General features: G+C 60.7%; 1 protein-coding gene across 1 annotated transcript; it reads right to left on the bottom strand.

Annotated features, from left to right (window-relative positions):
• Window positions 1–27,405: 27,405 nt before the first annotated feature.
• On the bottom strand, window positions 27,406–122,036 carry CARD11 (caspase recruitment domain family member 11). The gene is made up of 25 exons (XM_062180410.1): window positions 121,970–122,036; window positions 71,406–71,542; window positions 63,168–63,380; window positions 61,066–61,203; window positions 60,116–60,441; window positions 56,458–56,637; window positions 54,291–54,443; window positions 53,905–54,030; window positions 52,742–52,939; window positions 51,051–51,227; window positions 43,969–44,020; window positions 43,260–43,342; window positions 41,987–42,087; window positions 41,026–41,078; window positions 39,358–39,490; window positions 38,778–38,979; window positions 37,734–37,860; window positions 34,879–35,119; window positions 34,275–34,371; window positions 33,873–33,968; window positions 32,138–32,273; window positions 31,667–31,846; window positions 29,955–30,079; window positions 28,878–28,993; window positions 27,406–27,610 (listed from the first exon to the last, which is right to left on the bottom strand). The coding sequence occupies exons 2-25, from the start codon at window positions 71,410–71,412 to the stop codon at window positions 27,406–27,408; spliced, it is 3,465 nt and encodes a 1,154-aa protein (XP_062036394.1). The 5' UTR covers window positions 71,413–71,542; window positions 121,970–122,036.
• Between the last annotated feature and the right edge of the window lie 6,336 nt (window positions 122,037–128,372).

The following is a 128,372-nucleotide window of genomic DNA, read 5'->3' as shown; positions in this document are numbered from 1 at the left end:
CCCACTCCTGTCCAAATCCACGTGCTGTTTTTTTTTTTAATTAAGCTTTATTTTTATTTATTTGAAAGAGATACAGAGAGGGAGAGACACAGAGAGAGAGGGAGGTCTTCCATCTGCAGGTTCACTCCCCAAATGGCCACAACAGCCAGCACTGGGCCAGCCTGAAGCCAGGAGCCAGGAGCTTTTTCTGGGTCTCCCACATCGGTGCAGGGGCCCAAGCACTTGGGCCACCTTCTGCTTTCCCAGGCTCACTAACAGGGATCTGGGTTGGAAGTGGAGCAGCCGGGACTCGAACTGGTCTCCAAATGGGATGCTGGCACTGCAGACAGCAGCTTTACCCACAAAGCCACAGTATCGGCCCCTAGTATCTTTTGTGAGACGCCCCCCCCCCTTTTTTTTTTAAACAAAGAAACAAGATTTCCGTTTTTCATCAGCAGGATTTGCAGTGTTTGTCGCAAAGGGCAAACCCACAGTCCTCTGGGATTTCCATCTGCGAGTTCAGTCCTGGAACTTAACGCACAGTTCGGTTCTGCAGCAGGAAGCAGGCACTCCTTTGGCCTCAGCTTTGCCGGGTGAAGTGAACGGTCCGCCGCTCTGCGAAGCCTGTGTCTTTCCCATCTTTCTGTCCACCCCGTGGCCGGTGCTCTCAGGATTATCTAGAAAGCGTTTCTGGAATTGAACGGGATCTTGTTAGAAGCACAAACAACGTGGTGACCTCGCGTGACCCTGGCCCAGCCGCTGCTCTGAACTCTTGGTCTTTGTCCTGGCCTCCTGTTCACAGCTGGGAAGTGGGGTTTGGGGGCCAGGCTGTGGCATAGCAGGTGATGCCAACATCTGCAGTGCCAGCATCCCATGTGGGCTCCGATTCCAGTCCCGGCTGCTCCATTTCCAATCCAGCTCCCTGCTAATGTGCCTGGAAAAGCAGCAGAAGATGGCCCAAGTGCTTGGGCCCCTGCATCCATGTGGGAGACCCTGAGGAAGCTCCTGGCTCCTGGCTTTGCCCTGGCCCTGCAGCCATTTGGGGAGTAAACCTGTGGATGGGAGATTCTGTCTCCCTCTCTCTCTGTAATTCTCACTTTCAAATAAATAAATCAATCTTTTTTTTTTTTAAAGAAGGCAAACAGTAGCGTTTTGAGGGAAGTAAACAAAAAGTGAGAAAACAGTGTTTGTAAGACAGAAAAGGGAATTTTGAACCAATAAATAAGGGGCTGTGGGTTCCAGACCAGGGATTATTGCTCATTAGATTAAGAAAAACATTGAGAAGAGGGGATCCACAAAACAGCGTCAGCGAGCGCTCCAGGCAGTGTTTACAAAGAACCTTCCGTCTTTATGAATCGCTCCATGCCTGTTTGTATAATCAGCGAGTGTCATAAAGGGTCGCGTACGTTTTTCGGAGATAAGTCCCGGCGCTCCGTGGGGAAAGCACGGGCAGTTGGCAGTGTCGGATGTCGGAACGTGACACGGTCCTGGCCGTCCCCCGGCCATTCCTCAAGGCGCTGAAGTGCTCAGTCACCCTCACGCCGAGAAGTGTGTTGTAATTTACAGCGCTGCCACGTGCATTTTCCCAGCTGTCCTGTCCGCGCCCCTGGGAAGCGAGCAGGGCAGGGTGAGATGGCCAGCACTGCCCGGCGAGTGGGACAGGGACAGGGACTGCGGGCTCTCGGGGGAGCCGGGAGCGCGGGGAAGCTCGGCCGCACCGATCGCCATGTGGCCCTGAGCAAGTCCCTCCCCATCTCAGTTCCTCCGTGAACTTGGCATGATAAGAGGGCCACGATGAGTATTCGGCAACTTAGCACCTCCAAGGCATGACACACGCTTAGCAAGTCGTGGCGTCACTGTGGAGCCTCAGGAATCAGACTGCAAATTGATGGTGATGCTAACGGCACGAGGAGGAGTCTATCTGGGCAGTGCACTGTAGGGTTTTTGTTTTTTTAAAATATTATTTATTTATTTGAGAGGTAGAGCCACAGGGAGAGAGAGAGAGACAGAGAGAAAGGTCTTCTATCCACTGGTTCACTCTCCAAAGGGCCAGAGCTGAGCCAATCTGAAGCCAGGAGCTTCTTCCACGCCTCCCTCACTGATCAGGGGCCCAGGGATGTGGGTCGTCTTCTACTGCTTTCCCAGGCCATAGCAGAGAGCTGGATCAGAAGTGGAGCACTCAAGACTTGAACTGGCACCCATATGAGATGCCGGCACTGCAGGCGGAGGCTTAGCCCCCTACGCCCCCGTGCTGGCCCCGCACTGTAGGATATTAGCAGTTACAACCTGGGAAATGGTCTGGGGAAATGCATTAGCGTTCATCCATACAGGCAGTTCCTAACGAGGGATGAGCAGCGCCAAACATTGTAGACAGGCGGTGCACAGACGCGGTTTCTTGGGCCAGCACATGTTCAAAAGACACTAGATGGGTAGGAGGTGCTGACTGACTGCTCCTCCCAACTGTGTTCAATTCCATCATCATCATCACTATCACCAGCACCATCATCATCACCACCATCATTACCACTGCCACCATCATCGCCATCATCACAGCAATCATCACTACCACCAGCACTAATATCACCACCATCATCACCATCATCACCAGCACCACCACCATCATCACCACCATCATTACCACCATCATCACCATCGCCATCAACACAGCCATCATCACCACCATCATTACCACCATCATCACCATCGCCATCAACACAGCCATCATCTCTACCACCATCACTATCACCAGCACCAATATCACCACCATCATCACCATCATCACCAGCACCATCACCATCACCATCACCACCAGCACCACCACCATCATCACCATCATCACCATCACCACCAGCACCACCACCATCATCACCATCACCACCATCACCATCACCATCACCACCAGCACCACCAGCACCACCATCAGATTCAGTTCCAAGGAAAGTGAGTGCACATCTAAAACAATGTCCGGGCCGGCCTTTGGTGCGGCAGTTGAGAGCAGTTAAGACGTCTAAATCCCAAGCCAAGGGCACTCACTCTCTGAGGGGCCCCGGCTGCGGGTTTCAACAGGTGAATTTTTGGATTGGGAAGGGAGCAGAACTCAACCTGTCATGCGCATTATTCATGCAAAATAATCTTCTGGTTTAGTTTGTTTGAAATGTGCCTATTTGGAGCTGGCACTGTGGGATAGTAGGTTAAGCATCTGCTTGCAGTGCCGGCATCCCATATGGGCACTGGTTCATGTCCTGGCTGCTCTACTTTGGATCCAGCTCTCTACTGATGGCCTGGGAAAGCAGTGGAGGATGGCCCAAGTCCTTGGGTCCCTGCACCCATGTGCGAGACCTGGAAGAAGCTCCTGGCTCCTGGCTTCAGATCGGTGCAGCTCTGCCATTGCAGCTATTTAGGGAGTGAACCAGCAGATGGAAGACCTCTCTCTCCGTCCCTCCCTCTCTCTCTCTCTGTAACTGTACCTCTCATATAAATAAAGTCCATCAACAGAGCTTAAGAATTTAAAGAGCTTAAGAATTTAAAGTAGCTAATATCAAAACAAATAAATCCAAATATACCATGCAGCAAAATAAATGCAAGTAGATGAGAATAGCTAAAAGGCAAAGAAACCCAGACTGCATAAAACAGAAACAAAATCTAGCCTACATGCTCGTAAGCAACACCGCGGTGGACCCAGAGGGACAATGTGAGAGTGGAGGGGGTGGGCGTCGGCCCTGGTGGCTGAGACGGCACCACTTAGGCACGGGCCGTGTCAGAAGGCCTGGGGCCCTTGTCTGGCTCTGCACCTGTCTCCAGCGTCCTGCCGCAGGAAGTAGTCGGGTACCTGTTGCCCCCACGGGAGACCTGGCTTGGGGTCCCAGTGCCTGACTGCAGGCATTCGGGGGGTGAACCAGTGGATGGAGGCACTCTCTCTGCCTCTTAGTTAAATCAAATTAAAACAAGAGTGCAGAAAGATTTGTCAAGTAAGTCCTCAGCCAAAGAAGACGGGGGTGTCACTCGTAACGGAACTGAAGAGTTTAAGTCTAAGTTCTACACCATCAGCATGTGATGCGCAGTAAGATAGACTGGTCCTCAGCTGTGGCGGAATGAGAAGGCCACGCCAAGATGGCCGCTGGCAAGCCAGCGTCAGTTACTCAGCAATGGCTTTGAATCCCACCTGGCAACGGAGCCTGCCTGGCAACAGGCTGTGATTGGATGGCTTTGGAAACCACATGGCAAACAGAGCCTGCCTGGCAACAGGCTGTGATTGGTTAGGGCATAGACCGCCCCTTGACCGGATTGGCTGCCTTGGCTATATAAGCTGCTGTACCAACTGAAATAAACGAGTCTGTGGGCTGCTCGCCTCAGGCCTGCTTTCACCTGACTCCTGGGGTCTGTGTGGTGACTCCGTGCCTCTTGCCCACACCATGCTCCTCATCTCAGAACGAATCCACAGCAACACTCAGCTTCTCTGCCACTAAGAGCAGAACCTCAGATGTTCCATGCAAGAAACGAGACGCCAAGGGGGAGGCGGCGCGTTCACCGGCACTGCTGGGCTGTGGGTTAAGCACACTTTTAGCAATGAACTGTTCAAGCAGCTGAAAAATGCAACGTGGGCATCACAAACTCCGTGGGGATTTTCATTTCTGATCCCACTTCTCCTGCAGCAGCGTGAGTGCCCCAAATGCACCATTGCTCCTGGCACGCAGGTCCTCGTGTGGCCCCTGCACCGAGCCACGGCTGGCCTGCAACTCCAATGTGGCACCGACAGACACCCGGACCAGGAAGGGGCAGGTTCAACCCGACGACCGGGTGCTGAACACTGTGCACAAGAATCAGAGACAGCATCCCCATGTAATACAAGGAAACTGCTGAGACACAACTCCATCGGCAGCTTTTACTATAGTGACTTACAGAGAACAGGGTGGGGGAGACAGAGAGAAAGATCTGTCCCATCAGCTGGTTACTCCACAAAGGCCCAGAGTAGCTGGGGCTGGGCCTGAACTCAACCCAGGTCTCCCGCAGCCGCCATGGCTGCCCGCCAGGTCTGCCCTTGGGAGCCGGAGCCTGGATGGAGCCCAGGTGCGCTGCTGTGGGGTCTGTCACCAGCAGCGTCCTCACGCGTCCACCTTTCCACAGACCGGCGTTATGAGATCTCGTGTTCGTGACTGAGGTAGAGCTATCTTCTGCAAACTCCACACCCACAGAAATCAAAGAGACACCAAGCAAACTCATCTAGCAAAGGTGAAATGCAAAAGAACCGGTGTACTTGGAGCACAAGGAAAACGAAATTGCTCATGTCAACACATGCCCGAGTGCCGCGGGCTGCCTGGCCTCGAATAGTCACAGCGTGAGCGCACAAAGGTTGAACACTGCTTAGCCAAGGGGGGAGCTAGCGACCAAAGAGCAACGCAAACCTCAGGAAGGGAGAGAGAAGACGATAAACGGGGCAGCGGGAATGGCAAGGGTGCCACGGGGGGCGGGGTCTGCGGGGTCCAGGGCAAGAACAACCCAGAGAGCCTGTGCCACGTCTCCAGCCTGCCGTGCCATGAGCGGCTGGCTCGCTGCACCGTGGCCAGCAGTCTCCTGGCCTCTTCCTGTTTGGCCGGTCCAGCCCCAGAATTATGCCCGTGAATGCGTAGACGGAACCCGATTCTGTCTGTCTGGAGCAGCGGCCACGGGGCCGTCGCTCTCCGTGGTATTTGTCTTTATAACACCCACAGGGGGCAGCAGAGCAGGCTCCAGAAACCGCGCATTGACTGATGCCCCCATCCTCACTCTCTTATTGTTGGGATATCTGAGGGGTCCCTCGGGGGCTGGCGCTGCGGTGCCGTGGGTTAGGATCCCCTCGCAATGCTGGCACCCCATGTCCCAGAGCAGGTTCGAGTCCCAACTGCTCCCTTTCCGATCCAGCTCCCTGTGGTTTGGCCCTGGAAGGCCCTGCCGTCCACACGGGAGACCTGCAGGAAGCTCCTGGCTCCTGGCTTTGGCACGGCTCAGCCTTAATTGCTGTAGGGGAGTGAACCAGGGGACAGAAGGTCTCCCCCTCCACCCCCCCTACCCCCGTCACTCTGCCTTTAAAAGCAAATTTTAAAAATCTTTAACAGTTGTATATCATGAAAAAAGAAGTGTGTGGAATTAAAGTGATCTTGCACCAAAATAAATTCCCCTTCTCACTCTGCCTCCCCTCGTACATCCTTGCGCCCTTGAGACAGCGCAGGCTCCCAGTGGGCGGGGTGGACGCCCCTCCAGTCGGCTTTGGGCTGCGCCGTGGACTTGCCGGGGTGAGTGGGGTGTTAGCAGGGGAGATGCCTGGCTTGGTTTGACCACTCTGGGGAGGCCAGGTGCAAGGAGGTGGAGGGACAGAGATGGGGCCCAGCTGAGCCCAGCCTGGGTCAGCGACTCACAGCCCACCCGCAGACTCCCGAGGGAGAAGCAGTGGCTGCTTTAATGCCCGGAGTCAGGAAGGCTTGTTATGCAGCATTGCTATGGCCATAGCCGACCCATACGAAATCTTCCGGCAAACGCAGTTCTAGGGTTCACAGACTTTGACCCCATGAAGGGTGGTAACAGGCACTGGAGAGCTGGCCTGTTAGCAATTGCCCGGAGCGGTGCACCACACGGCCAGGTGTTGCCTAAATGCCCCTGACTGACAGGTTGTTGAAAGAAACAAGATCCTGTTGATGTTACCTCCTGACACCTGTGGCCATGAAAACCAGCTGGGGCGATCACAGGGCCCCAGCCCCAGCAACGCGTCCCCAGGGGGGCAGCGCACGAGCCAGGCCCCACGTTGGGGTCTAGTGTGTTCCGTGGCCGTGCGCAGCGGCTGCCGACCATCTGTGGCCCGGATGTGTGTCACCACGGCTCCTCTGACTCACCCTCAGCCCCTAGCAGTGGGTGCTGCACCCCGTTGACCCTCCCAAAGCCCCATGAGGGGGACCACCTCAACTTCCTCATTGCAAAACCCTCGCCCCTCTTCCAAGTTCCAGATCCGAGCTGGGTCCCTTTAAGATGCACCTGTGACTGCCCAAGGCGGTGCTGTCTGGGAACCCAGCAGGGGCACCCCGCTGTCCTGCTGCTTCTGCCACCAGGGGGGAGAAGCATGAACTTGAACTTGGGCCCAGGAGCTGGTCCCACTAACAGAACACCCGAAACTTGGTAATGCACGAAGAACAAACTCACATCCTCCAGGTTTTGGAGACGGGGAGTCCAAGATTCGGGTGCTGCCGCCCGGGAGGCGCAAGGGCAGGGAGGGAGGCTACGAGGGAGGGACTGGCTCCCACCTGCATGGGCGGAGCCCTCGGGGCCTGCCCTCCCCCTGGAAGCCTCACCCCTGCGCGTTACACGTTGGTGCTTCGGTCCGAGTGCCCGCGCGGCTCCTGTGTGACAAGCAGAGCACAGACACACACCTTGCACTGCAGCACAGGGCACGGCTCTGGGGGCCTCCTTTTAAGAAACAACAAACATTCGTTTTGTTTATTCGAAAGGCAAAGCAATGGGGAGACCGGAGGGGGGGGAGGGAAAGAGAGAGAGAGAGAGAGAGAATCTTTCATCCATTTGATCAACCTGCAAATAGCCCCAGTGGCCAAGGCTGGGCCAGGCCAAAGCCAGGAGCCAGGAGCTCCTTCTGGGTCTCCCAGAAGGGGCCAAGCACTTGGGTCAGCCTCCGCTGCCTGCCCAGGCACATTAGTAGCGGAGCAGCTGGGACTTGAACCTGAACTCACATGGGACGACAGCGGCTTAACCCACTGCACCACAGTGCCCGCCTCTGGGGTGCTCAAAGAGCCCGAAGCTCCCACCAAGGGGACGGCCCAGCTGGGAGTTGCCAAGTGCCTGGCCACCCAGAGGGTCCTCACTCGGACCACCCACTGCTGGCCCCAGGCGGCGTGTTGGCGGTGGTCCCAGCCCTGACGTGAATGCATGCACCTGGTGGTGGGACCGGTGCAGGTGCAGGGCCTGAGAGGCGTCAGCATTCAGGATTAGTGTTGTGCAGCCAAAAGGGCCCTCAGAGCCACCCACGCCACTCTGCGGCTGGGACAGCTGCGTCCCCGCGTCTCTGGTCCCCTCCCCACATGCTTCCCCCTGCCAGCAATCAGGCGAGGGGACGGGAGGCTGCAGGGCAGGAGGAGCGGCGCAGGGACGCCGGCCCTTCTCTTGTCTGTTGGACCGAGGCTTTCCCAGAGCGGGGTCTTCAGAAGCGACCATGTCTTCCTCTTCCAGACCTTGCAGAGCTGGAGCTGCCTGCACTGGGCTGGGCTGGGCAAGTGTCCAAGGAAGCGTTTCCACGCCAGCTACCCTGCTGTGACAGCACAGCCCCCAGAAGCATCCAGAATAGCGATTCAGCACCCTCCGGGCGCCGCGGCACGGCCATGTCGCCAGGTGTGGTCTTCACACAGGCCGGCTCCTCGCCGCGTGCCTTCACCAGCCCACGCCCTCGAAGCGCCGCTGTCCCTGGCTGCTGACGTGGCCCTCACAGTCGGGGGCCGTTGTCCCCCAGAGGCTCCCTGGGCTGGCAGGTGCAAGCAGGACCCACGTTCACACAGGGAAGGGACTCAGAACACGAGGCCTGAGCTGCACCACCAGTCTTCCTCAAGCATCGGATGACTCTGGGTGACATAATCATCCGGAAAGAACTATCCCCTCCAAACACAGCTGGTCCCAGGGACTCCTTCATCCCCTTCCAACAGTGACAACACCCATACCAAAGGTGCCTCTGACAGTGTTCTCAGGGCCCCTGGGGACCATGCCATCCTTCAATCCACCTATCACCCACCCATCATTCATACTTCTACCCATCATCCAACCATCATCCATCATCTGTCACCCATCATCTGTCATCCCTCATCCATCATCCATCCCTCATCCATCCATCATCTGTTACCCATCATCCAACCATCATCCATCATCTGTTATCCCTCATCCATCATCCATCCATCCATCATCTGTCACCCATCATCCATCATCCATCATCCACCATCCATCCATCCACCCATCCACCCATCATTCATGTGTCTACCCATCATCCATCTGTCCAGCCATCCATCTACCCATCATCCATCTGTCCAGCCATCCATCTACCCATCATCCATCTGTCCAGCCATCCATCTACCCATCATCCATCTGTCCAGCCATCCGTCTACCCATCATCCATCTGTCCAGCCATCCATCTACCCATCATCCATCTGTCCAGCCATCCATCTACCCATCATCCATCTGTCCAGCCATCCATCTACCCATCATCCATCTGTCCAGCCATCCATCTACCCATCATCCAACCATCATCCATCATCCATCATCCATCCATCATCTGTCATCCATCATCCATCCGTCTATCATCCATCCATCTGTCCATCCATCCATCCACACAACAATCATCTATCTGTCATCTGTCCACCCATCCACCGATCATCTGCCTGTCTACCCATCATCTGCCCACCCACCCATCATCCATCCATCATCCATCACCCATCATCCATCGTACCCATCACCACCCATCATCCATCTGCCCATTGTCCATCATCCACCCATCCAACCATCATTCATGTGTCTACCCATCATCCATCTGTCCAGCCATCCATCTACCCATCATCCATCTGTCCAGCCATCCATCTACCCATCATCCATCTGTCCAGCCATCCATCTACCCATCATCCAACCATCATCCATCATCCATCATCCATCCATCATCTGTCATCCATCATCCATCCGTCTATCATCCATCCATCTGTCCATCCATCCATCCACACAACAATCATCTATCTGTCATCTATCCACCCATCCACCGATCATCTGCCTGTCTACCCATCATCTGCCCACCCACCCATCATCCATCCATCATCCATCACCCATCATCCATCATCCATCGTACCCATCACCACCCATCATCCATCTGCCCATTGTCCATCATCCACCCATCCAACCATCATTCATGTGTCTACCCATCATCCATCTGTCCAGCCATCCATCTACCCATCATCCATCTGTCCAGCCATCCGTCTACCTATCATCCATCTGTCCAGCCATCCGTCTACCTATCATCCATCTGTCCAGCCATCCATCTACCCATCATCCATCTGTCCATCCATCCATCCACACAACAATCATCTATCTGTCATCTATCCACCCATCCACCGATCATCTGCCTGTCTACCCATCATCTGCCCACCCACCCATCATCCATCCATCATCCATCACCCATCATCCATCATCCATCGTACCCATCACCACCCATCAACCATCTGCCCATTGTCCATCATCCACCCATCCAACCATCATTCATGTGTCTACCCATCATCCATCTGTCCAGCCATCCATCTACCCATCATCCATCTGTCCAGCCATCCGTCTACCTATCATCCATCTGTCCAGCCATCCATCTACCCATCATCCATCTGTCCAGCCATCCATCTACCCATCATCCATCTGTCCAGCCATCCGTCTACCTATCATCCATCTGTCCAGCCATCCGTCTACCTATCATCCATCTGTCCAGCCATCCGTCTACCTATCATCCATCTGTCCAGCCATCCGTCTACCTATCATCCATCTGTCCAGCCATCCGTCTACCTATCATCCATCTGTCCAGCCATCCGTCTACCTATCATCCATCTGTCCATCATCCAACCATCATCCATCATCCATCATCCATCCATCATCTGTCATCCATCATCCATCCGTCTATCATCCATCCATCTGTCCATCCATCCATCCACACAACAATCATCTATCTGTCATCTATCCACCCATCCACCGATCATCTGCCTGTCTACCCATCATCTGCCCACCCACCCATCATCCATCCATCATCCATCACCCATCATCCATCATCCATCGTACCCATCACCACCCATCAACCATTCACTATCCACCCCTCCACCGATCATCCATGCATCTTGGCGACATCCACCCATCCACCCATCATTCATGTGTCTACCCATCATCCATCTGTCCATCGTCCATCATCCACCCATCAACCATTCACTATCCACCCCTCCACCGATCATCCATCCATCTTGGCGACATCCACCCATCCACTCAGTCATTCATTCATTCCCCGAGCCATCATTTCTTCTACCCTCTTCTGCCCCAAAGCCATCCAGTTGCTACCACGTGCAGGTACAAGGGCTCCTGCACAGACAGACAGACAGACCCAGGGATACAGGTGTGTGTGGGGGGGGTGAGCACCGCCCGCATGTTGGCCCCTGCTGTGAGTGTGGTAAACGCTAGAAGTGAAAGTGTCCAGTCCTAGCCGGTCCTGGGCTGCAAGTCCGTGGGAGCCATCAGAGCTGAGTGCAGCGCGACAGCCTGGGAGACCAGTGAGGACGCACGGTTTCTGGTGGTGGGGACAGCGGCAGCCACGTCCCCAAGGCAAGAACAACTTCTGCCCAGGGCTGGGAGCGAGGCTTGGCCAGCTCTTGGGAGTGGCTGGACTGTGGGGAGGCAGGAGGAGGCGGGTGGGAGGGTGACCCACTGCTGGGCCTGCAAAGGGGCTGGCTGAGGAGACACAGGGTGCTCTTGAGAGGCCCCGGGGTGCCAGGTCAGGCTCGAGACTGGTCTCACCCTGGCTGGGCCACTCCCACTCGTGCTGGTCTCCCCGAGCGTCCACTCGGCCTGCCGCGATTCAGTCCCGGCATGCTTGGCTGGCGTCTCCGACCGGCCGCCTCTAAGTCGAGGGGCTGGGCCTCGTCCAGGGCGGTGGCCGGCTCCCCGGAGAGGGAGGAGCTCTGCCCCAGCACTGCTGCCTGGGCTCCCAGCCTGCGGCCCGGGGCCATGGAGCCAGCTTCTGGGACTCAGCCTCCGGGCGTGGCCAGGCACCGCTCGGCCACAGGAGCGCACTCAGAAATGCCTCCTCCTGGCCATCAGGAGCTGGACGGGGCTGCTGCCACTCGGCACGGCTCGCTGCCTCACGGTGAGCTTTCCTTCTAAAGGTGCATTCCCTTAGAGAGAGAGAGAGACAGTGAGAGAGAGACAGAGACAGAGAGAGACAGAAACAGAGAGAGACAGAGACAGAGAGAGACAGAAACAGAGAGAGACAAAGAGACAGAGACAGTGAGAGAGAGACAGAGAGGCAGAGAGAGAGAGGCAGAGAGAGACAGAGATAGAGACAGAGAGACAGAGATAGAGACAGAGAGATAGAGAGAGACAGAGAGAGAGAGACAGACAGAGAGAGACAGAGAGAGAGACAGAGAGAGGGAGAGGTCTTGCATGAGCTGGTTCATTCCTAAAACGACAGCAAAGGCTGCAGCTGGGCCAGGCTGAGGCCCAGAGCCCAGAACTCCTTTGGGGTCTCCCACGTGGGTGCAGGGGCCCCAGCACTTGGGCCGTCCTCCGCTGCTTTCCCAGGTGCATTAGCAGGGAGCTGCATGGGAAGTGGAGCAGCCGGTGCCCGAAGCGGCAGCTCAACCTGCTGTGCCCAGCGCCGGCCCCGGGACCTCCCCTCTTTAGGAGGTAGGCGTGCACTCCAAAGAAGCAACACGAAGTATAATCCGGCAAGACGAAACCCAGAAACGTGATCACTTACTATCCCTGCGGCTCTGACGCCCTGGAGCGGAGCCCTGCCACGCCTGGCTGTGCGGCCACACGTGCGTGAGGGACGCCGTGAGTGACGAGTTACCAGGGTGTGACATCGCGAGGGGCCACTAATCTCTCAGCTCCCGCACAGTCCTGGGGCGTGGTCCTGCACGTGTGGTCTCCTATTGATAGTGTCCTCGGGCAGCCCACGGCTGTGCCTGTGTGTGTGTGACATACCTGTAACACACGTGTCCTATGATTAACGTAGTGTTTATATGTTTATATTTATATGTCCTATGACATATGAATGTCTATTACTCATTTGTATCTATAGATCCACATGGGATCTCCCTGTTTCTCTGCAGAGCCCCTCCCCCCCCAGCACCAGCTGTAGCCTCCGAAGGTGCCAGGCAGTGCAGCCCCACTGTCACCCTGCAGATGTCCCAAACCTGGGGCTGTGGGCCAATTTCCCTGGGGGCACGAGTCAGGGAGCGAGGGCTGTGCTGGCCTCCCCACTTGGGCCGCTCATGGACTCGCCCTGGCCTCCCTTTCCTGTTCTGTGACATGGAGCCTCCAGCTTCTGTGAGCTGGCGGGGCCGGCGTTGGGGTGCAGCTGGCGACATTGGCATCCCCCATCAGGGTGCTGGTTTGCGTCTCAGCGGCTCCGCTTCCAATCCAGCTCCCTGCTAATCCGCCTGGGAAAACAGTGGAAGATGATGGCCCAAGTGCTTGAGACCCTGCCACTTATGTGGGAGACCAAGATGGAGTTCCTGGCTCCTGGGTTAGGTCTGGTCCAGCCCCGGCCACGGAGGCCCTTTGGCAGTCTGTCTGAGCACAGCATGTGCAAAGCCCCGAGGCCCGGGGGGCACCTGCAGATTGGACCTGCAGGGAGCTCCAGAGGGCGGGGGCCCAGGTGAGAGGGGGGGGCAAGGCTGGAAAAGACTTCTGCGAGGTGCTGAGAGATTGTGGACTCTGCTCCTGAACTGGACAAATGCCCGGAGCACTAGCGGCACAGAGAGACCACTTGGTACCTGCCTCCCTGTGGGCGTAGACCCCTGAAGCTGGCCATGCCCTTTGTCTCTCTCCCCGGGGCCCGGCAGGGATGGCACCCAGCTCGTGCACGGGGAATGGGTGAGCGAGTCTCCCTCTGCCTCCTGCTGCTGTTGGGTCCCAAGCCTCTCCTTAGCACAGAGATGGTCCCACTTTTGCCGGCACAAGGGTCCTGTCTGGTGACTGTCCTGCTGTCCTATGACCACCAGGTGGCGCTCATGCCACACAAGGAAACCCATGGACACACTGCTGAATTCCAGGCAGGTGGCTGACGGTCCAGGCTTCCAGTTTGTCGGCATTAGCAACTGGCCGGCCTCCCCCAGAACCAGACAGGTGTGACCAGCAGTGTGGCCCCCTCTCCAGCTCAAGGCAGATAAGAAAGCAGAAGGCCGGGGAGGGGGTGCTGGGCACAAGGCCTGGCGCTGTGGCCTCGTCCAGCCCGTGGCCCTGCCGCCTGCACCTCTCCTGGCTCGGCATCAGCCCCGGGACAGCTCTCCTGGGTGACCTCCCCCCCCCAGCGGGAATGCTAAGCGCAGCCCCGTCTCCAGCCAGTTTGGCTCCCACTCTGCTGCCAGGGTCTTAGCAGGGGCGCAGGCTTCCCAGGGGTCCCCTCAGCCCACGCTGTGGCCAAGCTGGCCGCCCTGCCTCGCCTGCACAGCCGGGCCGCTCGGTCTGCCGACTCCAGCGGCGGGCAGGCACTGCTCAGCCCACCTGCCTGGGTTAGGCGGCACAGGGCTTTGGTAACTCGGTCTAGCAGGTGTTGCTGGCTCTGTCCTGTGACGGTGGACGGGAGTACCTCGGCCAGTCCCGGCAAAGCCGACGGCTCAGGCGATTCTGAGGGCTCTGTGGCCCCGCCATTCAGCCTGCTTGGTAGGGGAGGGGTAGTGGAGATGCCTGGCACCCATCAGGGCTGGTCCCGAGTGCTGGGCCCCTGGGGTGGGGTCTCTGCTCTCTGGGGGCCGCGGGAAACCCGGGCTGACTTCTCCGGCCTTGCTCCTGTCTGCATTCTGGGGGCCCACCTGCCTCTTCCTCACAGCCTGGGGTGGGGGTGCGCGGGCTGCGGGGCCCCCTCAGGGGCTCAGGGGGGACTCCCTGCTCCCCTCCCCCCAGCTGCGGGCGCTGCACTGCGGCTGATTCTCCAGGATCCCACCTTCCTCTTTCAGGACTCACATCGGTTTAGAGTGTCCTGGTCACGACCTTGACCTTGCATTTTGTTTTCTATTAACTGTCTCTATTATTTTTTAAATGGCAAATAACAATCGTAGGTGTTCCTTACGGAGGGAAGTTAGGCGATCTCCATGCCCGTTCTGGGCCTGGTTCCTGTTCCTCTGTCCGCTGGGATCCTACTCACCCTGCAATACCCAGCCCCAGCGTGCCCGGCTTCCTCCCGCGGCAGATGTGGCTGGGGGCAAAGGTGCTATGGTGCTGGGGGGCCGGCAGCAGATGGACGAGGACTGGCACAGCGCTGCCTTTCAGAGTCCACACGGCCGCACAGAGCCACAGCCGGATGCGCAGCCCCATGGTCTGGGGAACTGTGACCTGGGAGGGGTGGGGCTCCGGGGGCGGGGGCGGGACTGCGGCTGCCCGAGGAGCCCACGGTCTTGTCTGTGCCTTGCCAGCAGGGCTGGGTGGCTGCCAAGGTGCAGCTGGGTCTCGGGGGGTGGACCTGGAGCCCAGCAGGCACCACGAGTCCCATCCGACAGGTACCCAGCACTGCTGTCACACACGGCGGTCGCTGTCCAGAGCAGTGGTCCTTCCGTCTTTGTGGCCCTGGTGCATCGGGCCTGGGGGACAGGGCTGCAGGGTCAGCTCAGGGCAAGAAGTGACACAGGAGCTGGGCAGGCCCTCCCCGGCCCGCCCTACCCCAGGGCCCCTGGGCCTGGCAGGTCCACGTCAGAGCCCCCCAGGCCTGCTCCTCTGCTCCTCCTCCCAGCCAAGAGTGGTCCCCAGGCATGGCAGGGCCTCAGCTCGGGGGTCCTGGGTGGCTCCTGACGCGGTCAGAGTGGTTGGGGAGCCACAGGGCCGCGCTTGGGCAGGACCTGGCGTCTCCCCCACCGGCCTGCCTGGCCGTGCCTGCGACACCTCCCGTGAGGCTGGCAGAGCGAGCCAGAGGGCGGGGAGCCTGAGCTGGACCCCAGGACGTCAGCCCCTCGGGGGATGGGCACACGAAGGCTGAGGCCCCCTCCCTGGAGCCAGCAGTGACCATGTGATGCCCAGATGGAGGCGAGGAAGCTTCCGGGCGCAGCCAGGTGCATGGGGGGTGGAGAGAAAGGCCTCTTCGCAGCTCCCCGAGGAAGGTGCACAAACCGCGCGTGGCAGGGCACTGACTGCCGCTCCGCCTTGGAGCCTGCCGGCATCTGGGGCCGTCAGGACCTGGGCAGCTGCCTTGCTCCTGGCCTCCCCTGGGGACCCCAAGTAGGCGCTCTGTGGCCAACTCACGATGACCCCCCCCCCCATACACACACACACACATACACTGTGACGCTGCCGTGGGCTGCCCACTGTGGGAGAATTTCCATGGTGCAGGGACTCACTGCACAGGGGCCTCGGTTTGCTGATCCGTGAAATGGGTTTGCAGCCCACCCACCTCTGCATTTGCAGGCCTCGAGTGCCAGTGTCCTGCCCGGGCCCAGTGGCTCGGGGCCTGGCCGGCCGGAGGACAGGACCCAGCTCAGGACAAGGCCCTCCCCTGCCGTCAGGGCCCAGCTCAGGACAAGGCCCTCCCCTGCTGTCAGGGCGAGGGGATTAGATGCGGAACAATGCAGTCCCCGATCAAACCTGCAGCTGTAACTCAGGCCCCCGACGCTGCCAGCACCATAAATTTGGGCGGAAAGTGCAGCTCCAGCAGTTTGCGAACGAGAGCGGGGGAGGCCGCGTGAGTTACAGCCACGGGGAAGCAGGGGCCCCTGCCCGGCTTTGTTAGCCGGAGCCAGGGATTGATTGCTCACTGGCTTTAATGAAATTGAATTTTAATTTATATCCCTGCCCACGGCGGGGGGCGAGGGTGTGCCTGGGCAGAGGTGGGCCCAGCACCCCCCACACCGTGCTGGGGGCGAGGCTCGGCAGAATCCCCCAGGAGGGGACAGTGGGTAGCGTCTGCACCCCGATGTTTTAAGTCCCGCCTCTAGGAGGCTCGGGGAGGGGGGTGCCGCACCCCTTCCCCTGTGGGACCTGGAGTCTCCCGTGGGGGGGCCTTGCCGAGCCCCCACCCTGAGCCTCAGTTTCCCCTTTGTAAGTCAGAGAGGACGTGAGCACCCAGACCCGCGGGAGGACTGAGTGACCCAGGTCATCTCTGCTTGGTGAGGCCACCAGGGGGCACCAGTGTCTCCAGGAGGGCCCCACAGCCTGCTGCACCTCCTTGGGCAATGTGCCGGGGTGTGTGTGTGTCTGTGTGTGTGTGGTGCAGCGTGTCGGGCGGGGGCGGGGCGAGCGCCTGGGGGACCCTACCCCCATGACAGAACAGGGGTTTCCACCAGCCAGCGAGTCGGGGGAGCGGGAGCCAACTTCACTCACAGTCTGGGAGGTGCTCAGGGCGGAGTCTCATGGCTGGAGGGTGCAGGGTCACAGTAAGCTGAGAGGCTGTGCCAGACTCCGGCTGCTGGGGCCAGCCCCGCCGTGGGACCGTCCCTCTGAGGGACCTGACCGCTTCCCGCTGGGCCCGCCTCCACTGCGCACCGGCCATCCGCATGAACCTGAGCCGGGTCACGTTCAGAGGGACGCCGGGGGCCTCACACGGGTGTCCTGGGAGCAGAGGTCCCCTGAGAGGGCCACACAAGGCCCAGGGCCTCCCGGAGGGGAGGGACCGTGGGCCTCACCTGACCAGTCCGCGAGGGGCTGGACAAGTGCGGGATGGGCACAGCTGATCGGGCCTCTGGAGGACCCTCTGCCCTGTGCCCTGACCACAGAGGCTCCCGTGCACCCCTGAGAGCTCCAAGCAGCAGCTCGTGGGGGCCTCTGGGCTGGTCCTCCTCCGAGCCCCACCTCTGCTGTCGGCCAGGCCGGCTGGTGAGCCAGGCTCCGGTCCCTGGCCCCGGATGGAAGGTGTCTTCGGTTGGTGGGACCGGCCGGTGGAGTTAGAGGCGGAGTGCGTGTGGGGGAGAGAGGACCCTGGCTACCAGCACCCGATCTGGATTTGTAGGAACAGAGGGGGCAGACACTCACCTGGGGTCGCCCAGCAAGAGAGCGGCCCAGAGGCTGGGGAGTGGGCGCCGTGGAATGAGGGGAAGGCAGTCGTAGGTGGCTCTGGTGCACCAGCTGCAAAGGAGGCCAGTGGCCGGCCACACCTCTGCTTCCCAGATTTCAAATTCGGGGTCTGTGATCAGGCCAGACGCCTTCCTCTTTCTCTGTCATCTTTCAGCATAGGCGCTCGATTAGAAAAGGAAACGTTAGTGGCATTGGGAAACCAGCTCTGCCGGCCAAACATAGTAACAGAGCGAACACGCCTGCACACGCCTGACGTCCTTCACGTATCATACGTCGCGTCGACAGTCCATGTGGACACGCACTGAGTGCTTTAGAAAGATCACGGCGGTTTTCTGGCTTTTTAAAGATCTATTGTATTTGAAAGGCAGAGTTGGAGAGAGAACTCCCATCTGCTGGTTCACTCCTCTGGTGGCTGCAACGCCAGGACTGGGCCAGACTGAAGCCAGGAGCTGGGAGCTTCTTCCGGATCCCCAACGTGGGCGCAGGGTTCCAAGCACTTGGGCCATCTTCTGCTGCTTTCCCAGGTGCCTTAGCAGGGAGCTGGGTGGGGAGTGGAGCAGCCGGGCCGTGAACCGGCGCCCGCATGGGATGCCGGGGCTGCAGGTGTCCCAGAACTTCACGCGCCCATAAATTAACATTTTAATTCCATTTTCCTGCAGACTGTGTTTGATTGCTCCAGGCCTGAGATCACTTTTGGGGGGCGGGCAGCGGGTGACAGCGTCCGCAGACGGCCCCTAGGCATGAAAGCGCCCGCAGACGGCCCCTAGGCAGCACCGTCTGAGCACCTGGGACCTGAGGGCCCGTGACCTGTGCCGTGAGGACGGGCACCCCTCCTGCCCAGGAGCGGCAGCTGCTCAGGGACAGGGGCCCCCGTCGGGACCGTGCAGGGCAGCAGGTGTCTAGGGCGGGGGTGGGGGTGAGCCTTGGCCAGCACCAGGCCCTGGGCCCACCGAAGGGGTCTTGCCACCCCCACTTCCTGCACTGTCTCTGGGCACGCACCCGCCAGCCGGCTCCACAGCGTTCTGTCTCCTCCCTCTCTCTGGACCCCGGGAGCAGGCTGTGGCTGTCCCCACCCTCTGTGCCGACAAAGTGCCATGGCCGTGTTTCCACAGGGGGGAGTCACACCGCCAGTGCCCACGGTGGGGCTGTTTACCAACCTCACGGAGCTGCACCCATTTCACAGCTGGCAACCTGGAGGCCTGGGGGATGGAGCCGCCTGCTGCACAGTGCCCAGTGCTGAGTGGGGGAGCGAGGCTCAAGCCCAGGGGTCTCCCCACTGTCCCTTTTTTGGGGTGACCACAGGGGACTCTGCAGGTAAGTTTTTTCTACACACAGGCTGCCGTGTGCCGGGCTTGAGGCTGTGAGGACTGGCCTGAGGTCTTCCTGGCCATGCCAGGCCCCTGCGGGGGGGCGGGGGTACCCAGGTCATGGGGGAGGAGGCAGTCACGAGGCACCAGCCCTTTCAGCTCCGTGCTGCTTTGCAAACGTACATCAGCATCTCCCTGCTCCAGCGAGCAGGTGCCGGGAAGTGCTGGCGCCGGGCTACAGCTCCGCGGAGTGGGCCTAATCCGGGGGACGCGTGTCGCCGGGGACGTGGGGTCAGGGTAGGGAATGGGGTCCGTGCTGCCCCTCCGTGTTCGCACCTGGTGTTTCGGGGGATGTGGAGTGGGGGTTGCCCTGACACACAGCTGGAGCCTCCGTGGGGACGGGCGAGCTGGAGGAAGGGCGTGTGCGGGGGTGGGGGGGGCTGGCTGCACGGACCACAGTGACGGCCCGTGCACCCGTGTGAGCAGACCCGTGGATGCCAACAACCACACACGCACGCTCTCTGAAATCTACATGTGCGGGCTCAAATGCACACATGCACCCCTGTGCACACTCCAAGCACCCACGTGGCACACACACACACACACGCACACCCACTCATACCAGAAGTGCACACAGGCCTCCCCAGCATGCAGTGGCACCCTTGCCACCACCAGAGGGAGCCAGAAGGCTGCCCAGCAGAAATTCTTCGCTTGCCCTCGCAGCTGCCCAGGCACACACGGAAGGAATGACCTCCCTCCAAAAACACCCACCGCCCTTGACGGCCGCAACCCTGGGGGCCGAAGGCATGGGCGATTCCGCGGGGACAGCGGCCGCCCATTAGCAGCCGTATTTAGCGCCTCCCTCCCGGGGCAATTCGCTGCCCCCAGGTTTTTCCTGACTGCGCATCCCGAGCTGGGCCCTCTGTGCGGGCACTGTGTCCCCCTCAAGATCCCCGCACTGAGAGACCCCCCAGGTCTCAGCGGGCCAGCCTGCTCCCCAGCCGCGACCTGCGTGCAGCGGGAAGTGGGCTCAGGAGGCGTCTGCCTGCCGGCCCGGGGGCTCCCAGGACCCGGCCTGGCTCCTGCCTGGCCCTGGCTTCCTCTCAGCCCCAGGAGGGAGGACGGCCGGGCCCCCGCCCTGGCCCTTCAGGAGCCAGAGAGCGGGGCTCTTCTCAGCCGAATGCCCTTGGTCTCACTGGGGGAGCGAGAAGGGTGTGTGCGTGCGTGTGCTCACATGTGCCTCTGTGTGCTTGCATGTGTACATCTCCACGTGCACGTATGTGCTCACACGTGTCTGTACAATGTGACATGCGCACACATGTGCTCATGTGTGTATGTGTACACACATGTGCTCACACGCATATTCTCTGTACACCCGTGCATCATGGGCTCACATGTGCACACCTGTGCATGTGTGTGTGTGCAGGTGTTGGCTTTGAGCTCTCGGGGTCTCCGAGGACAGGGGGAGAAGGGCTGTTGCTGGCTGAGACCAGTTTGGGTTGAGGGTCTGTGTTCCTGACGCCCCAGCCAAGCCCAAGGTCAAGGCCACTTGGGAGGCAGCAGAGGGCGTCTGCTGGGGGACTCAGGACCCTTGCCAGGCCAGAGTCTGCAGCGTGCCCCCCGCTGCTCAGAGACCTCCGCCCTGCTCTCCGTGTTGCTGCCTGGCTGTCCCCGCCCCTGCCCAGGACTCCGCCTCCAGGACATGCTGTGCCCAGCACCTCCTCAGGCTCTGGGCGGAAGGCGGTGCAGGAGGGGCCCCTGAGCCAGTCCGGACTGCAGACCCCACGTGGCGGGGAGGCAGGTGCAGGCGGGACGGGGACAGACATTTTGAGAGCTCATCCAGCCATCCAAACACCCGGAGCACTTCCTGGGAGCGAGGCAGGGTGCCCGAGCCCCGGGGTCTTCATTCGATTGAGCAATCAGTGCATGCCCAGTGGCTTCAAACCACGGGACTTACTGCTGTCTGGCGTGGGCGGGTCCCGCCTGTCTGCTGTAGCTCCCGGAGCTCCCGGGCCCATGGCTGCCACTCAAGCCTCTGCACCTGTAGGGAGGGGCTGCCTTAACCCCATGGTCTCGCCTTGGCCTGGTCACATCGGCCACAGGCGCTGGGGCTAGGACTGGGGTCTGTCTTTTGAGGGGCCAGAGTTCGACCGGCTAAGGGGTCCAAAGAGGAGGACGGCAATGAAGAACAGGTGGGGACCACGCAGGCCCGGGCTGGCGAGGCCGGCGGGAGGGGAGCGGCCAGCCAGGGAGGAGCAGGTGCACAGAGTGTGGCGAGCCAGGGCTGGCTGCAGAAGGGGCCGGAATGGGCCCCCCAGGACCGGCCTCACTGAATCCCAACAGCTTCCACGCGGGAGGGCCGAGTGCAGGAGTGACGCCCTCAGCCGTGTTCCGGAAAGATCTCTGACCAGGGCCTCTTCACTCACTCAGAGTAGGGAGTTTAGGGGTGAATTGCCCTGTTCCCTGGCCAGGCCTGAGCGTGTCCCGCAGCGGGGAAGGCTCGGGGCCCCCCGCCTCGGTGTGGCCGCCGCAGGAGGGTTCGGGCACGGCACATCGCGGGCTGGAGACGTGGACAGCCGCCATGCCCGCATGGGGCTGTTACACCTCCCGGTTTAACGCATTCACACCAACGCCCGCCAATTACCGGACACCCCCCCACCCCGGCTCTCAATATTTTGATAGCTGCATTGCTGCAGCGCTGGCTTCCCGTGCAATCCTGCGTTTCATCTACGCGCTGTCACGTCCTGTGAAGGGGGTCCCCGGGTCCCGGGTGCCCATGTCAAAGATGACACGGCACCTTGGCCGGGGCGGGGCAGAGCTGGGCGTGGGCGCAGGTGCCCCTGTGGAGGGGAAGGGGGCAGGTTCGCGGGCAAAAGTGGAGCCGGCTTGGTTTTGTCATCAGGACGTGGGACGGAGAGGCTGGCAGGTCGGCAGAGTGGGGCTGGACGTGCCCTGCGGGTCTCCACACACACGAGGCGGCGGGGACCTCCCAGGGGCTATGGGGGCTGCCGCGGGACCCGGAGGTCCCCGCCACCTCCCCTGGGTCTTGCTCATCATGGGTGCCCCCAGGCTGAAGGCACCCAAAGAGCCCGCACCGCACAGCCCCACAGCTGGGTGCACCTGGGCCCGGGTCTCTGCCTCCAGCCATCAAGGTACCTACTGCCCCCTGTGCCGGGGCCGGGGCCGTGCAGCTGGGAGAGCCAGGCCTGCTGGCCAAGGGCCTCCGCCCTCTGTGCACCTGCCTCTCTGTCTCTTCCCTGGTGCCCGCTCTCGCCCCTCCCTGCACACACACACACTGCACACAGATACACACCGCACACACCCACACACACAGATACCTCACAGACACACACACACCACACAGATATACTGCACACAGATATACACCACACACACACACTGCACACACCCACACACACAGATACCACAGATACTGCACCTGCACACACACACTGCACACACACACCACAGATACAGATATACACCACACACACACACACTGCACACACACCTACACACACACCACACACACACTGCACACAGATACCACACACACACACTGCACACACACCCCCACACAGATACCACAGATACTGCACCTGCACACACACACTGCACACACGCCACACAGATTTACACTGCACACCTACACACACACTGCACACACAGATACACACTGCACCATACACTGTACATACATGCCACACACATCACACACACACTGCACACACAGATACACACTGCACACACACAACACAATGTACACACACTATACATATCACACACACACTGCACACACACACCACACAGATACAGATATACACCGCACACACACACACTGCACACACCTACACACATACCACACACACACACTGCACACAGATACCACACACACACACTGCACACACACCCCCACACAGATACCACACAGATACGCACCTGCACACACACTGCACACAGCCAGATTTACACTGCACACACACCTACACACACACTGCACACACAGATACACACTGCACCATACACTGTACATACACACCACACACATCACACACACACTGCACACACAGATACACACTGCACACACACAACACACAATGTACACACACACTACACATCACACACAGTGCACACACGACACACATACACACCACATAGAAACACACACCACAAATACACATCACACACACACATACACACTGCACACACAGACCACACACACACACTCCACATACTTACGACAGATTCTGCACACACACGACACACACAAACCACACACCACATATACACACCACACATAAACACATACCACAAAGCCACACACACAGGCACACAGACTATACACAGACACACCACACACAGGCAGCCCCGCCCATCAGACAGGGAGAGGGGGCGTGTGGTGGGTGTGCGGGGGTGGGCGGGCACGCACCACAGCCCGTCGCCACAAGTCAGGACGCAGGGCCAGTCACGCGCAAGGAGGCGGTTCCAGCTGCCGAGGGTGGGGTGTGAGCCCGGCCCCTTGCTCACCAACAGTGGACACACGTCCGCCTACCCCTGCTGGGCCCCTCTGCTCTCGGCCCTGAGCTGCGCACACGGGAGGTCAGCCCTGGCCGTGGCCTTGTGTCTGTCCTGGGGGAGTGAGGCCGTGAGATGCCTGCTCATCAGAGCCGAGGCCCCGGGGGCTTGTGGGAGTGGGGGGACCCGGGCTGCACAGGGGTGCCCACCATGGCGAGCTCTGCTCTGGGGACATCCAGACTTGGGTGGCAGGGCCATGTGCCCCTGTGGGAGTCAGCCCTGCATCGGGTGGTGGGGGCTCCGGAGGGGGGACAGAGGTGTGCAGACATGAGCTGGCCAAGGGCCCCTCTCTGTAGCTCGTGCTGATTCCTCGCTGCAAATACGGCCACTGCCACCAGCCGAGAAGCCACTGGCTGGGGACCAGAGACGCCCGCCGTGGGCCTGGCGGGCATCACTGCTCCACCCTCTGCCCCGCAGGCCTGGCTCCTGACCCCTGGCACAAGCACCCGTGCTCACCCTCTTCCTGACATGAGAACCCTGTGTCTGGGAGCAGGCAGGCGGGGGACCACGCGGCACAGCCCAGGGCCGGCCCCACGCCACGCCCCTTGGTGGGCCTGGAGCCTACCTCAGGACCTTGGTACCCGCTGCTCCCGACAGTGTCAAGTCTGTGCCCCACGCTGCCCTCCCGGGCTCCTGGGCGGCAAACGCTCCCCTCCGCCTCCTGTATCCTTCCTGCATCCCCCCCCCCTTCACGGAGACGCCCCCCCCCCCCAGAGCTCCTCCGGGCAAGCGCACTCGGAGGTCAGAGGATCAGTGGCCACAGCCAGGCCCAACCAGTCTCAGAGAACCCACCCTCTCAGGAAGACCACCCCAGGGCACGCCCCCTCCTCGTGACCCAGAGACCACCCAGAGCCCCGTCGTTAGCTCAGGGATCCATCAACCTCGGAGCTTCGGCAGCTGCATGCGATTTGGGGAGACGAGCGGCACCCCGTCTTCTGACTGGGCGGCACCATGCCCAGCCCCCGGGGCACCAGGGGAGTCATGTTGGGTCAGAGCCAGTCATGGTCACCACTTTCCCCTGGCCAGTGACTGGTCCAGGACAAGTCTTGGCCAACAAGGTGTGGAAACAAGAGGCTGGCCCACACAAAGTGGAGGCCCCCCCCATCTCCCTCTGCTCCCTCGCTCCAGGTTTGGGGTCCCAGCGAGTGAGGCCGTGATGTCTGGATCTGTGGCAGCCACAGTACAATGAGGAGGCAATGAGCTCGGCACGAGGAAGCAGGAGTTCCCCCAAGCAGGCAGTCTGGAAGGCTCCCAGAGCGGGGGCCGGGCCCCTGCAGGTGGACGTGGCTGTCTGTGTGCACTGTCCAGCTCACTGGCATCCTCACTGGCCCTCAGGCAGCCCCAGCAGCAATGCACCCCATGAGCAGGGCCCGGGCCAGGCACACGGAGGGGACGTGGCGAGGGCAGGACGGCACAGCCCAGCGAGACGTCCCGCGGTGGCAACCTCGATCATCGGCTGAGCCCAGGCCAGCAGCTGCTCACCCCAACACCTCAGGGGAACTGGGGCTCACCTACACCCTGGGCGCAGCAATGGAGAACTGCCCACCGTCCCACGGCCCCCGGAGCGGGCGTCCACGTCTGGTTGCACACACGGCTGACCAAGATCAAAGCAGGAAGATGGGGAGTCTAATCAGACCCACGACGAGCAGTGAGCTAGAAGCAGCACTTAGAAGTGCCCTTGCAGGCCGGCACTGCGGCACAGTGGGTGGAACTGCTGCCTGTGTCTCCGGCACCCCACACCGGCACCAGTTCGAGTCCCGGCTGCTCCACTTCTGAGCCAGCTCCCTGCTAATGCCCCTGGGAAAGCAGCAGAGGACGGCCCAGGTCCTTGGGCCCCTGCAGCCTCGTGGGAGACCAGATGGAGCTCCTGGCCTGTACCTGCACACAGTGTGCTGGTGTGGCCATCTGGGGAGTGAACCAGCAGATGGCTCGCTCTCTCTTTCCCCCTCTCCTTGAACTCTCAAGTGAGAAGCAAAGTCGCCCTTCAAAGAAAGCCCAGGCTTGACGCTTCACTACGGAATTCTCCTGAGCGTTTAGAGGGGCCAACGCCGACACCGCCAAGCTACTGCGGGTTACGGAACAGGATGCAACTCTGCCAACTCTTTTTTTTTTTTTAAAGATTTATTTATTTATTTGACAGGTAGAGTTACAGACAGTGAGAGAGAGAGAGAGAGAGAGAGAGAGAGAGAGAGAGAGAGAGAAAGGTCTTCCTTTACCATTGGTTCACCCCCCAAATGGCTGCTACGGCCGGCGCACAGCGCTGATCTGAAGCCAGGAGCTAGGAGCTTCCTCCTGGTCTCCCATGCAGGTGCAGGGCCCAAGCACTTGGGCCATCCTCCACTGCACTCCTGGGCCACAGCAGAGAGCTGGCCTGGAAGAGGGGCAACCGGGACTAGAACCGGTACCCACATGGGGTGCCGGTGCCGCAGGCGGAGGATTAACCTAGTGCGCCATGACACTGGCCCCACTCTGCCAACTTTTGGCACAAGGTCAGCATTGCCAAAATCAAACAGGGACAACAGACAAAAGGAAAACCGCGGCCCGGTCCCCCTGATGAGCTCAGACGCAGGGCCTCAGCACAAGACCGGCGAGCGCAGCCCGTCCCCGTGATCCCACGGCACCGCCGAGTGGGATGTACCCAGAGCGGCCGGCTGGGCCAGCCCCAGGAAGGCCACACACACGGTCCACGCGGGTCCGGAGAGCGTGACTGCTGACTCTGCACCTCCACAGACCGGGACAGAAGGGACGCACTCGAAGCCACAGAGGCCAGCTGTGATAAACCACAGCCCATCCGGTGTTGACGCGGGAGAGGCGGGCAGCACGCCGGCTGGGATCCAGGGTGAGGCAGGCACAGCCGTGTCCCCCCGCCCCCGCCCCCCCAGTATGGGAGCAGCAGCAAGAGAGGCACCGAACTGCAGAGGACATGGCCAGCACCTGTGTGCACGTGACGTGGGCTGTCCATGGAAAGCCCGAGCCCTACACACCGCCAGTGACGCTGCAGGCCCCGAGACCACACGTCCAGCACCCATGTGCACGTGACGTGGGCTGCCCACGGAAAGCCCGAGCCCTAACGCTGCCAGTGACGCTGCAGGCCCCGAGACCACACGTCCAGCACCCGTGTGCACGTGACGTGGGCTGCCCACGGAGAGCCGGAGCCCTAACGCTGCCAGTGACGCTGCAGGCCCCGAGACCACACGTCCAGCACCCGTGTGCACGTGACGTGGGCTGCCCACGGAGAGCCGGAGCCCTAACGCTGCCAGTGACGCTGCAGGCCCCGAGACCACACGTCCAGCACCCATGTGCACGTGACGTGGGCTGTCCATGGAAAGCCCGAGCCCTAACACTGCCAGTGACGCTGCAGGCCCCGAGACCACACGTCCAGCACCCGTGTGCACGTGACGTGGGCTGCCCACGGAGAGCCGGAGCCCTAACGCTGCCAGTGACGCTGCAGGCCCCGAGACCACACGTCCAGCACCCGTGTGCACGTGACGTGGGCTGCCCACGGAAAGCCCGAGCCCTACACGCCGCCAGTGACGCTGCAGGCCCTGAGACCAACACCGGAAACACGGCTGTCCTGCCGGGGAGGTGGGCAGTGGGGGCCTCTCCACGCCCCGCCCTCGCCCCCGCTTCCTCCAGGCAACGCAGGGACGTGGAGCAGCTGGGACTGGCCGGCGGGCCACCCGCTGCCCACGGCCCCGCCCGCAGGCCTGTCAGTGAAGGACACGCGACCACAGCCTGGGGTGGGGTTTAATGCAAAGGAGGCGGCGCGGCCCAGCCCGCGTGTGCCGCAGCCGCCTCACAGCTGGTCCTCGTCCACCCAGATGGTCTTGCGCTGCTCCTCGCTGATCTTGTCCTTGAGCACGCGCAGCAGCTCCTCCACGCTGCCCCACATGTCGGCCTCCACCGTGGCGTAGAGGCAGGGCAGCGCCTCCAGCTCCTTCTCCTTCAGCCGGCACACGCGCACGAACTCCTCCTCCGTCTCGGGCCGCGCCAGCAGCTTCCTGCGGGACACGGCGGTGGGCGGGCTGCGCCTGCCGAGGGCCACGCTGCCCCGCAGGAACTCGAGTGCCGCGCCTGCTACTTTGCAGTAGGACAGCGTACACCCGAGTCACCCTCACTCCACCCAAGGCCCCTACAGCGGGGCTTGGCCCAGCGGCAGCGTGGGGACTGCCGCCTGCCCACACACAGGCCGATGCCCAGGTCGGCTCCCGTCACCGAGCGGAGACTCCAAGGCTGCTGGGGTGGGACCAGGGGTCAAGAGGCGCCACACCCTGCGGCGGGGTCACCATCGGCATGCGGTCAGTGTGTGCTCAGCCCATGTCCCGTGTGCTGTTGCCCACTGATGGACGCCAGGGCGCGTCCGCCTTGTGGCTCTCGTGAGCCACAGGACCCTGCCCTGGGCCCTCTGCGTCTACACTGCAGGGTGCTGACGGGTCACAGGAATCATCCTCACAGCCGTGGCTCCTGGCAGTTCTGGGCCTGACAGGGGCCCTCTGGGGTGCAGAGTGCATGGGGACCCTCGTCCCGAGCACTCCGCAGTGGGCTCCCCAGGGCCTTGCACTTCACAGTGCTGAGAACGCCTGGCGAAGCACAACAAAGCGTTCTTGCCAGGCCAAGCCTCCGTTTCCCTAGCTGTAAAATGGGCTCATGCTGCTCGTGAGAGGCAGAGGGGATCTGGGGTCAGGCCGGGTCAGGGCACTGTCTGTTGCTGCCGGGCCCCAGATCTCAGTGCTGCCCTCTCTCTTCCCCACCCCGTGGCTGCAGCTCCACCTGGGACACACACCCAGAGTCTCAGCCCACGCCATCGTCCTTGTCGGGGTCACCGGACAGCCCAGTGCCCCAGGCACGGGGAGGCTGTGGCTCCTAAGTAGGCCGTGCCACCCCACTGGGAAAGGACAGCACAGCGAAGTGGGCGGTGATGCCCCCCGCCACCCTGCCCAACCCCGGCTGCCCTGGGGTGAGCCCCATCTTGGGCACCAGGCCCAGAGCTGTTGCCGCGTGTGCTCGCCCACCCCTCACTGCAGGGGTTTCTGTGTCCGCCCAAGCCCCCCCGCCCAGACCCCAGCCCATGTCGCGTGGCCTGCCTGTGCTCATCACTGTCCTGTGCATAGACTTCCTGATGGGGTGTGAGCACGTGCGCGTGGCTGCATGTGTGTGCACGTGTGTGTGAGTGCACACGCTTCTCTCTGCCCACGCACGCCCGTGTGCCCGTGTGCGTCTGGGGCGGAGGCCGAGGGCTGTGTGGGAGCGGCCCAGCCTGGTGCCTACCGGAACCTCTTGCTGTTCTTCTCGGACACGCGGATGAAGAGCACGATGGGGTAGATCTGGCACCGGATCAGGTCCCTGGCGCAGCTGATGCTGGCCTCCAGCAGGCAGTGCTTGTTCTGGGGGAGGGCAGCCGGCGGTCAGTGTGGGCCACACCTCCCCTGCTGTACACAGAGGCGGGGCAGCTGCCGGGGCGGGGCCATCAGGCAGCAGGAGCAGTCTGAGGGTCTGAGCGGCAGGCCTGCCACCCTGGGAGCCCAGGAAGGTGCGCTGGGGCAGGCGGGAGGCGGCGGCCAGCTTCTCAACCCCAGGCTCGTCTCCCTGCGAAAGGGCGGCCCTGCCTTGCCGAAGGCTTTGCTTTCACGACAAACTTCACACGGAAACACGGAGTCCGGGCGGGGGTGCGGCTCCAGGGACTACGCTGGACATGCCGGGCGTGGAAACGCTGGGAACAGACCCCTGTGGGCCTCCCGCTGGTCGCCACTCCCCACGCACACCTCCTGCCTGCCTGGCTGGCTGCTGCCTGGACTCCGGCAGCTGGGACCCCGCCCGTGACAGCGCCCCTGGTGCCCGCCCGCCCGCCCGCCCGCTCTGTGCACTCTGGCACCAGCTCTTCCTCAACTGCTCCAGCCCAGCCTCGACAAACAACCCGGCTGGCCAAGGCTCTGCCTCTGCTCCTGTCCACCTGGCACCATCTGCTGGACAGCAGGGCACCCGCCGGCACCTGCTCCTGTCCCTACCGGGTGCACTGCCCACCCCGGGGCCGGCCTCTGGGGCCGCAGGCCGGGAACTTCCCTCCTCACGCCCTGTGAGGAGACAGAACTGGGCTTCAGGCCAGCAGGGGTCACCGGGCTGGCCCCAGGGGCTGCCTGTCCCACGCCATGGCCAGCGTCCTCCTGATGTGCCATTCTCCCTGGCCTGGCACACACACCTGCCACCACACTCCCCCATCTCAGCCGGCTCCTGTTAGAGCCACACACACACCACCACCGCTGTGAACTCACACACAGACCCAGAGCGGCAGAGTGGAGAGCAAGCTGGCGCGGGGCGGGCGGCCACGCCCAGCCTCCCCGCCCTCACCTTGGCCGCCACTGCCTCGATGTTGGCGGGAACGATGCATTCGAAAGTGTTGGGGTTCTTCTCGCGGGAGTAGATGATGGTGTCTGTCTTCTGCTTCCTCAGGAACTCCTCTCTCGTCACGATATCTGCGGGAGAGGCCGGGCCTGAGGGCGCCGCGGCGGCACAGGGCCGCCTGGCCGACGCCCTGGCAGCCCCCTTTAGGCGAGTCCCCCTCCACTGGCCGGGGCGGCTCTTCGCGGGCAGGGCTAAGGCCCCATCTCACACCCCCGTGTGGGCCACAGGCCTGGCGTCAAAGACCCTGGGTTTCCCTCATCAGTTTCAACGGAAAAGTAGCTCAGGCACCATCGTGCAACGCCGGTCACCAGTCACAAAGGCTGTCCCAGTGCACTCGGCCGCTGATTCTTCCTGCTGCCCATCTACCCTCCCACCGCCCACCGCCCCTCAACTGCCTACACAACCCTTCCCCACGGCCATCCACCCACCACACACCCATCTGTCCACCCACCCATCGTCCATCCACAGCCATCCACCCACCACACACCCATCTGTCCATCCACCCATCGTCCATCCACCCACCACACACCCATCGTCCACCCACCCATCGTCCATCCACCCACCACACACCCATCGTCCACCCACCCATCGTCCATCCACCCACCACACACCCATCGTCCATCCACCCATCGTCCATCCACAGCCATCCACCCACCACACACCCATCGTCCACCCACCCATCGTCCATCCACCCACCACACACCCATCGTCCACCCACCCATCGTCCATCCACCCACCACACACCCATCGTCCATCCACCCACCACACACCCATCGTCCACCCACCCATCGTCCATCCGCAGCCATCCACCCACCACACACCCATCGTCCACCCACCCATCGTCCACCCCCACACCCACTCACCACCCACCTGTCCACCTCTCCGCCCCTCATCCACTTATCCTCCCCCTCAGCCACCCACCCACCCACCCAGGGTCAGGATGCAACACACAGCACTGAGGAATGCCGGCGGGGAGTAGTCTGGCAGGAGGCCCAGCTGCCAGAGGACGGGGAGGACCCTCGCCTCCCCAGCCCCATGGAGCCCACGCCACCAGGTGTGAAGACGGGGGCCCAGGCAGCGTCCTGCAGAGGTGGAGCCCGGCCACGCCTGGCACCGTCGCGGCGCCTGTGTCTGCCGAGCAGGAGTCTTCCTGGCCTGGCCCTTAGGGCCTGCGGCTCCTGGGGCTCAGGCAGGAGGAGGGCGCTGCACCCCAGCAGCTGGGCCTTGGAGGGGTAGGATGTGCCCAGGCCCTGCAGAGAAGGTAGGCGGGGCCGCGGCCAGCTCCCCTGGGCACCAGGACCGGAGCCCTGCCCCCACCCCCAGTCCCACCTCTAGAAGCGGCTGCCACAACCCTGGCCTTCCAGGGGTGAGATGCAGGGCCCACGCCTGGCCCCAAACTGGACAGAGAGTAGACCAGGGGGTGGGGGGGCTGGGTAGCGACTGCCCGGGCAAGGGAGCAAGTCCGGGGGCGGTGGCTAGGGCCGGTGGCTGCCCGAGGGGTGCACGTCCAGCCTTGTGCCCACAGTCCAGAGTGGGGTCCAGACTCCCGGCTGACCTGTGACCCCCACGCACAGGGCACGGGAGGCCGGGCCTCTGCACTCCCGGCCCACTGGGAGCTCAGGGCCGGCGTGGGGCCAGGCGGGCGGTCCCTGGCGCACCTGACTTGCAGATGGTGAACTCCATGGCGCCTCCTGAGTTGAGCAGCTTCTGCACCAGCGTCTTGGCCAGCGAGGTGGGCGTGAAGAGCACGGGCCGGCGGCGCTCGCAGTGGAAGGCGCGCACCAAGCTGTAGGGGATGAGGCTGAGGTTCCGGCCCAGCTCGCTCTCGGGGTCTAGCTCTGCTGGGGATGGAGGGGCTGCTGTCAGGAACCTGCCCAGGGCGCCGCTGGGGCGCACAGCCGCCGACCACACGGCTCTGAGCACCCAGGGCAGGGGCTGGCAGGGCTGAGCAACTGGCGAGGTGCTGGATGGCCCCTCACCCACTGGGGAATGGTAAAGGCCCTGGGTGGGAAAGAAACCAGGAGGCAATGCTCACGCTGAGCAGGGCCACGAGCAGGGATGTGCCCTTCTGAGGGGGCGTGGCTGCCGCCCAGTGGGGACAGGCGCATGTGACCAAGGCCAGCACGCACCTTCTGGCTTGTCCGTCAGCAGCTTGGTGGCGTCCAGCGAGGCGCGGGCCAGGCTGCCCAGGGGGCTCCCAGAGATGATGCGCACCCGCTCGTTGCTGTTCATGCGCTTGTACTTGTTCTCGGACCTGCTGACAAACTGCACAGACAGCGGCGTGAGGCTGGCCCTCTGCGCGAATCCCGGCTCTGCCCCGAGCCGCACACCCTGCCGAGGAGAGCAGGCCCCGGGCCCTCGGCACTGGCAGGAGCAGAGCGGACAGACGCCTGTGCTCACTGCCCTGAGCCGGCCCTCGCCTCGCTCGGGGCGCTGGGCTGACGAGCCCCAGCGGGCAGGTGCCTGGCGCCTTGGCCTCCCTTGCCCTGCACGCCTGCACCACGAAGCTCCTGCCAGAGCGGCGCCTGCTGCCGACTACAACTCAGAGCTGTATCATGGAAGGCAGAATGGCGCCTCCTTCTGCACCCAGGCTTGCGCCACGTCCCCAGGTGACCAGCGTCTCCACACCCCCTGATCCGTACGGAGGCAAGTGTGGGGCAGCCAGGGCCTGGCCGGGACTGGGCGTCATCGGCCACGTGCTCCGACTCTGGGAGACACGAGGTGTGACGCTGTGGCTGTGCCCTCGGTCCCGCCCTGGCCAGGCTTCTCTGCCACCTGTGTGGACCTGGCCTTAGGAGCACACTGCTGCCTTCCCTCGCCGTCTCCTCTCCAGCATCGGGCATCACACGTGCTCCACTGGGGTGTGCCAGTGTGGGGGCCGGCACTGGGGGCCCCTGCGTCCCCCATCCCAGGGCCCAGTGCAGGCCCCGCCTGTGCCTCTGCCCCAGCCCCCTGCTACTGTGCGCTCCTGGAGAGAGCAGCGATGGCCCAAGTACCCGAGTCCCCACCACCCACGTGGGAGACCAGCATGGAGCTGCGGGCTCCTGGCTCCGGCCCGGCCCGGCCCAGTCCTGGCTGTTGTGGGCGTTTGGGGGGTGAGCGAGGGGACGGAAGAGCTCTTAGAAACGAAATGAAAACAGAGATGCAGGAGCTAAGATTCTTCAGGTGCAGTTCCTGGAACCCAGGCAGCGTCTTCACCGCATGTCTGCCATTGCCCTACCGGAGACCCCTGGCTGCACAGACGGGACGCCCATCCCATCCCCACACCGAAGCAGAACCCGCGGGCGTGACGCCCAGCCCCACACCGAAGCAGAGCCCGTGGACTTCCCCTTCTCATGTCGGCTGTGGTGCCCCGGTGATGGGCACGGCTCCCGTTCCGATGCCACTCCCCGGGCTTGTTGGCCGCTCACAGGAAGCAGACACTAAGAGCCCTTCTGCACCCCGGCAGGCAGCACACGTCCTGCCACACAAGGCGCCCCGCATGGGGACCTGGGCAGGACCTCGACGGACACATCCGCACACACCCAGCAGCTGAACAACTTCCCGCTTTCCCTTTGGCTGCCAGGAAGCTCCATAGCTCAGCCGGGCCCAGACACGTGACGGTGTGGTTTTGTCTCCCGATGGAGCCCTGCTTCTGATTAACCACTAACAGCCCAGAAGTCTGACCGGTTACGACCACGCGTCTCCTCTGACCCCTCGAGGCAGCGGCACATGCCTCCTGCAGGCTCAGGGCCTGTCCGCCCAGCCGGCACTCGGGACAAACATACGTGCACACGTGGCGCCACAGGCGGGCACAGCTGTTCGCATGCCAGCTTCTCCCCTCCGTGGGCAGTGCCCGGGCAGCAGGCGCTCTGTGGGCCTTACCTGCAGGAGCTGGCCGAACAGGAAGCTTGCCCGTGAGAGGCGGGGGCTGACCCGGGGGTCGCTGGTGGACAGCAGCTCTTCGGGCTGCAGCGTGTTCTGGAAGGAGTGCACCAGTCAGCAGAGCTGCAGGAGCCAGAGCCCCGCGCACCTGCCTGTCTGCGGGCACGGATCAAGGCGTCAGCGCCGAGCAGCTGGGGGTGGCCAGGAGTCCCCAGGCCTGGGGAGGGCGACTGGCTCCAGTGGGGATGGGAGACGGACAAGCCGGGCCAGCAACCAGCACTCGGGCGCCAGCCTGCCTGAAGCCAGAGCATGAGGGGAGGGCTCCCCGTCGCTCCTCACCCCCGGTTCACACAGGGCTGTCGCGGGGCCGGGGCACGCCATGCAGCCGAGCTGCCGACCTACCCGGAGCGTCCTGAGGGTGTGGTGGCCGCCGTCCGCCTCCTCCCGGGCGCCGCGGTGCATCAGGCGCTGCAGCTTCACCAGGAGGAGCTGCTGGGCTCTGAGGGGCAAGAGGGGAGGCGCCTGAGGGGCTGCGATGGAGCCCCGGGGGCCGGGCAGGGGTGGGCGCGTGCCGGCAGCCATGCGGGCTGGCCCCGGGACGGCGAGGGCCCTCAGCTGCCTGTGTGTGCCTCCAGCGCTGCCGGCCCCATCGGTGAGTCTGGCCTGCCCGTGTTCACCCTGGTCTCGCCCGTGTCACGGCCTTGTTGTACAGATGCCCTCTGGACGCCTGGGCCGGTGCCTGCCCCTCTGCCTGGGCTCAGCTTCCTGCGTGTGCGTGTGCGTGTGCGTGTGCGACAGACACGGACTGCAAAGAACAGGCGACCAGCAGGCAGGAAAGGTGTGTGGTGGAGGGCCAAGCTGCGCTGGGCTGGAAGAGCTCAGTGAAGGGACAGAGCAGCATCCCGGGGGGCCTCACTGTCAGCCAGGCAGAGGCGCGGGCTCCTGTGCTGACGCGGCAGCGGCCCCAGGGCCGGGCAGCCTGGGCCCCTGTTGCTGCTGGCCTCACCGGCTGTAGCTGGGGATGGTGCCCGTGTCCAGGTCGTGGTCGGTGAACGGGTCGACGCGCGCACACAGCCACTCGTGCCTGTCCTGGTACATGGTGTCGCGCACATGCACGATGTCATCACACTTGAGGGACATGGAGCAGGCGTCCAGCTGGCTCGAGATGTTGAGGTTCAGGCGGATGTAGAAGGAGTCGCCGGACGTGATCAGGCCCTCCTCCATGTCCTTGAGCAGCCGTCGGTACCCTGCACAGGAAAGAGCCATTCCAAACGCCGGCCAGGCCCCTGCCGGCACAGGCTGCCAGCCGTGAGGGCACCTCCGAGCAAGCACATTTGCTCACCACCCCCTCGGGCAGCTGCCCGCACTGTCCACTGCTGAGCTCACAGACGGTGGAAAGGTTTCTTCCCTGGGGAACGGGTGGCTATGCCATTGACAAGCTTTCCTTTTTGCCCTGGCTGCCAGGAAGCTCCGAGCTGAGCTGCCACGACGCCCCCCCAGGCACTCCCGCCCCACCTCCCTGCCTTCTGCACGGCCAGCCCCCGTGCTTTGTCCACATGGAGGCTGAACTCGGAATACGGTGAATGGCACAGATTCTCCGGCCTTCGGCTCAGCGAACTTTCACGGATGTACGCTTGCGGGGCGCCATGGCGGAGTGCCTGCTGTCAATGCCTCCTCCTCCAGGGTGGCCCGTCCCTGGCCGCCACAGCCACAGGTGGGCTGTGTGACACCCCAGAGAGACAGGCCTGTCCAGGAGGGCCGTGCGTGACGCCGCAGTGTGCTGGTGGGCACCCCCTCTCCTGCTCTGGGCTACTGCGTGCCCCGGGTGCATAGCTTATGAACAGCTTGCAACGAGCGCTCTCTGCCTGCTCCCGAGAGGGCAGGGGCACAGCCTTCCCTCACTGCTCACCGAGGGCACAGCTAACCACACACAGCCAGCTCCGCTGTGGCTTCACACTCACAGGTTCAACCCAGGATTAAAAATGTCAGGGAAGGGGCTGGTGCTGTGGCATAGTGGGTAAAGTATCCCGTATGAATGCCAGATATGGGCTCCAGTTCGAATCCCAGCTGCTCCACTTCTGATCCAGCTCTCTGCTATGGCCTGGGAATGCAGAAGATGGCCCAAGTCCTTGGGCCCCTGCACCCACGTGGGAGACCTGGAGGAGGCTCCTGGCTTCAGATTGGCCCAGCTGCGGCTGTCTTGGCCATCTGGGGAGTGAAGCAGTGGATGGAAGACCTCTCTTTACCTCTCCTCCATGTAACTCTTAAATAAATAAATCTTAGTAAGGAAAACGTGCAAGCCTGGGCCTGTACTAACGCGTGGTCTCCCTCCTGTCGTTACTCCTGGCACCAACGCCGTGGCAGGTACCAGAGAAGGCTGGGGGGGGCACCTACGCCGTGGCAGGTACCAGAGAAGGCTGGGGGGGCACCTACGCCGTGGCAGGTACCAGAGAAGGCTGGGGGGGCACCTACGCCATGGCAGGTACCAGAGAAGGCGGGGGGGGGCACCTACGCCGTGGCAGGTACCAGAGAAGGCTGGGGGGGCACCTATACCGTGGCAGGTACCAGAGAAGGCTGGGGGGGGGGCACCTACGCCGTGGCAGGTACCAGAGAAGGCTGGGGGGGCTGGGGGAGGGCGCAGGTGAAGAACGTCATGCTAGGGCCTGTGCAGCTGTGGAGTCTGCTGTCCCGGGTGTCCGGGCGTCCGCGCCCCGTGGGCGGCGTCTCTCTGCAGTCTGTGTAGACGCCGCCGGATGGTTTCCGTGGGACACTGGGACCGCAGCCCACGCTGTGTTCCCCGACTTCAACACCACAGTCCTTTTGAGTGGATTTTTGCACATGCTTCGGAAGGAAGCCAGACAGGTGCTCGGAATACTCTGGACGCAGCAAGCTGGCCGTGACCGCACGGTCACAGGTCCCTCACACAGGCAGCACCCGCGTCACACAGGGGCAGATGGGCTCAGAGCCGGGCCGAGCCGCTCATCCACACACGCAGGGTCACGCCGGCCTGCGGGGGGCGCTCCCAGCTTCCCGCTGGTGCTTCGGGAGTCCAGCCTTTGCCCAGTGCACCCGACCCGCTCCAGCCCCCTAGCCGGGCTCACCCGAGATCCCCTCCACTAGCAAACTTTCTTTCCTGGGAACTCCCGAAGGCAGCGCTGTGCTGTGCAAGGCCGGGCGCTGCTCATCTTGCCCCTGGCGGCCCCGCTGCCCGGGGCACAGGGCCTCGTTCAGAGACTTCCTGCAGGGCGGGAGGGCCAGGCTCTGGGCCAGGGGCCGGGGTGCCATCCTCCATCTGTGCCCCAGCACAGCGGGGCAGTGCAGGGGGCGCACGCGGGCGGCACAGGGCAGTGGCTGTGTACGCTCTGCTGAAACATTCACGGGGCTGTGCTGAAAAGTCAGAGAACCACGCAGGAAAACCCAAGGGGAGGAGGACTCGGACCTGAGACGGGAAAGCAGAGCTCAGGGCCTGCTGCCCGCCGGAGGCCCTCTGAGAGGGGGGGGCTTTGATGATGAAAACCCTCTGGGGGCCACGGAGGGTGGGGGGCTGCGATGCGACTCAGCAGCCATGTTCGCCGCGAGGGCACCCTGCAACTGGGCTGGGAGCTAGAGGAAGGCAGCACACTTCACCCTTGGAGCTGGTGAGCCACGGCGTGGCCTGGGCTGCCGCCTCCAACGCTGCCCTTGTGGCTGGGGTGTGGTGTCCACCTGGCCCACCAGACAGCCCAGGACACCCTGGGGGAGTGGGGAGGTCTCATCCTTCCACTGAGCAGGGAGCAGGTAGAGACCTGGAGGGTGAGGTCACCTGTCCAGGGTCAGGGGCCGCCCTTGTGTGGAGCCAGTGCTGCAGGGCTCGGGCCTCACCTTCCTGGTTGACCTTGTAGTGCAGGGTGACGGGGCCGCTGCACCTCTGGATGGTCCAGTGAGCCTCCTCCTTTGTGCAAGAGTCCAAGGGCACGCTCTGCCTCTCGCCTCTGATGCAGCCTTCGAGCTGGGTACCAGAGACACATCGTTCCCCTCGGCTCCGCACCCAGGGAAGCCAGGAAGTGAGAGCTCTTCCTGGACAAAGGGGCAGCCCAGGGCTGCTGGGAGGGAAGAGAGCACCCCTCCCAGGGGGTATCCCTGCCTCCTGGCCACGCCCCTCCCAGGGGGTGTCCCTGCCTCCCGGCCACACCCCTCCCATGGGGTGCCCCTCCCAGGGGGTGCCCCTGCCTCCCAGCCACACCCCTCCCATGGGGTGCCCCTCCCAGGGGTGCCCCTGCCTCCCGGCTACTCCCCTCCCAGGGGTACCCCTGCCTCCCGGCCACGCCCCTCCCAGGGGGTGCCCCTACTTCCCGGTCACACCCCTCCCAGGGGGTGCCCCTTCAAGGGGGTGCCCCTGCCTCCCAGCCACACCCCTCCCAGGGGGTGCCCCTACTTCCCGGCCACGCCCCTCCCAGGGGGTGCCCCTGCCTCCCGGCCACGCCCCTCCCAGGGGGTGCCCCTACTTCCCGGTCACACCCCTCCCAGGGGGTGCCCATTCAAGGGGGTGCCCCTACCTCCCGGCCACTCCCCTCCCAGGGGGTGCCCCTACCTCCCGGCCATGCCCCTCCCAGGGGGTGCCCCTCCCAGGGGGTGCCCCTGCCTCCCAGCCACGCCCCTCCCAGGGGGTGCCCCTCCCAGGGGGTGCTCCTGCCTCCCAGCCACGCCCCTCCCAGGAGGTGCCCCTGCCTCCCAGCATGCTCTGGGAGCATGTTGTGTGTGCCATGTGCGCACAGGCTCTGGACACACAGGCAAGGGGCTGGGGACAGAAGGGCTCAGAGGTAGATAGCCCAGTGGCCCTCCACGTGGCTCTCTCTTCCTGGCGAGCCTTAGGGGTCCCCGTCAGAGCCCAGGGAGTAAGCTCCCAGCCCCCGGCCGGCCCCTCACCAGCAGCAGCTGGTGGCCTTCGTGCAGGCCCGCCTTCTCAGCCAGGGAGCCGGGCCTGACCGAGTGGATGAAGCTCCCGCGGGCATTGCCCCCCAGCAGGGTGAGCTGCGTGATGAGGTTGTCGCCGTTGAGTGTCGTGTGCTGCACCGAGGGCCCGGGGCCCCGCACGTGGCCCCCAGACGTGACCGAGGGGCGGAAGGGCCTGGGTCAGGAAAGATGGCGGCGTCAGGAGCGGCCGAGCCAGGAGGAAGCCCCACCCAGGACACGGTGTGTGTGGGGCCCCTGGGAACTGCACTCTGGGCCGCCTCCCTGGCCACGGGCAGTGAGCTCACAACCAACCCCCACTCCAGGAGACGTACGCGGAGCGGGCCGCCCTCCTGCTGCTGTGGCCGGGGAGCCACTGTCCAGGGTCTGGGCTGCCCATGGGCTTCACATGCCACGATGGGGCCCTGCCTCTGCCTCCACCCTGCGGGGCGCCCCGGGTCAGCCCATGTCTCGCCTGGCCAGCCAGGGCTCAGAGGCGGCGACCTCCGCCTCGGGCGTGCCGATTGCAGCAGGGACTCTGGGACAACCTCTGTACCTTTCTAGAGAGAACTTCCTGAACATGAGGTTGACCTGCTCCAGGTCATAGGCGTCCAGGCCCTCGGACTGGTGCGAGGAGGAGGAGGAGTGGATGGAGGGGGGTCCAAAGGAGCAGCGCTCGTGGCTGTCATCTACAAAGGAGCAGCACCGTCAGCAGCGGTGGGGGCTGGGGGAGCCCTGGGGACGGCGCCCACCCACCGTGAAGGCCGGGGCAGGCACTGGGGTGGCTGAACCCTTGCGTCTCTCTAACACAGCCAACCCCAGCCATCTGGGTTTTGAGACCGAGCGGAATGCAAGGCCTCGGTGAACAGTCCCCGGTGCCTCCTCTGACTTCCGCTCGGGGACTGCCGCAGGATGGGAGCTAGCCGGCAGAGCGGCGTGCAGGCCCCGCCTGTCTCCCCAGCCCGGCTGGACCCCGAGGCCCAGCCGTCCGCAGGCCCACGCCGGCTCGGTGCTGATAAGGCTTCTCAGTGAAGCTTTTCCCGATGCTGCAGACACCCTCTGGAAGGCTGCCCAGGGTTCTGCTCCCAGCCCCCCTCTCCAAAGCCCTTTTAGTTCTTGTCATCACCCTGCTCCTATAAGCTGCTCCCCCCTCACACTGCTTCCGATGGCCCCCAGTTAAGGACAGCCACCCATCGCTGGGGGCAGTGCTGGGGGAGAGAACAGCGGGGCTGGTGCCTCCTGGGGGCGGGGCTGCCGCTCCCTCTGCAGGCCGTGACCACGCCTCCTGTGTCCTCTTTGCTCCTGACTTGAAGTCACGGCCATCACTCCAGAGCCCCCACCCAGGCGAGGGCCTGGGGTGCGCGTCTGTATCCCAGGCACCAGCACTGGGCCTGGTGAGGCTGGCCGGGTTGAACTAGGCCTCCCAGCTCGTGAGGACTCCCGCTCTCTGCTCTCATTTCCAACCTTGTACCTGCCCTACTCCAGGCCGACGGGACGGCCTCGGGCCCCTGCGCTCCCTGCGCTCCCCATGGGGCCGGGGCCCCAGGGTCTGCCTCAGCCGCGATGCCCGCCCCTGGTGCCAGCCCCACCCGACGGCCCCTGCGCAGGACGCTCGGCAGCACACACGCGTTTGTCAGGGGCACTCCTGGTTGCTTGGCGTCTCTTGAGACTGCGCCCCTTCCTCTCGTGATGAAACTAACGGCAGCACTTCTGTGAGCAGCACCTGGGTCCGACTCCATGGGACCCAGTGGATGGGCTGGGCGTCTCCAGGCCTCGCTAAGAGACACAGGGACTCCTCTCTAGACACCCAGACCCCTGGGTGTGGCGCAGAGGCTCGCGTCCCGCACCCCAGGCCTGGACTGGGCGCCTGACTGAGCTCCTGTCTCCCTGCCAGGCAAACCCTGGAAGCAGTGGTCTGACGGCTCAGACCCACGCAGGAAATGTGGACTGAACTGCTGGCTCCCGGCTCTGGCCCCGGCTGGTGCGGGTACCTGGGGTGGAAGCACTCTGTCTGGCCCTTTGTATCTCTCAAATAAAAACAAAAGACGACCCAGGCCTGATTCTGCCCCCCCCCCCCCCCCCCCCCGCGGCTCTCCTCTGAGCACATTCCACACATGTCACCTGAGCAGCTACTATGTGCAAGCTTCCTCCTGGGCAGGCCCTGCTCTGACCAGACGGCCCGTGCGGCCACCGTTCCTGCGACACCTCGCAGACAGGTACGTACCGTCCAGGTCCAAGGCATCAAAGCCGCCACTCTCGTTGTCTTCTTCGACTGTGCTGCAAGACACGAGTGGGGGCAGGGGAGGACACTGCGTGACTGTGTGCAGGTGGGCGAGGGACGGACGTCCTGGCATGTTCTAGCTGAGAGGCCTCGCTTCTGAAGGGCATCGTGGGCAGGATGGTCAGCGGGTGGGGCCAGAGCGTGTAGGGTGAGGGCCAGGCGGCTGCTGAGCCCGTGTTCCTCAGCAGCGAGCAGGGGTCCCGACAGCCCTGCCCGCTCTGAAGGCCAGCGTGTGGCTGCACTGGGTGACAGGTACACAACAGCCCAGCGTTCTGGCGACAGGAACGGAGGGGCAAGGGTCCAGGGCGGCAGGTGCTCGCCGTCTACATGTGCCTCTCGCAGTGGGCATCAGGTGGAGGTGGCTTCCCGAAGACCCTGGAACCCCTCCGCACGCCGGCCAGAGGGAGCCGGCTGTTCAGGAAACCTGCTGGGCTGGGGATCCCACAGTTGGGCTCGAACACGGTGGGTCTCTCCTGCTGACCCTGCACCCACTCTCCAGAGCTGGCCAGGCAAAGTTGGGCTCCCCGGCACCCCCTGCTCTCAGGACTTCTGGGAGCCACTGACAATCTGACTCGGAACACCGATGCCAGGTGCACCTCGACCGGGGCCTTCCTGGCTACGGCACTAGCGTTCTGGCGGGGGGAGGTGGGGAAGATGTCCATGGGCCTCTCACATTTAGGCAGAGAAAGCCAAGTCCTGAGGCCATGGACCTAGGAACCCGGTTTCTGGGCTGCATGGAGCCAAGACACAGGCTTTGGCGTCTGACGCTCCTGAGGTGACCTAGGAAGGCCACTTCCGTGCTGGAGCCTCTGCGTCCTTGTGGGCACAATGGGTGCCACCCCCCCAGGTTGCTTCCAAGACTGATACAGAGCCGGGCGCGTGGGAGGGCAGCGGCCATCCCCACCTGCGATGCGGCGCATCTTCCTTGTAGCGCCTGACGATGGAGTCGTTTCCGGGGGGCTCCGCCGTGATGGACATGATGCTGCTCCGGCTGCGAGGGGGCTGCTGTAAACACATGTGCACGGGCGCCTTACGGGAGCCGGGCACGCACAGCCCACGCCTCCACAGTGTGGGCGTCCCACACACGGGGACCAAGGGTAACTCGGAGACAGGCACGCACAGCCCACGCCTCCACAGTGTGGGCGTCCCACACATGGGGACCAAGGGTAACTCGGAGCCGGGCACGCACAGCCCACACCTCCACAGTGTGGGTGTCCCACACGGGGACCAAGGGTAACTCGGAGCTGGGCACGCACAGCCCACGCCTCCACAGTGTGGGCGTCCCACACAGGGACCAAGGGTAACTTGGAGCTGGGCATGTACAGTCCACACCTCTGTGACATGTGTGTCACACACGGGGACCAAGGGTAACTCAGGTGGCAGCACGGAGGCAGCCGGCTGGTTCTCAGTGGCCACCTTGGCCGGGAGAAGGCTCGGGCTCAGCCTGGGGAGACGCAGCCGCAAGCTTGGAGCACATCTGCCCACACAGCTGCTCCCAGGGAGGGTGCCAGCAGGAACTGGCCCAGGCTCGGGACGACTGGGCAGAGCTCCAAGTCCCCAGGGCTGTGCCCGATGCAGGCACCTGCTCTGGACACAGCGGGCCTGGGGTGAGGTGGGGACCTCCCAAGACAGCACAGCCGCGGGTGGGTGGCCTCTGGCTTCTGTGAGGAAGAGCCCTGGGTTTTTTTGCCACGTGGAGCCATCAGTAGACAGGACTCATTCATTATCAAGGGCCTGGGCCTGGGCCTGCTGTTACGGCCTGGGGGCTGGGACCCTACCCTCTGCCAGGCCACAGCTGAGCAGTGTGGGATGCTGGGTCAGGGGAGGGGTCCTGGGCCTCGGCTCTGCAGTGTGCCCATGGCTCCAGCTGCCCGGGCTGAGGAGCTGTGGCAGAGTTTGCAGCAGCCCCTCGGAGGCCCATCTCCTCCTCCCACCATGTGTACACACATACACTGTGTTAAATTGGGAGAGGGGGCGGAGAAGAGGTGTGAACACCCATGAGGCCAGGGAAAGCTTTCAGCAAGGCCGAGTGCAGGCTGCAGCCCCGGGCTGAAAGTGCTGCCGCTCACAGGCCTGGCTCGGGAGGAGCCCTATGGGTCCCAGCCTGGTGGGGCTCGCTGGTGGCTCTGGGGCAAGGCCCCAGGTCGGGGGGCCGGGAGGGGGCCACGGCAGCTTACCATCTTGGAGAAGGAGCTGGTGACGGGCAGAGAGCGCGAGGAGCTGGGGCTGACATCGGCGCCGTCCTCCTCGAGCCCCTTGGCTACCCCAGACCCGGCAGGGAGCCAGCGCAGGGCCGGGGAGGGTCCGAGGTTGGAGGGAGAGAGAGAGAGAGGCAGGGAAAGGAAGTGAGAGCACAGGGCTTCTCTGTCCCACTGGGTCCCAGCCCCCTTCTAACACGCGTGGGGATGAGGGTCCCTTTTCCAGGCCCAGCGTCAACACATTCTTCTCCTATCTCCTCTAAGCACTCCCTCCCTTGGCCCTGCCTCAGTGCGTGGGCTCTGGGGGTGTCTTCCCACACCTAGCAGGTGCCTGATTCACCTGGACGAATCCTGAGGAGAGAGGACAGTGCCTGGGAGAATGAGGGGCTTAGGATGAATGGGCTTTGGCCCGTGGCCATGTGCCCAAAGCAGCCCTAGGATGAGGGTCAAGGTCCCACCGGCTGATCAGCTATGAGGCAAAGGGCATGCTCCAGCGGCAGAGACCCATGGGCAGGGCCGGGGCGGGGGGTGGGGAGCCACAGAGGTGATGTCCCTATCTGGACCCCGAGGCCTGGCCCAGGTTTCCCGTGCAGCGTGGTGGTCGCTGCGGTGGGTAGGGAAAGCAGACGGGCTGCGAGAGGCAGAGAGACACACGACACAGGTGAGAGGGGGCCGGGCTCTGGCTCACCTTGAAAATCCGACGTGTGCTTCATGCTGATGGGGGATTTGGCTCTCTGCAGCTGAAAGAGGGGAGAGAACCCGACAGAGCACACAGTCAGGTGAGGCCCGCGATGCATCACAGAGCTGAACACGAGCCCAGCAGGCCCTCGTCCTGTGGCCGCCTGGGCTGGCACACACACACGGCTGTGCCAGCGCCCCTGGCAAGACGAGACACAGCAGCCCCCGGGCCTGCATCAGGCAGCTGTGGGGCACACAAGCCACGGCGGCAGGGAGCTGCAGGGGCCGAGGGGAGCTGCGTGTGCCGCAGGGGGTGAGTGGGGCCACGTGTGCCATGGGGGTACGGGAAAGCAGGCTCTGAGGTGACGGCCTCACCCCGGGAGGTGGGGGGAAGGCAGAGGCCTGGCAGGCCCTGACGAGACAGCCTCATGCATTCCGCTCCCTCACGTGTTCACCACCTGTGGCCTGCTCAAGACACGGAGCCACGCGACAGGCAGAGGACGGCGCCCGACAGGCGTGTGACACTGGCACAACAGGCACTGTGTGACCAGGTAAGGGAACAGCCGAATCTGGAAGGGATGCTGATCTCCTCCTGGCCTCAGCTGTGACTGTGTTTACTGGATGGAAGGACCCTTATGGGGGAGAGGGACAAGAAACTAGGCCTGGGCAGATATCAGGGGCTTCTTAAGAGGTTAGATGTTCCCCAGAGTCCAGCGGGCAGGACGTTCTCTGGGAAGGAAAAGTCAATCCCCTTCAGAGAACCTCTAGGCATGCCCAGAGCAGAGCTGCCACTCTCCTCAGCACTCTCCTCAGCACTCTCCTCAGCACGTTCCCTCAGCACTCTCCTCGGCACGTTCCCTCAGCACTCTCCTCAGCACGTTCCCTCAGCACTCTCCTCAGCATTCTCCTCAGCACTCTCCTCAGCACTCTCCCTCAGCACTCTCCGATATGCTAATTGTCCCTCCGAACCAGCCAATCCCGTGTTGCCACTGCATCCCATATGCTAATGGTCCCTCTGAACTGACCAATCCTATGCATGCGCATTAGGAATATGCTAATTCGTTGCCTATATAACCTGTGTGAAACTGCCGCTCAGGGCTCCTCACTGCCTGAGGTGGGGGCCCGTTTGCGCAAACGTACAATAAAAACCTCGTGCTTTTTGCATCAACTGGTCTGGAGTCTGGATCTTTGGGCGTCCTCCCGAGCAAGTGGGCATCTCTGCAACTGAGAGGTCCAACATTTGGCGCCCAACGTGGGGCTTGAAGTCGCCCTCAGACCCATTCTCTGCAGGACCAGTTGGAGGTATAATTAAGTGTTTTCTGTCTGTTGTTTTTTGTCTTGAGTATTCTGACTGGATTCTGACTGAAGTATTCTGACTGGCCAGTATCTGACCTGACTCTGTGGGACCAGTGGGGGAGGCAGGCGTGCCCAGCAACCCCTGGCCCGTTCCCCGGAGGACGCTCCGGGATGAGAGGGGAAACCCTCGGTCTGTTCCCCCGGAAGACGCACCGGGGTGGTCTGGAGGTGGGTCGGAGACCAAGTCTCCCTCCTTCCCGGGGAGGGCTGGTCAGGCAGCCGCTCCCAAAAATAGCGCAATAGCGTTCGATTTGTCCTAGCCATGTGTTTTGTCTTGCTTACTGTATATGTCTGTGCATTGGCTGTTCTTTTTGTTTGGGCTAAAATCCTTGCACACATGGGTCAACAAATAACCACCCCTTTAAGTCTCACTCTAGATCACTGGAAGGACGTTCGAGAACGCGCGCGCCACCTCTCAGTGGAGGTTAAAAGGAAACAATGGGCAAAATTCTGTTCCTCAGAGTGGCCGGCCTTCGAGGTCGGCTGGACAAGGAACGGCACTTTTAACCTTGATATTATTTTACAGATTAAGGAACGAGTCTTTCAGCCAGGATCCGATGGACACCCTGATCAGGTGCCCTACATTACCACGTGGGAGGATCTTTCACGTAACCCCCCTCCCTGGATAGAACCCTTCTCCTTCCCGACGGAGCCCATACGTACCCCGATACCCCCTCCTCCTATCCCGGTTGTGCCAACCTCCTCCCTATACCCTCTGAAGGAGATTCGAGATCCAAAACCTGACAAGCCACCGGTTCTTCCGGCTGATCAGGACTTTCTGCTCTTTGACTCTCCCCCACCCTATCTTCCCAGCCAGCCTGCTCCCCCGCAGGAACCCCCACAACAACCAGAGCGGGATGTGCAACCTTCTGCACCATCCCCTGATTCCACGAGGGCAGGGGAAGAAGTCTCAGCGCCTTCCCCGCCCTCCAGCTGCCTGCGCCTCCGTCGGGGGCAGGCAGGGGGCTCGGGAAGCGTCTGGACTTCGCAGGCTTTTCCTCTTCGCTCGGTGGCTGGCCAGATGCAGTACTGGCCATTTTCTGCTTCCGATCTTTACAATTGGAAAACCCATAACCCCTCTTTCTCTCAGGACCCCCAGGCTCTGACTGGGCTGATCGAGTCAATTTTATTGACTCATCAGCCCACCTGGGATGATTGTCAGCAGCTTCTGCCGACCCTCCTCACTACTGAGGAAAAGCAGCGCGACTACCTTGAGGCACGGAAAAACGTCCCTGGAGCAGATGGCCGACCGACCCTACTGCCAAACGAAATCGAGGAGGCGTTTCCCTCAACCCGTCCTGATTGGGACTACACCACCGTTGCTGGTAGGGAGCGACTTCGTCTTTACCGCCAGATTCTCCTTGCGGGTCTCAGAGGGGCTGGAAAGCGCCCCACCAATTTGGCCAAGGTACGTGCAGTAGTACAGGGGGCTGAGGAAACGCCGGCAGGCTTCCTAGAAAGATTAATGGAAGCCTACCGTATGTACACCCCGTTTGACCCCCTGGCAGAGGACCGGCAGGGAGATGTAATCATGTCCTTTATAGGACAGTCAGCGCCGGACATCCGCAATAAATTGCAGCGGCTAGAGGGGCTTCAGGGGTATACTATACAAGATTTAATGAAGGAGGCAGAAAAGATTTACAACAAAAGGGAGACCCGAGAGGAGAAGGAGGAAAGGATCCGCAAGGAGCAGGAGGAAAGGGAAGACAAAAGAGACAAAAGACGTAATCGAGAGCTTAGTAGAATTTTGGCCACCGTAGTGCAGGATACAGAAAGGAGTAGACCAGGACAGAATAGGGACTTGGGAGACAAACGAAAGCCTCGGGTGGAAAGAGATCAATGTGCCTATTGTAAAGAAAGAGGACACTGGGTCAAAGACTGCCCGAAGAAAACACAGGGACCAAAGAAGAGACCAGTTCCAATCCTGTCCCTGGAAGAAGACGACTAGGTGAGTCAGGGCCAGGAGCCCCCCCCTGAGCCCAGGATAACCCTTGAAGTGGGGGGCAGACCGGTAACCTTCCTGATTGACACGGGAGCCCAGCACTCGGTACTGACTTCAGAAAAAGGGCCTTTAAGCTCCAAGACTTCCTGGGTTCAGGGGGCAACTGGAGGGAAGTTATATCGCTGGACTGCCCCTACCCCCTCCTGGGCAGGGACCTACTCTCGAAGGTAGGAGCCCAAATTCACTTCCATGAGAAAGGAGCTACCATCACAGACTCAGGAGGGCGGCCCCTCCAGGTATTAACACTACGCTTGGAGGACGAACACCGATTATTCGAGAGGCCCTCGTCCACCATGGCTCCCATGGACCCCAAGTGGCTCACAGATTTTCCTCAGGCCTGGGCAGAGACTGCGGGAATAGGGCTGGCCGTCATCATAGATCTGAAGCCCACGGCCATTCCCGTGTCAGTTCGTCAATATCCGATGGGCAAGGAAGCTAAGGAAGGTATCCGGCCACATATCCAGAGACTGTTACACCTAGGCATTTTAAAACCTTGTCGTTCACCTTGGAACACCCCCCTACTACCAGTAAAGAAGCCTGGTACGGGTGACTACCGCCCGGTACAGGACTTGCGGGAGGTTAATAGGAGAACGGAGGATATGCATCCCACAGTGCCCAACCCCTACAATCTGCTAAGTACCTTGCCTCCGACCCACGTATGGTACACTGTGTTAGATCTAAAAGATGCATTCTTTTGTTTAAGACTGAGCCCTCAGAGCCAATCCATCTTTGCTTTTGAGTGGAAAGACCCAGAGACCGGGTTTTCAGGACAACTCACCTGGACAAGGTTGCCCCAAGGATTTAAAAACTCGCCTACCTTGTTTGACGAAGCTCTGCACCTAGATTTGGCCGACTTCCGAGTTAACCATCCGGACCTGGTCCTCCTGCAATATGTGGACGACCTCCTCCTTGCCGCTGAAACTGAGCAGGACTGCCTAAAAGGTACCGGGGCCCTGCTACAGAGACTGGGGGAATTGGGCTATCGAGCCTCCGCGAAAAAAGCCCAAATATGTCAGAAACAGGTGGCCTACCTAGGCTACCTCCTAGAAGGAGGGCAACGGTGGCTGACAGAGAGCCGAAAAAGGGTGGTTGCTCTAATTCCACCCCCCACCGATGCCAGAAAGATGCGGGAATTCCTCGGGAGTGCGGGATTCTGCCGCCTTTGGATTCCTGGGTTTGCGGAGCTGGCAGCCCCATTGTACCCCCTCACGAAGTCCAATGCTCCCTTTCAATGGAGAGAAGAGCAACAGCGGGCGTTTGACAACATAAAAAAGGCCCTATTGTCAGCCCCAGCCCTGAGCCTCCCTGATATGACCAAGCCCTTCACATTATACGTGGATGAGAATAAGGGAGTGGCGAAGGGAGTGCTAACACAAATGCTTGGACCCTGGAAAAAGCCGGTGGCATACTTTTCAAAAAAGCTAGACAATGTAGCGGCCGGCTGGCCTCCGTGCCTCCGCATGATAGCGGCCGTGGCAGTTCTGGTGAAAGACTCGGATAAATTGACTCTAGGCCAACCTCTCACCATAGTGGCACCTCATGCTGTGGAGACAGTTATCCGCCAGCCACCAGATCGGTGGCTCTCAAATGCTCGGATAACTCATTACCAGACTATGTTATTAAACTCAGAGCGGGTCCGGTTTGGGACTGCCACCTCTTTAAACCCGGCCACCCTGCTCCCGGAACTGGGGCCCCAGGCCCAGGTAATCCATAACTGTCATTAAATCCTGGCTGAGGCCCACGGCACCCGAAAAGACCTAACCGACCAGCCTCTGCCGGATGCCGAAATGACCTGGTTCACGGATGGGAGCAGCTTTCTACAGAACGTTTTTGTAGACACCTTCTCCGGATGGACTGAGGCATTCCCCACAAAACGGGAAACCGCCCAGGTGGTCGTCAAGAAGATCATAGAGGAGATCTTCCCCCGGTTCGGCTTGCCTAAGGTAATCGGGTCCGACAATGGCCCAGCGTTTGTCTCCCAGGTAAGTCAGTTGGTGGCCAAAGCATTAGGCATAAATTGGAAATTGCACTGTGCCTATAGACCCCAAAGTTCAGGACAGGTAGAAAGAATGAACAGAATAATTAAAGAGACCTTGACCAAATTAGCGTTGGAGACTGGTGTTAAAGACTGGGTCCAACTCCTCCCTATGGTGTTGTTCCGGGTCCGAAACACGCCCTCTCATTGCGGGCTGACACCATACGAAATCCTTTATGGAGGGCCCCCACCAGTAGCAGGCTTGCTTGACCTTGCCAGTGACTCTGTTGCCGATGCCCCTAAGTTACAGGCCCGGTTGAGAGCACTCCAGATCATCCAGAACCAGGTCTGGAAACCTCTTGCAGCAGCCTACCAACCCAAGACGACAACCATTCCACATCCTTTCCAAATCGGTGATGCTGTGTATGTCCGAAGGCACCAATCTAAGACTCTAGAGCCCCGGTGGAAAGGCCCCTTCACTGTGCTGTTGACAACTCCCACCGCTCTCAAGGTCGACGGAATCGCTGCTTGGGTCCACGCCTCACACGTGAAGCGAGCACCACCTCCCCAGGGCCCCGAGGATCCGGACAGACCAGCCAAATGGAAGCTCCAGCGCACTCAGAACCCACTCAAGCTAAGACTTTCAAAAACTGTTTAATATTTGTGATGTTCCTGGCCTTTCCCCATTGTTTTTCCAATCCCCATGCTCCACAATTGTTAACGTGGAACCCAACCCAGTCCAGCAAGAACAGAGTTCCCTCCCTCCAGTGAGGCAGGCTCTCCCCAGGCCGGTCCAATAGATTTTAGGATTAAAATCTTTGCAAAAAGAAAAGGAGGGAATGAAGGACCCTTATGGGGGAGAGGGACAAGAAACTAGGCCTGGGCAGATATCAGGGGCTTCTTAAGAGGTTAGATGTTCCCCAGAGTCCAGCGGGCAGGACGTTCTCTGGGAAGGAAAAGTCAATCCCCTTCAGAGAACCTCTAGGCATGCCCAGAGCAGAGCTGCCACTCTCCTCAGCACTCTCCTCAGCACTCTCCTCAGCACGTTCCCTCAGCACTCTCCTCGGCACGTTCCCTCAGCACTCTCCTCAGCACGTTCCCTCAGCACTCTCCTCAGCATTCTCCTCAGCACTCTCCTCAGCACTCTCCCTCAGCACTCTCCGATATGCTAATTGTCCCTCCGAACCAGCCAATCCCGTGTTGCCACTGCATCCCATATGCTAATGGTCCCTCTGAACTGACCAATCCTATGCATGCGCATTAGGAATATGCTAATTCGTTGCCTATATAACCTGTGTGAAACTGCCGCTCAGGGCTCCTCACTGCCTGAGGTGGGGGCCCGTTTGCGCAAACGTACAATAAAAACCTCGTGCTTTTTGCATCAACTGGTCTGGAGTCTGGATCTTTGGGCGTCCTCCCGAGCAAGTGGGCATCTCTGCAACTGAGAGGTCCAACACTGTGGCCTGCTCAAGACACGGAGCCACGCGACAGGCAGAGGACGGCGCCCGACAGGCGTGTGACACTGGCACAACAGGCACTGTGTGACCAGGTAAGGGAACAGCCGAATCTGGAAGGGATGCTGATCTCCTCCTGGCCTCAGCTGTGACTGTGTTTACTGGATGGGGGCATCAGGGTCTCAAGCGTGTGAAGAGGGGCGGCTGGGAGGGTTTCTGCGTGCAGGGCTGCCTTCCGCTGAGTGGTGCCTGGCCCCAAGGCCACGGCCGTGGGGGCTGCAGTGCCGCCCTGTGCACCCTGGTACCTGGATGCCCTTCAGGTTCATCCTGCGCCGGGGCGGGTGGTAGGGCAGGAAGTACTTGCTGTCTTCGGGCGACTCCTCCGAGGTGGAGGAGTCGTCAGCCTCTTGGCCGTTGGTCCTGGGGCCAGCGTCCCCAAAGTTCTGGGAGATGATGGTGGCTGGCAGGTTCCTGGGCAGACTCTGGGGACAGAGACACGGGAGCTGGATGAGCGAGCAGCAGCCGCCAGGTCGGCCCCAGGGGCTTGTAGGGCCCCTGACTCCGCCACACACACCTCACTGCAGCTCCGCAGTGCCCTCCCTGTAGGCCTCCTGCCCCACCCCGTTCCGAGCCGGCCCAGGTGACAACACCCAGGGGCTCCCCTTCCTGTAGATGCACCACCAGTGCAGGCCCAGCCGCTAGTGCCGTGCCCGCAGCAGAAACACAGGAAGCACTGTAGTGCGGCTGAACGAGGACCAGGAGCAGGCGCCGCGGGAGCCCCGCACGTTCCCTTCCGGCCCAGGGCTGCAGCAAAGGTCTCCAGCCTGCACCCACCCCAGCTGCCCGTCGCGGCTGCCAGCCGCCAGCCTGCTGCGGAAGACCCCCGGGCAGTGCCAGGCCGCCGCCTGAGTGTTGTGCACAGATTGAGCCGACGCTAACGGGGTCTGCCCTGTGCCTGGCGCCATGCGGGGAGTCGGGAACCGAGCTCATGTGCGATCACAGACCACATAACATCCTAGGGGGTGGGAAGAGCCTATGGCACAGGCTCAGGTTTCTACTATGGAGACCAGTGAGGGCCTCCCTGAGGGAGCGTGAGGGGGAGACATGGCCAGGGGAAGTCGGGAGAACATTTGAGGTGGAGAGCCCTCCTGCTGGGAGTGCTGGGCCTCCTGCCTGGGCTCCCGTGGCTGCCTGCGACTTGGGCTCCCAGCCCTGTGTGGCCACACCACGGCCCCATATTTGCTGCTGCTGCTACGTGCTGAGCTGGACCCTCAGCAGGTGCCTCGGCGGCTGGGATGTGAGGAGCAGTCAGAGCCGGGCACCTGCCTCGCAGGACAGGCCTGCAGGTCAAGTGTGCACTACACGCACAAATGAGGCACCTGTGGGGCCCACGGATCCCACGACTGCAGCATCGTTTACTGCTGTGGTCTGGTCCTCTGCAAGTTCACCTGTGGGACACTCCATCCCAAACCTGTCATCAATCTCTAGTCTTTGAGGGCGGGGCCTCGGCAGGTGCACAGGGTTAGGTGAGCTCCAGGAGCACGGGGCCCCCAACACGGCATCAGCGGTTTTCTCAGAAGAGGAAGAGAGGCCCACACTGGCAGCGGCATGCTGGCTCTGACCCGCCGTGGGGGCCCTGCCACGTGGGATACAAGGCCACACCAGACACTAGCACCCTGATACACAACCGCACCAGACACAGCTCTGGGGTGGTCTGCTGCAGCAGAGAATGGACCAGGACGGCCACCCTGAGGGCGCCTTCGTCCACCCCAAGGCCCAGCAGCTGCAGCGAGAGAAGGGAAGGGGCCCAGCGGGTGGCCACCCTGGCTGTGGCCGGCCGGCAGCCGCGAGGTCAGCAGAAGGCCCTGTGAGGGCGTGGCTGGGGCAGGTCTCGCCCTGTGTCCTCTGACGTCAAAAGGAGCGCTTCCTACTCCTCGCCGTGCAGACACTCGCGGCGGGCTCAGGAGGCAGGCTGCGCGGCCCGGCGCAGGCGCACCTGGTCGAGGCTGCCACTGTCCTTGGAGAGGCGCCGGAGCTTGCTCTCCAGGTTCACGATGCAGGCTTCCCGCCGCACCATCTCGATCCGCATCTCGTCGTTCTTCTCCTCCAGCTCGCGGATCTGCTTCCTGTACTTGTCCTTTTCTATTAAGCACTGCGAGTACTGGGTCTGGGCTTCGTCGCGGGAGTGGAAGGCCTGTCGGGGAGAGGCAGAGCCAGGCCTGCTTGGGGCTCCCCCGACTAAGCCCAACGCCCAGGATGCGGGAACGGACGGCCTGTCGGGGAGAGGCGGGGCCAGGCCTGCTTGGGGCTCCCCCGACCAAGCCCAACGCCCAGGATGCGGGAACGGACGGCCTGTCGGGGAGAGGCGGGGCCAGGCCTGCTTGGGGCTCCCCCAGCCAAGCCCAATGCCCAGGATGCGTGAACGGACGGCCTGTCGGGGAGAGGCAGGGCCAGGCCTGCTTGGGGCTCCCCCAGCCAAGCCCAACGCCCAGGGTGCCCCACTGCCTCCCACTCTGCTGTCTGCCTCAGAGGGTGCCGTCATGCCTGCCTGCCTGCCTGCGTCGGTGCTCCCCCAGGGCAGCCTGGCAGCCCGGGCTCCCTGCCAGCAGCGTGTGAAGAGCTCCGATGCGGGGCAGGCATCAAGACGCTGGGCTGGGACACCTGCAGCCCCTCGGGAAAGCTGCGTTCCAGTCCTGGCTTCACTTCCTGTCCTGCCTGCCTGCTAATGCGTGTTCTGGGGGGCAGCAGAGGATGGCTCCAGTGACTAGGCCCCACCCCAGCGTGGGAGACCCGGATGGAGCTGCCGGCTCCTGGCTTCAGCCTGGCCCAACTGGCCTATCGCAGGCACACGGGGAGTGAACCACAGGAGCTCAGCCTGTCTGCCTGCCTCTTACACAGAGCCTTGATTCAGTGGGGGGTAGTGCTACTGTGCTTACACGCGGGCACCGAGGCGGCAAGGGACAGCTCACAGGTGGGCACACGCCTCTGCCTCGTGAGTGCCGGGCTGGGATCTCAACTGTCTGTCTCGCCCGTGGACCTGGCCTGGCGGGACCGTGCTCTGCTACGGGAGACATGAGCTGCCGGAGCCCAGCGTGGGCTCCCATGGACTCGCACGTGGCGGACACAGGCCGTGGACCCCCGCGTGGCCATGCTGGCTACCTGGTCCCGCTCCCGCTCCACCTCGTCCAGCTGCAGCATGACCGTGCTCATGCGGTGCTTGTACATTTCGCAGTCCTTCCCCAGGGTCGAGCACTTGAGCTCCAGGTCCTCCCTCTCCTCCAGGTACTGCGAGCGACAGGGAGGCAGCAGGGCCACGCGTCAGGCCAGCCGGCTTCTGCCTCCCGAGCCTTCCCACTGCCGGCTGGCTGCAACGGCTTAGCCCCACGCCGGCATGGCCGGGACGTGGCCTGACGGGAAGGGACATGGAGCCGAGGCGGCCAGCTGAGGCCTGTTGCGGGCCAACACCAGGAGTAAGGGCGAAGGCGCGGGATGGCGGTAGCGTCAGACCTGGCCCCAGGCCCAGAGGTGGGGGTCCGGGCTCCCACCTTGTCCCGCAGCTCCTCTGCCTGCCGGACCTCCTCCTGCAGGTTGTAGATCTTGTTGACGAGCTCCTGCCGGTCCTCCAGGGCCTCCTTCCGGTCGTGCTCCAAGATGTCCAGGATGGCCTTGTCCGAGTCTGGCAGGCTGCGCTTCCCGGCCTGGGCGGGTGCGGAGGGGGGCTTAGGCTGCGGGCGGGGGAGCAAGCTGCACCCAGAAGAGTCAGTGACAGAGACAGGGCTGGGGCTGGCAAAGCTAGGTGAGAAGAGCCAGCTCTCATCTCTAAGCAGCTTATCGCTGAAGAAGTTTATCACCTGTACGAGGCAGGAGACCCGGAGTCGGCCGGGCCCATTGTCTGCCGCAGCTCTTATCAGAGCCCAGAGAGGAGCGGCTGCGCCTCAGAGCACACACAGGGACGACAAAGGGAAGGCTGATCTGCTTCCAGAAAGAGCCATCAATCGGCTCCATTAAAGCAGGCTGGCTCGTGGGAGAGCTCTGCGGGCGGGGTGATCAGCAGGTGTGGGAAGCTGACGCGCTCTCCCTGCAGAGACGTGCTCTGGGATCTCAGCCCTGGCCCCGCACACCGGGCTGCGGTGACACAGGCCGGGGCGGCGGGGTGGGACTGCAGAGGTCAGGGACGGTCCTGCAAGTGCCCACTCGTGCAACGTCACGGCGCTGACAGGCGGTGGGCTGGTGTACACAGGCAGTCACGCTGTCTGCAAGCACAGGCTCTGGGACTCACACCAAGCAGGCAGGTGTGTCTGCACTGCTCTACCCGATCCCCATGCTCACACTCGCCTCTGCCCACACACTGTTCTAGGCCCTCACCTGTACACAGGGCTACAGCCCCGCCCTCACCTGTGTGATGGATGTGGCCCCACCCTCACCTGTGCACAGGGCTACAGCCCCGCCCTCACCTGTGTGATGGATGTGGCCCCGCCCTCACCTGTGCACAGGGCTACAGCCCCGCCCTCACCTGTGCACAGGGCTACAGCCCCGCCCTCACATGTGTGATAGACACGGCCCCGCCCTCACCTGTGCACAGGGCTACAGCCCCACCCTCACATGTGTGATGGACACGGCCCCGCCCTCACCTGTGCACAGGGCTACAGCCCCGCCCTCACATGTGTGATAGACACGGCCCCGCCCTCACCTGTGCACAGGGCTACAGCCCCACCCTCACCTGTGTGATAGACACGGCCCCGCCCTCACCTGGATGATGGACACGGCTCCGCCCTCACCTGTGTGATGGACTGTGGCCCGCCCTCACCTGTGCACAGGGCTACAGCCCCGCCCTCACCTGGATGATGGACACGGCCCGCCCTCACCTGGATGATGGACACAGCCCCAGCCTCACCTGGATGATAGACACGGCCCGCCCTCACCTGGATGATGGACACGGCCCCGCCCTCACCTGTGTGATGGACTGCGGCCCGCCCTCACCTGTACACAGGGCTACAACCCTGCCCTCACCTGGATGATGGACACGGCCCGCCCTCACCTGGATGATGGACATGGCCTGCCCTCACCTGGATGATGGACGCGGCCCCGCCCTCACCTGTGTGATGGACTGCGGCCCCGCCCTCACCTGGATGATGGACGCGGCCCCGCCCTCACCTGTGTGATGGACTGCGGCCTGCCCTCACCTGTGCGATGGACTGCGGCCCGCCCTCACCTGTACACAGGGCTACAGCCCTGCCCTCACCTGTGTGATGGACACAATCCCGCCCTCACCTGGATGATGGACGCGGCCCCGCTCTCACCTGGATGATGGATGCAGCCCCAGCCCCAGCCCCGCCCTCACCTGGATGATGGACATGGCCCCGCCCTCACCTGTGTGATGGACGCGGCCCCGCCCTCACCTGGATGATGGACACAATCCCGCCCTCACCTGGATAATGAAGCCCCATCCCCGCCCTCACCTGGATGATGGACTGTAGCCCCGCCCTCATCTGGATGATGGATGCAGCCCCAGCCCCGCCCTCACCTGGATGATGGACTCAGCCCCAGCCCCACCCTCACCTGTGTGATGAACACGGCCCCGCCCTTACTTGGATGATGGACAGCCCCAGCCCCACCCTCACCTGTGTGATGGATGCAGCCCGCCCTCACCTGTGTGATGGACGCAGCTCCAGCCCCGCCCTCACCTGTGTGATGAACACGGCCCGCCCTCACCTGGATGATGGACTGCAGCTCCTGGATCTTGGTCTTCAGCATCTCGTTCTCCCGCTCCAGCTCCAGCACCTGTTCCTTCTTGGGCCGACTCTCGATGTCATTCTTGAGCTTCAGCGACTGGTTTCTCTCCAGTTTGCACTCCTCCTCCATCTTGTTCAGCCGATGCTTCAGCTGATCGATCTGAAACCCCCAAGCACGTGGGAGGGCGATGAGGTGGGCAGCGCTGCCCGGATCCTGCCAGGGGCCCAGCACCGCCCGTGTGGTGGTGGCTGTGGGGTCTCCCAGAGACCCTGTCCAGGAAAACAAACCGCACCTCACTCTGACACAGCTCTCGACCGTAACTTAGGACGGCTCTGAAGGGCTACCTGTCTCAGAACCTCCTCCCAGTAACTCGTGGGGTGGACAGGCCATGGGACATTGCTGTGACCCCTCTCGGAGCCCTGAGGAACCCTGGGGCTACCAGAAAAATGAAGAGGAGGCTGGGAAGCCGGGGTCCAGGTGGCCTCCCCGCTGCTCCCTGTGCTGGTCTCCTGGGTTCCGCACAAGATTTTATCTGAGCAAATAGCATTGCCACAAAAGACAAACAAGACCAAAGAACGGCTTGCGATCCACTGGGCTCTAAGTTTGCGGGCTCTCTGAAATTTAGCACCCAGAAGAGCGGCTTCCTGGGGCACGGAGCCTGCCCCCCAAGTTAGCATCAGGCCCTGGGAGCTGTGGAGGACCTGCTGGCCTCCTGTGACTGAGCCCGGCTGCTGCTCCACACCACGTGGCCTTCGTCAAACTGCCCACCCATGGAAACAGGGCTCGAGGGCTGCACGCCAGGGGGCACCAAGGCAGTGGGGTATTTCTGTAAGCGAGGCTCGTGGAGGGGACGGCTCTTGCTTTGGCAAGAGGTGGTGGTGTTAGAAAGGAAAGGCCTGCTGCTGCACCACCGTGGCATGGGCCACGGAAGACAAGGGCATGCTGGGAAGCAGCCCGAGCTGAGAAACGAGGGGCATGGGCGCCGGCGCCAAGGTGCAGGAGGTTAATCCTCCCCTGTGGTGCTGGCACCCCATAGGGGTGCCTGTTCGAGTCCCGGCTGTTCCACTTTCCATCCAGCACCCTGCTATGGCCTGGGAAAGCGGAAGATGGTCCAAGTGCTTGGACCTCTGTACCCAAGTGGGAGACTGGGAGAAGCTCCTGGCTTCGGATCGACACAGCTCCACCCATTGTGGCCATTTGGGAAGTGAACCAGCAGAGGTGCACTCCCTCTGTCTGTAACTCTCTCAAATAAATAAATATTAAAAAAAAAAAAGAAGAAGAAGAAGAAGAAACGGGCTGAGCCGGGCAGATCACCATGAGTCTTTCTTCAGGGAAGCAGCGAGGAGGCGGCGTGAGCCGGGGGCCTGGCGTCCCTGCACAGGTTAACTCCCCAGACGGGGCAAGGCCAGCGGAAGCCACTTGTCCTGGCTCCTACAAAGCAAAGTGCTCAGCGTCTTCGAGCAGCAACCCAGTGTTTCTTGCAGGTCTTGACCTGTAGCCCCACAAGCGGGCAGGGAGGCTGGCACTGCAGGGGGCTTACCAAAGGTGTCCGGAGCAGGGACACAGAGGCCGGGGCTGGCGTGGTAAGATCAACACCCCACTTGCAAGTCAGAGACTAGAGGCAATGCCAAACTGGTGGTAAAGCTAAAAACCAGAATTTGACTCAAATCTGTGGGACTTAATAGCTCATGCTCTTCTTACAACGAGTTAATTCCTGAATTAATTTCGCAGAGAGAGCGAACGAGAGGAATCCCGTCTACTGGGTCACTCCTTAAATGGCTGCAATGGCTGGGAACGTGGAACTCAATCCAGGTCTCCATGTGCGTGGCGGGCACTAGCGGCGTGAGCCGACGCCTGCAGCCTCCCCCGGTGGAGCTGGGACTCAGATCTGGCACCGTGATATGGGACAGGGGTTTCCCCACTCAACACCACCCCGTCTGCTGTGCCAGGACCTCCATCTAGCGGCCTGCGTACGATCCGGCTGCTCCACTAAATTTTCAGCGACTTATTTATCTCTGTCCCCCGCAGTGTTCAGCACAGCGCCGTACACGTGGCAGGTGCTCAATAAATATTCCGAGCGTCTTATCTTCCACCCAGCGGCCGGAGCGAGCCTTCCGAGACATCAATCAGCCGTCACCGCCGGCCCTCAAGCCTGCCGTGGCTTCCCTTCGCAGCTGGAGTCGGCGCGGGAGTGCCCGCCGCGGCCACCTGGCTACCGCGCCCACCCCGCCCACTGTGCCCACCGTGCGCCCGCGTCCACCACGGTCACCCCGCACGCACTGCGGCCTCCACACCCACCACGCCCACCCCGCCCTGCGGCCTCCGCGCCCCATGCCCACCGCACCCACCCCGCACCCACTGCGGCCACCACGGTCACCCCGCACCCACTGCGGCCACCACGGTCACCCCGCACCCACTGCGGCCTCCACACCCACCACGCCCACCCCGCCCTGCGGCCTCCGCGCCCCATGCCCACCGCGCCCACCCCGCCCACTGTGCCCACCATGCGCCCCGCGTCCACCACGGTCACTCCACACCCACTGCGGCCTCCACACCCACCACGCCCACCCCGCCCTGCGGCCTCCGCGCCCCATGCCCACCGCGCCCACCCCGCCCACTGTGCCCACCGTGCGCCCACGTCCACCACGGTCACCCCGCACGCACTGCGGCCTCCACACCCACCACGCCCACCCCGCCCTGCGGCCTCCGCGCCCCATGCCCACCGCGCCCACCCTGCCCACTGTGCCCACCATGCGCCCCGCGTCCACCACGGTCACTCCACACCCACTGCGGCCTCCACACCCACCACGCCCACCCCGCCCTGCGGCCTCCGCGCCCCATGCCCACCGCGCCCACCCCGCCCACTGTGCCCACCGTGCGCCCACGTCCACCACGGTCACCCCGCACGCACTGCGGCCTCCACACCCACCACGCCCACCCCGCCCTGCGGCCTCCGCGCCCCATGCCCACCGCGCCCACCCTGCCCACTGTGCCCACCATGCGCCCCGCGTCCACCACGGTCACCCCGCACGCACTGCGGCCTCCACACCCATCATGCCCACCCCGCCCTGCGGCCACCGTGCCCCACACCCACCCCTCCCGCCGCCCACCGCGCCCCGCCCCCCCCCACACCCCTCGTCCCCCCGGGTGGCCCTCAGCAGGGCTGCGTTCCGGCCACGTAGACTCGGCGGCGGCAGGGCCCCCGTCCGGAGCCCGTGGCCCAAGGACGACACACGGTCCTCCGGCTCTCGTTCTGGGGCCGCTTCCCCTTGGTGTCCCGACCGGGCGGTGGCCGCTCACGGACACGCCGCCGGGACGAGCACCGCGCTGAGCTGCGAGCCTCCCAAGGGGCTCGCGCCCGCAGGACACAGCTTCCTTCGTTTCCTCAACTTTCCTGACAGTCAGGGCCCGGCACCCGGCGTCTCCCGCTTCCCCTCGCGCCCACCATGGGGCCCGGCCTCAGCTTCTCGTTCGCACGTGCTCAGAGCGAGCCCAGCAGCCCTGAGTGCGCATGTGCGGACATGCGCAACGCGAGGCCGGAGGCGGCTGTACTCTGCTCATGCGCAGTGTGTCTCCCGGGTGGAGCTGGCGGTTGCGCACATGCGCGCTGCAGCTCCCCGGCGCCCCGCGCCCTCACCTCGAGCTGCAGGTCTCGGCTGCGCATCACCGCCATGTTCTTCTCCTCGCTGAGCTGCGCGTAGCGCATGGCCAGGTTGTAGTTGTCGTCCTTGACCTTGACCAGCTCGTCGTTGTAGCCGTCGCGCTCCTCCTTCATCTTGTAGTAGCGCTCCTGGAAGGTGAGCAGCTCCACGCGCGTCAGCGTCAGCTGCTTCTTCTCGTCCTCCAGCTGCCGCGACTTGGCCAGCAGCTCGCAGCGCTGCAGGTCCTTGGCCTTCATCTGCTGCTGCAGCTTGATCACCTCGTTCATCAGGAAGTGCGTGAGGCCCTCGTGGCCCTCCTCCACTGCGGGCGGGGGCGCGGGTCAGCCCGGCGGGGCAGCGGGAGGCGACCGGCCACGCGCACGCAGCGGGAGACGGCGGGGGCGAAGGCCGCAGCAGCGCCGCGGCCGTGGGCGAGCGCGGGACCAGGCCACGCTGGCCGGGCGCAGAGGCTGGCCCGGCTGGCCGGCAGCGCGTGGGATCCTCGTGGCGCCTGGGGAGCCAGCGGAGGGTTTGCGACAGGGAAGGAAGGAGAAACAGTTGCGGCAGACCTGGAGTGGATGTGGGGAGGTGCTGGGGCCGTGGGGTCTGGCCTGGAGAGGCAGAGAGAGGATTCCAGAACGTGCAGGCAGGCGGATGAAGACAAGGTGCCCGTGGGCGGTGGCCCCTGGACACTGGCAAGGCACAGGCCAGGCGAGGACAAGGGGCAGAAGGCGCCCTGCAGGGTCCCACCCCAGCGCTGCTCGCGGGGAAGCGCGCGGGCACTCACGGCTCTGCCCTGCTGTCACCTGCTCCCTGTAGCAGGCAAAACCCAGCGAGGGTGAGGCAGCCCGGAGTCCACGGCACACTGCCGGCCTTCGACGCCCCTCTGCCGGGGACACACACCCCTCCCGCGAGAGTCCGGCGCTCCCCTGGCCGAGCCACTCACCCACGATGGTGGAGAACCTCCGGGTGGGCTCCTTCCCGGTCACCAGCTTGTACAGCTCTGGGTAGTAGAACTCCAGGCTCTCCAGGAAGACCACGTAGCCCCTTTGGCCCTTGGTGTGGAGGATGTCGAGCAGCCGGCCTGGAGGCAAGGCCAGACCACGGGTGAGAGGCAGGCAGGCAGGCAGGCGTGCCGGCCGTGGCGCCACACCCCGACTCCTAGGCGTGTGCCCCTCAGCCAGCAGTCTGGGGGCAAGGCCAGACCATGGGTGAGAGGCAGGCAGGCAGGCAGGCAGGTGTGCCGGCCGCGGCTCCACACCCCGACTCCTAGGCGCGTTCCCCTCAGCCAGCAGTCTCGTCGCATCCTGTCCCTCCCGAGCCGTGTCCTGGAGTCCAGACAGTGCACAAGCGCCAGCCCTGGCAGGCACTCGTGGGGTGCCGTCGCCTAGCCAGGACAAACGGAACCACCACGTCCCAAGAGCTCCCCAGCTGACCGGGCCCAAATCAACCACACAGGGCCGGCCTGTCTGCGATGGACGGAGCTGGAACCCCGGGAGCAGGTATGGAGCAACACGTCCCTCCAGGCTCCAGGGCAGGCAGACACTCGGGAAAGCCGCAGGAATCCCCACAGCTTCCTGCTCGCTGCAGTCACCGTGTGGTCCGGGAAAAGTCCTTAACCTGAATACAACATCAGCGGTTTGTTTGTTTCTTTTTGAAAAGATTTCATTCATTTATTTATTTGAAAGGCAGAGTTATATAGAGAGATCTGCCATCTGCTGGTTCGTTCCCCAAGCCAGGAGCTGATCTCCATCCGGGTCTCCCACATGGGCAGCAGGGCCCAAGCCCTTGGGACCTCTTCCACTGCCCCTGCAGGCGTGTGGCAGGGAGCCAGACTGGAACTTAAACCAGCGCTGAAGTGGGACGCGGGCATCGCAGGCGGCAGCGGAACCCCTGTGCCACACCAGTCCCAGTTGGATTCCGGTGACGCTTCACACTGCTTGGCCCTCCTTACACACTGTTTCCGGGTGTTTCTTCCCTGGAGGAAAGTCGGGGTACTGGCTCTCTGGGACACAGTGGTACCCCGCTTTCATCTGGAGCACCGTGTTGAGCAGGGTTCCAGCTCAGTGGGGAGACACGCTGTGACTCATGGATGACGCGTGCTGTGGATGCCCCAGGGAGGGTCGGTGGGTGTGCCACGGGTCCCCAGCCAGGCCGTGGGACAGCAGAAACTGACCCACAGGCAGAGAAGTACAGCCCCACACACAGACAACACGCACGTGTGTAGGAGGCTACTTCAGAGGGACCCTGCGAACAGGAACGGAGAGATGCTGATTCCGGTGCAAACGTTTGCTGAAATCCACCAGTCGTCTTTCGTAATATGCACCGAGGGCTCTGTGAGGACCCCCCGCCTTTATGCGTGGATTTTTTATTTTTTGCACCAAAAGGAACATCTCCTAATTGCATTTCCACAGACTTCCTGAAGTATCCTCGTGCTTACATTCACACATAGCACTCTTAAGACCAAATCCGCTTTCCAAAGCAGCCCAGCACCTTCACGGTGCCATAAAGTGCCGCAGCCCGCGGCCTAGGAGCCTGTCTCTACGCAGATCAAATCCATCAGTACACGGGGAACCGGTTAAGACAAAACAGCTGTCAGGTGCTGAGTCTGCTCAGCGCCAGGGCTGTTCCTTCCCCAGTGTGTTCAGTAACGAGGGCCCTGCTCGCTCACGACTCCTGGGTTTCCAAGGGCAGCGCGAGGGCAAGGCCTGGGGAGAGCCTGCAACAGCAGTCACGTGACGTGAGGACGCTGCCGTCCTGACTGTCGACAACGTCCTGGGCACTGCTGATCACTGCTGCCGCTCCTGCCCTGACGCGAGCGCCAACACTCACTTTCAGTTTAGGATTGTAAAGGAAAGATGTAACCCCCTTCGGCACCCCGAGTACGCAGATGCTCTGAACTGTGTCCACGGACAGCTTGGTGGGGGCGCTGGCGGCGGGCTATGGTCTAGGGACCCCTGTTTAAAATCCGAGCCCCCCTGAGAGCCCGCCAACCACGGGGCAGGTCCTGAATGGCTGCCCAGGAGCTCGCCCTCCCTGCAGGCTCACCTGCCCGGTTGATCTTGGACGGCAGCATGGGCGCGCTGAGCACCTCGTCCTCATCTTGCTCGTCGATGACCTTGCACTGGCGCAGGTAGGGGGTGAGCTTGGCCGGGTTGATATAGCGACTCAGCATGTGCCGGTTGCACTCCACGTTCTCCCACAAGGCGTCCTCCTCGTCCTTCAGCGTCTCCATGTAGTCGTCCATCTCGGGCCCGCCTCCTGTGGACACAAGCCCCAGCAAGCTTAATAAAGTGAGCCTTGCCCTCCTTCACGGCGGCCTCTGGGCAGCATGGTTAAGTTCAAAGTTACCGAGCGGGCACCACGCCTCGTGCTGAGGTGCTGCTTACGATGCCGGGGTTTGAGTCCCAGCTCTGCCCGCTGACGCCAGCTACCTGCTAGTGCAGACCCTGGGGGGCGGCAGGGGTGTCTCCAGTAATGGGGTCCCTGCCGCCCACATGGGAGACCTGGCTGGAGCTCCTGGCTCAGCCCAGGCCATTGTGGGCATCTGGGAAGTGGACTGGGAGATGGGAGCTGGCTCTCTCTGCCCCACTAATTAAAAAAAAAGAAAAATAACTTATAAAGGTGTACAGTAAAGTCTATGTAGCATTTTACCATTAAGGAAGAGGATATGAACATGTATGGATGTGTATATGCTAATTATAGACAACAGAAAAACACATCATAAAATCTTAGATTATTTATAGGGGAGAGGCGAGACCCTGCTACTGCCTTCCCATCCCATGTTTCCGTCTAAGAATATTCAGGCATCTTTCTCAAAACAACACGTGCCATCGCGCCTTTTCAAATCGAGCATCAGCAGTGCCATGCTGCCGGTCTCCTGTTCGTACCTCGCTTCCTCCCCTCGGAACGTTTCTGGGACGCACCTGCGAGGGTACCTGTATTGGATTCACTCGTGTTAATAAACTGCTGTGTGAGACCATGCGACTACCCACGGAAAGTGCACAATCATCTTTTTAAACACACCCGTGGGGTTAGGTGACTATCAGCAGTCCTGTTGTCTCTGAATATTTCTGTCCTTCTAACAGAAACTCCATGCCCACTGGTGGCCCCTCTGGGGTCCCCCACCATCTCTGTCATTAGCAATCCCCAGTTTACTGTCTCCGCCCACGTATGTGTTGTGGACACACAGACTCCTGATACACGTGGTCTCCTGTGACCGGCTTGTACTTGGCATGATGTTTTCCAGAAGTGGCCACGTCGGAGCAGGTGCCACCGTTTTTATGACAGCTGTATGAAGACATAGTGCACGCGGCCCATTTCACCCTCTCAGCACGCACACAGTGGATTCCATGGATGCACAGGGCCGTGCAGTCATCGCTACAACGTTCAATTATTTAAAAGAAAACCAAATACTCTATTCGTGGCTCTGGGCTTGCATCTCACCCCGGCCCCTCCAGCCTGAGCTGGACAGTGAACATGAAGGAGACCGCGTTCCTGATTATCTCTGCCATCACTCAGCATAGGTTTTCAGCGCGTATCAGGGCCTCACTTAGAACAGTGCCCACCTGCCTTTTCACGGCATGGATATACCACATTCTGTTTACCCATTCACCTGCCAGGGGACACGCGAGTCGATCCTACTTTGTCAGGTGTAACGTTGCCGTGGCTGTTCACGGACACGCCTTCGTGTGGCTGTGCACCGTCCTCTTTCTCGAGCACACACTCAGAGTGAAATTCCTGGAGCCGCGCGCTACCCCTCCGTTCAGCGCTGAGGAGCTGCCACACGTCTGTCCCGGCGGCCGCAGCGTTTCGCACGCCCACAGCGATGTGTGCGGGTCCTGATTCTTGCCAGCACTTGCAGAGAGCACAGCTCTCCTCCTGGGCGGGAAGCAGGTCTCTGCGGTTTCGCTCCTTAGTCTCCCAGGGACGAAGGCTTCGCCCACCTGTTCACCTGCACACTGGAAATCTGTGTGTCGAGAAGCTTCCCTCCTTAGCTCACTTGCGCATTTCAAAATCGCTTGTCTTTCCTACTGCGTCCCACGGTTCCTTCAGCGTTTGGGATGCCAAGACCCCCGTGCTGCAGGTGCCTGCTCTGTGTGTCACCTTCTCAAAGGCGGTGCTGATAACCTACGCCCTAAATTCTGATCTGGTCCCGTGTCTCACTCGTGCTTCCAGCCTGCCTCAGAACAAGTTGTGTGCCTAGGGCGATGGGAACGTGCTTCCGGGACTTCTCAGAGCTGTTGGTTCGCTTTCCCCTTCTGGCCTGTGCTCTGGGGAACACAGTGTCTAGCTGCATCCTTGTACCGTGGACGACGGGTGTCCCAGCTCCCCATTCTTCCCCCAATGGACGGTCTTGGCCCCCTTGCTGATAGTCAGCTAAGTGCAAAGTGTGGTCTGCACACTCAGTGCCATCCACTGGCTCTGTGCGTCTGTCCCGACGGCAGCGCCGCGTTGTCTTGACCAGACAGCTGCAGTAGGTTTCAAAACTGCAAAGTCGGAGGCCTTCCGGCTCCTTGTTTTTCCTTCGCAGGATGGTCTTGGCCATTGGCTGCCTTTCACGTCACACGAGTTTTAGGGTCAGTTTGTCTATTTCTGCAGAAAGGGAGCTGGCATTTTGATAGTGAACCTGTCAAACGTGTAGGTCGCTGTGGGGAGCACGACCATGAACAGGCAATGTCTCTCCACTGACTTAAAGCTGCTCTATGTCAGCAGTGTTGTATAACCCTCAGGGTACAAGTCCTGTCCTTTGTTAAATTTACTCCGAAGCATTTTCATACTTTTAAAAAGTGTTCATTGGATGAGAGGCAGAGACAGAGACAGATCTAGCCACTGGTTCACAGATTCAGTCTCGTTACAGATCTGTTCATCTTTTCTTTTCTTTTTTTTTTTTTTTTAAAGCCAGTTTCAATAGTTTGTATCTTTCTAGGAATTCATCTAATTGTCTAATTTGGTTTGTCTAGCTTACTGATAACTATTGCTTAAGGTTTCTTTCCTAAGCCTTTAAAAAAACCTAAGGTCAGTTCTAATGTCTTCCCCTTCATTTCCTAATCTAGCAACCCGCGCCTTCCTGCCACTCTAGTTAAACGTTTGTCAAACTTCTGCATAATTTAGAGCAGCGACCTCTGATCCTCTCTATTCCCTTTTGTATCCCCAGGTCCACTCCCTCCTGGTCTGGTTCTTAGCTCCTTCCTCTGCTCCCTTTGCGTTATGGTGGCTCTTACTTTCCTAAGATGGGAGGCTGGGTTACTCTTTGTGCTCTTTTACCTGTTAAAATCCTTGTGGCTGTAATATTTCCTCTGACCACTGTTTAGCTGGTAGTTCGTGCTCCGTGTGTGTCTGTCTTGAGATTCTCTTTCCCTTGTGAGTTTTTTCTTTGACTCACTGGTTGCTCAGGAGCACGTCGTTTGATTCCACTCCTCCAGTGGCTGCTACATCCAGGGCTGAGCTGGGCTGGGGCCCAGAGCCCGGACTCCATCTGCATCTCCCACACGGGTGCAGGGGCCCAAGCACGTGGGCCATCCTCCGCCGCTTCCGCAGGCCCCAGCAGAGAGCTGGATGGGAAGCACCGTAGCCAGGAGTCACACTGGTGCCTTATGGGATGCGGTCTTCAGTGTCAGCTCGACCTGCTGTGTGGCGACGCTGCCTGCCTTGACTTTCAACGTCTTTGTATCTCAAACTCAAGTGTGTCTACTGTGCATAGTGGTTTCTTTTCAAAAAAGCCAACCTGACAATCTCTGGCTTTTGATTGGATCTTTCTTTTGTAAACTGTTGTATATTTTTGCATGATTAAATAATTCACAATTTATTCATCCATTCCCCTACTACTGGGTGTAGTCCATTTTCCCTGTTTCACTTGGAACATTTCATACTGTTGTAACAGGAAAAAATGAAAACCTAACTGCCTATCAGTGGTTATTCCTGGTCCTTTTGAACTGCACTGTATAACCTACTAAAAGGAAATAGCGACGTGAAAACATTCCCAAGACATACTGTTTTAAGAACAAATACATTTTAGAATATATCCAAGAGGCCCTCAGAGGGTTCATAGAGAGCGTGCACCATGAAGAAACCACTCATGGAATGCAGCAAATGCAGAATTTTCTGCAACAGAAACTTGGCTTTTAACCCTATTTTTCCACAAAGGATTTAAAGTACCTTGTACGATATAAAATTATTTATATAACCCAACCCAAAGCAAGGCTTCCATCGTGGAGGGGTGAGTGTGTGAGATCCGGAGCGAGGGGCGGGTCTAAGGATTCGCGAGCCGTGCTCCTACGCAGGGAGATGCCCGAGTGTCGCTGGTCAGCACCGTGCACTGTTTTACAAAAACCACATGCTGAAGGGAATACTCGAGCAGCTTGGGAACAGCAGCAAAGTTAACACAGAAGAAGCCGAGTTCGGGGCAGCAGATACGCCCACAGGCACAGCCGTTTGCAGGCTGTGGCCCCTGGCTTGCCAGCCCCACCCGGAGCCCTCCGGCCACAGCCAAGCGTCCTGCTCCAAGGAGGATCATCGATCCACAGGTCAGGCAGCAACAGCCAAAATTCCTGCCCCTGGCGATTGCCTGTGGGGCCCAGGGAGGATGGGCTGGGCCGTGGGAACTGAACCAGCAGGTGGCATGAGGGCAGCCGCGGAGGCTCCAGCCGGCACCCAGAGAGCAGGAACACAAGCCGAGGCGATGGGGGCAGAGAGGGGAAGGGTGCAGGGGCGGCCGTCTGCAGGAGGCGACCGGGAGGGACCATGGGAAGCAGAGGGCGGGGTCGCTCCCTCTGTGCAGGGCCAGTTCCTGACCCCATGAGCCCTGGCATGGTTCTGGTGCTTGCTGTGGCCCTCCCGTAACCTCCCCAGAACCGAGCTACTTCGGGGCTTCCTGTTCCATGCACACAGAGGGCCTCGAGCTTGCTGTGATGGGAAACCAGGACTCGGTTCCCACTGAAGCCCGTGAACTCCGCAGGGCAACAACCCTGCCTCATGGGGTTTGGTTCTCACCCCTGCCCCGCTCTGTGCTGATCCAGCTGGGGCGCCTGCTGCGCCTCCCACAGACGCGTCCACACAGCGGTCAGTATGTCCACACGGTCACCCTCACTCACAGAGCAAAGTGCACCTGCCCGCATTACTCTCCGAGTTGACATCCCAGGAATTCGATTTCACGCGTTATTTCCTGAGCGTGCTGCAGACAAGGCTGTCACAGACCCACGCCGCCTCCCATGAACACCACAGAGGGCATCCCAGCGCTTCCCCCACCGCCTCCCGTGAACACCGCTGAGGGCGTCCCAGCGCTTCCCCCACCGCCTCCCGCTAACACTGCAGAGGGCGTCCCAGTACTTCCCCAGGACCTGGCGGCTGCTCGCTTTGGGGCAGCTGGCATCTCCTGGCTGCAGAGCGGGATCTCACTGGTCTCTGCACGGTTTAGGAAGAAGCATGGGTATGTCCCCTAGGGGTGGTTCTGTGATCTCCCCTGATCTTTGCCAGGGACACAAGGAGGGGACCCTGCCATCTGCTTCTGGGTGTTAGTGTGCGGGAGGTATGGGATGCCTGTGCCTGGCCTGTGCCCTTCCAATGGTGGGGCACAGAGATGGGAGGTCCTGGCTCCCTGGGGTTGAATTCTTCAACCCGGACCCCTCCCACCTCTGCACCCTCACCTGTAAGATAACAAGTGCCCTTTGCCCTAAGCTGTGCAACCCTGGGTCTATCATAGTGGGCAGCGCAAAGCCTCCCAACTGGAAGGTGCATCTCTTATGTGGGGAGTCGGATCAGTGCCTCGTGTGCAGACCGCCCGCCCAGGAGCTGGCTTCGGGCTCCCTGGGGCAGGAAGATGGACAGACACGGAGGCACTGAGAAGCATTTCTTTCTATCTTTTTTCCTTGGATTGTTTTTTAGTTTATTTATTTGAGAGGTAAAAAGACATTAAAACAGAGAGACAGAGAGAGCTCCCCCCTGCCAGTTCACTCCTCAAATACCGGCTGGCTGAAGCCGGGAGACAGGAACTCCATCCGGGTCTCCCACACGGGTGGCAGGGACCCAGCTACCAGAGCCATCACCTGCTGCCTCCCAGGGTGTGCGTTAGCAGGAAGCAGGAGCTGGGAGCCGGACGTGGGTACAGAACCCAAGGTCTCTGTGGGGGACGTAGGCGTCCTAACTGCTCAGCCAGCCGTGCACCCCCCGAGGAAGCGTTTGTCATGGACAAGGTGCTGGTGGTTGGCACTGGGGAGCTGCACAGGGCCGTGAGCTCCGCTTCCCCCAGGGCCTGGGGTGGCCTCAACCAGGCAGGGACGCCTGGGGCAAGACCTTCCCAAAACGGAGTTGAAGGGGACCCTGCAGCCGAGAGGTGAGGAACTCAGACCCTTGGTCTTGCAGACGCCTTCCCAGGAATGCTCGGGGCTGAGCCTGCGGGGGGCATAGGGCGTGGGGAACGCGGAGCTCATGTGCGTCCTCACCCCAGGGCCGGCGCTGGGCTGGGAGACAGGCTGCGGCGATGTTTCCGACCCAGCGTCTCCCCAGCGGTGGGAGCTGGCTGCCCACGCAGACGATGGCAGCGTGTCCGGAGGGCAGTGTCCTGCACGGCACTGCGCCCCACCGGCACGGCAAGAAGTGTTCCTGCCTTGGGCTGCCCTGTGTCTCAGCCTGCGTCAGAATTGTCTCCTTTAATTTTCCCAGAGATTGAGAGGCACACGTGATCGACCCAGCTTTGCGGGCAAGGAAGGGGAGACAGACACCCCGAACAGCACACTCGAGGTCGTGGCCCGAGTCCGACTGGGATCCTGCCCAGACCTCCCCACGCTAACGCTCCCCTGGAGCTCCTTGGAGAGCGGCAGCAGTCTGAGCTGGAGTTTGCAGGGCACAGCGAGAGGGGAAACCGAGCAGCCAGGTGAGGGGCTGCAGTTCACGCGGCAAAGACCCTGGGCTGCAAGGAATGATGAAGTGGCCAACCTACGCCCACGAAGGGGAAGGGACACACTGCCCATTTCCTCGGGGTGGCTGCCCACGGACATTTGCAAGGGGCCGGGAAATGCGTGAGGATTAGAAAGCAGAGGGCCTATGACCCAGGCTTCCCGCTTGATCCCTACAGGAAATCTACCTGTGTGCATCAGGACACCTGGGCAAGAGTGACCATGGCAGCATCGTCTGTGTGCACACCTGGAGACCACACACGTGCCCTGGTGCCCAAGAGGGGACAGCACCTGCCTGTTCCACAGGGGCGAACTTGACAGCAGTGGTAATGAGGAAAGACAGCCACGAGCACCTGCGCCGGCACAGGCACAGCTCAGGATCTGGGGCAGCCACGACCACCTGCGCCGGCACAGGCACAGCTCAGGATCTGGGGCAGCCACGACCACCTGCACCGTCACCATCGCACATGCGGCTCGGGATCTGGAGGCCGAGTGAAGAAGCCAGCCATGGAACACAGACGACACAGACTGTCCACATGCACTTTAAAACCACGTGATGCAGAACTCTGGTGTTAAGGGAACATAGCCACCAGATGCTGGGACCCAAGGGGACGAGCTAAGCCTGAGGGGGTGCAGCCAGGCAGAGGTGACGTGGGAGGGATGCCCGGGGAACCATGCTACCGCCAGCTGGGGACAGGGAGCCCGTGTTACTGTTCTTTATCTTATAGCTCTGCTGCGTGTTTAGGAGAAGGAAATGTTTCATGGGTGGAAACTACAGAGCGCGCAGCCAGGCTGAAATAGAAGAGACGTCCTGGACGTGGTTTTGAGTATCGTCTGCCTCCCTGACACCTCAGGGCACCTCGGCTGGACTCAGCACAGCGGCCCATGTCCTGCTCCAGGCAGCTCCTTGGAAATGATTTGTGCTGCGGTGGGCTCTCCCACGCTCAGACTGACCAGCAACAGTGGCCCTGGGCTGGCTGGCCTGTCCCTCCCCTCGGCCAGAGCTGCTGGAAGCCCTCACCTAGCCCTCGGCAGGGTTTGGCTTCCGGGCTGAGTTAAGTCTAAACTCACCAGTCTTCTCTACAAACAATCCAAAAGCAAGTTCGAGGCTGCCGGGCCCAGCTCTGGCGCAAGGGCTGCTTCGCCCACCTTCTCGTGGGAAGCAGAGGGCAAGGAGACGGCCTCCTGTGACAGCTGCTCGGCTCCCTCCGCTCCCCTCCCCACTGAAGGCATCCAGCTTGCAACCACAGCCCTGTGCAGGGTGCCTTCAGCCAGCCCCCGGGTCTCTCCACGGCCGAGCTGGGCATGCTGGCTTTTCCTCCGCCAGGCCCAGGACTCGGACCCTTCCAGCTCAGGTAGCCCCGCGCTCTGTTTTTCTGCACACGTCACGTACCTGGCATGCAGCAGGTGTCTGACGGGCAGGGCTGCTATCCTGTTACAAGGTCGAGGTCCGGCCTGCACACCTTCTGGCTGGGTCACGCCTTGTCTCGAGCCAGGCTCCCGCAGGGTCTGCACCGGAGATGCTGGGCTCTGAAGAGGGAAAGAGAATCAGACATGGAGCAGGGGCAGAGGCCAGAGAGAAAGGGAGCCGCCCAAGCAAAGGGACGCTTGCTCTGGAAGGAAAGAGCAGCATGTCCCAGGTGCCCGTGTCTCCAGGTGACAATGACAGGGCACATGGTGCCACCAGTTGCAGGGGGAGAAGGGCTGGAGGCCATGGTCAAGGTGGGAGACCTTCCCGGGCCAGACAACCTGACATAGCCACGGTTAAAGTCAGCTTGGTGCTCCAGGAGCTGGGGCTGTAGGTTTTTTCTTTTTAGGGAAGTGCCACTTCTGCAGGCCAGGGAGCGGGCAGGTGAGGAAGGGCCTCCCTGCTCCCTGACAGCTGCTCCAAGGAGTGGCGGGGACACTGAGAACCTGGTCGGTGTGGGCTCTGAGGGTTCATCACAGGCAACATCAGATCTCCCAGAGGTGAGAAGCCATGCCCGCAGGGCGGGGGCCAGGGCCACTGTTTGCTGGCAGAGACCCACTGCTCCTCTGCAGGCTGCGCCGGGCTCCATGGCCTCCTGCCTCGTGGCTGGGTGAGCAGACAGTCCAGCACCACGTGCCAGGGAAGGCGGCAGGTGCGCCACCCTGAGCACGCACGAAGGGAACGGCAGTTCCAGCACTTGCATTTAGAAGAAGAAAAAGTGCTGCCTTGTCCTCAGAACAGGACAGGGAGCAGGTTTGCAGCGCCGCCCTTGCTGCCCCACCTTCCTGCCGCGTCGGCACAGCTCAGGCCGCAGGCACAGGCAGTCAGTACACGAGTGTGAACTCCCCGCTTCTGCACACAGTCTGACCACAACCTTTGAGGCCTTGGTCTGAAGCTCAGGGAAAACTTGCTGGCTGGATAAGTCCGTCTCTCGGTCACTTGAGAGATCAACTTGATCACTCACAAGTGTAACACCCAGTGGGCCCGGCATCATCTCTAATGCTTGCATTCACTGTTAAAGACGTCTGACAAACCATGGAACTCTTCCCCTCTGTGGTGCCATCAGCACCCCCATCACCATCACCACCATCACTGTCATCACCAGCATTATCACCACCCCCATCACCATCACCACCGAAACCATCATCACAAAACATCTCCATCCTCATCAACATTATCACCATTACCACCAACACCATCATCATCACCAACATCCCTAACACCATCGCCATCACCATCACATCTCCAAGATAACCACCACCAACACCACCATCACTGTCATCACCATCACCATTCACCACCATTAATATCACCACCACCATCCCTATCACCATCACCATAAACACCAAAACATCATCACCACCCCATCACCGTCACCATCACCATCCCCATCAACACCAAAATCATTGCGAACATCTCCATCCCCATCAACATTATCACCACCATCACCATCACATCTCCAAGATCACCACCACCACCACCACCACCATCACCGTCATCATCACCATCACCATCACCATCATCACTACCACCATCATGGTCATCACCATCAATATCACTACCACCATCCCTATCACCATCACCATCATCACCATAAACACCAAAACATCATCACCACCCCATCACCGTCACCATCAATATCCCCATCAATACCAAAATCATCACGAACATCTCCATCCCTGTCAACATTATCACCACCATCAATACCACCGTCACCGTCACCATCCCCATCCCCATCTTACAGCCAAGTAAACAAAAACCAGAAGTTCTAGGTCACATAATTTACACCAAAGGTAGGGTTTAAACCAAGGTCGTCTGGTTCCCTCTCCATCGCCGCTAAACGGCCTCTACCAGAGCAGCGCTGGCTGAGGCCTGTAACCAGACGGTGTGCACCAAGCTCCCCGCAAGCTCGCTGCACCACGCAGGCGCAGACAGAAAGGAGAGCAAGGCTTGTAAGTGGCAGCTGCTGGCTCAGGGTTCAAAACCACACCTGCTGCTTCCCCCAGAGCCCCAGAGGTCTCAGCTGCTGAGTGGACGCTAAGTTCCCTGCCACTGAAGGTAAGCAGGCCCAGTCGGTGCCCCTCTCCCTCCAGGGAAGCCCGGTGGCCGACCGGAAGAACGCTGGCCTCCGTCACCTCGTACTGAAGGGCACCTAGAAGAGCCCACCCTCCACCACAGCCTCCTGCTGATGTGGCCCCTGGGGGCAGCGGTGATGGCGCCAGTGCCCAGGCCCCTGCCGCCTACACGGGAGACAAACTTGGGCTCCTGGTCACTTGCTCCAGCCCTGGCCGCTGCAGGCATTTGGGGAGAGAACCAGTGGATGGAAGCTCTGCCTTCAAAAAATAAAGAATAAAACTAAATGAAGGCCGGCGCCGTGGCTCGCTAGGCTAATCCTCCGCCTTGTGGCGCCGGCACACCGGGTTCTAGTCCCGGTCGGGGCGCCGGTTCTGTCCCGGCTGCCCCTCTTCCGGGCCAGCTCTCTGCTGTGGCCAGGGAGTGCAGTGGAGGATGGCCCAAGTGCTTGGGCCCTGCACCCCACGGGAGACCAGGATAGGCACCTGGCTCCTGCCATCGGATCAGCGCGGTGCGCCGGCCACAGCGCGCCAACCGCAGCAGCCATTGGAGGGTGAGCCAACGGCAAAGGAGGACCTTTCTCTCTGTCTCTCTCACTGTCCACTCTGCCTGTCAAAAAAAAAAAAAATGAAAAACACAGGGCCAGGGATCACTTGGTGTTTTAGCAAGGCCTCCACGGGAAGAGCAGAGATCAGAAGAGACAAGAGGACAAGGGGCGTCCTGCAGACAAGGCCAGAGTCAGAGAACACACAAAGACCAAACCTAACAAAGCAGCCCAATAAACCTGACCCTGCTGGAGGTGCGCTGAGATCCTGCAGCCACCAAACAACAGCTGCAGGCTAAGGACAGGGAGCACCCAAAGAAGAGATCTGGGAGATTAAGAATACAGCAGCAGAAACTGAACGTCTACGGAAGGCAGGGAAGACAGAAGCTGACTTCCCAAAAGTTCAAGAGCAGGACCGTAAGTAGCCGGGCAGGGCTTGAGGTCAACCTAGAAGGTCCAGCACCTACAACACAGAATCCTGGAGAGCACAGATTGTGTCTCCTTCCTTCTTCTTTTCATGTTTTACTTATTTGAAAGGCAGAGTGAGAGAGAGAGAGAGAGGGAGGGTGAGCGAGAGAGGAGAAATCCTCCATCTGTTGGTTCACTTCCCAAATACCTCCCATAGTCAGGGCAGCGTCAGGCTGAAGCCAGGAGCCAGGAACTCTATCCTGGTCTCTCACAGGGGGCAGGGGCCCAAGGACCTGGGCCGTCTTCTGCTGCCTCCCGGGGAGCATCGGCAGGGAGCTGGGTCAGAAAGGAATGCCCTGGGACCTGTCACTCCGCTGTGGGTTGTGAGCGTCCCCGGCTGCAATTAACACACCGCACCACAACGTCTACCCCGTGTCTCCTCTCTTATGTATACCTGGGATACATGTAAATTAAGGGACGAAATTAGCAGAGAAATGAGGACACGGATCTTCCACTGTAAAGGGCCCTTCGAATGCTCAGTACAGTCAGCGGGAGAGAATCTTCTCAGAGCACGACGTTCTGACATTTCAGACCACCAGGAAATGACGGAAGACCCTAGAAGCTTCCAGAAGGAACACCTCAGACCACAAGCAGGGACCGGGAAGCAAGGGTGGGACCTCTTACTAGCAATCCTGGAGGCGGGGGACCGCGAGGCAATGTCTGCCCTCTTTTTTGATGGAGGAGACTTTAAACTCAATTTCAGCCTAACCAAGTGTGTGAAAACTTGGAACTCTTAGGAAAGGCAAGGACTCTAAGCATCTAGCTCCTCCTCGAGGGCACGCTCCAGCAAGATGAGGGAGCAAAGCCACACAGCGGAAGGAGAGGAGGCCAGGATGGAGGCCAAGCGGCACGGGGCGGCTGCCCACGGTCCTGGCAGGCTCAGGGGCTCCCACCACAGGGAGGCTGCCGGGAAACACCGAATGCCTACGTGACAGAGTTGATCATCGCCAGGATGGTACTGTGAGGCAAATGATGGATCTGACAGTCAGGAGGGAAGATTGGAATTGAAGATGTATATATAAAAGTAACAGCATTTTTTTTTTTTTCAAAAAAGAGTCAATATTAGCTCTGGGAAAAACAAAATACAGATGGGAAAGGGAACAATCAGAACACACAGGTTGCCTCGACGTGAACGATGCTGACCTGGTTACAGCACTACAACCACGCTGGTCACAGAAGTGACGGCCTAGGGGCCGCTGCTGTGGTGTAGCAGGTAAAGCCACTGCCTGCAGTGCCGGCATCCCACGTGGGTGCCGGTTCTAGTCCCAGCTGCCCCACTTCCAATCCAGCTCTCTGCTATGGCCTGGGAATGTAGTAGAGGATGGCCCAAGTCCTTGGGTCCCTGCACCCATGTAAGAGACCTGGAAGAAGCTCCTGGCTCCTGGCTTCAGATCGGCTCAGCTCCAGCCATTGTGGCCATCTGGGGAGTGAACCAGCGGGTGGAGGACCTCTCTCTTCTCTCTCTCTCTCTGCCTCTGCCTCTCTGTAACTCTGCCTTTCATGGCCCACTGTGATTGAGCATGGAGGAGGCTCAAGTGCTACGGGGGAGGTGTTGCATCTACTGCATAGTTACGAACTCCTAAGGTCTCAAAGGTAGTAATCTGAGCACCGGCAGTGCAAGCACAGTGTGGAGAAGTGGGTGAACCAGAGGCTGTGGTGGAACGCCAAAGGAGGGTGCGTCTCGGGGCTCAGGCTGGGGGAAGGTGGCAGCTGGCTTGGGAGCCACACTTCTCCGTGGAAGCCTATTTCCTAACTCTGCTCGACTCCTGTATGGCTTTGGTTAAAAGGACCACATGGCAGTCACTGGAAATACAGACAACACACCTAGCACGGGGGATCCGAAAGCTACCCCAAGCTCTGCACAAACACGTCGGCCTTGAGTGATGCTGGTGAGAAGTTCGTTCCTTCGTGAACCAGAAGGGCTGAGCATGTGTGCACCTGGCCCATCACACACGGCCCCTCCAGCGGCCCTCCAGGAGCTCAGTACTCCCAGCACAGGTGCGGGGTGGGCTCGGAGCAGGAAGTGGAAGGGCAGAGATGCCGCCAGTCCTGAGCACTCACTGATCTTAGTGAAACTGGGGCTGTCACGGTGACGGTGAGCAGCCTCAGCCTCTCGCCTAAGCGTCAGGGCTCTGTTTCCTGGGGTGCGTTCCTCCCTCGTCTTCCTGGAGCACACCCTCTAACAGCAGCCATGAGAGGGGCAATACGGCGGATGACCCCATCTGACCCCGCGACGACCCCCACTCCACAGACCAGGAAGCAGAGGGTCCGCGAGGCCCAGCCCTGCCTCGTCTCTGGATCCCCAGAACATAGCACAGGTGTTCAGTAGACACGTGCTGGGGGAATGAACAAAACCAAACAAAACCTTGAGTATCTGAAACATGAGGTGGCTACTGCTACAAACCCGGCACACGCTATGCCCTTTGCAAATGAGCCTGGGGGGCGGACACCTGCTCCTCTCCAGGGGCTGCCCCCCCCCCCAGGAAAGGCTGTGGGGGCAGGAAGAGGGGCAGGGTGGCAGGGCGGACATCTGCTCCTGTCCACAGGCTGCCCCTGCAGTGCCGGCATCCCATATGGGCGCCGGTTCTAGTCCTGGCTGCTCCAGTTCTGATCCAGCTCTCTGCTATGGCAGTAGAAGATGCCCAAATCCTGGGGCCCCTGCACCCCTGTGGGAGGACCAGGAGGAGGCTCCTGGCTTCAGATCAGTGCAGCTCCGGCTGTTGTGGCCAGTTGGGGAGTGAACCAGCAGATGGAAAATTGCCTCCCCGCCCCCTGCCCTGCCTCTCCTTCTCTCTGTGTAACTCTTCCAAACTAAATAAATAAATCTTAAAAAAAAAGAAGAAGAAGAATGACTAAATGGGATGCTACAAGAACTTTAGGTCAGTGAAGGCCGCCTGGACAGCTGAGTAAACGGGCCAGCTGAAAACAATCCTGACAGATGCTCATGGTGAGTGAGACCCACACTGGTCCCACTGGTCCTCGCCACCCACTTCTGAGCCAAACATCTCCAGAATGAGCCCCTGCCCGGGAAGGCCCAGGCTTCAGGGCACACTGGGCCCCTCAGTCCAAGCAGCCGCCTTATCCGTCCGGGTGTTCCCATTTCTCCCAGCTACAGACATCAGCATGGACTCAGCACTGCCCACCAGCACATGGTGTGACCGACGGCTTGGCATGCCAGGACCAGACAGGAGCAGGAACTAAGGGCTGGCGCCAAACCCTCATGCTGAGCCGCGGCCTGTCCCAATGTACCGGCAGCGCCACTGGCTTCGCCCTCGCCCCTCAGCCACGGCAGTCACTCCCCGGCCTCTGTGGTACCTGCTGCTCTCCACCTCTTCCCCCACTAGCCCTCCCACTGGGCACCTGGCCTCCTCCCTCGGCCCCTGGGACAGCCCCGCTTCTCACCAGCATCCCGCACAGAGCTGGCTCCAGCCCAGGGCAGCCCCTGCCACCCCCAGGCATCTGCACGAGCACTGGGCAGCTGCCACATGGACGCCTGAATCCCCTCCAGGGGCTACTCCCATGCATTCAGGCGACCCCGGCACATCTGATATCTTCAGAACAGAAGGGAGCGCCGGGAGGGACGGGGAGAGGGAGGGAGGGTCTTCCCTGAGGCTGGGGATGGGGACCAGTGTCCACACCAGCCCTCGCTCCCCCTCCCCCCCCGCCAAGCACCGGACTCGCATCTGGCAAGGAGCTTTGGGAGCGTAAGCACCCTTGCATCGCCAGAGGCCGCCGCTCCACCGGACCTCGCTCTCATCTTTCTACACTGCTGCAGAAAAGCTGTTGAGAAAGGCACAACTGGGAGCGATGCACCTGGACTGCCCGGAGATGCGTGCTAATCCACCACGTCGGCTCTTTAAGGAGCGGTGGCCACGTCTGGGTTCCAGGGCCACATGGCACAGCCAACCGAGCTCTGATGGCCGTCATGAGCCCAGCCACACCACCAGCCAGGGCCGGCTGCGGACACTGGCAGGTGTGCCCTGCTGCAGGCCTCTGTGGCTCTCAGATGCCGAACCCTGCTGCTGCTGTTGCTGCCCCGGAGGCCTGGTCAGTGGGCCCCCGCTGCGGGAGACCTGGCTGGAACCACCCACGTGCTTCCCACGACAGCCCGCAGGCTTCATCTCGGGCCGCGTGGAAGTCTGCTTGGCTGGCATGTTCTTCCACGTCGTGGCTGTCTTACTGAAACCCGGGGAGCCCACTGTTCTGTCTTTCCACGCTGTGTGTCACTCTGACTCGTGGAGTGCCACGCAACATGGCGGGCCACGGCCTCAGCACACGTTTGCTTCACCGGGAGCTCAAAATGCAGGAAACACCCTGCTGCCACACAGTTACAGCATCTGCTCCCAGGCCGCATCGAACGGGCCGGCACGCACAGGGCCTGGGCAGCCTGCTGGCCGTGTGCTGTGACGGCTGTGGGATGATGGGGTGACGCCTCTGTCCCACGGCCGCTGGCTTGCTGGGCTCTGGGGGGACCTTCCTGCTCGTCTGTCTGCCACCCGCGGCCGGGCATGGTGCCACAGAGCCAGTGCCCACCTGGAGACCCGAGCCAGCGGCAGCCCCAGAGGGGGACGCAGGCCTGGTGTGCATACGCCACAGGGACCCAGGGATTCTGGAAGGATCGGGAAGGGGCCCTGGCCTACGCGGGAACATTCGCCAGGTGAACCTGCTCCCGGGCCCTGCGGGGCTGGTGCGGGCTGGGCCCTGAGGCCCTGAGAATCTTCCCGGAGACCAGGTCAGCAGTGCCATCAGGCCAGAGCTCGGGCCAGCAGCCACAGCCGTGCCCTCAATCTCCCCTTGACCTTTGGCCTCCTGGCCAGCACACGAGTCCCCAGGCGGTGCGTGATGAGGTTAGAATGAGGGACCCGGCCCGGAAGTGCCTGGGCCTCACCCCGGGCAGTGCCTGCTGACGCGGTGTGCAGGCGGCTCCACGGTGGGCTCAGGCGGACAGGAACCCACCCTTCCAATCCCCCGACTCAGCAAGAGAAGCCAGACGGGGAAGGCAGGACGGCACCGGCAGAGCCGACTACAGCGGGGTTCAGGAACAGACCCAAGTCCAGGACAGGTGGCAGGGAGACCCAAGGGAAGCACCCACGGCCAGCAGACAGCTGAGCGCACCCACGAAGAAGGAAGACGCGGCTCGGGGTGTCGTGGCGAATGGGCCACGCTGCTGCGTGCAGGGCTGCCGTCCACATCAAAGCACTGTTAGAGCCCTGGCTGCTCCGCTTCTCACCCAGCTCCCTGCTGATGCCCCTGGGAAGCTGCAGATGGCCCAAGTGCCTGGGTTCCTGCCATCCACATGGGAGACCTGGACTGAACTCCAGGCTCTGGACTTCGGCCTGGACCAGCCCCAGCCCTGGCTGTTGTGGCCATCTGGGGAGTGAACCAGTGGACGGAAGACCTCCTGTACTTCTCTCTCATTCTACCTTTCAAATACATACACACGTAATCTTAAGAAAACACCAAACAGAGCTCCCGCACTCTGGTGAGCAGTAACATTGCCCCACACCCTCCCCACCATGTGGGGCTTCGGGGAGGGGCTGAACAAAGACAAAAGCAAACCAGGAACATCTCTGCATAAAGAGACAACAGTGAAGCTTGCCCTGTCTTGAAGGTTTATTTGCATCTACTTGAAAGGCTGAGACAGGAACAATCTCCCTCCGCTGATCTACTCTCTCAAGGCCCCCAAGAGTCAGGGCTGGGTCAGGAGCTCCATCTGGGACTCCCGCGGGGGCTGACACCGGCTGCTTCCCAGGAACACCAGCAGGACGCGCATGGGGCGTGGAGCCGGGACGCCAACCCAGGCACCGTGAGATGGGTGCAGGCATCCCACGCCGTGGCATCACCTGCCTGCCCACCCTCCCCACTGCTTCTAAGCAGAAAGGGTGCAACCATGAGCAGGAGAACCCTGGGTGTGAGCTCTGTGTCTACCACCCGCTGCTGCTGCTGAGTGACCCTCGACGCGTCACTTAACCTCTCTGGGCCCCCGTCTGTAAAACCAGACAAGCAGTGCCAGCATCTTCAGGCTGCTGTGTCCCATGAGGGGGCCACGAATGAATACCACCAACCTCGAGAAAGCAGCAGCGAAATGGAGACAGAGACACACAGTGCCGCCTGGCGCTCAGGGTAGGCGCCTGCACGCCCGGCACAGCAGAGAGCCAAGCTCAGGATATCTCCTCAGCCCTTGTGCCGGGGCCGTCACTCCGCCCAGCGATGCCTGGCACGAGTGGGAGGCGGACATCTATTAGGGAGTGATTTCGATTGGATGAACTCCGGCCTTCTTCTCCATGCGACTTTGTCCCTTCAGTGAGAAGCCCTCTCTGCGGGCGTCTGCCGAGTTCTCGCCAAGGCAGCGGCTGGGGGGCCCCAGCGCCCTATGCGTGGCCCCAGCTGGCTCCGCTGTCCCTGCAACCTGGAATCAGCGCCTGTCCATCCTGCGCTCTCCATCAGTCACCGGCTAGAAGCCGAGGGGGACGTCCATACACCCTGACCAGCGGGGACAGAGCTCTTTCTGGGGGAAATGTGGGTGGGCGCTCCACTTGCTGGTGTCCCCAGATGGCCGCCACCTGCAGTGTGCACGAATCCTTAGGGGCTCGTGACACAGGTGCACCCCATGTGCAGCCCCGTTTGTGGAGTTCAAATTCTCTGAAAGCTGACAACCTGGGGGCAGCCAGCATTTGTGGGATCACGTGAAACCCGCCAGTCCCTCGTGACGTCCTCACCGGGGGGCTCGCGGAGGAGAGCTGCCTGCAGAGCCAGGGTGTGCGGCCTTCCTGGGGAGCGTGCCTGACCTGCGGGGTCCTCAGGCTCAGAGGCCAAGGCTGCGATGTGCAGCAACGCATCCCAGCAGGTGCGCGGGGTGAGGGGTCGCGTCTAGGAGGGTGGCAGGCAGGAGAGCTGAGAACCGCTGGGGGCCTGCGTGGGCCATATGCAGCCTAATCTTGGTCAGGGCTTGGCTCTCTGGGAGCAAAGCAGAGCCAGGACACTCTTTAACAGGTCTAGTGTTGTCGCACAGCAGGTAAAGCTGCCGTATGGGCACCGATTCACGTTCCAGATGTTCCTCCTCCAACCCAGCTCCCTGCTGACGGCCTGGGAAAAGTGGCACAAGATGGCCCAAGCATTTGGGCCCCTGCCACTTGTGTGGAAGACCTGGGTGAAGCTCCTGGCTCCCGGTCTCAGCCTGGCCCAGTGCTAACCATCTGGGAACCAGTGGATGGAAGACCTCTCTTCCTACGTCTCTCCGTCACTCTGACTTCCAAATAAATAGATAATCCTTTAAAAATATAAAACACAGGCACGGGCATAATCCAGAGAAGGAAAATCCTGAAACGACGCAGCATGCAGAGGGCACACAAGGCCACGCGTGGCTCCCCCACGATGTGCGGGAAGGAACCCGAGCAGCTGCAGGCTTCAGACCTGCAGGGGGTCCCAGGGCTGACCCATGCCGGAGGTCCATGCCCGACCGGCGGGCAGCGATGGAGGGAGTGACCGCTGGGGACCTCTGTGAGGAGGCAAGCGGGCTGGAGCCTGACGGAGCGCGGCTGCCCAACACTGCGTACGCACTGAAAGGCACAGGTCTGTGAGCTCACAGACGGCAGTTCCTACGTGACACGCATTTCCCTTCAACAAATAAAATAAATAAAACCAGCTACAATCCCTTGAGTGCAGGTGAGCAGGGGTCAGGCCTTGAACCAGCAGTAACTCCAACCCTCAAACTCCCAGCCAGGGTGGTGCCCTCGTCACTGGCCAAGGCCCAGGAGGGACGGGGTCGCGGGACTTGGGTGCGGGTGGCAGGCTTGCAGCTGTGCGTGGGGGTCTCCGAGGCCGAGGGAGACAGCACTCTGCGTGACAATGGCAGGGAAGGCCTCTGAGGACGCAGGGTCTGTGGGCGTAGAAGGCAGAGGAGCCGGGTGAGAGCCGGAGCAGAGGGCGGGGACGTGCGGCTGACGACAGAGAAAAGGGAACAGGAACCGGGGTTTATTTAGTGCCCCAGGTGCAGAGCTGAGAGGGAGAGAGAGGCGAGGGAAGGCAGCACAGAGGGAGGAGAGGAGGTGGGGGCCCTGAGAGAGGTGGGGGGAGGGGGGAGGGAGGGGCCTGCCTGGAGGGATTGCTCACAGCCCCCTCCCGGGAGTTCCAAGACTGCAGGCGCCTTGCACATGAACTTGAGTGATTTCCTGCAGGCCAGCTCACCTGTCTCAAAGCCATCGTGATCCTGAAACTCAAGACACTTCGACTCACACTTTCCACATTCGTGTGCAGGACAAGAGGGGTCGGGAGCGGGCGGCTGGCAAACACCCCCACCGCACCATTTCCTTCAATGAGTCCGTCAGCGCCGGGAGCCAGCGGGGTTTCGTTTCCACTCCCCAGGCTGCGGCAAGGGCCCTGTCTCTCCGAGGCTTCACCCTCCTCTGCCTCAGCTGTGATGCAACACACGCCCAGTGCTGGCAGGACAGGCGCTAGCACGCTGGGGCTCCTGACCACGGGGGTGCGATGACAAACCAGGCATGGGTGCCGAGCCACGACTGTGCCGGAATCCGCAGCCAGCACCACTGAGCCCGAGGCTGCTGGGCGTGGAGTGGCCAAGTGTAGCCGGACTCTGCTGGGCTCACCCCGGTCCCCGAAAATGTCTCGGACCATGTGTGCATGACTGTGGTCCATATTGTGGGCTCTGCTTCTCTGAGGCCCGGCTGACCGACAAATGTGGGTCATCTCTCCCAAGCCTCCAGGCTCTGGGTTGGCTCCAATTCCTTCAGAAACCATCTCGCTGCCTTCACAAGACTGGGGGGGTGGGGTGTGTGACCTTGCCCCCAGGGGTCCACGTTGTACTGGGTGCTCCCGGACCCCCAGTGCTTGCGGGGGCTCTCCAGGTCTCCATCTTGCTTGCGGGCAGGGGCGGGAGGGGGAGGACTCTTGGACAGCACTTATCTCTTGGCATTTGTGACTTCCAGTACCCAGGAGACAACGGTGGAAGATGCTGGGGTGGGGGAGGGGCAGTGGGGGTTCTTCCCAGGTGCAGAGGGGGCCACACAGCGGGGCTGCAGCTCCCTGAAAAGCCGGGCCCTGCTTCTGCACACAGACGCTGCACACGGCGCCCCTTGCCCAGCCGGCCTGCGTCATCACAGAGCTTCCACGGGATCTACTCTGCGCTCTGCCACCATTCCTGGTCCAGGACAACCCAGGTGCCTGGTCCCTGGAGGGGCCTCCTGTGTGTGCGCGCGCGTGTGTGTGTGTGGTGTCCTTGTGGGTGTGCATGTCTGGGCTTGTGATATATGTGTGAGCATGTGCCATGTGCTGTGTGTTGTAAGTACATGTGGCGTGTACACATGTCCGTGAGTGCTGCACCTGTGTGATGTACCGCATGGGTGCACATGTGTGGTATACATGTGCACACACAAGAGTGGCCTGTGTGCATGTTAAGTGTCTGGTGTGTTTGTGTGTGCTCATGTGTGTGCAAACCTCCTGTGGCCAGCAGGAGCTGCGGCCCTGTCCCACTGTGCAGTCGCGGGTCCGGTCAAGGAAGTCGACAGACAACAAGAGCAAGCGGGAAGCCATCATGACCCCGGGCTCGGAGGAGGGCGGGGACCGCGGGCACAGCTGGAAAGCTGCCTGCGTGTGTGCCCAGCGGCCACTCCGGGTCTGGCCTGCGGTCTGCTGCGTCCCCTCTCCTCCGCGGTGGCCTGGGAGGCCCCGGGAGCCCTGATGCGGTGGGCTGCAGGCGCCACCCCCGGAAGCCCCAGCGGGCTCGCCCTCGCAGGCGCCTCTATCTTTAGCCGGGCATGGGGGCTGCACACTTCCCTTTTTCTTTCTTTTCTGAGCAAAGTCTGTACTGACTTCCCACCCCAGGGAGGGGGCGGCTGCGGAACAGAGCGGGGGCTGCGGAGAGGCCGCGTCTGCCCCAGGGGGTCTGGAACAAGGCAGGTGTCCCCAGCACTCTGTGCACACACACACACACCCCCCCCCCCCGCCCCGGGACTGCAGCCTCGCTCTGCTCTGCCTCTGTGCTCCACTGGAGGGGGCTGGGCCGGCGGGAAGACAGGGCCTGGAACGCTCCAGGGAAGATCCTTCCAGAAGTCCCCGAGTGCTACCTCCCTTCCTCTCCTCCACTCTCGAACGAATGTCAATGCCTTGGACGCCCCGTCTCAGCTGCCACCTCCAGCCCAGACTTGGCCCGTGGACCCCCACTGCCCACCTGCCTCGGGGCTGTTTCTCCCCTTCCATAGCAGGTGGCCCCTGGACCCTGTGGGGAGACACCTGGGGGCGAGAGGGCTGCAATTACCCCGTGTGCAAAGTGCAGCAACAGGAGCTGTAGCGGCTCCTGTGTGTCTGGGCCTAGCATCTCCCCCACTCAGTCCCACACGACAGGTGGCCGTCTCTAGTGCTAAGCCCGTACCGACCCCAGGATGACTTCCTTTTCCCAAAAAACAGAGGAGTGCCCAGAGGGCACACGGATCCCAGGACACGGCTCAACATGCCCAGAGGCCCAGGCGCCCAAGGCCCGACCCCCCAGAGGGTCCTCCAGAGGCTGGGGTCCCTCCTGTCCTGTCACCCACACTCGGGGTCCACAGTGCCTGGGATCTCGCTGTTTGTCTCTGAGCCTCAGAACGAGCCGGCAGCACAGGAGGCGCCGCAACGGGCCTAGCTCCCCTGTCCTGCGTTCTGGGGTGCAGCCATTGGTGGGCTGTGAGGTCACTAGCTTGCTCGCTTTGTCACGGAGCCACACCCCACGTCCTGGATTCTGCCTGGGGGTGGACACTTGGGTGCTTTCTCATTTGGGACGTTTTGGCACAGGACTTCCCATGGATGCAAGCGGTCATTTCTCCCTGGCAGGTACCCTGGCGGAGGGCCGCGGGTCACACAGTGGCTGCCCACGGCCTCCCGCGGGTCACACAGTGGCTGCCCACGGCCTCCCGAGGGTCACACAGTGGCTGCCCACGGCCTCCCGTGGCAAGCCTCAGCTGTCTCCCGCCAACACTCAGCCGTGTAGGCTGGGATGCTGAGGCTGCCCCTTGACTTTGCACGCGCTGCCCTCCCCCTCAGCTTGCACAGGGCCTCCCACCCCCCGGGGCCCCTCCCTTCTTCTGCTACACCCTTCCCACCTCAAGTCCTGTCTGGGGGCTGAACAGAGTCCTCCCCAAGCTCACGCCTACCGGCAGCCTCAGAAAGTGATCATACTAGGAAAGATGGCCTCGGCAGAGGTAACTGAGTTGGGACGCGATCTCCCGGGATGCCGGGGTGGTCCTGAACCCAGTGGCAGGTCGCAGGTCTCATTATGGGCTGTGGAGATGACAGACACCAAGAAGACAAGGCGATGATGGGGAGGAGCCGCAGTGAAGGCGCCCTGAGCCACGGACGCAGGTACTCGGGCCCAGACATCTCGAGGAGAGAAGGCGCCTCCTTCCAGCTGTGGGGGTGGGGGGGGCGTGGCCCTGCAGGCACCTTGGCCTCAGAGTTCCTGTTCACACAACTGTGTGAGGACGAACCTCTCTCATTTGCAGACAGAGACCAAGCCCAAAGGGGAACGGGGGCTGCAGGCTTTTTCTGCACCCAAGAGCGAGGAGGTTCCCACAGGGCCAGGCCAGGGGTCCACAAGGGGCTGTCCCAGCAGCTGCCCAGCACAGACCCAGGAGAGGAAGGCGCTGGGAGCCCCTGGGAGGAGGGGCAGCAACTGTCCCACACAAAAGCATACGCCGGAGAGGGTGGCGTCCAAATGCGCGGCGGACGACGGCTTTGCTACAGTACGGCCACAAGATGAATCGCGAAGTAGCTCGCTCTGCCACGCCACAGCCTCACGTGGCCGGAGTCCCTGGCCACGGAGCCGACCCCACTTGTCCCAGGGGCTTCAGGGCACGAGTGCCCACCCCAGCGCTTGGTGAGAGGAACCCCCTGTCCCATGCTGCTCCCAGGGTGTACATGGATCCATCCCCCTGGAGCCCCCTAGCTGCGCAGGACCAGGCTGCCCCAGGACTTGGGATTCAAGCTGGCCCGCAAGGTCTGTTTTATTTATCATAGTTGTGAGCCGTGCGGGCCCCGAACTGCTGACTCAGCTGCCCAAGCCCCAACCGTAAAACCTGATTTCAGGAAGGTCCAGCGGTTTTATTTTCTGATCATAAATATGAAATTTAATTAGCAGCTTGCTGCCAATGAAGTCACCATGGAAGCCGGCTGGAGACGTCAGAGCAGGCCACACAGCACGTGCGACTGTTAACCCTTCCCGGCCCAGACCGGCCAGGAGCTGGGGGATGTGGGCGCGTAGCCTCAGGCCTGGAAGGAGGTGTGGCTTGGGCATCCCCACCCCCCCGCCATAGGGTCCAGCAGTGTCCTTCTGTGTCAGCGATAGGGCAGGGCAACGCGTCCTGGGCTGTCCACTGTGACCTAGCAAACAAGCACAGAAAGTGACCCCCAGTCGAGGGGACATGACCACCCCGGCCGCCCAGGCCTGGTTAGCACAACCCCACAAGTCTCTCCTCCACCCCAAATGGGGGATGCGTGTCCGTGGTGGGAGGGCAAGGCCAGACCCCAGCGAGGGGCAGTGAGCCCGGCACTGCTGTGTCTCAGAGGCCAGGAGGCTGGGAGGCAGGCGGGGAGGGCACAGCTGCCCCGGAGCCTCCTGCGGGACGTCCCTGAGACCCCTGGGGTCCCTCACCCACACGCAGGATGCAGGGGAACCCAGCAGCTGCCACTCCTCCAGCTGCACCTGCCTCAGGTCCTCAGACCGCCACGTGGTGGTCACCGTGCCTGTGGCCCACGGTGAGTGTTGTTCAGAGCTGGCCGAACACGCTTGGGAAGCCCACACCTGCAACACGGCGGGCAACTGGCACACGGGTGCTCTCATGGCTATCGCCCGGGTCCTCGCTCGACACCCACGGGCCAGAACCCACCAGAAGGCCGGGGGTATGCCACGGTGGCCCACTCCCCACTCCTGTGTGTGCCCGCGGGGTCTCAACGTGCTCACCGGGTGCCAGGATGTCCTTGTCTCACCGTGTGCAGCTCTGCCCATGGAGCAGGTGCAGCAGGAGGGAGAAGCACGCCCCCTCCCCAGGGGCTCTGCGGGAATCACACCTAATCAGAAAGGGTCATGCATCAGGCAGCAGGGTTCCGAGGGATTTCGTTCCTGCTTCCGCTCCACTGCGGCACACTGAGCTCGGCACGCCCTCGGGTTCCAGCCCCGAACGTCTGAGATGAGCTCACACTGCGGCCAGGCACTGCGGCACAGCTGGTTAAGTCGCGTCCTGCAGTCCCACAGGGGCACAGGTTCAAGTCCGGCTGCTCCACCTCTGATCCAACTCTCTGCTCATGCACCTGGGAAAGCAGCAGAAGACGGCCCAAGTGCTTGGGCCCCTGCACCCACGTGGGAGACCTGGATGGAGTCCCTGGCTCCTGTGTTCGGCCTGGCTCAGCTCCAGCTCCTACAGCCATTTGGGGAGTCAACCAACAGATGGAAGATCTCCCCCTCCCTCCTTCTCTGTAACTCTGTTAAACAATCAATAAATCAATCTTTAAAAGAAGAGGAGCTCACGCTTGGCCCCGTGTGGCCCTGCAGGCAGTTCTCCTGGGGCCACCTCGGCGGCTCTGGCACACAGGAGCTGAACTCCGTTTGGTGCCATCATCCACCCCAGCAGGTGCGTCTGGAGTCAACGCTCTGTGTGAGCTGAGTCTGGATAAATGCATCCCCCTTCTCTCACCTGCTGGGTTGAGGGTGGCTGGCTCCCACGGGAGGAGCTGCCCGGGGCGAGCCACCCTCAGACCTTAATTCCCCAGCAGCCAAAGCGGCGGTGGTGAGCTACAGCCTTGGCATCCCCACCGCAGCGCCTCCACTGGAGCCACCTCCCCAGGCGATTCACAAGCGCATAGGGGCGGGCATGGTCCTCACACAGGGGCGGGCACGGTTCTCACACAGGGGCGGGCGCGGCTTGTGCACTGCAGTAGATGCGGCTCGTGCACAGGGACAGGTGCGGCTCCCGCACAGGGCTGGGCACAGCTTGCACACAGGGGCAGGTGCGGCTCCCGCACAGGGCTGGGCACAGCTTGCACACAGGGGCAGGTGCGGCTCCCGCACAGGGCTGGGCACAGCTTGCACACAGGGGCAGGTGCGGCTCCCGCACAGGGCTGGGCACAGCTTGCACACAGGGGCAGGTGCGGCTCCCGCACAGGGCTGGGCACAGCTTGCACACAGGGGCAGGTGCGGCTCCCGCACAGGGCTGGGCACAGCTTGCACACAGGGGCAGGTGCGGCTCTCACACAGGGGTGGGCACGGCTTGCCACCTGTCCTCCCTTGGCTGCATCTTTCAGGACTCTGGTTTGAAGCAGGCACTTGCCCCTCTCCTGGCTCCTGTCCCTGCCTGGTCTCTGTCTTCCTGTCTTGGCCCCATGCACTCAAGAATCTTCTCGGGAACCGCGCCCCGAGTTGGACCACGTCTTCCCTCTGTATGCTCAGCCTTGCTGGCAGCCGACGTGGGGGCACGTCGCAGCACTTCAGTGCGCCTGAGCCTCGCTCCTGACCGAGCATGCCACCTGCAAACACCTGCCCACTGCTGACCTCTTGCCGCCCACCCCCTAAGGGGTTAAGGAAGAACATGGCTTGCTCTGTTTGTCAGTGACGTGCAAAACAAAGGACCAAGCGAGGCAAATGACACACGTGTCCTGCAACCAGACTGCCGGGCACCCTCGAAGTCTCCTCAGGGGACAGGTGCCTGGGGAGTCCAACCTGAGCCACCTCACAGCCCCTGTGACCTGGTCTGGTACGTGCACGTCACTTGTGAGGGGTGTGCAACCTAACACTTCGCAGTAGCAGTGAGAGCGTCACACGACTGTAACGTGGGACAAGACCTCTGGAACGACTGCCCGCGGACACTGGACGCTGGCAGCTCAGAAGGACGGAGCGCGCTAAGCACAGGTGGGGGTGGCACCAGCACCTTGCTTGTTGACCGGATTCTCTGTAGTCATCAGGGGCAGGGTGAAGGGAGCCCAACGGAGCAGAGATGAGGACCACAGTTCAGACAGAGCTCCTGGCTCCTGGCCTGGAGTGGCCCAGCACGGGCTGCTGGCAGCACCTGGTGAGTGACCCACTCACTGGACAGTGGGCCCCTCTCTCTCTCTCTCTGCCTTTCAAAGAAAAATTTAAAAATGCAACCAAAATGTGATTTTTTTGAAAGCAATCAACAAAAGCAATACACTTCTAACTATACTATGAAAAAAGAGAAAAAAAATATTAAGGAATGAGAAGAGTGAACACTACCAATCTATCAGACACTTAGAGTATATTACGAGATTATAGAAAAAACATTTTGCTCACAAATCCTACAACACAGATGATAAAGAAGGCATTAAGAAGATTCAAATTCCCAAACTCAACGTAAGAGGACACAGACAATGTGAATTAGCCCTGTACCCTTAGAGAGCTGGAAGTCATCATCCGACACGCTCCTACGGGGAACACTCCAGACGCACGTGGCGTCACTGGTGAATCTGATCAACTACGAACAAGTAGCACCGATCTTATACGAACCCTTGGAGAGAACAGAGGGAGAACTGCTCTCACTGTATGTGGCCAGCACTGTACCAGTTCCAGAATCAGACCAAAAATCTAACGAGAACAGTGAACCAGCATCTTTCACAGACACAGATTCAAAGATCTGTAACGGAATTTTAGCTAAAATTTCAGAAACGTGTAGAGAGGACGATACGTCCTGACCAAGTGGGTCTTATTCTTGGAATGCAAGACGGATTCAACGTGCAAACATCAGCCAACGTAACGGGGGACCGGCATTATGGCGCAGCGGGTTAGGCTGTCACCTGTGACGCTGGCATTCCATCTGAGTACCAGTTCGAGTCCCAGCTGCTCCACTTCAAATCCAGCTCCCTGCTAATGCACCGGAAGACGGTGCTAGTTCATGGGTGCCTGCCACCCACGCGGGAAATCCAGATGAAGTTCCCAGTCCTGGCCGCTGCAGCCATGTGGGGAGTAAACAGTGGACGGAAGAGCTCACTCCCTCCCACCATCCCTAACTGTGCCCTTCAATACATAAGTAAATAAATCTTTAAAAAAAAATCCAGAAGAATCTATAGAAAATCTACTAGAATGGTAATTTATTACTAATGACTATTCACTCTATTAGCAAAATCACAATACAGTTCACACAGAAAAAGAAAGTCTAATATCCCAAAACATAAAATACTGAGACTTAAATATAATGAGACGTGTAAAATGTCTACACTGAAAACAGCAAAACCGCTAAAAAGTTAGAGAAGCCCTATGTCAAACAGAAACATCTTACGTGCCCGGATGGAAGATCTGTTAGTCGTGTTACAATACTGTGACGTCAGGCCCAAGCCGAGCTCCAGGCTCCGCGGACTCCAACAAACCCCGACGAGGTTTCCTGGGAGCGCAGGAGCAGCCTCCTCTCGAGGTTTAGAAGGGAAACCCGGGGACTGGGAAGAGAGCACAGCTCCAGAAAGAGCAGCATGAAACCCAGGAGTCCAGCGCAGGGGTCACCGTGGGAGACGTGCGGGGACAGCCGAGGGCCAGCAGTGAACTGGCGACACAGGGCTGAGCCACTCACTGTCCCATACGAGTCAACACCTGGCGCTGGGGTGGGCGCCCACCACAGGGACAGGGGGCTCAGTGCCCTGCACTGGGAAATATTGTTTTAGACATCTGGTTATTTGGAAGGCAAAGTAACACAGAGAGGTAGAGATGGGGGTGTGTTGTGGGGAGAGAGATAGAGATCAACCTTCTATCTGCTGGTTCACTCCCCGATGGCTCCAACACTCAGGGCTGGGCCAGGCCAACCAGGAGCCTGGAGCTCCATCTGGGTCTCCCACATGGGTGGCAGGGCCCCAAGTCCTTGGGTCATCTTCTGCCGCCCTCCCAGGCATATTAGCAGAAAGCTGGGATGGAAACAGCAGCCGGGACTCAAACTGGGGTTCCGCCAGGGGACGCTGGTGTTGCGGGCAGCCTGCCTGTCTGTGGAAGCCGTCCCTCAGGGTGCAGGGCCAGCCCTGTCTGAGCTCCCCGCAGCTTTGCGCCTCCCAGCCCCGCTTTCAGAACCGCACTGGTCAGGCTGCACGGGGCTCGCTGCCCACATTCTGCCTCTCTTCCCATCGAGAGCTTGGACCTTGCACTGGGCTCTCTAAGTGACCGACCCTCAGAGCCCCGGGCAGGTGTCTGGATGCAGACCCGACACTGCAGCTTCCACTTCCACACCACGCTCCACGGAGGCGCTGGCAGCCGGTGGAGAGAAATGAGGTTCCCGGCCCTCATGCCCAGGGCGCCAGCTCCTTCCCAGCCTTGAGTGCGCCATGTTGACCGTGGGCACCGCGGCCTGCAGGGCAGCTGCGCTGTTGGTGGCACGTGCAGCAGAGGCCTGTCTTCCCTGCCAGGCTGTGCCCACTGCACACATCCAAGAGCTAAGTAACCCGGGGTCCCTGCTGGCTACGGTTTGGTCCGTTGTCCCCTCCACAGCTGGGGCTGGAGTCTAACCCTCACTGTGCCATGCCAAGAGGTGGACACTAAATCCAGCTGCGGGGGCTGGCGGTGGGGTCTCAGAGCGACCAGGACGAAGCCCGGCCATCAGCGTGGAGCCCCATGATGGAACATGGGGGGAACCGGAGGAACAGAGAGCAGAAGACACGCCCTCCACACACGCGCCGCTCTCTGCCACATGGCGCCCTGCACCCCTGGGGCTCTGCCACACAGAGCTCCTTGACCTCAGATTGCCAGAATCCTGAGACAAAAAAGTCCCTTCCTTTTCTGTTTAAATTACTTGGGAGGCAGAGAGACGGGGGGAGGCGGGAGAGAGAGGGAGGGGAGGGGAGGGAAGAGGAGGGGAGGGTGTGAGCCTTTCCATCTGCTGGTTCACTCCCCATGCCTGCCTGCAATGGAGGGGCTGGGTTGACTGAAACCAGGAGCCACAAACTCCACCCAGGTCTCCCCCGCGCGTGGCAGGGACCCAGGCACTTGCTCCACCACGGCTGCCTCCCAGGGTCTGCATCAGGAGGAGGCTGGGATCAGCAGCCAGAGCCAGACTCCATCCCAAGTTCTGAGACGTGAAAGGCAGGTACCTTAACCAGTGTCCTAACTGCTGGGCCAAACACCTGGCCCTCTTCCCGGCAGCTCACGCAGGCGGAGGTACTGCGCGTCAGCAACAGAAAACGTCCCAGTGCAGTGAACTCGGCCACCAGGCCGGGAGAGGTTCCTAGGCGGCCCACGGCACGCACTTGCTCTGGGAAGAGAGGGCGCCCAGCACACCCTCTCAGTAGGAAGGAAGCTGTATCCTAACACACTAACATCTTCCTTCAATGCACAGGAACACGCTACGTCACCACTTTTTTTTTCTCTTTTTATTTGAGAGCAAGAGAGAAAGGGAAGGAGGGAAGGAGGGAGGGATCGTTCACTCACTGGTTCACTTCCCACATGCCTACAACATCCAGGGTGGGGCCAGGCCCACGTCCGGAGCTCAGGGGCCAATCCCTGTCTCCCACACGATGGCAGGGCCCCATCGAGCCATCCCCTGCTGCCTCCCAGGGTGCGCACCAGCGGGATGTGGGAGCAGAAGTGGAGGAGTCGGGACTTGAATCAGGCACTCTGATATGGGATGCGGGAGCCCCAGGCAGTGTGTGAACATGGAAGCCCTGAGAAGTCCGACACGGGGCAGGGGTGAGGGTGGGGTCAGAGAGGGGCCTGGGCATCGGCGTTGTCCCTGACAGACTATGAGTAGCAAGGCCCCCAGGTCTGTCCCCAGCAGCTGCCACGACCTGTGGGGTCAGCCACAGGAACTTACAGCTCCATGAGGAAGGTTCTAGAACCTTTGTCCTTTACAGACTGGAGACCTAACATCCAGAGAGGTCAGGTGGCTGTCCGTGTTCACAGAGAGTGGGCAGTGTGGCCAGAGCTTGGCCAACTTGGTCAAAACCCGTTCCTAGAAGCTCCTTCCCCCGTGGGCCTCCCCGGAGCCCCAGGTGACTTGTGATGAACCACTTGCTTCTTATTCTTCCCCTTGTGTTGGCAACCGGGAACCGGGCAGCTGGGGATGCCCATCCATCACGGAGGACGTGGTGGGGACCGGGCACACAGCGGGAATAACAAAACGGCGCTCACAGACAGAGGTGACTTTTCCAGGCTTCCTCTCTCCAGCCGTGATTAATCTACAGCCTTTCCCATGCTAATGTTGTCCTGCCTTGTGCCAGTAATAAATAACCAATAAGCCCTAATACCTAGTTATTATTCATCCCTCTCAAACACTCGGATCCTGACTCTTCCCTGCAGTTCAATCACATTGAATTTCTTTAATCAGGACAGCTCCATTACGAGCGCCCGACAAGGACGCCCTGGCAGGGCGCGGACAGTCATGGATAGTGGGTGACACGAGAGATGGGAGAGCCGCAGTGGGAAATATTGGCAGACACAGGGAAAAGAGGAGGAAACCAATAGAGATCACCCCCAGGCTCAGAGAAGTGACCTCGGGGTCATGGCGCAGACCAGCAAACCCGGACACTGGCCCTCTGTGGCTAGAATGGGGCTTCCTTCATCCCCTCCGTGCCACCCAGAGCCCTCTGGCACCACCCCAACAGTGCACACAGGAAGTCAGCAGGAATGGCTCCGTTGAAGAGCGGCTAAGTATTTTTCAAGTCAAGGCCAAGCCCATAGAGAAGCTGCTCACGGAACTATTTCCTTCTAGAAAAGTCTGTTCCTTCTCCCACAGTCTGCCACTTCCAGCCATCCTGCCCTCCCCCCAACACGCCCGCCTGGCCCCATCCTTCCCTGCGGCTGCCGTCCTGACGTGTGCGTCAGTGCCCGGTGTGCCAGTCACAGGCCGGCTCCTCCCTCCACCACCACCTCTGGACTTCTTTGAAACCACCTGCTCTCCGGGAGCACTTCCAGAACCCAGCTCCAGGAGCAGAAACGGCAGACGCAGGGCCGCAGAGGGAAGCAGTCCCACGGAAACGCGGCCTCCCTGGCACACCTGCCTCACCACCAAACACGCACCTGTGACCGGTGCTTCTGAGACAGCTCTCAAAGTGGACGCGAGACGAAAATAACCCCTTTGCATTCTGTCGGTGACAAAGCCACAAGCACTACTGACACCGCTGGGCTTGTATGTCACATGCAGCGAGTGTGCATGAAGATCAACACGTGCCCTCCTCGTCCACGTCCACAGGCCTCCTGGCGGCCTGGGCTCCAGGCTGAGGTCCCTGCCCAGGGCTGCACTTCCCTGCAGGTACCTACAGAACTGCCCGTGCTCCCTGTGGCCCTCAGAGGACAGGAACCCCAAGCGCCTTATTCATGGCAACCACACAGCGCCTGGCCAAGCGTGCAGCACCTCTGCAGGTGTGTGACCGACAGCTGGCGGCTGCATGACGTGGCTCAGCCTCGCATCTGTGCACAGTGCTGCTGGCGGCTCCTGGAGCAGGCTGCCTCTGGTTGTCTCACCAATCAACATAGTATCTTTTATTTCTATTCAAGGTTTATGTATTTACTTCAGAGGCAGAGTTAGAGAGAGGGGGACAGAGAGAGAGAGGTCTTCCATCACTGGTTCACTCCCCAAATGGTCGACCCAAAGCCAGAAGCCAGGAGCCAAGAGCGTCTTCCAGGTCTCCCACGCGGGTGCTGGGGCCCAAGCACTTGGGCCATCTTTTGCTGGTCTCCCAGGCCATCAGCAGGGAGCTGGATTAGAAGTGGAGCAGCAGGGACTGACCCAGCGCCCACACGGGATGGCAGTGCTGCAAGCAGATCCTAAGCTTCTACGCCACAGTGCTGGTCCCTCAGAACAGTCTTCACACTGAGGGTCTCTGGACTGCAACGCACATGCTATGGAGTTCGCCACGTAAGAGGGAGCGCTTCCACGCACAATGACCATCTTCACACGGTCACATGATCAATCCACCACGCAGCGGGTTTCCATCCCTCCAGGAGATGCTCTGCCTACCAGTTCCCCACGCCCCTGCTGCCCCAGCCCCCACTACCAACCTCCGGTCTCCACGGGGTCCCTCCCTGGACCATTCACAGAGGACGGCGTGCCACCTGCGTCCTTTTGGGTCTTGCTTCTTACCGAACAAGATGCTCACAAGGCTCACCCACGTGGTGGTATGCGCCAGTGCCTCACTCCTTTTTTATGGCCAAATAGTATTTCACGTAGACACAACGCATTGTATTTATCTGTCGATAGTTATTTTAATTTATTTGAGAGACAGAGACAAAGAGCTCCCATCCACTGCCTTACTCCCCAGACGCCCATGGCAGCTGGGGCCAGAGCCAGGAACACAGCCCAGGCTGGCCGAGTGGGTGCTCCCAGGGTCAGCCTTAGCAGGGAGCTGGGGTCAGGAGCACGAGTGGGGAACGAACCCAGGTACTTGGATATCACTGCAGGGGTTCTAACGGCTAGGCTGAGCACCCACCCCTAAGCCTCTCTTACTTCCACCTTTATGAACTTTTATGAACTTTTTTTTTTTTTAAATTTTTGACAGGCAGAGTGGACAGTGAGAGAGAGACAGAGAGAAAGGTCCTCCTTTGCCGTTGGTTCACCCTCCAATGGCCACCGCGGTAGGCGTGCTGCGGCCAGCGCACCGCGCTGATCCGATGGCAGGAGCCAGGTGCCTCTCCTGGTCTCCCCTGGGGTGCAGGGCCCAAGCACCTGGGCCATCCCCCACTGCACTCCCTGGCCACAGCAGAGAGCTGGCCTGGAAGAGGGGCAACCAGGACAGGATCGGTGCCCCGACCGGGACTAGAACCCGGTGTGCCGGCGCCGCAAGGTGGAGGATTAGCCTAGTGAGCCATGGCGCCAGCCTATGAACTTTCTTAAGTACCCTTGTATGTGGTGTTTCACCTAACAGATCCAGGAGATGACATTTTAACACGTGGTCAATATGACAGTCGTCAGAGACATTCCGAGTCCCCTTGTCTCATCCTGTCCTGGAAACCCGCCGTCTGTTTTACAACAGCATCCTGACTTCGGCTTCCCCGACAACCTGAGAAAGGACTCTGGGCGCGGGCCTGGCCGGTCTCCCTGCCGGGCGGCGAGCAGCACTGCCTAAGGAGGACCGGCCACGCTGCGTTCCTCGCGCGGGCTGAATACATCAGGACCGCCCTGGAGAGGGCCTCAGGGGGAGAGGGCCAGGAGCCCACGCCGGGGCCCCACTCTGCTCAGCACTGTTTGCAGCGACGAGAGCGACGACGCAGCGGGACTCATCAGCCCCACAGGTCACACAGAGCTGGGCAAGACGGTTACAGGACAGGTGCGCTCATCAACAGCCGACCAGACTCGACAGGCGGGAACACGGCCCACAGCACAGGACACCGTCAGTGGGAACACATGGAAGGGGCTGATGTCTGCCGTGAAAGCCGGCATGAGCACAGGATGGCGGAGAACTGGTGTGGCAGAGGCCTGTGCAAAGCAAAGCTGAAAGGGAAAGGAAGAGGGTGTGTGTTGTGGCACAGCGGGTTAAGCCAACACTTACGACACCTGCATCCCATATCCGAGTTCCAGTTTGAGCCTGGCTACGTGGCTTCTGCTCCAGCTCCCTGCTAATGCACCTAGGAAAGCAACAGAAGATGGCCCAAGTGCTTGAGCCCCTGCCATCCCTGTGGGAGAGCCAGATGGAGCTCCTGCCTCCTGGCTTCGGCCTGGCCCAGCCCTGGCGATTGCAGACACCTGGGAAGTGAGCCAGAGGACAGAAAATGCCCCCCCACCCCCACCTCATGCTGCCATGCTCCTGCTGTCTCTCACTCTGCTTACAAATAAATAAATCTTTGAAAAAAAATAAAGGGAGAGAAAGAAAAAAATGGAGAGAAAAAGAAACGCCATGGACTTTTCATAAATTAATGTTCGGTGTGACCCAACCACGTGACAATGAGTTGGTTTTTTAAAAAAAAAAAAATGTATTTATTTGAAAGACAGAGTTACAGAGAGAGGTCGAGACAGAGATCTTCCATCTGCTGGCTCACTCCCCAGATGGCCACAACAGCCAGGGCTGGGCCAGGCAGGAGCCAGGAGCTTCCTCCAGGTCTCCCGTGCAGGTGCAGGGGCCCAAGCACTTGGGCCATCTTCTACTGCTTTCCCAGGCCATGAGCCATCAGAGGTGGAGCAGCTGGGACACAAGCCAGCACCCATATGGGAAGCCGGGGTTGCAGGTGGCAGCTCTACCAGCGACGTCCCAATGCTGGACCCACAAGCTGAGTTACATGAAGACAACAAACTCTTTAAGTGCTGTAGTTTCTGCCCCTACTCCCAACCCAGTGGAAAAGAAATGATGCAAATTCATCCGGGATCCGGCAGAGGGAGCAGCCCAAGAGCAAACGGAGGCCCCACAGGACTGTGGGAAAGGGCCGCAGGGAGGGAGGGGTCAGCTGAGGAGCCACACCTGCCTGAGCAGCAGCGCACGGGGCACCCCCAGGGTCATCCCCAGGGTCTGCCCTGGGGGCTCAGGGCAGCCAGGCAGCCAGCGCTTGGGGAGGGAGGAGGTGCAGGCCTTGCAGGCTGGAAGCAGCACCTTCTCTGTAGCCCAGGGGCGCTCGTCTGGGCTCACAAGGAAGCTGCTGGGGACAGGGGCCATCGGTGATCTGGCCTAGGTATTTCAACATTTCCCAAGTGAGAACAGGACTTAGTTAGCAGGGTGGCCACTGTGGGCCACCCCACACAGAGACACCCATCGCGAGGGCCAGGAAGCTGCATGTGGGAGCAGAGAGAGAGAGAGCTGTCTCCCGTGGGTGGGAGCAGAGAGAGCTGTCCCCCTTGGCGTGCCCCACAGGACAGAGCCCACTCCCTGCTCCCAGCCTCTCCATGAGGTGGGGGCGGTGCCTCAGAGAACAACTGTGGGGGAGGGGCTCAGTATGCATCCTGGTTCCAGAAGACACACAAGTGCATCCTGGGAAGGCGGGCATGTCAAGCTCAGTGAACTGACCTGACTGCCCAGGCAGACCACACCAAGGGCAGAGAGGCGGCAGACCGTCCCGTGCGAATACAGGCAATACCGTGAAGGAGGCAGGGCCAGGTACACAGAGGGACCCTCACGGAGGAGGGCGCTCCCCGCCCCCAGAGCAGGCCTGGCATCTGCAGGAGCCTGGTGACCCAGTCACTGGGCTGCAGGTTGAACCGGGGAGTTCTCCAGGGACCCGGAACCACCATCGTTGTCCTCACAGGAGGGGGACAGAGCAGAGGTCAGTCACCAGGATGAGGAGGTCTGGAAGTCCCGGCATCTATCTTAGAGGTGACCCCACAGGAGAAAACTCCCAGAGTGGAGGGAAGCAGGGAGGCGGCTCCAAGGGCGCACAGTGGCGCAGCCCCTCCCTGCGGCCCCGTGGCAGGTCTACTGCCACAAACCACACAGCCAGACCCCGCGTGGCTGCCAGCTGCACCCCGTCATGACCTGCACTCACTATCAGGTCAGTGTAGTAAAACTCACAGCCGACACTCCACACCCATCGACACTCCACACCCATCGTGCACCTGACACCATGACACCTGCAAGACTGCCAGAGAGACCAAGGAAATGGGCGGGACTCAAGCCCTGCCCTAAGCCCCGCCCCTTATAAATATTCAACGAAACTCTGCCCAGACACCACCCTGTGCCTGTCCAGGGTCTTATGCACGGGGAGCCCGGCTCTCTCCTCGGTCTGTCCACATGCCTTCCTGGACGCCTGCGTTCATTCTGCAGGCGGATGAGCCTTCCTCTCGGCTGGCCTTCACCTAGGACTTGTCCTCCAGGTCTTTCCTGCATCGAGACAAGGACCGGGACCTGGCCACCCAGGACAGCATGGAGAGGAGGGAGTGCCCGCAACACCGGCACAACAGTGAGCACACGGCCTTGGGTTGCTCTGTCCCACACCGACGTGCCTGGGTTCCAGTCCCAGCTCTGCCTCCGGTCCAGCTTGCTGTGAACGTGCCCCCCGCGAGGCAGCTGGCGATGGCTCACGTACTGGGGCCCCGGACGGCGTTCCGAGCGCCTGGCTCCAGCCTGGCCCAGCTCCAGCTGTTGCAGGCCTTTGAAGAGCGAAAAGCAGGAGGAGGATTCTGCTTCTCTCTGCCTTTCCAATGAAATAAATAAAATTTTAAAAAATGAGAGGAATGTAAACTCAAATAAATTCTAGGGCAAAAAAATGCCTAGAGGTGAACAAGGATGTAACTCCTGAACCTGAGAGCCCGTGGAGGACCAGCACAACACAGGAGGAAAGATGGGGCCAGGACTGTGGCAGAGAGGACTAAGCGGCCGCCTGCAAAGCAGGCATCTCGCGGGCACCGGGTCAGGTACCCTGGCAGCTCCACTTCCCATCCGGCTCCCTGCTGATGGCCTGGGAAGGCAGTGGAGGATGGCCCAAGCGGCCAGGTGGGAGACCCGGATGGAGCTCTGGGCTCCTGGCTTCGGCCTGTCCATTGTGGCCATTTGGGGAGTGAACCAACAGATGGAAGATCTTTCTTTCTCTTTATCTCTCTCTCTCCCCCTTTTCTCTGTAAATCTGCCTTTCAAATACATAAAACAATTAGATTAAGACTGGGACACAGGCCAGTGCTGTGGTATAGTGGGTAAAGCCACCGCCTGCAGTGCTGGCATCCCATATGGGCGCTGGTTCTAGTCCCGGCTACTCCACGTCCTATCCAGCTCTCTGCTGTGGCCTAGGAAAGCAGTGGAAGACGGCTCAAGTGCTTGACCCCTGCACCCACACGGCAGACCCGGAGGAAGCTCCTGGTACCTGGCTTTGGATGAGCGCAGCTCCGGCCGATGCAGCCAACTGGGGAATCAACCAGCGGTAGAAGATCTCTCTCTCTCTCTCTCTCTCTCTCTCTCTCTCCCCTTTTCCTCTCTCTGTGTAACACAGACTTTCAAATAAATAAATAAATCTTTAAAAAAAAAAAGACTGGGACACGGGGTTCTCAGGGAAAGCTGAAAGCCAGCAGACTTGTCCACTTGTCCCCTACAAACATAAAGAGCCGGACAGACCCAAGGGTGACCCCAGACGCACACAGACCAAAGGGCAGCAGGAGAAATCACTTAAAAACTAGACTACTTTGTTCCGCTAGACAATGACTCAGTGTAAAAAAGGAACAAACACACTTGTCACACAAGTAAGGGCTCACAGGTCTATGGCCCCGGGGCTCCAAGAAACCATCACCAAAGCCACGCGCCCGTGAGGAGCCCAGGGGACCGTGGGGAGGGAAGGGCGGGGACGGCTGTGAGGACGGCGGACGGAGGGTTCCACCACGCGGCTGCCCAGCCCCCCCCCGCCCCCCGTCCAAGTCTGGCCCCAGGAGCCCGGGGTCTGGGGACGCCCTGATCTGACAGCACTGCCGTCCTTGGACAAGAGAACAGAACACAAAGGAAGAACGCGCAGAGGGACCACGAAGAGTTTATTCTGTGAAGAGGGACTCTGCCTGCCACGACCGGTGCTGAGCAACCCTGGTCCCTGTAGGAGCAGGGACCGGGAAGACCCGTCCCAGAGAGCCCCTCCCTAGAGGGGCAAGCAAGCCCCGACACACCATCAACCGTAACCGTGCGGGCTGGAGCGGGTGGAGCGGGGTGCAGGAGCTAAGTGAGGCTGGAGACTCCCACATCCCACAGGAGCACCACTTCGAGCTCAGCTGCTCTGTGCCTCCAAACCAGCTTCCTGTTCGTATGCCTGGGAGCCAGCAGACAGTGACCCAAGTCCTTGGGCCCCTGTACCCACATGGGAGACCCAGACGCAGCTCCCGGCCATGGCCTGGCCCAGTTCTGGCTGTCACAGCCATTTGGGGAGTGACCAGTAGATGGAAGATTCCCTCTCCATCACTCTTTCAAATAAATATATCTTTTTAAAAAATTGTTTGCTCTAAGAGATCCACAGAACTCTACTCAAAGACAGAATTCAAATTCTCTTCAAACACACGTGGAAATTTTACAAAAATTCTCCATGTATTAGCCACAAAGGAAATTTCAAGCTGTAATGAAAAGTGCAATTAGCATATGGAATATTTGCTGGCAAAAACTTAATACAGCTTTAAAAAACACTGCCAAAGACATCCCCAGCCGATCTACTCACCGGAAAATTAAAAGACAAATTAAAAATTATTTTAAAACAAACAATAATGAAGGCATAAACTGCTGGAACTAGCAGCCGAGTTCAGCAAAGTAGCTCAGCACAAGGTCAACTTCTCCCTCCAGATAGGAAACCAGATTCAAAATGACAACAGGCCACAGCCACACACAAACAGCTAATGAGCTCACCGTACAAACGCCTAACAAACAACCCGCATTCGTGTACAGGCGCAGGGTAGGATCAGGGCGAAATTTCAAAGCCATGTGGGGCATACAAGGAGTATTCAAGAACTATTGGTTAATTTGGGAAAACCCATACTCCCACCTGCCCCTTGGTAAACATAACTAGCAAAGCGATGAATGATTTAAAACTTAAAGAACACACTCTCAAAGTATTAGAAGAAAACCATTTTAAATGCACTTACAACCGTGGGATGGTAAGGTCGTGTTCATGAGGCCTAGTGTGCTGATGTCGGGGAGCGGGTGACTGGCAGGTGCGCAGGTGAGGCCCTCCTGTGTGGGACTCTGACATGGGCAAGGCCGCACAGCAGTCAAAACACAAGTCCCAGTGCACGGAGACACCTGCTGTGCACGTGCTGACCAGCGACAAGCAAGAGACCAGGAACGTGGCAGAGCGGCCAAGAGGGAAGAGGCTCTGTCTCCAGGACCGACAGACAGGGACGGATAGTGAGGCTGAGACCCCGGGCACGGTGGGCACACAGCGAGAGCCCCTCTGCACCCCAGGCTCCCTGCCGTGGAGTGGGGACGATCGGGGTTGCTGCGGAGTCAGTGAACATAAGGAAAGCTCTTGGACCAGTTCCCAAACAGGATCACAGCCGACAGGCACCAGCGGCTGTCGCCGTGGTCACCAGTGTGGTGCAGTGGCTGAGCGCTCAAAAGGACCCGGCTGGGTCGTGTTCAAGGGCATTTACGCCAAGTTCATACGGAAGAGAATTAAAAGGTTTGTTTCAGCGCAGAGAGAATACGGAGCTTCTGCGTAGGAGGGGTCTTCCCAAAGTTCATAAAGAATGTGTACCACAAGGACACTGAGCATGGATTGGTCCGGCGAGGTCCATGAACCCACACGGTCACAGCCCCTACCCCGGTGCCACAGACTTGGGGCTCCCATCCTCCCAAACTCATGCTGAACTCCCACTGCCAGGGCAATCGTGGTTGGAGGTGAGGCGGGGTCCGGCAGCGCCCTCTCGAGGGGGATCAGTGTGCTCACGACAGAGGCCCCAGAGGCCACTGGCTGCGGCTAAGCAGCCCACACCACGGGCCAGCCTGGCCGGCGCCTCCATTTGAACCGAGGAAGAAACGCTGTTCCTTCTACGTCACCACTGATAGCAGAAGGAAGGGACCGAGACGCCAGGCTGCCCCACCCCGGCCCCTGACCATGGGGATACTCGCCCCTCTGCACCAGGAGGCTGGGCCACACCAAGGCACCCAGAGAGACCCACAAAGTCACAACTGGGCTTTCGTACCGCGGGACCTTTGCACGACGAGGGTCAGAAAGTCCTAGGCAAAGGTCTATCGGCAGGAACCACCCATGGGGTTCAAACTTTCTGAACCAAAGTAAATTTACCAACAGGGAGAGAAAGAGGGAGACAGGCAGCAAGTTCTCCTCTGCTGGTTCGGTCCCCCATGGCCCTCGGGGCCGGGAGTCAGGAACACGATGCAAGCCTCGGACGCGGGCTGCGGAAACCCGGCTCACCAGCCATCACCACCGCCTCCCGGGAAGCTGGAACCGAGAGCTGCGGTGAGGCGGCACACTCGGGCACTGCTGTTTGACTTCATCTGAGAGGTAGAATGGGCGGGGGAGGAGGGAGACAGACAGAGCAACCTGTCATCTGCTGGCTCATTCTCCAGGAGCCCCAGTAGCTGAGGCTGGGCCCGCAGAAAGCAGGGAGCCTGAACCTGAGTCCAGGTCTCCCACACGGGCGGCGGGGACCCCAGTCCCTGGGCCGTCACCTGCTGCCTCCCAGGATATGCCCGGCACCCACGCTGCACCTGTGAGGAGACCTGAGGATCTGTTCACATCACTCCAAACGTGCGAAAGAATGTTCTCACGGACGATGTTTACAAAGAAAACCAACAAAATAGAACACAGATTCCAAACCAGAGCTGTCCTGGGCTATTTCATAGGGCTGGCAAGGCGGGGCCCACGCCACAGCAAGTTGTGTCCACGCCGTATAGCGCGTGCTAAGTGGCCCACTCGCAGTGGCAGTGGGACAGCCACAGTCTGCCGATGACCCTGTGGTAAGCACTGCCGCCCCTCACCCTCACCAGCTCCCCGGACTGACTCAAACGGACCACTCCCACCTTCCATAAATGCCTAACCTCGCCGTATTTCACAGCCACCTCACCCAGCAGGGACGGGATCTGTTTACTTGTGACCATAAAACACTTATGAAATAAACCACAGAAGACAGATAAATCCTGACCAGGCTGATATACAGACTCAACTCCGTCACAGTAACAGTGACAGCAGGAGTGTCTCACACTGTCACGCAAAGGTACAAGATCAAGCAGAGTCGAAGCACATTTTAAAAGTTGACTTAAGGGGCCGGCGTTGTGGCGTAGCAGGTAGAGCCGCCGCCTGCAGTGCCGGTATCCCATATGGGCGCCGGTTCGTGTCCCAGCTATTCTGTTTATAATCCAGCTCTCTGCTGTGGCCTGGGAAAGCAGCAGCAGATGGCCCAAGTCCTTGGGCTCCTGCACCCGTGTGGGAGACCTGGAAGAAGCTCCTGGCTCCTGGCTTTGGATCAGCACAGCTCTGGCCGTTGTGGCCAACTGGGGAGTGAACCAGCAGATGGAAGACATCACCCCCACCCCGCTTTTGTTTCTATGTAATTCTGCCTTTCAAATAAGTAAATAATAAAATCTTAAAAAAAAAAAAAAGTTAGCACCAAGGAAGCCAACAACCCAGTCTGAGAGTGGACTAGCGACATGGACGGACACTTAACAGAAAAGGATCTGTGTGTGCTAAACCAGCGAGCAAAAAGGCACTGGGCTTCATCAGACTTGAGGGAAAGGCCAATACATCCAGGACGAGGGAGCACCACGGGGCTACACCGTGTTCAAAACGAGAGGGCCCGGCGAGACGGGCAGCAGGCTCGCATGTGCTGCCATGGAGACATGGCTGAACACCTGCACACGGAATGAAGCAATCCCACTGCACGGAACTCCCGTCCACGCGTGTCTGCAACCGTGCCGTCGTCCCACACTCGAAGCTCCCCTGATGTCCACCAAGCAGTGAAGAGCCAGGCACGGTGCACGTGCCCCGCGAAACCCCGCTCAGCGACCCACAGGGGACAGGCTCACAGGCGGACGCGGGTCCAGAGGCTGCACCGGAACACGGGGCCAGAACACGGCAGAGGTACCGAGGAGTGGCTCCAGGCAGAGTGGTGAACCTTGCTTCTGCCGAGGGCCATCTGCTATCTACAACACCATCCGTGGGCCACACGAAACATCAACTTAAAAATCAGCCCACACGGATTACTGAATTTTGAGCCCCGCCTGTGGCTGCCTCATTGGGATGAGACCCAGTGCCTCCCAGGCCCACACGGGACCAGACCCAGCGCCTGCCAGGCCCACACGGGACCAGACCCAGCGCCTCCCAGCCCCACACGGGACCAGACCCCGCGCCTCCCAGGCCCACACGGGACCAGACCCAGTGCCTGCCAGGCCCACACGGGACCAGACCCAGCGCCTGCCAGGCCCACACGGGACCAGACCCCGTGCCTCCCAGGCCCACACGGGACCAGACCCAGCGCCTCCCAGGCCCACACGGGACCAGGCCCAGAACCAGGCCCACACGGGACCAGACCCAGCGCCTCCCAGGCCCACACGGGACCAGACCCAGCGCCTCCCAGGCCCACACGGGACCAGACCCAGTGCCTGCCAGGCCCACATGGGACCAGACCCCACGCCTCCCAGGCCCACACGGGACCAGACCCAGCGCCTGCCAGGCCCACACGGGACCAGACCCAGCGCCTCCCAGGCCCACACGGGACCAGACCCAGCACCTGCCAGGCCCACACGGGACCAGACCCAGCACCTGCCAGGCCCACACGGGACCAGACCCCGTGCCTCCCAGGCCCACACGGGACCAGACCCAGCGCCTGCCAGGCCCACACGGGACCAGACCCCGCGCCTGCCAGGTGTGGGGAAATTAGTTACATGATGGTGCCCAAAGGAAGTAAGGTGGGCGGAATCCAAAGTTGTTTACCACTAAAACTGATTGGCTGTGCAACATCAGGGGAGGTAACAAAACTAGTAACAAGTGTATAGACATAGGGCTAGTCCTATAGAAATCCCCCCGTAAAATGACCGTTTAGGTGATTGGTTGGTCCTTAGCCCTGCCCCAATGACTCTGCAGTTTTGTGCTATAAAAGGTTCTGTTTCGCACGAAGTAAACGAGTCCTTGCTAGACTTGGCTCCCCGCTGCGTCTGATTGTCTCCGGGATCGGGAGGCTGGGGAACGGGCGAGCGGCGCACTCACCTTTCCTCGGACCCAGTCCATCCTTGCACGGGTGGACTAAGACCCAGCACCAGGCCCACACGGGACCAGAACCAGCGCCTCCCAGGCCCACACGGGACCAGACCCCGTGCCTGCCAGGCCCACACGGGACCAGACCCAGTGCCTGCCAGGCCCACACGGGACCAGACCCAGCGCCTGCCAGGCCCACACGGGACCAGACCCAGCGCCTCCCAGGCCCACACGGGACCAGACCCAGCGCCTCCCAGGCCCACACGGGACCAGACCCAGTGCCTCCCAGGCCCACACGGGACCAGACCCAGCGCCTCCCAGGCCCACACGGGACCAGACCCAGCGCCCGCCAGGTCCACACGGGACCAGACCCAGTGCCTCCCAGGCCCACACGGGACCAGACCCAGCATCTCCCAGGCCTCCCCTGGCCCACGGCCACACACTCCCCCAGCCCTGCGTAGGGAGTTCAGGGACAGGGAGCTGTTCTGCACTGGGACTGGGGCGCTGGGGCGGCGGTTATGTGACTCTAGGCACGTGTGTGTCAAGGTTCCCAAATCTGCAGCCAGGGGAGTCCTTTTCCTGAACGTGAATTAAAGCACAGAGTGTCCTGCTTTGGACAGTAAATTCTGTGGTCGTCTTCATACCCAGGGAGAAGGCGGTTAATAGGAAAATCCAAACAAGGCCAGTGGAGGGGCCCCAGATCGTAAATACCAATCCTCAGTAACCTTGGCCGACAGCGGCACCAAACAGCCCACACTCAGCATCCTACGGCAAACGCAGGCCAGCATCACCCGCGCTTAGTGGCTAAGTGAGAAATGGCCCCGCGGGTGAAGCCAGTGTGCCATCACCTCCATCGGTTCCCAACACGTAGTCATCAACCCCAAAAGAGAGCTCATCCCCTTTCTGCAGGCCCGCCCCCCGCCCCCTGCCCCCCGGCACCCACCGGTCTGCTTCCTGTCCTGTGGATTTGCTCAGCCTGGACGCTGGCGTCACCATGTTGGCCAGGTCCCCCGTGCGAGTCAGTGGCAGCCCACCGCGTGGGTCTGCCAGGCTGTTTCTTGGCTCGTCCTTGGCAGTGGATGTGTGGTGCCTCCCCCTGGGGTCGCTGTGAGGAGGGAGGGGCGGCCTCACGGGTCACTCCTCCTGGCGTTGCCCGGCCGCGGCACCGTTTCACATTCCCACCGTGGCTTCTCTTTTAACCACGAAGCACAATGAGAAGCTGGAGAGGGGAGGCAGTGGTGCCCAAGGAAGCGGCCAGAAAAGGCTTCCTGGGGCTTGAGGACAGCGCAGGAGGGAGGCTGGCGGGGGAGGGAGAGTGGCAGGAGCAGGGAGCAGCCGGCACTGAGTCCTGGGGATCCTGACTGGGGGCGGGCAGTCCTCTCGCCGAGGGTGACCCCAGGCACTGGCCCCTGGCCTCCAGGCGGGTGATGGGAAGCCTGCTCGAAGAGGCGGAGCGGCTGGTAATGAGGCCACTGGCCGCCCTGACCCTCAAGTGCAGAGGCAGGGCACGGGAGCTGTCATCCGCCAGCTTCCAACTGTCATAAAAGAGATGGGCCAAGTGGGGCAGCGAGCAAACCAGATTTAACATGCAACTGAGCCAGGGAAGCAGCGGCTCCACTCCTCTCTGACTTTAAAATGAACTCCCAGAAGTCCCAGGGCAGCTTGGACAGAGCCAATTTAAAAAAAAAAAAAAAATGAACTCAGCACCGTGCCCACGGCAGGGCTCAGGAACAGCGGGGGTGACAGTGAGGCCGGGCAGGGCGGGCGGCGACGGCAAACCCTGCAGGGCTGTCCCGGCCCCCCAGGGGCTGAGCGTGTGCTGGGAGAAGCCTGCCGACCGGAGGCCCGCAGCAGCAGCTGGTGTCCTGGAGCCTCTCTGTGTCCTCACCTCCCCCCACCTTTATTTATTTGAAAGGCAGGACTACAGAGAGGGAGAGACAGAGAGAGGTCTTCCATCCGCTGGTTCACTCCCCGGATGGCTGCAACGGCCGGAGCTGGGCCGATCCAAAGCCAGGAGCCAGGAGCTTCCTCCAGGTCTCCCAGGCAGGCACAGGGACCAGGGCACTTGGGCCATCTTCCACTGCCTTCCAGGATGGGAAGTGGAGCAGCCGGGCCAGGACTCGGCCCCCACGTGTGACGCCGGCGCTGCTCACCGACCCCCCCTTCTCATCAGGACACAGACTGGGTTAGGGGCCATCCTGGTGCCTCATTTTCACCTTGAGTCCCTCACTCCTATTTGCAAACAGGCAGGGTCCCAGTATTCGAAGTCAGGTCCTCCACAGTTCAGCGCCACAAAGCCCGGCGGGGACTCTGGCCCTGGAACAGCCCCTGGGCCGGGCCCCTGCGTCCCCAGTGGTGTCAGGGACATGACCAGTCCAAACGGCAGCCTTCCACAGGTGCCCACCTCAGGCTGCCCCTGGCCACCCGGGGCAGCCTTCCCCCGGGGGCCCCCACCTGTCACTCATCATCCGTGCCAAGCCCAGCGCCAGCCTGGTGATCAGCCTGGGAGTCGCAAGGACAGACGGCAGCCAGCGATGGCCCTGCCATCCCTCTGCCCGGGGTGTGACGGACCCAACAGGGCACAGCCGCGCGCAGACCCGAGCCCTGCAGGGCCCGGAGGGAGGGCGGCGGCACCGCGGGACCCTCACCCTGATTCTCGCACGTCAGTGCCCGGATGGGCCACACTCCCGCGCAGGGCCTGAGCTGACCCCAGGCCGGGGCCGGACCAGCCCGGGCGGGACCCCGTGGTCCGCTGAGGGACCCGCACAGGCCTGGCCGCGGGCAACGCGGAGCCCTGGCAGGCCCGGAAACTTCTAGAAGCCCTCGGCTTACCGGGAGCGTCGTGGGACACACAAGGACCGCAGCGACGAGATTCCGGGACTCTGACCAGAACCCCGAGTACCTAATCCATCCGCCCCGGCGAGGGCTGCGAGCGACTCTGGAATGTTCTCCCAGATGCATGCTGGGAATGGCCTCAGCGCGCGCATGCGCGGTTCTGCGCTGGCCTTGCGTCTCCTAGCAACGCGTCAGCCGCGCTGCTGTCAAGACCACCCTCGGTCCCGGCTCAGACACTGGTGGGCGGCCCGTGTGGAGATGCGTGGGGGCAGGACCCGCCAGGGAGCCAGGGGAACAGCCAGCTCTGGGGAGCTGGGGCCCGAGAGCGGGCGCCGCGGGACGGCCGGAGGGGCCGGGGCCAGAGGGGACTGGGGCCGGAGCCGGAGGGGTCGGAGGGGACTGGGGTCGGGGACGGAGAGGACTGGGGCCGGGGACGGAGGGGCCGGAGGGGCCGGAGGGGACTGGGGCCGGGGCCGGAGGGGACACTGGGGCCGGGGACAGAGGGGACAGAGGGGGACTGGGGTCAGCTGCGAGGGGCACATGCAGGCCGCACGGGGAAGAGGAGGGAGACTGGGGACGGCCCCGCCTTTGTGCGGCGCAGAAACCGACCCCCTTCCCGGGCCCACGCGGGGCGCCCGAGCCTCTCCTGGCCGCGTGGCATCAGCGGGTGCGGCTCCTGGCCCTGCACCCCCCGGGCAGCGCCCCAGTCTGCGGCCCACACCGCGGGCCCCAAGCTCTGCAGATGGCAGTGTGGAGGGAGGGCGTCCGCACCCCTGTACCCCGGAGCTGACGCCGCCCTGAGGGGACAAGGTGTGTGCGTGAGCACGAGTGTGAATGCACGTGTACGTGTGTGAGCGACTGTGTGTGTACACGTGTGGGTGTGTACATGTGTGTACAAGTGTACACACGTATTTACATGTATGTGTGTGCATGTGTGAAGTGTGTGTTCACATGTGTGCGTGCATGTGTATGGACGTGTACATGTGTGTGCACAAGTGTGTATGTGTATGCATGTGCACGTGTGTGCTGCACAAGCGTATATACATGTCTGTACAAGCGAGTGTAAGTACGTACATGTGTGTAATTGTGTGCAGGTGTTGCATGAGTTAACATGTGTGCACGTGTGTGCACGTGTATGTGTAGGCGTGCACATTGCATGTATATGTGCATATCTGCACATGTGTGTACATGCGCGCACATGTGTACTGCATGTTTGTACTGCAGGTGTGCACATACGTGTTCAAGTGTGTGTGTGCATATGTGCGCACATGTATCTGCATGTAGTTGTACATGTGTGTGCACACATGTGTGTGACCACATGGATGTAACAACAGGAGAAGGTGACAGCAGGCAGGAGGTCAGAATTTCAGATGGACAGCAGCAGAGAGCACTGTCCCTGGGCTGTGGCCTGGCTGTGACCCCCCAGGTGACAGATCTGGAGGTGGGCCCTCCCGCACGGGACTCGAGCCCACGGGAGAGACATGGGAGCTGTGCGTGCCCTTCCACGATGGACACAGAACCAGCCGGTGCCTCGGTCTAGGATGCCCCGGCCTGCAGCGCTGAGAAGGGGTTCCTGCCGACTCCAAGCCGCCCCCTGTGGTCTTCCGTCAGAGCCGCACGAACGCAAGCACACAGTCCATACTCCCCTCCACCATCACAAACCCCAGTGCCAGAGAACGCCCTGGAACCGTCACCAGCACACACGGCTGCCCAGGTGGGCCACGGGGCAGCACTGGCACTGCCCCCACGCGGCACAGGGCGCAGCCCCCGGGGTGCGGGAAGGAAGATGGGAGATGTGGAACAGGCAAGACTGGTCCCGTGTTGATGGCGGAAGCCGGTGACGGTGCGGGGACGCGATCAGGCGCCCAAAGTCTCCACCAGGAAGTGCAGTCGGCAGGAAACTTCCCGCTGTCACCCCTTCTGGACGGTACAAAAAGCCACCGACCCCAGCCAGTCACCTAAAGGACCAACTCCACCCGACAGGCGACGCACGTCTCCTCGGGCTCCCCTTGAGCTCAGGGCTCCCCTGGAGCAGGTCCCCTGCCTCCACCCACACCTGGTCTTCAGTCCCCACCAGGGGCTTCTTCATGAGCACCTGTAGCGCCTCCATGTCAGCTTGCGACCATCACCCCACCGCTCTCTGTTTACTTGCACTCGTCACGAGCTGTCCGTCATAAACAGTCAACATAAACAGACATAACCACGTAAGCAGGAGATTTTGAGGAAATGAAAAATCTCACTAGAAGCACAAAGGTCACTAAAACTGACGCAAGAGGAGATGGAAGGCAGCAGTGGCCATAAAGTACATGAATAACCAGGAAAGGAATTCAGCCCACCATTGACAGACTTTGTACAAGCTCCAGGCCCAGGCGGTTCTGCTCCCAGACTCCAGGGAACAAATGATGACAAGTTCACCCAACCCTTCTGGGAGGAGCAAACAGTAGCATAGTGTGGTGTGAGAATCACATGGCAATTTCACTCATGAACGTAAGTGCAAGTGTACCAAACCTAACCACACTAAATAAAATCATGACAGCAGGCACTGTGGCACGGTGGTTTAAGTTGCTGCTCACGACGCCGGCATCCCGTATCGGAGTGCAGGTTCAAGTCCTGGAAGCTTTGCCCATTCCAGCTTCCTGTTACTGCACCCGAGAAGGCTGGTGCCCCCCATGTGGGAGAATGAGACGAAGCTCCTGGCTGCTGGCTTTGGCCTCGCCCAGCCCCAGCCGCTGCAGCCATTTGGGGAATAAACCAGTGGATGGCAGCTCTGTCTGTCACTCTGCCTTTCAAATAAGTAAATCTCTTAAAACAACAACAACAAACAGGAATAATGGTGAATACCATAAACCTGCAAGAAAGAAGTGAGGTCAAATACTGACAGCACTTAGAGCCCCCAACTTGGAATAGAATTCTGGGGGCTGGCGCTGTGGTGCGGCTGGTTAAAGCCCTGGCCTGCAATGCCAGCATCCCAAATGGGTGCCGGTTCTAGTCCTGGCTGCTCCTCTTCTGATCCAGCTCTCTGCTGTGGCCTGGGAAAGCAGTGGAGGATGGCCCAAGTGCTTAGGCCCCTGCACCTGTGTGGGAGACCCGGAGAGGCTCCTGGCTCCTGGCTTTGGATCGGAGCAGCTCTGGCCATTGACGCTATTTGAGGAGTGAACCAGCGGATGGGAGACCTTTCTCTATCTCTCCCTCTCACTGTCTGTAACTCTACCTCTCAAATAAATAAATAAAAATTTAAAGAAAAAGAATAGAATTCGGTGATGTTGTCCTCAAAAGTGAAGGAGGAATAAAGACTAATAAACACTGAGAGCACGCACAGCCAGCGCACGTGCTCTGCAACAAAGTTCACAGGGGGTCAGAACAACAACGGTACACAGGAAGGAAGAATGCTCGAGAAGGAATAAATGAAAATTTATTCTCTTTTTTAAAGATTTATTTATTTGCAAGGCAGAGTTATAGAGAGAGAGGGAGAGACTGAGACAGAGAGAGAGGTCTTCTATCCACTGGTTCCCCAGAGGGCTGCAATGGCCAGTGCTGGGCCAAGCCGAAGCCAAGAGCCAGGAGCTTCGTCCGGGTCTCCCATGTGGGTGGCGGAGGTACAAGAAGTTGGGCCATCCTCCGCTGCTTTTCCCAGGGGCTGGATCAGAAATGGAGCAGCTGGGACACGAACAGGCACACATACAGGAAGCCGTGTTGCAGGCGGTGGCTTTACCCACTACCCCGCCACAACGCCAGCCCCTAGTCTTTAAAGGTTTTCTCATCTGAAAGGTAGACCAGCAGAGAGAGATCTTCTATTCACTGGTTCACTCCATAAATGTAACAGCTGGGGGGGGGGGCAGGCTAACACCAGAAGCCAGGAATACCACCTGGGTCTCCCAGACAGGTAGCAGGGACCCAGGTCCTTGTACCATCATCTGCTACTTCCCAGGTGCACTGGCAGGAAGTTGGGTTGGAAATGGAGCAGCTGACACAGAGGCAGGCGCTCCAAGTGGCAGCTTAACCCATGGCGCCACAACACCCGCCCCCTTCTCCCTCCGCACCTGACTGACTGGAGAAGCCCTGTGTTTAAGGTAGCAGCAGGAATGCCGTGTGTAGCGGGTACAGCATGTGGGTGAGACGAGCGGCAGGGAGCTGGTGCGGCCGGGAAGGGAGGGCCAGAAGCCTGGACAGGCTTCCTTGGCAGTGGGCTCCGACCTGAGAAACACGCCATCTCCGAACACTAAGGCTGAGGGACAAGTGTAACCGATACGCTGCGAGGACCTAAAGGAGAATCGCAAGCTGCCGGGTTAAAACCCAGGCAGACAGAAAACGAGGTGGGCAGAGGAAGGGACCCCGTCTCGAAACAGCAAGCAGGCTCGGGGGTCTCACTCAGGCTGTCAGGGGCACTCACCGGCTCCAAGGGCAGAGCCCCCACTCACCCAGGACCCCTGTCGGGGGCCTCGCCTCTTACAGGCACCACACCAGGAACCAGGCTCCCAGCGTGGACCCTCGGAGACAAACCACAAGGCGGCATCGGGGGAGGCAGGGACTCAGGGGTGGCTGGGGGCCTGCCGCTCTCTGTCCAGAGGCTGTGTGGTACTGGTTCAGTTTTTAAACCTAGCAAATACACATTATTCAGGTAAAATAAAATTCAATAAAAGTTACACTGGAATGACGAAAACTCCCAATTAAGGTCTCTCCCGGCCTTCCCCTGCGGGGTTTTCTCCCTCTGGTCCTGGACCCAGATACAAACCCAGTGGCCTCAGGGACACAGCCCGGCCCTCCAGGGCACAGTTCTGCAGGGCATAGGGAGGGCAGGGGTGTGGTGGGGGGGGTGCTGTGCTCATGACTTCACAGTCCCTGCGCGGCTTCATCATCCATGGCTCGCTTCCTCCCAGCCCCGGCCTGCACCGCTTGCCTGGGCCTTGCTTCGGGCTACGCTATTTATAACAGCAGGAGCAGTTTCTGGCTTCTCGCCTTGCTCCCAGCCTTCCCCGCACGGCAAGCACCCAGGAGTCTTGTTAAGAAGCGGAGTGGGGCCCGAGGCAACTTTGTGGGGCGAGAGAAACGTTATAAGCCCTGCCTGTGCTCACGTGGCTGCAGACATCCACCCAGAACTCACCGAACTGTGCACTTAAATTGGGTGGACTGCAGTGTTTTATGTCCATCATACCTCAATCAAGTTGTTTAAAGGAAAAGGATCCGTTCTGGATGGGTTATATAGATGCAGGACATAACACAATGAGGCTTTCAGGAGCAGACCGAATCTCGGGGTTGGTGTATCTTTCTTAAACGACATGTGAGTAGATTCAGCCCCGAGAAAACACTCATATGAATTGGACTAAATCGGAAAAAAAACTTCTGCTCATCAGTAGGCTATTAAGAGTGAAAAGGGGAGCCGGCACCGCGGCGCAGTAGGTTAGTCCTCTGCCTGCGGCGCCAGCGTCCCATGTGGGTGCTGGTTCTAGTCCCAGCTGCCCCTCTTCCAATCCAGCTCTCTGCTGTGGCCCGGGAGGGCAGTAGAAGACGGCCAAAGTCCTTGGGCCCCTGCACCCACGTGGGAGACTGGGAAGAAGCTCCTGGCTTCAGATCAGTGCAGTTCTGGCTGTTGCAGCCATTTGAGGAGTGAATCAACAAAAGGAAGACCTTTCTGTCTTTCCCTCTCACTGTCTGTAACTCTACCTCTCAAATAAATAAAATCTTTTTTTTTAAAGAGTGAAAAGGCAAATTATGCACAGAATATACACATATCTGACAAAGGACTCATACCTATCATATGTAAAGAGCAACTACCAATCAATAAGAGCCAAAAACAAGCAGGCAATTCACAAAGGAGGAGATCCACAGTGACCAATAAACATGAGACACTGCTCAACGATCCTAGGTGAAATGCAAATTAAAACCGCAGTTATGTGTTGACTATATGCTCACAGAATGGCTAAAGGCAAGAGGCAGAGGACACCACGTGTGAGCCAGGATGTGGAGCAACCAGCCCTCACATCCCTGACCGAGGGGAGTGTGGACTGGAGCAACATCCCTAGAGAGCGGCTCGGTAGTATTCACCAGAGCAGAGCCAGGAAAGCCATGCACGAGAGGCAAACACATGTCTCCCAGAGAAAGGGCTAAGAACACTCACAGCGGCATCATTCCCAACAGCCAGAACTGGGAACAACTCCACGGCCCATCAACAAGAGTTTAAAAAGTATCAAATGTTCACCATCAACAAGAGTTTAAAAAGTATCAAATATTCACCATCAACAAGAGTTTAAAAATATCAAATATTCACCATCAACAAGAGTTTAAAAATATCAAATATTCACCATCAACAAGAGTTTAAAAATATCAAATATTCACCATCAACAAGAGTTTAAAAATATCAAATATTCACCATCAACAAGAGTTTAAAAATATCAAATATTCACCATCAACAAGAGTTTAAAAAGTATCAAATATTCACCATCAACAAGAGTTTAAAATGCATCAAATATTCACCATCAACAACAGTTTAAAATGCATCAAATATTCACCATCAACAAGAGTTTTAAAAGTATCAAATATTCACGATTGGGCTCTTCCTAGGGATAAAACATTCCAACAAACCACTGTCACATGCAACCATACAGACGACGCTAGGGGAGTCAGAAAAAACAGAACACTCCAGGAAATCAGCATTTTAAATCAACCACCTGTGATTCTGTCGTGCAAGAATGTTCCGTGAGCTGTCTGGGACATCCTTACATGTAAAACCCTCTCCACCGAGGAAGCTGCTATCGTCACTGTATCCCGAGTGCACCCTGTGGCTGGTCACGCTGTGGTCGTGGCCCGGCTGCCACAGGTGACACGCGTGTGTTGGGTTTTGGCAAAGCCCCTGAGCTGCACGCTGAGGATCCGTGCAGGAAGCATGTGTGCGCTGTCCGTCCACACAAACTGCACTGAAACCACAGCGAGGCTACGCCTGGCCCGGTCCCAGCCAGCCAGGCTGCCTGTTGCCTCGAGGGCCCCGTCTGTTCTCCTGGCTGCTGTCCGTGATCTCCAGAACCTGGATGCCCATCCTGGCTCATAGCCCCTGCTCGGAACGGGCCGGCAGGACAGCACCTGCCCTCCCTGGCACGGCACCCCGGGGCTCTCGAGGCCGCTCCCGCACCCCCCACATCTTTATTTTCCAGCCCCAAACATGAACCCCGGCTCCGCTTGCGCCGAGACCCACCCAGCTCGTCTGGGCTGCCGTGTGCTCTGGGAGGCCTTTCCCGCCTCAGGCTGACCGCCTGAGCCCTCCCTGGGGCTGTCCTACCTTGTAGCAAGTGCGCCATCCTACAAGTGACTCCTCAGCAGATGACAGACCTGTGGGGGTGGGGGCCCCATCTTCCCATCTCTCCCACCACAGCCAGTGCTGGGTCTGCACACAGGTGTCTCTGTGTGTCACGTGCTGCTGGGAGAGACAGCCACGGACTGGGTCGTCTATGACAAACACATGATTTGGTTCTGGAGGCTGAGAACTTCAAGGTCAAGGGCTGCGCCTTCCCATGGTGGAAGGGCAGGGGGCTGGTCGTCCTCACCAGGAACCCGCGCCCGTGGCAACTGCACACTTCCATCCACGATGGCCTCTGAGCGGCCCCCACTTCTCAACACCGCGGTGCCGGGCACTAAGTTCCCAGCTCGCGAGACACAAGCAGCCCCTGGGGCAGTGACGATCATCATGGGTGACTGGGAACCAGGCAAAGGAAGACAAGGCTGTGCGAAGGGTCCACGCTCCACTCGAACCTCTGGCCGCTGACCCCGAGGCCCACCCCTGAGGCTTTCCGCACGCACTGACCACGGCCCGGCCTGAGTGGTGTGCTCCGTGCACCTGCTGGGCACCAGCACGCGGCATCGGACTGAACTTGCTGTGAGGAGGGCGCCAGGGAGCTAAAGGGACTTGGCCAAGGTCTCGCGGCTGCCACTGAAGGCAGCAGGTGCTGAGTCACTCACCTGCCCCGGTGCCGCAGAAGCAGCGCCGTGCCCGCCCTGACCCGGGGAAGCGTTCCCTCTCAGGCAGCCTTCTGGCAGTTCTCAGATCGGTCCCTGGGAGTGGCAGCCCCTCACGTGGGAGCACCCAGGATGGGGGCAGGGGTGACACCTTAATGCCTGGGCTTCATTCAAAGACTCCACTGCCCTGTGAGGTCTTCAGGTTTTAAACAAAACAAACATCTGATTCACTGTTTCAGTCCTGCAGAAACTCAAGTCCTTTATGGCGGAGTTCTGGGCGCATCACACTTCACACAGTGCCAAACACTGCTCACGTCCTAGGCAGCGGAACGAACCCCAGAGCAAAAGACAGAAGGAAATGAAACGCATTACAATAAAACACACTCGCCAATAAATAACAGCCAGGGCAATGAATCCGGCGCGGAATCTCCCACTGGCAAGAAAAAATGCCCCAAAGCTTTGCTTAAACCAAATAACAGAAGAACAGACGGCTCCCCTGGGTCTCGGCACGTTGGATGCGCGCGGGAGGCGGTGCGGGGAGCTCTGTCTGCAATGCCGGCACAAAACACAGAACAGCATTCAAGGTGAAACAAAGCGAGGGCTTGTGGTAGCGGGGGGGGGGGGACTTCTGTGACGTCACAGGACACACCGGGGGATCCCCACTGGCCCACGGAGCTCGCGGCCACGCCAGCGACGCACCAGGGCTGCTGACTGCCAACTGCAGAACTCATGTAACACCAGCGATGGGGAGAGTGAGGCTGGACGCTTACGGGAGAGATGGATTTACCTGGGGACGACCCCCCCCCGGGGGGGGCCCAACTTGCCTGGGAAAAGGCAAGGCAGCAGGTGCTCTGGGGCCCCATCACGCAGAGGAGACCCCAGAAAACACCTCTCTTCCCCTGCCCAGGAGCCATCAAAGACTCCAAGATCCCCCCCATGCACGGAGAGGTCGCACTCCACAGCCACGCGGAGCCCCGTTCTCATCAGCCCCACAAAAACCCAAAGGCACGGGCTGGCCAGAGCAGAGGAGCTGACTAAGGTGGACGCAAAGACCTGGGCCCAGGAAGACGGTCGGTGGCGGGCGTGGCCACCACTGACGTGGATTCACGACCACGGAGGTCAATTCATAAAAGTAACACCTCCCGCCGGAGCAGGTTCTGCGATTGCAGCACCATTTTTCACACGCTTATCTCACGGGCTCGGGCAGCAGGGAGCCACAGCGTATTTATCTCCATCTCGCTGATGAGGACACGGAATCTGGGGACACTGCTGTGATCTGCTCAAGGTCACGAGGTCAGCGTGGCCGTGCGGGGAGGACTGATGGGGGCAGCCAACCTTCAACCTTCAATTTTCAGTTTCACACCCACGGCAGACATCGGCGATCGATCACAGACCCCTCTTCCCAGGAGCTCTGATTTTCCACATGGTGCTCCAGGAAGCCATTGCTAGCCGATTGGGATTGGCGGGCAAGATGAAACCCTGGCGCCACCCCAAGCCGTGTCTCATCTTCTCACCTGGCCCGAGGGGAAGAAGGGACTCGGCCCAGACTGCCCAATGACCAGTGTCCCCAAGCGAAATCCCAGTGCTCACACTGTACCCTACCTGCTGCACTAAGCACTCCCCGCCCAAAGAGGCACACGCGTGCACCTGGCCTAGTGGTCAACACGCTCGCGTCCCACGTCGGAGCGCCTGGGTTCCCTCCCCAGCCCCGGCTTCGGACTCCAGCTTCCCAACAATGCAGACTTCGGGACGGTGCAAGCAACTGGACTGAGCTCCTGGCTTCAGCCTGGCCCAGGCATTCCGGGAATAAACTAGCAGGTGACAGCTCACTCTTTCATTCTTATTCTCTGTGTCTCACAAGTAAAAAAAAAAAAAATTAATGCATTAGCAACACAACAGAACAACATTCTTCATAACCCAGCCGCAGCAAATGCTTTTCTCTGTACCGATCACGTGGACACATGATGCTGCTGAGAAGTCAACAGAGCCCAGCTGGGTCGGGGATCCACCCCTGTCCAGGCAGTCAGGGAGGAAAGGGCAAAGGTCAAGAGGGGTGTGGCCAGGGGAGTGGATGAGCCTGGGTGAGCTCACCCAGGAGAGCCACCAGGACGGCTGGGCAGCGCACTCTCAGCCAGGCGGGGGAACAGAAACTGCGAAGGGCTGCCGGCAGGGTGGGAGAGAAACCCAGAAGCAGGTCCCACGGGTGTGCAGCTGCGGGGGGGGACTTTCGCACCTGCGGTGGCCAGCAGGTCCAGCCCCACCAGGGCTCAGCGTGGAGCACGGACAAGGATGTCGGTGACCTTGCCAAGAGCTGTTTCGTCTGAGCGCTGGGACACGGCCCGGCTAAAGTGCATTCAAGGTGGAAGGAGAGGAGAGGAACCGGGGCAGTGAATGTAGACAGTGGTTTGGAGATTCACTGTCCAGGTGTGATGGGCTGAGCACTGCCCCCCAGTGTCGCAGGCTGGCGTCTTAATCCTGGCACCCGAGGGACTGTCTTTAGAGACATGAGCAAGTCAAGAATGGGCCGCTGGGTGACTCTGCCTGTCAAAAAAAAAAAATCCTAAAAAAAAAAAAAAAAAAAAAAAGGCATGGTCCTGACAGGTGTTGCCCTGACATCAGCGGGGTCTGCGAGGCTGGGGCCAGAGCGCGGGGGAGCCCCCGCCGCACCAGCACACAGAGTCTGAAGGCGGCTCGTTCCCAGGTCGGGGAGGGGCAGGAAGGAAGTACTGACTTAATGCAGAAACCGCAGGGTGGGGGAGGGGCCCTGGGGCAGGGATTTGCACAGCTCCCACCCCAGAGAGGAGCAGGGCCCACGGGAGGACCTGACGGGACAGCCGTGCCTTGGGGAGAAGCGGGCCACCGCCGGGCAGCAGGCCTGGGGCACCTCCCTGAGCCCTGGCGCTGGGCCACACACACCCATTGCACAGATGTGATGGCGACCGTGAGGAGCTCGGAGCCCTTCAACAAATCACAGCCCCTAAGCTTAGCCTCCCGACAACCGTCACCTCATCAAAGCGACCGAGCCAGGAGAGCGTGGGGACGGCGCGGGGCTCCTGGAAATCCTGCTCCGTCTCACGTCTCCGCGGCAGAGCCGTGTGTTTAAGGCGCAGCCTCAAAGGCTGTCACTCTTTTTGTTTTCTTGTCCTGCTCAGGTATTCCTATCGATCCATTCACGTTCGAGAGAGACTGCACACGGGAGCCACAGAGGGGAGAGGGGCTTGTGTCGGGGTCCATTTATCCTCCAGGGGGCCCTTCAGAGCTCACAGTCCCCGTACGACAGGACACCCCCAGCCCTGGCTGCTCTGTGTGTGGGGAGGCGGGCGGTGCAGCTGCAGGTCCTGGGTCCTGGTCTGCTCCGACCTCGGGGACAGCAGCACGCAGAGGTGGCCGTAAGGTGTCGCATCTCAGTATCGCATTCTCACGATGCAGCTGCCGACACTGAAAATACCGTTACTACCGCGGCTTCCCAAGAAACATGACCTCTGAGGGCTTCAGGCCGTCCCAGGCCCTCGGCCAGAACAGGTGGGCAGTGACGTCCCAAGCCCACATCTCCATGGCCTCAGCCCCCAAAGACTGGACACTGCCCGCTACTACCCTCATCCCTGGTTGTGTCTACACACACATGCACACACACGGACACATGTGTCGCGGGTCTGGTTCTGTCAAACAGCCATGTCCTGTGTCGCGGCATTTGCCTGGGAATTTTTGGGAAATGCTGCCCGGGCGAGTGGACAAAGGCAGGTGTGTGCCGCCTCCCAGCGCAGCCTCACCCTGGACTCAGCCTCTGTGTCCCACCTGCCCCAAGACAGGGAGCCCGGTGTCCCACAGCCCTCTGTCCCCACGGCGCAGCAGTCATAGCCACCCCTATGGTGCCACCGATGGACGGAAGAGTTCGGTTCCGGGGTCCTTTTTAAACATCCCGTGGAGAATGAGTGGACCAAAGCCACCATGCCGTATCCAGGGAACCAAACGCACTGAGGCCTTAAAAAAGTGCCCACACGGGGGAACCTGCGGGCACCTCGCACAGTGAAATGGACCCAAAAGCACAGATGCCGAGTGATCGGCTTCTGTGAGGTCCTGGGAGGGGAACCGGGCTGCCAGGGGCCGGGGGAGGGGCAGTTCCAGGGCGGACTGCCCCGAGCCTGTTCCGGATGCCCAGAACTGGAGGCCCCACAAGCAGTTACAATGGTACATTCCACAGCACCCCTATTTAAACACCATGTTTCTCTTTTAACCAGCCTCACAAAGAGCCTGCATGCCCCGCTGAACCCGCCCCAATGAAACCGACACAGGTGCAGGTCTTGGGCCCAACGGGCTGCTGCGGCCCACGTGGAGCCATCACCTGGGAGCCTGGTGGGGGCGGGAGAGGCCGGGTTACAGGAAGGGCTCAGGGGTGGAGAATGCACAGGGCTCCCAGCACCGGTCTGCCCCGGAGGGCACTCAGTAACTCTTCTGAGCAGTGCCGGGTGGGCTCTGTTCTGCTAGGCTGCGGACCTCACACCTTCAGGACTTCCCAACTGCAAATGAGGCCGTGCCCGGGAGGTGCCGGCTCAGCTCGGCCACAGACCACCTGGCCAGGCGGCCGCCTGCAGGCTGCTGAACCCAGCTGTGGGAAGGCAACCGTCCTCAGCACCCCAGGGGGCGGTGCACCTGTGGGGGTGCGGGAGCAGCAGGGCCCACCGCACAGCTCCCGGGGGCGGTGGCTTCAGGCCTGAGGCTTGGAGGGGGGGGCTTCGGAGCCGCCCCCTGGCAGGGGCCATCCTCACCCCTGCGGACCCGCCTTCTCAGCCGCCTCTGCGTCAGGCCCCAAGTGTGGTCTGCGAACTTCCGGGCCCTTCGGGTGCCAGAGAAGGGTCTCTTCCTCCCTGCTGGCAGGTGCACCCAGGGGGGCCTTTTCCGCCGCGGCCCCGTGACTCCCCCCATTCATCCTCTTTTAGCGACGTCAGAGACTGGGAGGCGCGGAGGGCGACAGGTGTCGGAAGGGATGGCGGGGAGCGGAGTGGGGGCTGGGGAGAGGGGAGGTGGAAGAGGACCGGCGCGGGGTTCCGTCCCAGCGCCCGCGCCCCCGAGCCCCCAGAGCGCCCGCAGCGCGCCCCCGTGTCCGCCCCCTCCCCCGCCCAGCCCCGCCGCTCCTACCTGGGGCGCTCATGCTCCGCCGACTGCGCGGGACGTCTCCTCCACGCAGGCCGCCGGCTTCCTCCTGGCGCGCAGGGGGTCCCGGGTTCCCCCGCGGCCCGGACGGTCTGAGGGCCGCCGCCCCGCCCAGGGGCTGCAGGGCCGGGAGCGGGCTGCGCGCGGCCGGGGCCAGAGTCCGGAGGCCAGAGGAGGCAAAAAGAGAAAAAAAGCAGAGAAAGTGTGTCGTAGGCTGGGAGGGGCGGGGGAGGGAAATGCAAACCCGGCAGGAAGTGAGAGCGAAAAAAAAACGCAAAAGGTTCGAACCGGAGGTGAGGCGGAGGGGGCGGGGCAGAGCGGAGCCCCGGGCGGGGGCGGGGGCCAGGTCAGCCCTGCACCTGCTGAGAACTATGGTGGGGGGGGGGAGGGTGGCCTCTTCGCTGGTTCTCCAGAGGGCCAGGCGCCTTGGGGGGGAGGGGGCTCCCCAGCAAAAGAGTGGGCAGGCCCAGGTCTGCCCAGCCCCTTCCCTCCCTCTGCCCTCGTTCTGGAAACTTCCCCCAGCTTGCCCAGTGTCAGGGCATCCCTTGCGGACCCTCCCTGCACCCCGTACACCTGCCCCAGCTTTCTTGTAAGAGAAATTGTGATTTCCGGATGTCATCCTTTTAATAATTTTTTAAGACAACTTACGTGTTTGAAAGTTTCAAAGACAGAAGTGGGGGGAGGAAGAGAGAGAGAGAGCTCGTAACCACTGGCTCACACCCCAGATGGCCGCAATGGCCAGTGGGCCAGGAGTTTCGTCCTGGTCTCGCAGGAGTGGCAGGAGGACAAGCTCTTGGGCCAGCTTGCACTGCCTTTCCAGGCGCACTAGCAGGGAGCGGGATCGGAAGTGCAGTAGCCGGGACGCGAACCGGCACCCGTGTGGAATGCTGATGCTCCAGCAGCTTAACCAGCTGCGCCACAGGCCCCAGCCTTTTAATAATTTACCCCAAATGGCCTCCTTGTGGTTTGCTCTTTGCCGATCACTGTGTGGGTGGGGCAGGCCCCAGGTAGCTGCATGGTGGTGGCAACACCTGGCTGTGCCAGGTGTGTCTGAGAATCTTGGGCTCTGGTGCTTGGCCCCAGCCCCCTTGCCCGGCCCCTACACCCCTCGTTCTGCTCTGCCTGGTTTGCACCCTCTGACTGGAGGTTGGGTTTTTGAGATGGATCGGTGGGGTTACGTGCCAGTACAGCCCCTTAGGGTGCGTCTGCCCGTTCCCCCAGACCTTGTTAGAAGCGGTGAACGTCAGAAACGCTAGGATTGCCGAGTGAGCACCGATACACCCCACCGACCGCGCGAGTGATGTTTGCCGGGCTTGCTTTATCACACACTGGTCCGTCTCGCCCTGCGTCCGTCAGCCTCTGTGTTGTGTTGTTCTCCTGCTTCATCTCCTAGCAGATTGCCGACATCGGTACACATCTCCCTTCTACCCTCCGTCACCCGTATCCTCAACTACAGAGGATGTTCGGGGCTGCACAGCCGACCGAGCTCTGCCTGTGCTGCTGCCGTCCCATAGGGTCCTGGTTCTAGTCCCGGCTGCTCCACTTCCCATCCAGCTCTCTGCTGTGGCCTGGGAAAGCAGTAGAAGATGGCCAAAGTGCTTGGACCCCTGCACCCACATGGGAGACCTGGAAGAAGCTCCTGGCTTCTGTGTGGCCCAGCCCTGGCCATTGCAGCCAACCAGCAGATGGAAGATCTCTATCCTCTCTCCCTCTCTCTGTCTGTTTCTCTCTGTAACTCTGCCTTTCAGATAAATAATTCTTGAACAGAAACTGGGGAGGATTTCCAGGGTGACTGGATCGTGGGGTGGTTGACGGTTGTGCGCACCGCGTAGCTCGGACCCTTGTACAGGTGTGCGACTTCAGGAGCCAAGAGGGCGGCCGCCGGGTGTGTTCGAACGGCCAGTGCTTGAGAGGCCTCACTGTGCAGGGCCGGCTTCTCCCCCACGCCAAGCCGGAGAAATACTTCTAAGGAAACCTGGTCAGAACAGGGCCATGGCCCACGGGGACCCCTCTCCGTGGGACTGACCCTGGGTGCAGGGCTGGCCCGCGTGGGCCCCGCCCTGAGTGAGCTTCCAGTCTGCAGAGAGCCTCACCCCCTGCCCTCGACATGTTTAATCTGTTACGATGGACACTTTTGCAAAGTATAATAAAAATTAACTACTGGAAAATGGACCCTAAAGACACGGGGATGCTCGCCAGCCGATCGCGCCTGGTTACCGCAGCAATGTCCGAAGTGCCGGGGGAGCTGCCACGGGCTTGGTCACAACGGCTGTTCTTAGTGCATCTCGGACCGGTGCCAGGGGGACACGGGGCCCACGGGCCAGGCCCTGTGGAGCTGGGGCCTGGAGAAGCGGCAGCGGCGAGGGGAGCCTGGACCCGCCCAGACGTGGGACGGGAGCCAGCAGGTTCCCTGCCAGGGTGGGAAGGAACCAGATAACGCTGGGAAGGGGATGGAGCAAAATGACCCAGAGGGCCCTCTGTGTGCGTGTCCTGAGTCGAGCGGCGACCACGTCCACGTGAGAAGGACCCGGGCCTGGCTGAAGGAACGGTGCGTGGCAGACAGACACGATTGCTGGAGGAGGCCTGGGTGTGCGGCCTGGCCTGGGCAGCCGAGACAACCCGAAGAGAGATGAGAAGCGAGGAGAAGGGCTGAGAGGCAGGTGACCCGCTCCGCCAGGCCGGCGCCCAGCAGGAGAGGCACAGTGGGGGCCCCAGCCCAGCAGATCGGTCGGGGTGCACGGGTGGCTCGGGAGCTGCAGGCAGAGGAGTGAGTGGCAGGCGTGCATCCCGGGCATCTTATAAAAAATGAGACATCTTGTCTGCAGGTCGGGAGGCTGGGGAGACCTGGGCCAGGGGCCTGTGCCTGGCGGGGGTCTTCTTGCTGAGTCATCATCCCGTGGCACGAGGTGGGGGCACGTGGGGGAGGGGAGGGCAGGGGAAGGGGCTGAGCCCCCCTCCTCTCATCTGTGGCACATGAACCAGTGACAGCAGCGCCCCCTGGGGACTGAGTTCCCAATACCTTCAGGACTGGACCCAGGCCTTGCGCCACCTAAATGGACCTCCATAAACCTCAGGAGAGAAAGCAAAGGATGGGTGATGGGGGAAACAGGCCCAGCTCTCACCAGCCCCACAGGCGGGGCTACTGTGACTGCACAGCTGCACACTCAGCCAGCTGGTCCATCAGATGTGGGAGCGAAACAGGTGCGTTCCCAGCCATGAGGCAGCTCCGGAGAGCCCCTCCCCGGCACCCCTCAAGAACACGATCCAGGGGTACGCCGCCACCTGTGATGGCAGCACCCCACATCACATCTGAGTCCCGGCTGCTCCACTTCCAATCCAGCCCCCTGCTAATGGCCTGGGAAAGCAGTGGAAGATGGCCCACGTGCTTGGGCCCCTGCACCACATGGGAGATGGAGTTCCTGGCTCCTGGCTTCCGTGTGGCCCAGCCTGGGCTGCTGTGGCCAATGAGGGAGTGAGCCAGCAGCTGCAATCTCTCTGTCACTCTGCCTCTCAAATAAATAAAAGGATGAGAACAAGGACCACGATAAAACAGCCACGCAGAAGGCCTCTGCAAAAGCCAGACCTCACCCACGCTCTCTCCGAGGACCCTCGCCGGCTCATGAAGGCCCAAGCCGCGGGAAGAACTGGAAGGACCCGTCGCGGAGCTGCGTGGGGCTGAGTTGTCATCTGGGTCCACGAAGCAGGGAGTGGCGGGGCGATGGGCGTGTCTCCTCGTCAAGGCCCTCTGTCCACACCCATGCCTCTGTGAGAAAGCGTGTAAGAAGCGTGTGTGCACACGCGTGTGCATGTGCGCACATGTGGGTATGTGCGTGTGTCACGGAGCCGTAAAACCTGGACAGGGAGCCGGTCATTGCGTTCCCTGCTCTCACCGCGCTCCGCCTCTCATTCACTGGATGTGAGCGCGGTCACGGGTCGCTCTCAGCCAAATGTGTGTTTACTGAAAGCCTCTATTTTATCTGGAATTGATCTGTCGCTCCTCTGGGTCCTCCTCCGTGCAACCCAGTAATTTACGTTTTTGCAGGCAGAGCTCTGTCTTTGCCACAGCTGCCTCTCTGGCATCTGAGGGCACAGGAGAAGCAGAGCCCACAGGGCTGGGCTGGGGGCCAAGAGGAAGACCGGGGTCCTGTGGCTCTGTCCACGGCGCCCCCCTCACCCTGTGCTGGTGTTCACGGCTGCCAGGCAGCTCCGGCAGGACCCACAGTCTGCTGTCTAGGCATGGCTGAGTCTCCGCTGTGTTCTCGTCCAGCACCGAGGCCCACCTGCAGCCCTTGCCGAGGGACCCTGGAGTGCCACAGCAGGCTGTCACCCAGGTCCAGGGCAGCTGGGACAGCCCGGCCACCCCTCTCTGCAGGGAGCCATGTCATGCTCAGATTTCCCACGGCCAGCCAGCCAGACACAGCCGGCCCTTGGCTGGCCCCTCTCCATCTGCGTCCGACATGTGTGGACCCCATCTCCTCCGGGGGCAGCTGGGAACAAGAGCTGCAGCCACGACGCACCCACGGCAGCGTGTTCCTTTCCTTGCCCAACCCCTTGAGGGCGGGTGTGTGAGCTGCCCACGAGAGGGGTCCTGGAGGAGGTATGTGGTGGGGGACATCTTCCCCGAGCAGAGATCATCGGAGGATTGGGGTGCACCTTCTGAAATGTTCAGGTCCCCTTGCAGCACCCCCTTTTCCCACCATTGCCCCCTGCATGGTCTCAGCCGGTCTGGCGATGGTCCCAGCCTTTCAACCCTCTCTCCTGGACAAAAAAAAAAAAAATGTATCCACACGACGGGACTTCAAAACGTTTGTGGAAAGTGGAATTAAAGGTAAGTTTATTTTCATGCCAAAAAAAATTGAAATCCGTGCATACGAGGGGTCTCTAAAAAGCTGGTGAGGCTGTATATCCCAAGGATTTCAAACATCCTCACCCGGACACCCTCACACGTCTGGGTATGACACACGGACATGACCTACAGCCGCTCAGGCAGGTCCCGAGCCCAGCCTCGGCCACGGTGCTGTTTGGAGCCATTTCCCTGTGAGTACAGAGCAAGTTGCAATGAGCGTGGGAGCCCGGGGCGCCCTCGCCAGGGCCTCCCTCCCTCCCCCACCCGCTCCAGACAGCAATGTCACGCGGTGCCAAGAAATCTTTCCTTATCAGGACGGCAGCCACACGTCTGGGGCAGAAGGAGGCATCTCACAAACTATTGATCTGAGAATGAATAGACTGCTTCCTTCCTGGACGCTGCACCTCACTGCCCTGGTGCCTGCCACAGCCCCCCCCCCCCCCATAGCATTCACACCTTTAATTGTGTTCTACGCTCTTTTCAATGCCACTGTTGCTCCCTGCCCTGCAAGCAAACTCATGCCTCTTCATTTCACATGCCTTCGCGCCCACTCCCCTCACAGAGAAGATTCCAGAAAGCCACGATGTGTCACCTGCACCGACTTGCCTGGAGCCACACAGCTTCAGGGACCTTGACTAAGATGTGTTTTAAAATTCTTGCAGAGGGGCGGGCGCTGTGGCGTGGTGGGTATAGCCGCCACCTGCAGTGCCTGCATCCCATACAGGCGCCGGTTTGAGTCCCAGCTGTTCCACTTCCGATCCAGCTCTCTGCTATGACCTGGGAAAGCAGTAGAGGATGGTCCAAGTGCTTGGGCCACTGAACCCGTGTGGCAGACCCGGCTCCTGGCTCCTGGCTTTGGATCATCCCAGCTCTGGCTGTTGTGGCCATCTGGGGAGTGAACCAGCGGATAGAAGACTCTCTCTCTCTCTCTCTCTCTCTCTCTCTCTGCCTTTCAAATAAATAAATAAATATTTTTTTAAAAATTCTTGCAGAAGGCACAGCCTAAGCCAGGGAGGAGAAGAGTCGTGTCTGCAGGTGCGCAGCACATATCCGACAGCTTCCGATTGCCTGGGCTGTGAGATTCGGCGGCAGGCGCCTCCTGCGGAACCAGCACCCAGCTTTCTTTCTGCATGAAACACAGACCCTGACAGCAGCGCTGTTGGTCTCAGCCCCGGCCGTCTCGTGCCCTTAGATGTCCAGAGCCGCCGTCCCCAGCACGAGGCAGATGTAGGAAATGCGGCGTCACCCGGCTCCCTGCAGACTGCTGAGCCGGCCGTTCTCCGCTTCCAAGGAAGTGGACAGAGCACAGTTCCCGGAACCTGACACCTCGTCTCTTCTCGGTGACAGACCTGTGGCTGCCACGTCACCGTGCGGTGTCTGGGCCCCTGGCTTCCAATACGCAGGGACTGACCACTGTAATGACCAGGACTGGGCGCGAGCTGTCATGGCTGACACAGAATGGACACTGTGTCTGTCTCTGGGGACTGCGTTAGCAGCACCTAACGGAATAGCCCTTACACGCCCTGGGCTACCCAGGACCCC

Source organism: Lepus europaeus, chromosome 21, assembly GCF_033115175.1.
Source record: "Lepus europaeus isolate LE1 chromosome 21, mLepTim1.pri, whole genome shotgun sequence".
NCBI classification, from domain to species: domain Eukaryota; kingdom Metazoa; phylum Chordata; class Mammalia; order Lagomorpha; family Leporidae; genus Lepus; species Lepus europaeus.
Note: the sequence above shows the minus strand (reverse complement) of the source record. Positions and strands in the feature narration are given on the sequence as shown.

Bases quoted from the DNA above. Each gene is read 5' to 3' on its own strand.
- CARD11 (XM_062180410.1), bottom strand. The intron at 60,442-61,065 runs GTGAGTGGCTCG...CCCCGCCCGCAG, and splicing joins GAGGTTCTCCACCATCGTGG to TGGAGGAGGGCCACGAGGGC. The intron at 35,120-37,733 runs GTGAGGCCCGAG...TTTCCTGTGCAG, and splicing joins CTACAAGGTCAACCAGGAAG to GGTACCGACGGCTGCTCAAG.